The following is a 144,179-nucleotide window of genomic DNA, read 5'->3' as shown; positions in this document are numbered from 1 at the left end:
GATAGACCATGGGGGACTAAGATATCTATACAAGCAAGATGGTTGGATTTTATCAACAAATTTGATTTTGAAATAAAGAACGTCAAGGGAAAATAAAAAATGCGGAAAATTCACTCATTAGGAGTATACAAGAGGTTCATTTGGTAGCCTTGAGTACTTTCATAATTGACATCAAGGAGAAGATTAAAGAGGCATTGTCTCATTATGAACACTACCACTATGAAAAAAAATGTTGGTAGAATGAACTTGAGGGATATGTGAGAAGGAACCACCATCTCACCCATGAAGGTATATGTTGTTAAAAAATAGAAAGTAAGTGCCTATTGTAGTGGAATTGAGGAGGCTCGTCATGGATAAGTTTCACAAGAAGACCTTACTATGGTCATCCTAGTTATTAGAATATTATAACATCCATAAAGAAATATATTATTAGCCAGGATTAAAGAAGGATGTTGTTGAATATATTGCCAAATGTTTGTAATTCTAGCAAGTAAAGGTAGAATGTAGGCATCTGACAAGATTTTTGCAATCAATCCCAATCCCTAAGAGGGAGTGGGAAGCCATATTTATGGAATTCATTATGGGATTGACAAAGATAGAAAAACAACATGATTCCATTATGGTGGTGGTGGACAAGCTGAGTAAGGTAGCTCACTTCATTGTTGTCAAGTCCACTCATAAAGCTATTGATATAACAAATATATTCATGAACGAAATATTTAGACTACATTGTGTGCCTAAGAATATTATATCAGATCGAGATGCTAAGTTCAATTCTAACTTTTGGAAGTTGTTGTTTACTTGTTTTGGAACCTAGCTAGCCTTTAGTACCACTTATCAACCTCACATAGATGGATATATGGAAATAATGAACAAAATTTTGGAGGAGATGTCGAGGATGTATGTCATGCATCAACGAAATAAGTGGCCCAAATTTCCTACCATTGGTGGAGTTTTTGTAAAACAATGGATATTAGGAGTCATTGGGTATGATTCCTTTTGAGGCATTGTATGGATGGAAATGAAACACTCCCATCAATTGGGATGATCCAGTAAACTAAGTAGTTCCTGGACCTGATATGCTAAAGCAATACGTGATCAAGATCAAGCATATATTAAGGACAATTCAAGATAGAAAGAAGAGTCATCAAGACTAGTAGAGTATGCATAATGAATTCAAAGTAGGAGAGCATGTGTATCTCCACATTAGTCTAAGGAAGAGTCACTGAGAGTGGGTCTTATGCCAAGTTTCTCTGCTCAAGTAATAAGTTTCTTAGAAAGAGTAGGGCCAATGGCCTATTGATTGGCCTTGCCACCTACAATGAATGAACATAACATTTTTCATGTTTCTCTGCTCAAGTAATATGTACATGATGCTAATCATATTGTTGAATAGTTAGTGATATAGGTAGAATATGAGGGAGAGTTTGAACCATAACCATTGTGAATTCTAGACCGGAGGTAGATTGTGCTCTTGAATCAAGTAATAAAGTAGGCCAAGGTGCAATGGAAGCACATTAGACCCGATGAAGCCACCAAGGAGATGGAAAAACAGATGAGGCTGGTATACTCATTTTTGTTTGATGAATAAGTGGATGTAAGAGTTGTTTTATAGAGCTCAATTTTTGTCTTTTGTTTCCTAGTTACAACAAGCACCGAGGGTGGTGTTCCTTTAAGTGGTTGGGGCTTGTAACAACCCTTATGTTGACCCCTATTTTTTTAATGATAAGTGATGAATATGTAATTGCAACATGGAAATCATGTATGACCAATACTTTTTGTAATTATAAAACAACATAAATATTAAATTTATGATTGGATGGCATGAGAAGTGGGACAAACGAATCCACGTTTTGAGGGAGAATCGAGATTGGGTGGGTTGGAGTAATGCCCCACCACCAAAAAAATGACAAAGAAATGATGGGGTAGAGGAGATGAAATGAATCTGACCATATCTTGTAATGCATTGAAATGAATTACCACTCCTAATACTCTTAATATAGAAGGACATATCAAGAAGAAAAAGGTAATAGTGTTGATTGATTTAGGTGGTAACCATAATTCTATTCATTGTAAGATAGCCAAGGAATTGAATTTATTCCTATATCTAGCACTAGAGTGCCAAGTGATGGTTACAAATGAACCATAAATTTATCTAGAAAGTTCCCACACTTCTTCATCATTCTTCCATTCATCCCTTGCTTCATTTATCCAATCTGGTTGGATGATAGAAATGGCACAAAGTAATGCTTTCACATCCTCATCCTTTCTTGAGAGTGCATTTGAAAAAACATCTTGCTTCCCTTTTTTGTAGTTGATTTCAAAGTCATAACCCAACAAATTTGTGACCCATTTTTGTTGCTCTTCTAAAGATAATATTTGTTCTAAAAACTATTTAAGACTATCATGATTTGTTTTTACCTTGAAGCGTCTTCCCATTAGGTAAGGTCATCATTTCTTAAGTGCATGTAGTATTGCCAACATTTCATTCTCATAAATAGCTTTGTGTAAATACTTTCCTTTGATTGGATGACTTTCAAAAGAAATGGGTCTTCCTTCTTGTATTAAAACATCACCAATTCCATTTCCTAAGTCATCACATTCCACAATAAAGGTTTTTGTGAAGTGTGGCATAGCTAAGACCAGTTCTTGGTACATTGCCTCTTTAAGATGTTCAAAGACCTTCGTTTCTTTTGGAGACCACGAAAATGCATATTTCTTCAGTAATGTTGTTAGAGGTGATGCTATTTTCCCACAATTCTTAACAAACTTGTGATAATACCCTGTTAACCTGATAATTTTTCTAGGGTCTACCTTAACACCTTCATGAGATACAATATGATCCAGATATTCCACCTCCTGTACTCAAAGAAATATTTGGAGGTTTTTGCATATAATTGTTTCTCCTCCAATAGTTTGATCACCCTATCTGTAGGTTTTAACCCTGTATAGAAATTACTTGCATACAAATTCTAAAATACAGAAAATAAGCAATGCCAGAGAATAATACATAAAACACATATACACACAGAGTTTCCCCAAGATCCCAAAACCGGGACTACCAACTTGATTTTTCATTATTGTGTTCCTTTCAATGTTACAATACAAATTTATACATGTCGAAGCATCCAATACCATGGACCAAAAACCATCGTGTCCTAAACCATGGACCGAAAACCATCGCGTCCAAAACCATGTGCAAAAATCATGCACAAAACCATAGGTAGGTCTGCCCAACCTAACATAGGGTCCAAAACCCCCTGTGACTCCCGACACTACGCAATCGGCGCAACGAAGGGGGGGTCTCCACCCCCCTTATAACCCCTCGGTTAACTACATGGGATAGTCGTGGAAAGAATATAACACAACCCAACATTCTCCCACTTGTTGTTTTCTTTCCATAGGGGGACATAAGAGAGCTTAGTCATTTATCTAGCCCTACAACGCCCATGGTTTCTCTACACCAAGAGAAATTCTCAGAGGTCACAGATTTTGTCAATGCATCTGCAGTATTCTTCAAAGTGTCCACCTTTACCAGCAACACCTTTTTGTCTTCTATCATATCCCTCACAAAGTAATATTGAACATCAATGTGCTTTGTCTTTGAATGATATGCAGGGTTCTTTGCCAAGAAAATTGCACTTTGGCTGTCACAGTCTATCCTTATAGCTCCATGTACTAACCCCATATTTGAACACAATCTCTGCAACCAAACTTCTTCCTTGCTTGCATGAGTGGTTGCCATGTATTCTTCCTCTGTAGTTGATAGTGCCACTACAGATTGTTTCTTACTCATCCAACTGACTGCACCTCCAAATAGGTTAAACACATATCCACTTGTAGATCTTCTCTAATCTAGATCTCTAGCCCAGTCTACATCAACAAAGGCATGAATATCCAACACTCTGTCCAATCCTAGTCTTCCTTGGTAGAAAAAACCATAATCACTAGTGCCATGCAAATACCTAAAAGCCCACTTTACTACTGTCCAGTGCTCCTTCCCTAGTTTTTACATAAACCTGCTTAATACTCCCACTGCATGTGTAATGTCTGGTCTAGTATAGACCATTGCATACATCAGGCTACTGACTACACTTGCATATGGAACACGAGACATGTCCTTTTCCTCTTCTTGTGTCTTGGGACACTGTTCAGCAGATAACTTCACACCTACAGGAATAGGAACCTTCACCGGTTTACTATCTTGCATATTAAACCTCTACAGTATTATCTCAACATACTTTATCTAGTTTAACCTGAGCTTCCTCTTTGCCCGATCTCTTTTAATTTCCATGCCCAAAATATAGTTTGTAGCACCAAGATATTTCATGTCGAATTTGGAGGACAATTGGGTCTTCAAATCCTGGATAATTTCTTTGTCATTTCCAACCAGCAACATATCATCCACATACGAGACCAAATAAATAACACTGTCACCAATTAATTTAAAATACACACAGTGATCTGCTTTGCTTTTGGTGAAGCCAAGTCCCCATATAAATGTATCAAATTTCTGATACCACATACAGAGACTTCTTTAACTTGCATACTAGTTCTTTCTTACCCTTCACTGCAAAGCCTTCAGGTTGCTTCATGTAGATCTCCTCTTCTAGATCCCCATGAAGAAATGTTGTCTTCACATCCATCTGTTCTACCTCAAAATCAAAAGTAGCAGTAGTAGATAAAAGTAATCTAATAGAATTTACCTTGGAAATAGGAGAGAAAATATCACCAAAATCAATTCTCGACACCTAGGAATAACCTTTTGCTACCGACCGAGCTCTATATTTCTCCACCTTTCCTTCTGCATTTGTCTTCTTCTTGAATACCCATTTGCTGCCAATGGGTTTCCTTCCAGCCGACAACTCCACCAGATCCCAAGCCTCATTTTTGTGCAAAGATGTTGTTTCATCAACCATGGCCTCTTTCCAGAGTTTTCCATCCTTTGAATCTACTGCTTCCTTCATAGTTTTGGGATCGTCATAAGTAATAGATAAAGAAAAATTTGAACAGAAAGTAGATGGAATATACCTTTCTGGCTGCCTTCTTTCTCAAACTGATCTTCTCACACCTAGATTTTGTGTCTCTTCATCTTCTGATTTCTCCTCTACTGTAGAGTCTAATTCTTCCTCCATTAGATCAAACTCTATCTTCTCAGGTTCCTTTGGTTGGACTTCATGTTTAATAAAACCTTTCACCTCTCTGAACACCACATCTTGGATGTACACAACCTTCCTTGTTACTGGGTTCCAAAGCTTATAACCCTTTAAACCATCCTTATACCCAATAAAGGTGCACTTTTCAGATTTACTATCCAACTTGGTTCATTTCTCCTTTGGAACATGTACATATGCATCACATCCAAATACCCTCAGATGTGAAAGAGAGGGTTTCTTACCAGTCCATGCCTCTTGTGGAGTCTTATCCTCCAATGCTAATGAAGGTGGTCTGTTGACCAGGTAACATGCTGTCTCCACTGCCTCTGCCCAGAATTCATGTCCTAACCCAACACCACTGAGCATGCTTCTTTCCCTTTCCATCAATGTCTTGTTCATTCTTTTTGCAACTCCATTTTGCTGAGGTGTATATGGAGTAGTCTTCTGCCATGCTATACCACACTTATTACAATATTCTTCAAATTCCTTACTGCAAAACTCTCCACCGTTATCTGTCCTCAGCACCTTTATCTTCTTCTCTGTTTGGTTTTCCATTAGAGCCTTAAATTCTTTAAACCTGTCAAAGACTTTAGATTTCTTCTTAAGGAAATATATCCATGTATTCCTTGAGAAGTCATCTATAAATGATACATAGTACATAGACTTACCCAGTGATGGAACCTTCATAGGTCCAAACACATCACTGTGCACAAGCTCTAATATCTGTTTCACCTTCTTACCACCAGAGGGGAAACTCACCTGATTCTGCTTCCCATATACACAATTTTCACAGAAATCAAAATCCATAGAGCTATTATTCATACCTTCTACCATACCTTTACCATGAAGTATTCAAAGTCCCTTCTCTCCAATATGTACAAGCCTTTGACGCCACAACATGGTCTTCTCTCCAGAGACACTAGATTTTTTGTTCCATTTTCAGGAACCATAGAACTGTTGCACCCATCAACAACAGTGCTACCTTGCAGCTTGTACAGAGTTCCAATTCGAATTCCCCACATCAATACCAGTGCTTCTTGAACCATCTTGCAGGTATCCTTCTCGAACATTGTTTTTACACCTGCATCATCCAACTTACTTATAGAAATCAGATTTCTAGCCAATGCAGGAATATGTAGGACATCCGGAAGTGTTCTAACCCTTCCACCTTGCAACTTCAACTTTACTTTTCCGCAACTAATCATTCTAGCCTTCCTATCATCCCCTAAGAAGACATCACCACCATCGTATTTCTCATACTCGCAGAACCTCTCTCTATGGGGAGTTTAGTGAAAGGATGCACCTGAGTCAATCAACCATTCCTCATGATCTACATGTGTACTTGAAGAAGCCAAGTATACATCCCCACCTTCATCTGAGGTGGTTTTCGCCTCTGCAAAAGGAGCATCATCAGATCCCTTTCCTTTGTTAGGAGCTTTAGATTTATAGTCCCTTTTGTAGTGCCCTTCCTTTCTGCATTTCCAGCACACCACTTTTACAGGTTTTCTTGGAGATTTAGATCTCCCTCTAGATTTAGATCTCCCACTCGATGACCTATTTTTGTTTTGTTCTAGGACCGTCCTTGTATAGACAAGGCATCACCATTCTGGATCTCCATATTTTTTCGTCTCATCTCCTCTGTCAGCAAGGATGAGACTATTTCATCAAACTGCAAGGCAGTTGCATTGCTACCTATTGCAATAACCAGAGTATCCCATGAATCTGGTAGAGAACACAACAAACTAATGCACTTATCTTCATCTGAAATTTTAATATCAACATATGCTAATTGACTTACCATAGTATTAAATGCATTCAGATGCTCTATCACCGACTCTCCATCTTTCATCCTCAGGTTATATAGCTTTTTCTATAGGAATAGTTTATTCACCAGAGACTTAGATTGGTACAAAGTCCCTAACTTGTCCCACAGAGCCTTCGCCATAGCTTCCCCTGACACATTCAGCAATACTGAATCTAATACACACAATTGTATTGTGCTCTTTGCCTTCCAATCCAACTTCTTCCATTATCCAGTGGACACTCCCGTTGGTTTAGTACCTGGATCTACCACGATCCACTGATCTTTATCCACCAATAGATCCTCCATCTTGAGTTTCCACAACTCAAAACCCCGACCATTAAATTTCTCAGTCTCTATCTTTCCACTACTCGCCATCTTCTTTTACTACTAGAATCGATCTCGCAGATCTCCCACTAAACAAGGTCTACCACAGGCCCGAGCGAAACCCCTCAGCAATAAAGGCGTCCCCTTGAAGCCAAAATAACTCTGATACCAAATGTAGGTTTTAACCTCGTACAGAAATTACCTACATACGAATTTTAAAACACAGAAAATAAACAATGCGAGAGCATAACACATAAAAGATATATACACATAGATTTTCCCCTGGATCTCAAAACTGGGACTACCAGCTTGATTTTTCATTATTGTGTTCCTTTCAATGTTACAATACATGTTTATATGTGCTGAAGCATCCAATACCATGGACCAAAAACCATCGCGTCCAAAACCATGGACCGAAAACCATCGCGTCAAAAACCATGTGCGAAAATCTTGCACAAAACCATAGGTAGGTCTTCCCAACCTAACATAGGGCCCAAAACCAAAATTTTCTAGGGCTCTGCCCCGGACCCCATAGAGTGGGGTTACCTGCAACCCTCAAACCCCCTGTGACTCCCCCAGCTACATAATCGACGTAACGAAAGGGGGGGCTCCGCCGCCCTTCTAACCCCCCAGTTAACTACGTGGGCTAGTCGTGGAAAGAATATAACACAACCCAACATTGTCAACATGTTGAAGATGATCCTTATAAGACTTGTTGTAGATTATTGTATCATCAAAAAATACTAACACAAATTTTCTAAGGGTGGGTTTGAAAATGGAATTCATCAAACCTTGAAATGTAGAAGGTGCATTGGTAAGGCCAAAAGGCATGACCACAAATTCATAATGACCCTCATTAGTTCTAAATGTTGTTTTCAGAATGTCTTTAGTCTTCATTCTAATTTGATGATATCCTGAAGAAGATCCAAATTGGTGAAGTAAATTGCTTCATGTAATTAATCCAATAATTCATCAATGATGAGAATGGGAAATTTATCTTTAATACCGAGCTTGTTGAGCTCCTTATAATCCAAACACATGCAACATGATCCATCCTTCTTGTGAACCAATACTACTGGAGCAGAGAAAGAAATTTGACTAGGTTGAATTATACAAACCTATAGAATTTATGCAACCATATGTTCAATTTCACTCTTTTGGGCATAGGGATATCTGTAAGGCCTGATGTTTGGAGGGACACTTCTTGGAATAAAATGAATAGCATGATCATGATCATGAATAGGCAGGAGGCCTTTGAGAGTCTCAAATACCTTGGAATGATTGTCCAATTTTTTTTGGATATTTGGAGAAATAGATGATTATGATGTGGGAACCTCTAGTGAACATAATTGTGAAATTACGCCCTGTTGTTCTTTATTTAGAAGCATTGTCATGCCGTTGGAGCTGATTATCTTTCTCAGATTCCCTATGATACCCCTTAATTCAACTTCCTTTCCTTCCCAAAAAAAATTCAAGAAAATTTCTTGAAAATTAAAAGCTATCATACCCAAAGATTGTAGCCATTGGACTCCTAGTACAACATCAACACCACCCATTGGAATAGAAAGAATTGGACTATTCAATACATATTCTCCCATGGATAGCTTGATATTATGGCACTTTCTAGAGCAATTTATGGTTCCCTCATTTGCAGCCATCACTTGACACTCTGGTGCTGGATATAGGAAGCAATTCAATTCCTTGGCTATCTTAAAATGAATAAAATTATGGGTACTACTTGAATCAATCAACACTATTACATTTTTCTTCTTGATATTTCCTTTTATATTGAAAGTTTGAGGAGTTAATTCCTGCCAATGCATTACAATATATGGTTGGATTCACTTATTCTTTCTCTATGGTTGGTTCTTGGGGTATATCCTCTTCTTTTGAGTTTTCTTATTCCTTTTCTTCCTCCTCTTCACAATCTATGTAAAATAATTTATTCTCAGAACACTTATGACCTTTAGTGTATTTGCTATCACAATTGTAACAAAGCCCTTTTGCTCTTTTTTCTTCCAATTTTTGTGGTGTGAACCTTGCAGATTGTGGAAGGATAGGGGCAAAAACACTTCCATATTTATAGTTGTGAGCGGTAGGCTTCCTTGTTACCATAATTTTTCTTTCAATTTTTCTTGCAAACTTGAATGCCTTCTCCATTGAATCAGGTTCCTAAAGGAAAACCTCATGTTGGATTTTGTCCTTTAAATTCCCTATGAACACATCAATCCTATGCTCCTCTGGAATATCATTTACCCTATTATTAAATTTTTGGAAGTCCTCAATGTGCTCCACAATTGAACCCTTTAGTTTGAGATTTATCAATTGGCTAAAGAAGGTGTTGCTCTTTGTATCCTCATAATGTGATAACATTTCCTTCATAAAAATTGAACAAGTGACAATTTGTTTACGAGAGGAATGCCATAGATACCATACAAACTGATTGGGTTCCAAATATAAATTTGCAATGCATACCTTTTATGTGTTTTGCACATTATGGAGATCGAAATATTTCTCCATCTATAGTATCCGTGTAACGGGATCCTTGCCATCAAACTTCCTCATATAAATATTTGGAATGTGGTGGGTCTTCGATCCAACATTAGAGTATATGAAATTATGATTACAATTTCTTTTGTTCTCATCACGACTTTCCTCTACTACCTTTTCGCCATTAGGAATCCTTTCTTGTAGAAACTTTGTCAAACATTCCTTCAAACCTTCCATGTATTTCTTCAAATCTTCAATGTTGTATTTCTTCAAATCATGATTAACTTTTCTTTTGTTCTCATCATGAGTTTCCTCTACTTCCTTTTCACCATTAGGAAGCCTTTCTTGTAGAAACTTTGTCAAACCTTCCTTCAAACCTTCCATGTGTTTCTTCAAATCTTCAATGTTGCCTTTCGATTTTTCTTCTATACCATTGATTCCATTCTTCAAACCATACATCTTAGCTTATGTTAATTTTTGTTAGAGAAAATTTGTTACACTTGGTCTCGTAATTTTGATATATCATGTTGCATTTCTTCCCCTTCTTCATGTGTCATAGTAGATATTTTGGGTTGCTTACTAGGTGTTTCAATTTTCTTTCTTAGGGTCATCAATTAATGATAATTATGCTTCAAAATTCCCTTTGAATCACTTCAAACTACTTTCTCAAATAGAACTTATGAAAATTTAAAAAAACTACACACCTTTTGTTTTTCACTTTGTAGGAGCTCGATGTTGAATCTAATGTATCTATATAATTTCATATCTCTAGAGTCCAAAATTTCTTCCTATGGTAACCCTCTGATTCCTCTTTCCAACCCCACAAGTCTGATTGAGATTGGATTCTCCAAGAAAACATTATGCCCAATCTCCCACAATGATCTGATTATAGATTAGTTCAGTAGAGCAAACTTGTACAAAGTACAACGTGTCACGTTTTCAAACTTCAACCCTGAGAAATATATACAACAAACTAAAGTCCGTCTTGTTTATGTCACATCTTATGAAATTTGAATCTAATGCTCAGAGAGAAATTTATTACGATTTTCCCAAGGTCACCTGTTTGAGATCGAATTGTGGAGCCTGCAAAAACCCTAACTTCCTTAGATCATATCTCCTAAAATATAGTGAGAAAAGATCTGAAATTTGTACACTAGGTTCACCAAGGTTTTGAATCAAATGGGTGTTAATTTAAGCTTTTGAAGCTTCGTAGAAAATTTTTATAGTGAAAATTCCATGATGATCTATTTGAAGCAGCGAAACCCTAGAATCCAAAGCTCTGATACCAAACGTTATGCAACCAACTCACAAAATAGAATAAGAGATAGACCAACGACTTCAAAATTAGCCTGTTCGAGGGGGAGAACTCCTTTACATTACACAAATGAACAATTCTTGGATGATACAAATGAAAAAAACTCCTTTCTATATATAGGAGTCTAAGGGGTCATAATATAATCAGAGTCAACATAAAAATAATAATGTAAGGGCACAACAATAACAATAGTGGGCTTCTATGGGGAACAATAATAACAATATGGGGACAACAGGGGCACAACAACAACAATAAGGGGCTACAATGACAATAATAATGGGGGAATACACTAGTATAATAGGGACCTAAAAATATGCCCATGTTTTTCATGTCCCTCCATGATGTAAAGGGGAAACACAAGCAAAAGAAAACAGGAGGAAGAAATCTGGAGGATGGGGAGAAATAGTGTAGGAAAAAAAATCACAATTGAGAAATTTTATGCTCAGAATTGTTGTGGTGGGTCCCTAGTATTGATGCAATAAAGAAAATAGGAATGTGGTATCCAGTTCTGAACGTTAGTGGGAGGATTAGTGGAAGAACATACTATGAGTGCTTACTATAACAGTTGATAAACAACTCAGATGCTTGTTGTAGGGATGATAAATGAATAGTCACGGTAGGTAATCAGTAGGGTGCTTGCTGAAAAGGGTTGATAAACCACTAAGTGCTCGCTGAGAAAGTTGATAAACCACTTAGTTCTTTCCAAGTAACTTGATAAAGCACTCAGAAATTGAACTACAACCTATCACAATTATTTCCTTGAAAATACAACTAATAAACCATCTATAATGTAAACCCACACTCATGGAAATTAGTAATACCCAAGCTGAGTTTTTCTTCAAATTTCCCTGTGGAAACATCCCCATGGACCATGGATTTGGCTTGGGGTCAGTTGGCTACAAGAAACACTATGGTGTATATGGACTATGGTTGGGTGGATATTTGAAGTCCCACTCTCAGTTTCTATCCATTTTTAGCCATTCAGATAAGTGCCTTGACTGATGTGCATTTGAATGAAAATAACCACATTATTGATTTGTTATTGGTTGAAGTATGGATATGTGTTAACTTCTGAATAACTATTGAAAAGTGTTTCATGTCCTTGATGAATGTTATTTTGGCTAAGTTGAAATACTAGCATTATGTGGATGATATGAATGTTCTTGATTATCTATGAAAATCTAACTGATTGCAGGAAAACGTGTAACTAAATATTAATACCAATTCTTTAATGGTTGGCATGTTTATAAGTTGAAAGGTTCCCTATCTTTTCTAATGCAATAATGTGTTCTGTTAGGTAGAGGATGAGTTAAGCACTATGTGTGTCACATATGATGGTTTATTTACACATGTAATTGTGTAATGTTTTATTATCATCATAGGAGCTTGCCAGGCTAGATTCAGGTCCAAGGAAAGTTTAGTATGGTCTTAGGAGATCCTTGGAGCACCCAAGTATATTCCTAGCTTGAAAATGCATGTATTTTAGTTCAGTTTACCCTTGACTCTATATAGGTAATAGATTTGAAAAATTGGACATTGTAGATGGTAGTGTGGGACGGGAATATCCCCATTGCTTGATGTGAAGCTTCAAGTTGGGCCTCCCTCTCTAAGTAGCATGCATCAGTTGCTATGGAGGATGAGCACTATTGATGGAAGGATCCAATGGATATTTATTCATCACTTGTTGCAAATATTTACATCACACTACACCTTCCTTGGTAAGTGTTGTGTAATAGAATGACCTGGTTTACAGAAGGTGCATGACGATGTTTTACCCATCACTTAATGAGATCATTGTCATTTCATCACACCTAGATGGCTTAAGATATTATTGTAGAATTATATCACTATGGCACAGAGGTGGGACAGGAATATCCCAATTGCAGGGAATAAAGGTTTTCACGTCAAAACCCCAAAATTTCTTATAATGTAGAATAGTGGCCTTGCACGAAGGGTCTGGACCTTTGGGACACTCTTGGTGAAGGGTGAGGTGGAAATTACCATGTAATCTAAGTAATACTATGTGAACACCACGTGGATTGGGGTGTGAGAATATATTGACGTGGCACCTATGTGGCGGGTCACGTAGCAGGTAGACTTAGCCTTGTAGGATAAACAAGAAGACAATTTTTGGATGACATGTGGCAAGACCAAAGGATGCCACATGGAATTATGATGTCATCCTTACATTAACAAGTCATAATAGGAGCAGGTGACATGGAGGCTAGGTTGAGGTGGCACCTAGGAGGCACTTAACAATGGCTTAGTGGCGCCACCTGGCTTGGGGAATGCCACTTGGAATTGTCATGGAAGTTTATGTGGTTGCTTGACATGTCATTGTGGACCATGGATCCATAACGATGAGTTGTAGGGTTAATTGTGTCCGGACATGGAGTTAGAAGAAGCTATTATAGACAAAATTCATGGAATGAGAAAATATTTTTAGTAACTAATGTGGAATTTTTTATTGCGCCACAGACATTTTGAAATGACTTGTCACAAAGGAATGGTGCAAAACTTATTGATGCTATGCCATGGTAGGGAGTCATGTGGGAATTGCAAGATATGGTAGAGCCATGTATTCCACTTGTCAGTTCCATGTAACAAGGAATGCTAATGTGGTGGGGTTTAAAGGGGGTCCATTTTAAAATGGGGATAACTTTCAACACAAGAGTTAGATTGAGATAAATTTTATATCACTGGAAAGCTCTTGACAAGCCCAACACAATGGTGGTGTTTATTTTAAGTTTCAAGGAGGCTGGGAAAATGAGAATTTTTGTAACCCCATATTCATAATGGACCTTGGATATTCGGTTAGTTTTAATATAACACCTCTCATTAGCTGATGATAACTCAAGGGGGTGTGAGGGAGTGTTACAATCCACTTGAAGGTATTTCTCATATGTAGGCGCTAAAATTTTATGTCATCCCAATACTGATTGAAGAGGTAACCTACCATTACTCAAACAACAATATTTTTCTATTTTGGATCTTGACCAAGCACCAAGGAAGAGCACTTTTAAGGGGCTAAAAACAAAAATTTGAAGTGATGATCATATTTGTTGAATATGGTGTTCATTCTTACAAATATATGAGATGGTGTTTGGGAAAATGTTGCATTTGCAACTACGCATATTTGAGTTGGTACAAAATTTTCTTACCAAAGTCCTAGATAATACGCAAATATGAGCGCTTAAGAGAAATGGGACAAAATTCAGTATCTTGTTCTTAGGAAGAAGCATGTCTGCATTGGATATTTAGACTCCTCTTCTAGACCGTGAATTTTTTTATCTATCTCTTCATCCTAATCAAAGAGCTTTTGTTGTTTCACTAGGTTTGCAGTAGTAAGAGCTTCGTCCATTAAATTTTTCTTTGCTCTCGTAGCTTGTATAATGGACGATTATATTTGGCAACCAACCTTGTCCAATATTGCACTTGCCATAATATTTCTTAACAATCTCTTGTCTGCTGTTGTAGTGTATCTCTAAGTCTGGAGCCTTGATATAAGATGATTAATCTATTGAATAAAATGATCTATAGGATTAGAGGTTGTATTGCACAACTCAAAAATGGTATGGTGTAAATCCTTATTTGTGGCAACTAGGTCTATGCAAGAACTCTCAATGAACTCAGGCTACTGCATTGGTTTGTATGGGGAAATATCCTTTGGTGTTGTAGAAGCATGGTTTGAAATTGTTGGCCACATTTGATGAAGCTTAGTGATAATATCTTCAACCTTCTTCTCAAATTTCTCTTTATGTGCACACAATTGATCTCATTCCTCTAGGAATTTAAGAAGTTCCTATTGGTGTTGCTCATACATGAGAGTAAGGTGTAAAATTATGAAACTAATATCAAATTCCACTTTGGAAAGATTATTTTATGGATATTATGATTGAATTGAATTCGTATTTTTGTTAGGACCAAAATCGACCTAAATATAACTCAAATCGGATAAGGGAAAGTGTACTTATGAAGGTAATCCCACATATGCACATTTGGTCAAGGTCATCCCTAAAGAAAATTTGAAACCCATGGAAGTCTATAAATACAAGTGACCTCAAGCTCATTTGGACATCACCAAACATATTCTTCTCTTCTTCATTTTATTGGATCACATAGGTTTGAAGTAGGGACAACAACAGAGGTTCGCAAAGGTCCGAAATTATAGGTTCTAAGGCTTGCATCTGTTTTAGGGTTTTAGGCTACATTCGTTGGCTTGCCACAGGGAAAATTCGACCGCAGTCACATAAGTCATAGGATCAAGGGAGCGATTGGAAACCTTTAGTCACATGCACAACTCCTTATCCATGCAATCGAGAAGTTTGACTCAGATTTGACTGAGGACTGAAGTTGACTGCAAACATGAAAATTTGTCTCTGATATATTTTGATATTAGAAACTCATTTCTGAATATCGTTGGGTTTTTTTGCTGGATGATATCGTATTGGGATCAGTGTAATCTTTGCTAAACATTTTATGATAATCTAATAGAAGAATATTTTTTTTTAAATGGTTTTCCCCCATAGCCCAGTTTTTCCTTGGTCTTTGACCAAATATGGTGTCTCTTGTTGATGTGTTAATTGTTGTCTCCTTTGTTAATGCATTTAGTTTCTATCTTCAATTATTGTTGATGAATGGAAGGACTATTTGTATTTGGAAAGATTTCTAATTGAAGTATTAAATTGGGCTAAAAAAAAAAGATACAACATAGAACAATTTGAAAAATTAACATGGTATCAAAACTAAGGTGAAGGACAAGCCCAAAAAGGGGACAAGAAATAGAGCAATCATCTTTGGAAAGTTGAAAGAGATAATCTAGCCAAGTCAAGGTGACTTCCTTTTTCAAGGAAAATGAGAAGTTGGGTGACTCATCTAATATTTCTACATGGAAAGTCCAGTTGGAGATCATAGCTAATAACAATGATGTTTTTGACTACATTCAAGGAAAGGTACCTGAACCTCCAGAGAATGCTTTTGCTTTTGCCAAGAATAAGCACAAGAAAAGTGATTTAAAAGAAAAACAATTTATAATTGATGGTTTACAGGATAATTTACTTGCATATGTTGGAAACTTGAGAAGGTATAAGGATATGTATGATAAGATAGCTGATATGTATGAAGTCAACAATTTGAATGAAATCATCTCCTTGAAATATCAACTCAAATACACAAAGATGAACAAAAGATAATAGGATATATCATCTTAGAGATCAATTGCAAAGATTTGGAGAATCTGTGTCTAATAGGGAATTAGTGATTGTGACTCTAAGAGGTATCCCTCCTATTTGGGAAACTTTCATGACTACTATAAGAAACAACAATTTCCTCCCTTGATTTTATGAAATTATTGGAAATAACACAAGAAGAATCAAGGATGATATCAAGAGGAAGGATTCAAAAGCATGAAGAGGGAGAGCCCACTGCATTCACTCATCATGAAAAGAAGAAGAATAAAGGGAAAGGATGTCCACCAAATTCAAGAAAGCCTCCTCCTCAAAATACAAATAGAAGACATGAATACATGCACATATAATTCTACATTGGTCATAAGAAAGGCCACTATGCTCAAGATTTCCATGAGAAGAACAATGGACCACGTTACAATACTAAAGGAAACAACAACAAGTTCAATGATCAAAGCAGAAGAGATGACTGAAGAAATGATCACAATGAAAGATGAAGAAATGCTCCAAGTGATCATGAAGAATATCATTGTCCACAAAAGAAGTCAAGATTCTCTAGGTATGAAAGAAATGTTGCGAATCAATATGAATATATTCTTATTTCTTCCCTTACTATGTCATCTCCTCTAGATTCATGGGATAGTTGGTTGGTTGATAGTGGGGCCACTCATCACTTCTATGGTTATAAGGAAGTTCTCTCTAATTTGGTGGAGAAGGAGTCAAATTTGAAAATAATTCTTGTAGAAAACTCCACTCATATTGTTAAAGGTTTTTGGTTTGTTAAATTTCATTTGAATTTAGGAGAATCTATTTTTCTCCATGATGTGATCTATGTGCCAGGGTTAAAGAAGAATTTGGTTTCAATATCCACTTTGGAAGATAAAGGGATGAGGGTTTCCTTCACTAAGGTAAATTTTCTTACTTGGTCTGTTGGATCACCTATGAGAGATGCATTCAAATTAGGATCAAGATATGAAGGACTCTACAGGGTTACTGGAATACCACTTCTATCATTGGTTGATGATCCTAATCATCTAAGCGAGCTATGGCACTAAATATTGGCCCATATACATTATGAATCTCTTCCAAAATTGGAGAAATTGGTCTTAGGGATTCCCAAGATTCAAGTCCAACATGATGGAGTATGTCTAAGATGTGCCAGCGGGAATAAGATGAGGGGAACAACACCCTATAGTGAAAACAAGACAAATGACATCCTCCTTCTCATTCATTATGACTTAGGTGTTCTAATGCATGTACACTCTCCTAGCGGCCATCTCTATTATATCACTTTCATTTATGACTTTTCAAGAAAGACATGGATATATTATTTGAAGCACAAGGATGAAGCCTTCAAAATTTTCAATGAATTCAAAGCTTTGATAAAAAACCAAACATGGAAGAAAATCAAGATACTTAGGTATGAAAATGGTGGAGAGTACACTTCGAATGAATTCATTATTTTTTTCAAGAAGGAAGGTATTAAGAAGGAAACAAATTTGCCTTATACTCCCAAACAAAATGGAGTAGTTGAAAGGAATAATAGGTTTATAGTAGAAGCCGCTAGTTCCATGCTTCATGATCAAAAGTTGTCAAAGCTCCTTTGGGGAGAAGCAACGAATGCTGTCATATATGTTCAAAATAGGGTACCTCATCAAGCTTTGGACAACAAGACCCCCAAAGAAGTGTTTGCAAGTTTCAAGCCCGTTGTTATCCACCTCTATATCTTTGGATGCCCCGTTTACTTTTTATGTGTTGAAGGACAAAAGAAACAAGCTGGAAGCCACAAGAAGAAAAGGTATGTTTATTGGATATTGTGAAAATTCTGAAGCATTTAGAGTATATATTCCTAGTCAAAGGAAGTTTGAAATTAGCAGGGATGTTATATTCAATGAATATGTTTCCCTTGGAAAAGAAAGGGACCTTCCTCCAGCTCCTCCTCCTAAGAAGAATGATGACATGGATACTTTGGATGGTCATTCTGTCCGTGAATCTGAGACAAATACTGTTGATGATCCCATGAAGCCCATGTATCCCTTCGATCCTCCTCCATGTGATCCTCCTACTAGGAAGAGGCCACTTTGGCTTTGAGACACATTACAGGATAATGAGAGATGAGCTCCCATTCGAAGATGATTTAGAGAAAGGAAGAAGCCATGCAAGTACTAGGGCTATGTTGCAACTATGAGTACTATGATTAAAGCCGAACCTCCCACATTTGAAGAAGTCGTAAAGGAACATGTTTGGAAATATGCTATGGTCAAAGAATATGAATTTATCATGAAGAATGACGTATGGGATGTTGTGCCAAAACCAAAAGGGAAATTCGTGGTGAATTATAAGTTTCTATTCAAGATCAAGCATGGAGTTGATGGTAGCACTAAGAAATATAAGGCAAGGTTCATGGCTCGAGGATTATCCTAGAAAGAGGGAGAATATTATGATGATATATTTGCACCTATGGCTTGATGTACAACCATTAATTCCATATTTTCCGTTGCCACAAGTCAAGGATGGATCCTGCATCAGATGGACGTGAAGACTACATTCCTCCATGGCATGCTACAAGAACAACTATACATTGAGAAACCATAGGGATTTGAAGTAGAGGATCAAAAGACACATGTTTGCAGGTGGAAGAAAGCACTATATGGTTTTAAGCAAGCCCCTAGAGCACGATGCAACTACATATACAGTTACTTGATGAAGCTGGGATTCAGAAGAAGCAATGCTGATCCTAAACTCTACTTCAAGGTAGTCCAAGGTATGTCATTATTTTTGCTTATATATGTTGATATGTTGGTTATATTTGGGGTCTGATGCAAATGTTCTGTCAAAACAAACCTAGGAAAGTATGGGAAGGCCAATGTTTTAGTGGTCGTTGATCAAGCTAAGAATGGACAATCAATAGAAGTTTATTCCTATGGGGCGCCTACATGGAGTAATTATGGATATTGAAGGGTGTGTGCCATAACCGACTTTCAATTGATCGAAATCATGGATGATAGTAACCCTTATCCAACACTGCTTGAAATTGATTTGTAATTTGATATGAACGTAGTCGTCAATCTGAAGAAGCACAATATGAAATTTGAAAAGAAAGAACTGAGAGTGATTATGCCATTGGATCCAGCCGAAGGTGCACGGTATACCAAATCAGTCTGCAATTATGAGGAGGAGGATGACATTGAGTAGATCTATAAGCTGACTGAGTGGGATGAATATTGGATTATACCCATGGTAGATAGGCAAATCATGTGGAGAAGGAAAACTCCTGTAATTCAGATTCTGATGAGGATCTCGAGCACTGGGAGAATCGTTTGCATGAAGTATCATCGCTGCACTACAATAGACTTAGCAAATTGTTACAATGTATATCCACTGAGGTATGCAATTTGCCGTACTATGATGGTTTAGAGGATGTCAATTTATTTCTAGATAAATTTGAAAGGGATGTACCGGAGGAACATTGGTTCCAAGTGCTAGACATTGTGCTATGAGCTACACTTGGCCGTTGGTGGGGCACACATAAGAACAATTTTGCAGACTGGAAGGAGTATCAAAGAATGATGAAGTTGAGGTTTGGGTATGCTAATACCCGCATTACGGAGAAATACATAGGGAAGGATGATCTGCACAAGCACTTAGCTTGTTGGACAAAAGCATGGGGAGAAGAACCACAACCAGAGTGGGTTCATATATTCTGCCACACTTTGGATACAATATCAATGAATTTCTATCTCAAAACTGAGTCGCGACATGGGACCGCAAAATGGGATGTTTTGAAAGAAATTTTTCTATTAACTTTTAGCTTTGAAGATGGGTTTAAATGTATAGATGAAGCACTATAGACGATCAAAGATGCTATATTAAAAATACATGAAGAACTGGTTGAATGAGTAGAACCAGATTGGGGTATGCAGCTACACCATGTGTTTAAATGCTACAATGTAACCATGGAGGATGGTGAAGAATATCCAAGGAACATTAAGATTCCTGAGTGTGAAGGAGAACATGAAATTGAAGGACCTAAGGTAGAAATCCATGATATATTAGAGCCCTTAAAGACCAAGCAAGTGGATATTGGATCGGAATCACAGCCGAAGTTTGCGAACATAGGAGACTATTGGGACAAAGATACAATAGATAAGGTCATGGAGCTTTTGCGAGAGTATCAGGACTTGTTTCCCACCAAGTTCTTTGATCTAAAAGGGATAGTAAGGGATTTGGGAGTCATCAAGATCACTTTGAAGCAAGATACAAAGCCATTGAAACAATGACCCTACCGATTAAATCCTAAGTATAAGGAAAAAGTGTGCAAGGAATTGGATAAAATATTGAAGCCGAGATCATTGAACCTGTTGAAGGATCGGACTAGGTTAGTCCCATGGTGGTTCAAGAAAAGAAGACAGAGGGTGAAATTTGGATATGCGTAGATTTAAGGAAGTTGAATGATGTGTGTGTCCATGATCCATTCCCTACGCCATTCACGGATGAGGTCCTAGAGAATGTTGGAGGACATGAAGCCTATTCGTTCACGGATGGATTCTCAGGATACCATTAGATCAAGATCGCACTAGAGGATCGAAGTAAGACCACCTTCGCAACTGAATGGGGTTATTTTCAATATACAGTGATGACTGTCGAGCTTAAGAATGCCCTTGAAATTTTCTCTAGGGTGGTAATCGCGACCTTCAAATAGTTTATGTATAAATTTTTGGAGGTTTACCTCAATGACTAGACAATGTTTAGGTTAGTAAAGCGACATGTCGGTAGTTTGCGCCCATGTTGGATACTTGTCTAAAGCATCAGATAGCCCTTAATTCGAAGAAATACATATTTTGCATACCCTACGGGATACTCTTGGGCCATGTTGTTTGCAAGGAGGGATTGATGGTAGACCCTGCCAAAATTGCAGAAATCATCAATTTGGAAGACCTAAAGAATGTTAAACAACTGCATGCAACATTGGGAAACACGGGATATTATAGGAAGTTTATCAAAGCGTATGCAAAAATCACTGTGACCATGGAAAGATTGTTGAAGAAGGATGGGAATTTTTTCTGGGACAAGGATTGCTAGAAGATGTTTGCTTATAGGGGCCTGACCTAGGTTCAGAGATGATTTAGGCAAACAAATCCTAGTACTACTGGCCCTTTCGGCAAGTCTGCGGAGCGTGGACTGAGGTCTCACCCAGAGTAGTATGGGAGGGTGCTAGAACTAGGTTTCCGCACCCTAAAGATGTTTGATGGTTTTTTAGTGGTCGACAGATTGACCTTACATGCATGTTGCTATGCACAACTATCAGTCCCTCACAGCCTGCGTTGCTGCCTCCGCGCAGCTCTGCTCGAGGCGTGATCTGTGTTATTACCCAAGTTCCTTACTATTACCCAATATTATCTAATTACTTGACTTATCTGTATGAGCCCAATTATACTTAACAATGTTCAGTATTCATATAAGTGTGCGCAATAAACAAAACAATATAAATGCATAGAAAGTAATACAAAACCAGACACACAGTATGTGGAACCAAACTTCTCTTTATTATTCTTCTTCTTGGGTTATAGACTCGACTCTACCCTGCGCACTCAACTGTAGGGGTCTGCGCACTCAGCTGTGGACTTTACTAGGCCTTTGCGCACTCAGCTGCAGAGCCTCTTCCTACTACTATGACCCAAGATGCTTAGACCTTTTCTCTATGCTCGCTATCTTCTAGACTCCATTCATTCTTAAGTATCTCTCCTATTCTCTTTACAACTTAGAGCCTCTCTCTATTTATACAATCCCATGGTCCGTAGGCCATGGGTAGGCCGAAAATACATTACAAAACTTAGGGTGGACAACCCTATGACTCAACATACATTTCACGCTCCGCACCTGCAATTCGCGGAGTCTTACAACATTGTTTGACCAAAACTTGGGCTTTGAGCCCTAAAACATGCTGTGGCGGAGTTCCATGCCCAACATGTCCCCAACACAAGCATTGTGACTCCCCCTCGAGTCACTCTGTTGGCGCGACGATCTTGGCGCGGAGTCCCTCCAACTGGTCCTAAATGGTCTGAGTGTCGGCAATGCACTTAGGTGCTGTCTGCTACACCTACTGTATTCTATCTTCTAAGCCCTCTGTTTCTGGCGTGCTGAGTTGCATATGTGCCTGCATCCCATAAATCTATGGGAGCTTTCCTTCGATATATGCTGCGATTGTGAAGGCTTCGTCAATCCATGGTTGGACACACACTTTGAGAACGACTTCCTTATGGCATGTCGCATCCACCTGCTCTTTTAATGCCTTGGCTTGCTGTATCCTTGCAAGCCACTAAGTGAGGAATACCATTTGCATAGTCCCACTAATGTTGTCATATTGTTGCTGGAGTTTGCATGCCTCGGTCTCTAGCTACTGAATGTTGGGGTCCTCCTACAACATAGTGAGGACATCCAGTGCTTGCTCCAACATGGTGGTACAGTCATGGACTGCACCTCCAATCTCTTCCATCCCTATTGTAATATCACTGGTGTGGTATTCTCTGACCTTTGGGGGAGTGGAAGTTTGCGCCTTTAGCCATAGCTTGGAAATCCGGAGATTCAACTCCAACTATACTTTTGTTATTTCCTCACGTGTTTCACGGACTCCACTTGCCAAATAGTGAATCAACACATCTGTGTGTAGGTATACTGCAATGGACAACTCTAGGACATGTCGGCAGGCGTCGTCGACTGTCTATACCAACTCTTTGTTCTACGATACTAACTCGTCGCATTGCAAGCTAAGTTGTTCTATATTAATCTTTTGCTCGCTCAAAACCTGGATTGCACGGCTCTCTCTCTGGTGTGGAGTTCAGCTATTACCCCATCCTACAGCTGATAAAGTGTGTCACGGAGAAGGGAAACCAAGTTAAGTTCAATTCCTTTCAGTGTATTAAGCATCACCCACTCCATTGTGTTTTCCAAGACTAGCACTCCATCTAGTAATGTTATTGTATTGGCCATTTTCATGCACAGCATCTGTTTTGTTGCTGATGTGCCTGCTGCGACGTGGGTTGACAAAGTACCTTCCTATGGGGGCTGCACCTGTATTTCCTGTAGCTGTGCCCTTAGGGCCCCCAACACAGTCTTTTGCTCCATCATAACTTCTTGGAGCACTTCCTTGGTGACATCACTAATTGTTTTGCCGATGTTGTAGAGGTCTCCTTCAGTTAATGTGATCGGGTCGATGGCCAGCTTCAAGGCCTTCACCTTTTTCCATGGACCCGATCTCTTTGTGATGCTCGGTCGTTTGAGTTGGGTTGAAGTGGTTCCAGGGTCTGCGCCCTCTTCTGCAAGGTATGTGTCCTCTGCCTCCTATTCTGCAGACACTTCATGGCCCTCCTCTTCCTACGTTGTTACGACCTCTGCTGTCTTCGCTATTGTTGCTGCTTCAGTGGCCTTCTTTTGCTCCACAGCTGCATGTGCTGCTTCATGGACTGCCCTTACCTTAGCTACCACTTTTTCATTGTGCCTTTTCTCGGCCAGCTATGTGACGTGCAGCTTGGCCTCATCCTTCCTTTTCTGTGTGGACTCCTTTTCCAACTTTTCTAAATCGGGGGCATGCCACTCAAGGGGCCATGTCTCTAACACTGTAAAGATTACATTTCAGTGGCTATGAATGGGAGCTTTATCCACTATTGCATCGAATCTTTTCGTGCTTGGATGTAGATGTTGTGCATGTCTGCCTTAAAGTTTGAAAAGCTCTGCAGACTATTGTACTCTGTGGGTGACAGGCATGGCCTCCTATTAATCTACATTCGGATGCTCACATCCATGAGCACCCAGAAAATCTTGTTATCGTGAATCCGTTTCGCATCCCTGGTGGCCCAGAGCGAAGCATACGTCGCGGCCTTGGGTATGTCTTGGTCGATGCTTGAGAACTGGCTATCCTCTGGTGGTTCCCCCACTACTAGCAATATGGATAAGAGAAACCATGCGTAGTGGAAGGTCTTACCTTGTTCCTGAGCCTCCTAGTAGTTGATCAAAAATTCTTCGCAGAGAAACTCAGCCCAGTTGAATTGGACCCCTTCCGCACACTGTTCGGCCAACACAACTACCGGTGCTGGTACTTCATCGCTACGCCATTTTCTCATTACTTTACTGGCCAAGAGTTGGGTGGCTACACACACCCCTTTATCCTTGATACTATTGATAGTGTACCCCATTTTTTTCTTCTCGAGCTTATATTTTTCTTCATGGCTTCTATGAGAGCCAAGTTGCTGCTTTTTCCTTCTATCATCATGGGGTCCTTTCCCTTACAAGGAAGTTGAGAAATTTTGTGGATGAGATCCGTTGTGATGGGATTAGGCTCCTCTAGCCATAACTATCCATCATGCACCAGGCAAAGTAGCTGCTTGATGATGAAAATGGTGATGGGCATGCGGTGAAAGTGTGGTATCCATAGTAGATGAAGCAACCCGACCATTTACACACCACGCAGCCATTTTCGCAATGCTAATGTGATCATCGGCCCCTCCGTATTCTTTTTCATCAGGCTCACCATCTCTAAGTGCGGGAACTTTTCGCTGTCCGCGAGGTCCTAATCTTCAAATTTTAGGGTAGGCACATGTCCTAGGAGTGGAACCTCAAAGGTAATTCCTTCAGGGAGGACTGGGGTCTGGAGTGCACTCTTCATTGCATCCAGATCCTTTTGTACCTTAGCTTTCCCTTTGTGTGGAGGGACATACTCAAGCAATTTTGCTATAGAGTGCATTAGTTGGATGTCCACCTCCATGTCTTCTTCTTCCTCGACGTCGGTAATCAGAGCTTGTAAGTCCTCCTCCTCTTCATCTATCTCAATGGTGACAGCATTACCATTTTCCTCCATTGATAGCTTACTGAACTGCAGATTCCTCGGGGACATGCAGACTGGTCTAATTGCCTGCTTATCTTTTTTTGGTCTCGGTGTCTGAGGTTACTTCAGGATTTCTGACGCGGCCCTAGTACCTTTGGGAACATCGTGTATCATATGGGGTGGCACAACCTTGTCAGCGGTTCCTTCTTCAAAGCCCAAACCTCTCTTGGTAGTTGTAATCTTTTCTGTACTGTACGTGGTCTTTTGGGAACTTAGGGGCTTGAATATCGCTCAGCTCTCAACACTCTGTGCTCTATTCAACTGCTCAAGTCTCAAGTGAGCAAGTGTTGTCTCGTGGCTAGCCCCTAGAGTTTTATAATGCCTTTTGAATTCAAATTCGACTGTTCCCCCTAATTTTGGGCCATCAATGCTTTCTTGGTGGCAGATTTTCCGCAATGTTCTGCATAACTTCTATCTCAAATGTCCATCGTCCACTCTATTTGGCCTCAAACCAGACATCCTGTCATGAAAAGTGACACCAACGATCACTTCCTAGCCTACCCGCATGGTAGCAAAACCCTCCATGCGCGAGCACGAACCTTGTGACATGCTGACTCTACGCGCACCTTCCTTATCGCGCAGCTCCCATGTAGACTCTTTTATAGTCCCGCACTCCCTTTCAACTGCCTGGAGTGCTGAGATTATTCTTCCGATGGCTAGTCAGGTGGTCAAACCACCTATGTGGGGCTCCATTTTGCCCCTCAGGATAGTCCGCAAAAAACGCTCAGTTGTCTTCATGACAATCGGTGTCGCGTGCTCTACTGTTTGTAGTGCGCTTTCCTGATTACTGCGTTTGGTGATATACAGTCCTAGCCATGGCATCAAACTAATTAAATCTCGGTAGTAGTTCTCCCACTTATCACTATGGATGTGCGCACCTTGTTGTACCACCCTTGGTTCTTTGAGAAAGGCTTTCTTTATTTCGTCTTCCAACTTCTTGACCTCTGCATCCATCAAAATGCTTTTCTTTCTTAGCCGTACCTGATCCTTTTCAAGTTTCCAAAGTCTGAGGTTCCCTTTCCGACTGGCTTCCCAAAGTCTTACATGTGCTACTTCGCGTAACTGTGTGATTTCTTCGTCCTGGGCTTCGTGCACTATCGCACCTGCGGGTGATATTATGTGTGGATTCATTGATGCATGCCCCTGTTGGGTGCTAAAAGGTGTCTTTTAAAACTCCTAATTACCTCACGTTAATCATCAACACGGGCAAGTCCTTTTATTCCAAGAGTGTACATAATATGTGCATGCTATGAATCCAGAGAGTAATGTTTCTTCAAAATGAAATATAAAACTTTGATACAACTCAAAAACTACAACTGTTAATGGAAATATTACATCAAGACTTAATCTTCAACTGAAACCATAATCAGATCTCAAACCAGAAATTCAAATGGAAATGATGTCAACCGAGAGTTCAATAGCGGTAACCAGACTCTTTCATCTGATTAGATACTAACCACACTCTTATTGTAATAAAAAAGGTTCACTGTCTTAATTGCTAATTAATTTAATCTACAATAAGCAGAAATAGAATTAAATGAAAATGTTGCAAAGCACGTAAACAAAATGTACTAACTTCAATATAGGAAATCAGTAAATAGAAAATAAGATAAACTCATAGAAGATGGGAAAAATATCAAACCAATCAAACTTGCGTGAATTAGAAATACATAACACAAAGGATAGTAGTTTGATCCACCAGAGGCCGGGATCTTAGCCACCAGCGAATACTGCTGAGCTACTTCAGAGAATACGAATGAACAACAACGTAAATTATATATTAACCATTGAACTCAATTCTCATTACAATATGGTTGTGTTCCTCCAAAGCAAGAGTCTGTACTGTAAAATTACAATTTGAAATGAACAGAAATTCGATTCCCTTTCCTCCTACAGTTTTTACTTTTATAGTAAAAAAGAGGTAGAAGATAAATGTGATCCCTCAGGATCGGGAGATCCTGAGGGATTCAAAACTGAATGCTATCTTCTAACACCCTTCATATTTAGCGTTGATCCTCCTGATTTGTCCTCCAACCTAATCACAACTGACGCACCTCATTCTTCCTTTTTTGGTTTATTTTGTTCTATCTCTAGGGAACAACAATTGTTCCTTTCGTCGTTTCTCTGCATAAAAAGGAATAAGAGTTTGTTGCGGTGGCTAAATCTTCATCGAGAGTAGTTCATTCATTTCTTACCATAATCTATCAATATGTTAGCGTATCAAGATATGAAAGAGATAAGAAAAGAGGAAAAAGGTGATGGAATTAAGAGTAAATACACACCCATTGCGTAACTTAACATACTCCCTTACTTACCCTATTTCATGTCCTCATGAAAAGTAAATAGTTCTTATGCAGTGCAGTTAAAGAGTAGGCTGGAGAGAAAGCATAAAAAATTGGTCTAAAACCATGATGTTGAGCCAGGAGTGCAAAGGCGGCCCCTTCCCATCCTTCAGGAAATTCATAGTCATCCCGATACCCTTCAGGGGGATACCAAATAATGGAACTCCGAAACCAGCATCCTAAGCAATAAGGTCCTTCTCTCAAAATAAGATTGTTGTAGGTGACCATAAGGGCCACAACAACTTTAAAATTTTTGTGATTAAATGGTTCCCTATCTTTCACATTATTAGGGGAGATCATCCATCTGAGCTTAGATGCAGTCAGAGATCTTTCTTGAATGGAGAGGAAATATGATATTCCTTTCTGCGCAATCTCCTTATGTATGGTCCCTAAAGTTTTAATCACCCCTTCTCATTTCATGAGACTCTTATGGTTGGCAAACATTTGTAAGGGGTGTTTAGGTTCACTTCTCACCCAAAGATCCAATCCATGTTCCTGTCTTTGAAATGCATTATAAGCTTTAAACCATTTGAGTTGGTTAACTACAAATGAAATAAAAGCCTGGAATTGAAAATCTCCTACAAAAGGGTTAGGGTTATTTTCCACCTTGTTTTCCAATATGAAATTGTGCATATAAAACTCACAAAGAAGCCTTTGGACCTTTACACCATGTTGCTTGTAGCAATTTATAAAATCTTCAATTGTCCCTAATTCATTGGTTTACCAATTCTTATGGCTTTGATTTTCAATAACAGGTACCGTTCTAATATAAACAAGTCATAATTGGTGGCAGGAGACCTGCATGTCAGGACATCTGAATACAGTGAGCAGATGGTGGTTATCTGACTTATGACTCTGTCTAGCTTGAACTTGATCTTCTCCATTTTTTCTTCCACCTTTCTACATCTGTCAAAAGTCTCATTCTCTGTTATAGTCATTTCCCGAAGCTGTTTCTGCATCTCTTGATATTTCTATCGGGAAACAGTCTCTTGTTCAAATTGTTCCAACACGAGTCGGGCTTGTGCCAATCCCTCCTAAAGATTTAGTAGAATGGGGTCATGATGTGTCATAATGTCTTTGGCTTGTATGTATGTCTGAGTTCCTATGCTATAAGAGGGGATATGTTCTGTCTATACTTCTTTATTTTAGAAGGTCTGAACCTCTGTCTGAGTAGCTATGTCTACTAAATCTGCATGTGGTCCTTCTTGAGTGACGATTGTTTGAGTAGGTATGAGCTCATTTTGAGTTCTTGTAGCCCTATCTTCACATAATTCCGTTTGCATGGCCACATTTACTACCTTAGGGGTATTGTTTAGAACCTTTCCCATTATGATTTCATTTATTTTTCTTCGGAGCCTCTTGATCGTCTTACGAAGTTTTTGGTGTTCTTTTCTTAGCTTCTTCAATTTCGTTCTGGCTCTGTGCCTTTTCTGAGGAGTAACTGGTCTACTAATAGTCTCGTTAATAGCTTCTATCTCTAAAGAGCCTGGTTGTTCACCCTGGCTTTGTTCCAATAAGACCGTGTCTCCAGATTGATTATCAAACTCCCAAATAACCTCTGTCTTTGCTTCCTCTTCTTGGCCTATGTTTTCTGTGTCTAGACCTTCATGACTATTTTCCACTGGGAGCATGTCACCAGATTGGTTCTCTAATTCTTGAATAGCCTCTGTATCTATTTCCACTTCGCGGTTTGTATCTTTTGAGGAAGACAAAATTCTAGTATAGTGAGAATTCCCTGGAGATTGGGTTTCTCCTAAGTTAGGATTAAGCCGTTCTTCATGCTGCATGTAAACGTTCATGTTGGCCAAGACATGGGCCATCCTTGCCTCGAAATCATGAAAAATATCATCTTGAGAACTCATATTTGGTGTTGGAGGAGGCCCCACTTCGTTTCTTTGTTCATCATCAGGATGTCCTGCTCCTTCCTCAGGTTCTGGTTCAGGGTTATCTTGTCCTCCTGACTCTGGTTGCAAGTCTTGTACATTTATTGGGCTGGATAATTCTATGGGTTTACTAGCGATGCCTTGAGGATTTTTAGACGTTCCCTAGTTTGAATTCAACCTTGTAGATCGTCTGCATTTGTGAGATCTGCTTCGTGAAAGGGTAGTCCTTTTTCTTTTTGGAACAAGGTTAGGTGTTGACTGGTTTTCACCTCTTTCGAGGGCCGATATGAGATCATCCTAGATTGATTATTGTTGGGCAAGGTTGTGAATAACTATTAACTTGATTAGACAATGGTGGCTAACTACTGTTTCTGGATGTTGAGACCGTCTCAGCCTCTTGGCAATGTCATGCAATAGTGAATTCAATAGTGCAAGCAAATTAACAGAGCATTTTTGTTTTAAAACTACTAAAAGTTTGAGTTGTCACGACCTTACCATGTCTCTACGCCCATCGCAGGTAATATAGTTCTGGACAATTCATGCCAATTCTCCCCATGGCTCTCCGAGAGAAGATGGTTGAATGCCTTTACCCTTCTTGATTAGCTCTTGTCCTTCATCGCGTCATGCAACCTTAATCGCTTGTCATCCCATACTTGGTCCTTCTACCGGCAACCCAGACACTTCTGCTATCAGAGCATCTGTTACGGTGATTTGTCTACCTCTCACCAAGGATTTTCCATTCTGTAGATGCTGTAAAAATTCAATGGAAATTTCCTCATTGGGGGGTTGAAATCTTGTAAAATATGTTGTCGATCCTGTGCAAGCTAGAATTTCCCTGGCTTCGACGGAGACAACCAATGCTAAAGGTTCTCGACGCACTATTTTTCCTCCCTTGATGTTTGAGTTCTTCCCTCTTCTACAAACAATTAGTGCAGTGGAGAAAGCACATCAACAAATAGAGCTGAGAGATGGAACAACAAATGGTTGTAATGGCTCTATCAGGTGATGTTTTATAAACATAAATATTGTTAAATCAAGGAATATTATAATACCACACGCTCTATGATTATGGGATGTCGTATTATTCTACAAAATCAAATGAAAATATGATAGCACATGCATGAGTATATTGGAGGTCCTCGCCTCCTATCGAAATGATAGGTCGCCTACGACTGAATGGATGAAAAGGTGATGTGTTGGCAATGAAGTATAGGGGTGATGGATTGGGTAATAAAAGTGGCAGGGTACATATATTAATGAAGGGATCATAAAAGGATATTGGAGTAATGAAAACAAGGTGTGTAACGAGAATTATTAATAAGTGATAAGATGTCGTGAGGTGATGCGATAAATAAAAAGGATAGCATACACAGGAGATGATACCTTACTGCTATTATTCCACTTGAAAATGTTGTGATTGATTTTAAAATATTAAGTCATGCATAAAGGTTCAAGGTAAGTTAGGGAAATAATCTCTCCGTAGAAAAAAATAGAAAAATAAGAAGAGGGAATTGTAATAATTATTGATGTAGAAAATAAAACTTCAATACCATAAGCAGAGCTTCTGTTGCCTGCAGGCATCCATAGCCTCCACAGAGTTTCTTTCTAACCCCTGGGAGACTTGGTCCTCTATGTATAATTGGGGAAGTGCATTATAATGTTCATAGTAGAGACCAATGTGCTGGCATGGTAACCAGATGAACACATTGCTATTCACTGGGAAGTAGCGAAAGTGGTTAGGTCGGCTTGTGATGAGACCTCTTGTTCTAAGGATTTTGTTTCTTGATGCATCCATTAGATCATATCCCTGGTGTGGTGGCCATAGTGGGAATGCCACTTCGCTCCTTCCTTATAATCATGGTAGGCTAGCTCATATTGAGACCCCCTATCCTCCATCTGTGGAAAAATAAATCATAAAATTGTTAGCGAATATATATATATATATATATATATATATATATATATATATATATATATATTATTTATTTATTTAACACTCCCCATTTTATATATAAAGGGTGGCTCAGTACTCCGTAAGGGTAGGGATGGTGGAAGAAGTTTGAACACATCAATAGAAAAAAATATTCCCATAATCTTATTGATAATAAACAGAGAGAATTATACGAGACAAGGGAGAACTAGAATGGTAAAGATAATCAATCAGTTTCATTTATAGCAGAAATGAGGACACTGAAGTGATATAGATAATTGTGTCCATTCTTTTTGAATCATCACAAAGAAATCTTGTTAAAGATGATAATATTCAAGATATTTTCCTACTTCAATAGACTCCATACTTGTTGTCCTTAGATATGTATTGTACTTTTATGCCATAAAGAGGATCATAAAGAGTGAAATAGGATGGGCTAGGAATGATAATGCAAGGGGAAGAAAGAGTGTTCTAAAAAATACTCATAAGGTGTTGTTCCCTAAAAAGAACAACAAAAGAAAACACATGAAAAAGTGATGTTCCCTATAGGGAACAACAGCTATTCCCTGTAGGGAACATCAAAGAAAAATACATGCAAAAAGTGATGTTCCCTATAGGGAACAACAGTTGTTCCCTGTAGGGAACAACAGAGAAAAACACACACGAAAAGTGTTGTTCCCTGTAGGGAACAACAGTTGTTCCCTGTAGGGAGCAACAATTGTTCCCTGTAGGGAATTGCAAAGAAAAACACACGTGAAAAGTGTTGTTCCCTATAGGGAACAACAACTGTTCCCTGTAGGGAACAATAAAGAAAAACACACCTGAAAAGTGTTGTTCCCTATAGGAAACAACAGCTATTCCCTATAGGGAATAGCAGCTGTTCCCTATAGGGAACAACAAAGAAAAATACACGCAAAAGGTTTTGTTCCCTATAGCGAACAATAACTTTTCCCTATAGGGAATAGTAATTGTTCCCTGTAGGGAACAACAGTTGTTCCCTACAAAAGAAAAACACACACGAAAAGTGTTGTTCCCTATAGGGAACAATATTTGTTCCTTGTAGGGAACAACAAATAAAAACACACACAAAAAGTGTTGTTCCCTATAAGGAACAACAACTGTTCCCTGTAGGGAACAACAAAGAAAAACACATGTGAAAAGTGTTTTTCCCTATAGGGAATAGTAATTGTTCCCTGTAGGGAACAACAAAGAAAAATACACACAAAAAGTGCTTTTCCCTATAGGGAACAACAATTGTTCCCTGTAGGGAACAACAAAGAAAAATACACATGAAAAGTGTTTTTCCCTATAGGGAACAACAATTGTTCCCTGTAGGGAACAGAAAAGGAAAACAGGAAAAAAACCGACAAACAATCATCTCTACTGTTCTAAGCAAATACAATCCAATAGAAAAAAAAATAGAAAAACAATTGTATGTACAAGTTTCAAAAATAAATTCTTTATGGGACTGCTGCTGTCGAAGAGTTGCCTTCTGTAGCAATAATTTGTATCGTAGAATCTTCACATATCGGTTGTCAAAGGATTCCCTTGTAAGCAGTTTTTGGTAAATGTGTACTTGATGCCCATTTGCTTTAAAATAGTAGCTAGATCCATCAATGGTGGCTAATGTAAGGGTGCCATTATTGTGCACCTCTTTTATCTCATAGGGACCTAACCATCTAGTCTGGAGTTTTCCCAGGAAATCCTGGAACCTGGAATCATACAGAAGTGCCCAGTCGGCTTCATGGAATATCTTTTTCTTGATGAGGGCGTCATGCCATTTTTCTCTTTGTTGTTGAATAAATGCAGTATGCTGAAGAACGATAGCCATATTTCATCCAATTCATGTATTTTTTGTAATATGTTAATCTGTGCTTCATTCAAATCCATCCCTACTTCTTGGGCATTCCTTAATGTCTGAATTTCAAATTCTATGGGGAAGTGATGAGCCCCAAAAATGTACAATTATTTGGGCTCATTCAACTTCCTAATTTGGCTTAGTCCACCATTCTCATTTGTTTATTGCATGTTTTTGATTATTTTTATGTTAATAGAGTGAATTTGGTTAGTCATTATGCCAACAAGTCTAATGGGTGCTTTGTGTAGCCTTTTTGGTCAACTTGGAGACAAATTTGAAGGTCTTAATGAGCACTTGGCAGCCAAATTCGTGGGAGAACAAGCTAGAGGATTTGTAGGAAGGTGTCCCCCTCATTTATGGGCCCTTACCTTGAATTCTCCACCATCAGCTCGGAGTTCAAGGGCCACCGAATCAATCAGCTCAAGGGCAGCCAAGCAAGTCAAGTTGGACTGCTGTTAACTCCAAGTCTTGGGCAGCCAAGTCCCTAACTTTTAGGAGGACTATTGGGTCCTCAAATTGTATAAATAAGAAGGCTTGGGGCCTCATTTTGGTTAGCTAGTGGTTGGTCATTTTTGTTAGCTAGTTGGTAGTCATTTTTGTAGCTAGTTAGTCATTTTGTTTTAGCCATTAGTTAGCTAGCTTGTAGTTCGATTTTTAGGCCATGGATTAGCTTTGCTTTCAGCTCATTCTCAAGCTCTCCTTATGGACAGTTTTGATGTACTTTTCATTTCTTGATTAATAAAGATGGATCCAGCTTTGCACCAACTCTAAATCGTTCTTGGGAGGCTGTAGTTCTTGGGGTTGGGCCCATCTCAAGCGCCCAGTACCTCCCTTGTTTATCTTTATGTGTTTGCTGCGTTCTTGAAATAAAATCTGCTCTTTAGATTTAATTCGTGCTTTGTTACTTAGGTTTCTTTTGATGGTTCAAGTAGCTTCTCATGTTTAAGATAGATTGGTAGGAGTTATTCATGCGTTTATATCTCTTTTATAATGTTTTGTTCACAGGTTGTACGTGATTCTTTTCATGAATAAGGTTGATGTCCACCGATTTCATTAACTTGTTAGATAGATCACATGATATTTCGATTGCATGCAAGATGTAGTTGGGTTGATCAAGTAACCACTATGCAGGGCATCTTCATCACCTCCTCGTTCATTTGAGCCTCGTTCAGATCAGCTCCTCCATCACCAAGTCTGTTCCCTCATCTCCCATCTTCTCTTTTGCCAAGTAACCTTACCTTCTTCCCCATTGTTGTCTCAACCACCTTCAAGCCAAGTCAGCTTTCCACATCACCTCACCGCTCCATCCATCAGTTCCTGGGTCACTTCAGACCCCCATCCTACCTCCATAACCATCCATGCATCTTCCATCAACCATCCATCCTCAAAAATCCAATTCGTAAACATCCTGTAGAAGAATTACAGAACATCCTGTAGAAGACCTACAGGACTTTCCTGTAGAAACCCCTGCAGACTTCCTGTAGAGGTTCATAAACACGGTTGCATGTCATCCAAACTTTGTGAAACTCTCAGAGAGAATGTCAGGTATCCCTTAGACCCTCTCTGTACCATCCCAGCCTTTCCCAAAGCATTTCATCCCTTGATCCATCCCTGCACAGTGGAAAACTAGTTAGAAGCACATGCATGATAACTTCAACAACTTAATCAAAAATACAAAAAGATGTTTTCTTCAGATAGTGATAATGTAGACACATGCATTTTACCTTCCTAGAAGTAATGGCATCTCTTTTCGTTGTTTGCATTCTTTCCTTTGCATCAGTAGGACTAGCTAGTTAAATTAGGGTTTCCTAGGGTTTCCATGTTTTGATCTGCTTTCAGTTCATTTTTGCCAAGTAGATTAGTCTTCTTTGAACTAGCTTTCGTCCATCATCGATAAAGCTTCTTCTGTGAGCCTATAGAAGTTGGCTTGAGCCCTAGCGGACTTGTGCCAGCTGACCAAGTGACAGTTGCGACAAGAGCTAGTACTTGTGCATACAGCACCGTCGCTTCCAAGTTTGTACGAACTACCGGGTTGATAAAATTAAGAGACAGGAAGCCCCAGGAGTTGTAGCATTATTGCTACAATACTGGAGCTCACCACCTTTTTGGCGCCGTTGCCGGGGAAGCGGCAGAGTATTGGTGATTGTTGCTATTCTTCTACTTTCCACTACAATCTTCTTCTAAGTAGTTTATTTCATTTCCATTATGCAATTTCATTTATGCAAAAGTAGATTAGCATTTCCCACTTTCATAGATTAGCATTTCTTGCTTTCCTAGATTAGCATTTCCTGCTTTCATAGATTAGCATTTCCTGCTTTCCTAGAATAGCCTTTCAATTCCGCATTTCAATTCTGCAAGCGTAGATTAGTGTTTCAATTTCGCAAGCGTAGCCTAGCATTTCATTCTTGCAATTTCATTTGAGCAAAATAGATTAGTCCTTTCCTGCTTTCATTTCAATTTCGCAAGATAGTTAGTTGCAGTTCAATCTATTTCATGCTTTGTAGGAGTAGAGATAAGTTAGAAAAATGATTGCACAACACCCCCACTGCTTCACACAGCCAACGTTCTTCTTCGATGGCTGTGATGAAAGAACCCCTGGGTGGACATCAAGACATATTTGAAGAACTCCTAGGGGAGGAGAAGAAGAAAACATTCCTCTAAGCGAATGGCTACAAGCAGAGATGTTGGGAGCAACATCTTGTCCAAGGATGAATTTGAAAATCAGATCAAAGATTTCAAGAGAGATATGAGGCAGTTTCTTGCCATGCAACTGGATACCTTGCGGATCCAAAAGAAGCAAGAAGAAGCCAAGAGGGCTTTGGTCATTTTTTGTCCTAGGTGCCTTAAAAAGCATCCTAGGAACGAATGTCCAATGCACTCCCTAGAAGTGTGTTTTGTATGTGAAGAATACCATCCTACAGATCAGTGCCCTTCCTTGCCCAGAATCAAAGCTGCATATCAAAGAGCCAAGGGAGCCACTGAATCACTCTATTATATGAACCAAAGGAGGCCACATGGACCTAGATCTTACCAGCAGGAGATGCAACGGATACCCGAGACCTATTATGACCCTTATCAAGCCACTTTCATGCCTTCTTGGGATCCCCCTGCTCATCCTTCCTGGTCTACACCTCCTCCTTGGTCATATTCTCCTTGTTCCTTCACAGATCCATATTATGCCCAACCAGTTGCTCATTCATTTCACTCTTATGCTCAGCCACAGCCTCAGTGGAATGCACCTTATCAGGGGTGGAGGCCCCAGTACAACTCCCATCCCGCTCATTTTCCTCCACCACCTGCTCATCCACAACCATCGCCTCCTCCTCCACCAAGGCAACCCCAAATGCCTACCCAACCACAATGCCATCCATCTCCATCTCAAACTCACACCTCCACTCATCTACCCGTACCATTTCCAAAGCCATGCAATGGAGTAGCTCAACCTAATTGCAAAGCTGAGGCACAACATGTGCAAATGATTCCTCTTGAGCTCAATGATGTTCACCAAAACCCAGGAAAAGCATTGCAAAAAAGAGATCATCTTGAAAGCATTGAAGGATCACATCCAGCAAAAGAAGAATCAAAAGAGGAGATCAAAGAACCATGGGCTGCACTTGATAAAGAGAAGACATCAGAAGCAGAGATAAAGAAAGATCCCTCATGGTTACCATTAAATCCTCCATGTACTCAAGAGAAAGATCAGCAAAAAGAGGAAGATGAGAAAGTCATGATAGAAAGTGACCTGAAGAATGATCCAGATCAGCAAAAGGACCAAGGATATCAAAGCTATATTGAGACATGGTTCCAGACAGTCACTAAGTTGCAGCAGTACTCTCTTCCTCAACTATGTTTGATCCCTTCAAAGTCAGATCATTTGGTCTCTGAGATCTGGATACCTGTCAGAGCATGCATTTCGAGCCTCCACATCATTTTTTCTCTAATCTCGATGTGCACATGGCTCCATTGGAAGTATTCTTATACTTGAAAGGAATTTTGTTTTTCAAGTAGGGTAGGGTAGGAAAAAAAAAGAAAAAAGAAAAAAGAAAAAGAAAAAATGAAAAAAGAGGAAAATAGAAATCTAAGGTGAAAACCTCCTTGGAGGCGCCTTAGATTGGCTCATTGATTAAAAACCTCCATGAGGCGGTCAATGGGTTGAAAAAAAGAGAAAAGAGAATAAGATCTTTGGGTGAAAACCTCCCTTGGAGGCGCCCAAGGCAGGCAATTAGGGTGAAAACCTCCATGAGGCGCCCTAGTTGTTTTTCAAAAAAAAAGAGAAAAAGAAAAAGAAAAATAAAGCTAATCTCCATTTGAATAAGTTCATGTTGCAGCAATGACATTGCAGGTTTCAAGAAGGACGTTTCATGACAGGAGGAGCACTCAAATCAAGGTCAAAGGGACTTTCTTGTGCCTTCTACAGGAAAGCTATGTATTTCTACAGGAAACATCCTGTAGAACCTTTGGACGAGCCAAATCCAATCTCAAAAGTGAATCTGATGCTGGGAATATGTTGATTAGGCCTGCAAGCACTTGTGTGTCCATCCCTTGCCTTTCTCCATCATTTTTCCACCTCCTTATGCTTCTCATTGTGCTTCTACAGGATCTTCCTGTAGAAATTGTGGGAAACTAGGCATGCATTTCAAAAAGTGGTTTGGCGAGCATGGTAGCTTTCTCCAGGGTTCAGAAGCCCTCATGCAATCTTGCAACTCCTCCTCCATCATCTCCATACCTGCATCACAGCAAAAATTCATTTTGTCATCCCATGCAAGCACATGCAAAAAGCCTTGAGGCAAAAATCCATAGAACCAAATTTGTTTTTGCCATAACTTGAAAACTATGCATCCTTTTGACAAACCGTTTTATGGGGGATTGTACAAGGTCGATGACAACATGCCTGAGCAGTTTCATGCAATTCCGGTGCACGGTTTCCAAGAAATCAGCCTCCATCACCATCAGCCATTTTTGCATTTTCTCCATAACCATGCATCCGTTTCAAAACCTGTTTCATGGGGAGATGCACATGGGTGATAGTAGCCTACCCAAGTAGTTTCAGCCAATTCCGAAGCACGGTTTCTGAGAAATCGAGCTCTGAAATCTTCAGCCATTTTCCAATTTTCTCGAAATCCATGCATCCATTGATCACGAATTTGCTATGGGAGATGCATCATGATGGTAGGAACATGCCCACCAAGTTTCAGCTCAATCCGATTTGGCGTTTGGGAGAAATGTCGAAAACAAGTTCTGGTTCAGGGAAGATGCAGCAACAACAGCTTGGACGTGCAGATTTGAACGTGGAAACAATTGTCTGGAGCTTGGATCCGGCCAGAGGACACCTGCACATGAAAAAAAACAATCAAAGATTAGCAGCCAAGCCACATGCAAGCAGGAATCCAAGCATGCATCAGCAAAGAGCTTCACAGCAGCCGGTCGACTTGAAGGTACGTGACTAAACTAATTCCTCTATTGCATGAATGTAATTCGAAATCTGCGTGAACAATGAGATGGTTGGATTTAGACAAATCGGTGGCCAGCTAACTGGCCACCCTCATCTAGTTCAATATCACTCGGTGGGTAAATGAGACACGTGCGCTCAGCCATCTCAAGAAAAAATTGAAATCAGGTAGTGGGGACCGTTTGAACTGCAGCATGATTGATGGATGTGATCACAAGCAGGGAACAGATAGTTAAACACTGCAATGGAGATCCAAAGTTTGCATGGGCCAACGCATGTATGTGCCACCTCACCCCAAAGATCACGCAGAATAAACTTGCAGACGGAGGAGACAAGTTTCAATTGGTTCGATTCCTATATGCAGTTGTACAAAGGTTAATGCTGTTAGTTAATGCAGTGAATTAATTTCAATAAGAAAAACTCCGAGCTCCACTCCATCTCCCCACCGAGCTTAGAAGCAGCCAGCTGTTCTACAGGAACAGCAGTTATAACTGTTCTACAGGAACAGTCGTTATGACTGTCCTACAGGATCAGCAGTTAAGCTTTAGTTGGACAGCCGAGCTCCCAAAATCAAGGACACCTGTTGGATGATCGTTTTTGCATAAATACTGAGGCCGTAGCCTTGGTTAGAAGCTTTTTGAACCTTGGCATTACTCTTGTAATTTGGAAATACGAGTATATGTAAAGAATTTTGCAAAGGAATAGAATTGCTGGCAGAAGCCTCATTGCATATCACTGTCCAAATATTTAAAGAAATCAAAGGCGCAAATCATGAAGAAATGGTTACACCTCGACTTGTGTGCAGGTAGAGTCAATGGGTGAATTGCAGAGGCGTTGTTGAGGTAATCACTTTTGTTAGCATGCCCAGATTTATAGTGGGTTCCTTGCACTGTTGTGATATGTTAGAAAGTGCAGTTCTGATAAATTTTCGCTATGGCATTATTTAGTCAGAGCTTTATATTGGAATCCGAATTTGTTTTGAGTTGAATGTAAATATGGGCGTACTTGTTTGATTGGTCTTTGAATCTGATATTGAAGGCGCATATACAAGATTTGTGTTTGAGTTTGAAGGCACATGTTATAAGCTTCTGCAAGTGATAGTTTTGAATTTGCCAATTATTGAGGTTCTGACTTGGTTAGATAATGATGATACATTTGGATAAGAACTGTGATGAAGTTCCTGGGTATGGCAAGCTCCAGGCTTGCATCAGTTAGATTCGTCAGCTTCCAGGTAGCAGCACAGGTCGAGGAGAAGGCACCCTTAGCCAAGCAGGCCAAAACAGTGAATACTGTTTCTACAGGAAGACAGGAAAAGCCAGCGAACAGTTTCTACAGGAAGCTTGGAAAAAGGGTAGCAAAAGGAGAAATCGGACGTGATTTTAGCTAAGTAGGTAGCACCTATGTTGGCCACCCCAAGCACATCCATCCCCTCTATGAACATTCATTTCTTTCAAGGTTCGGGCACAATTTAGTCACGGTTCAACCTTCTACAGGAAGCTACAGGACTTTCCTGTAGAAGCCTTTTGGCAGGCCAGAATCAATTTTGGAGAGGGATTTGAAGCTTGAAGTCTGTTGAGGAGGCATGCAACCACTCTTTTCTTCTATCCTCCACTGGTTTCATCTCCTTTCACCACCATTTCCGCCATCAGATTGAATATACTTGCACAATCATACCCAAGCTGAGAATTCTTTAGGAAAAGGAGCAAGTAGTGGGAAGAAGCAAGGAAGCATGGTTTCATGACAGAGAAGAGGACATCACTTCAGAAGCTTGGCATGACAAGGAGGCCATCAGGGCCATCAAAGACAAGGAGAGAGATTGGTTGCTCAGAGGATGAGCAACACTTTCAGTAGGGGGGTGATGATGAGCCCCAAAAATGTACAATTATTTGGGCTCATTCAACTTCCTAATTTGGCTTAGTCCACCATTCTCATTTGTTTATTGCATGTTTTTTATTATTTTTATGTTAATAGAGTGAATTTGGTTAGTCATTATGCCAACAAGTATAATGGGTGCTTTGTGTAGCCTTTTTGGTCAACTTGGAGACAAATTTGAAGGTCTTAATGAGCACTTGGCAGCCAAATTCGTGGGAGAACAAGCTAGAGGATTTGTAGGAAGGTGTCCCCCTCATTTATGGGCCCTTACCTCGAATTCTCCACCATCAGCTTGGAGTTCAAGGGCCACCGAATCAATCAGCTCAAGGGCAGCCAAGCAAGTCAAGTTGGACTGCTGTTAACTCCAAGTCTTGGGCAGCCAAGTCCCTAACTTTTAGGAGGACTGTTGGGTCCTCAAATTGTATAAATAAGAAGGCTTGGGGCCTCATTTTGGTTAGCTAGTGGTTGGTCATTTTTGTTAGCTAGTTGGTAGTCATTTTTGTAGTTAGTTAGTCATTTTGTTTTAGCCATTAGTTAGCTAGCTTGTAGTTCGATTTTTAGGCCATGGATTAGCTTTGCTTTCAGCTCATTCTCAAGCTCTCCTTATGGACAGTTTTGATGTACTTTTCATTTCTTGATTAATAAAGATGGATCTAGCTTTGCACCAACTCTAAATCGTTCTTGGGAGGTTGTAGTTCTTGGGGTTGGGCCCATCTCAAGCGCCCAATACCTCCCTTGTTTATCTTTATGTGTTTGTTGCGTTCTTGAAATAAAATCTGCTCTTTAGATTTAATTCGTGCTTTGTTACTTAGGTTTCTTTTGATGGTTCAAGTAGCTTCTCATGTTTAAGATAGATTGGTAGGAGTTATTCATGCGTTTATATCTCTTTTATAATGTTTTGTTCACAGGTTGTACGTGATTCTTTTCATGAATAAGGTTGTTGTCCACCGATTTCATTAACTTGTTAGATAGATCACATGATATTTCGATTGCATGCAAGATGTAGTTGGGTTGATCAAGTAACCACTATGCAGGGCATCTTCATCACCTCCTCGTTCAGATCAGCTCCTCCATCACCAAGTTTGTTCCCTCATCTCCCATCTTCTCTTTTTCCAAGTAACCTTACCTTCTTCCCCATTGTTGTCTCAACCACCTTCAAGCCAAGTCAGCTTTCCACATCACCTCACCACTCCATCCATCAGTTCCTGGGTCACTTCAGACCCCCATCCTACCTCCATAACCATCCATGCATCTTCCATCAACCATCCATCCTCAAAAATCCAATTCGTAAACATCCTGTAGAAGAATTACAGAACATCCTGTAGAAGACCTACAGGACTTTCCTATAGAAACCTCTGCAGACTTCCTGTAGAGGTTCATAAACACGGTTGCATGTCATCCAAACTTTGTGAAACTCTCAAAGAGAATGTCAGGTATCCCTTAGACCCTCTCTGTACCATCCCAGCCTTTCCCAAAGCATTTCATCCCTTGATCCATCCCTGCACAGTGGAAAACTAGTTAGAAGCACATGCATGATAACTTCAACAACTTAATCAAAAATACAAAAAGATGTTTTCTTCAGATAGTGATAACGTAGACACATGCATTTTACCTTCCTAGAAGTAATGGCATCTCTTTTCGTTGTTTGCATTCTTTCCTTTGCATCAGTAGGACTAGCTAGTTAAATTAGGGTTTCCTAGGGTTTCCATGTTTTGATCTGCTTTCAGTTCATTTTTGCCAAGTAGATTAGTCTTCTTTGAGCTAGCTTTCATCCATCATCGATAAAGCTTCTTCTGTGAGCCTATAGAAGTTGGCTTGAGCCCTAGCGGACTTGTGCCAGCTGACCAAGTGACAGTTGCGACAAGAGCTAGTACTTGTGCATACAGCACTGTCGCTTCCAAGTTTGTACGAACTACCGGGTTGATAAAATTAAGAGACAGGAAGCCCCAGGAGTTGTAGCATTATTGCTACAATACTGGAGCTCACCAGGAAGATAGGTTCCTTACCAAACACCAGCTGATATGGGGAGTATCCTGTCGTATTCCTCCAAGTCGTTCGATATGCCCATAAGGCTTTTGGCAATCGGGTATCCTAGTATCGTCTATGCGAGGCTACTGTCTTTGTTAGAATGGCCTCAATTACTTTGTTGGTACTTTCTACCTAGCCGTTTGCCTACGGGTGGTATGAAGATGTGATTTTGTGCAAAATGTGATGATTTTTAGTGTAGCAGCAATCTTATGGCCTATAAATTATGGGCCTCCATCCGTAATTATTTCTCTAGGCAAGCCATACCACAAGAAAATTTTAAAAAGAATGTTGATTACTATTTCCTCTATTGCTCTTGGTAATGCTACTACCTCCACCCATTTAGTCACGTATTCCGTTGCAACCAGTAGATATGACCTTTGATTAGATGATGGATTTATTAGGCCAACGAAATATAATGCCCCACAATCAAAAGGTTCGATGACTAACTGTGGATGTAGGAGCATCTCGTCAGACTGGCTAGGGTGGCCCATTCTTTGGCAGTTGTCACATGCTTGGACAAATTTCTTGGCGTCCTTAAAAATCGTGGGCCAATAATAGCCCATCTATAAGATTTTATGTTCAGTCCTATGGTCTGCAAAGTTTCCACCACAAGGTCCATTGTGGCAGGCTTTTAGGATATCATATATTTCGTCTTCCCTGATACACTTGCAAATATGCATATCGGCTCCTGCGTGAAAGAGGTATCCTCCGATCCAGGAGAACTGAGTGCTACGTTGCACTATTAATTTTCTTTCTCTAGGCATCAGTTGTTTAGGTATTTTTCCCACTGCTAGGTATTTTGCGACATCTGCATACCACGGTGTTTTCACGGTCACAACAAACAGGTGCTCATTGGGGAACTGGTATTCTACCGCCACTGCATTGTCTGTTCTTGGCACACGTGAGAGGAAGTCTGCCACCAGATTTTCCTTTCCTGGTCGATCCTTGATCGTTATGTAAAATTCTTGCAAAAGGATTAACCATTGTGTCACTCTTCCATTTGTAATAGGTTTATTAGCTAAATATTTGATAGCAGAGTGATTAGTATACAGGACCACAAGGTATCCTGTTATATAGTGTCTGAATATGTTAATAGCATAGATTACAACTAGAAACTCTTTCTCGGTCACTGTGTAATTCAACTTAATAGGAGTTAAGTTATTGTTGATGTAGTATATCGCATAGGGTTTCTTGTCTTCTTATTGGCCAAGAACTTCTCCAATGGCTGTATCTAACACATCAGATGAAATATGGAATGGTAAATCCTAGTTTGGGCCCCGTAGTACTGGGGTTGTTGATACTAGCCATTTTAATTCTGCAAATGCAATGTCACATTTGTCAGTCCATATAAAATCGATATTTCCTGTCAAAGCATATAATGGTGTAGCAATTTGGGAGAAGTTTTTTATAAATCTCCGATAATATCCAGAAAATCCCAAAAAACTACATACCTCTATTTGAGTGCAGGGGGTAGCTAGTAAGAGGATTACCTGAGTTTTTGTTGGATCTACCTTAATTCCACCTGCTGAGATGTAATGACCTAGGATCAGGCCTTCTATCACCATCATGTGGTATTTATCATGGCTTAAGCAGAGCCTAATAGCAATGCATCTTTCTAGGACTTTCTTCGGTGTCTGTAATTCCTACTCGAAGTCATCTCCATAGGGTGTAAAATCGTCCATGTGCACCTCTAATCCCTCATTTATTAAGTCTGCAAAAATACTGAGTATGGCTCTCTAGAATGTACTAGGTGCATTTCACAGTTTGAAAGGTAATACCCTGTAAGAAAACATCCCCCAGGGGCAGGTGAAGGTAGTCTTATCTTGGTCTTCAGGGGCAATTTGGATTTGGTTGTAGCCACTGAAGCCGTCCAGGAAAGAGAAGAATTTTTTGCCTAACAATGTGTCTAGAACCTGGTCGATAAATGGAAGGGGAAAATGATCTTTTTGCATTGCTTTGTTAATCTCTCTGTAATCGACACATATACACTATTTCCCATTCTTTTTAGGAACCATAACTAATGGAGAAACCCATTTACTATTAGATATAGGATAGATGAAATTTACATCTAATAGTTTTTGTAGTTTGTCTTTAACAACATCCTTTAGGTGAGGGTTTAATATTCACTGAGGTTGTCGAATGGATCTCGCATATTTTTCAGTGTAGATGTGGTGCATACATAATTGGGGGTCAATCCATTTCATATCTGGGTAATCCCAAGCGAAAGCCCCTTTATATTTCCTAAGGTTTTGAATAAGCTTATGCTTCTGGTCATCACTCAAGTTTTTGTTAATGTTAAGGACTTTCCTTGGCTCAATTTCAATAGGCTTGCTGTTATAGATAGTTGTCGTTGGTATTGTTCTGTCATTGATATCTTTTAAAGGTTCTTCTTCAATTTCATTATCAAGGACTGCTTCAATTATGTGACATTTTAGATTAGAGATGGTAGCTATGTGGTTAATGTAAGTTTTAATAATATCATCTTCTATTTGGTTCTTAAATTTAAGAGCATTTGTTACAGTTAGTGGTGATCGAATATTTTTAGTTAAATATGTCACAGGTTGCTTCCTAGTTTCTATTATGGTTAGGCTTGGCTAAGATGGAGGGTATAAAGCTAGGTTCTTCACATCATTTCTTCTGGCTATAGTCATACTGCCTGTTCGACAACTTATATAAGCATCTGAGGTCACTAGCCAAGGTCTTCCTAATATTAGAGGATGTCCATCTAGCCCATTTCTAGGATTAATAATCAAGAAATCTGTTGGGTACTCCCAAGAATCTACAGACACCATTACATCCTATAATGTCCCTTCTAGTTTAATAACTGAACAGTCAGCAAGTTCCAGCAAGGTCGTAGTTTGATCTAAGGTTGTGATGCCAAGTCTATGACAGGTTGTTGAGAGAATATTAATGGTTTCCCCTAGATCGACTAACGCATTGGGAAAGGAGCATCCATTTATTTGTATTGTGACAATAGGGTTTCCTGGGTCTTCATATTTCACTGGTATCTCTCTACCTAATAATAAATTAGATAAAGTTCTGACTATGTGGACAGTTGGTGTTACCTTTATTTTCCTCGTAGGCTTTTTGGTACATAATTCCTTAATGGTTTTTGCATAGATTGGAATGTCCTGAATAGCCTAGAGGAGGCGTATTTTTACACAAATAGTTTTTAATTCTCCTAGGAGATCGAAGTTGGGATATTCGATTGGGCAAGGTATAATCAATCTCTCTGGGAATGGCAGAGAAGAGGTAATAGTCTGTTCATGGCTTTTGTACTTGACTGTATTCTCCCTTTGAGATGTTTGTTTTATAGGTAGTGGTTCTTCCAATTGCATATTTTTATCATCCTATGGTGCGATTATTTGTCTAGACCTCAATTTGAGTTTATTACATTCTCTCAACTCGGTTTCTGGATCCAAACCTTCAATAATTTGTACCAACTGGACTGGTTTGTTGTTAGGATTTGGGTTGGGTTGGGCTGGGAGTTGTGATCGTAGATTGGGTTGAGGATTCTACTGCAACATGTAAGGTACTGGTAGCATAGGTTGAGGTAGGGGGACTGTCCCTACTAGCTGGTTCATAGGTCTTTGCCAACTTGATTGCCAGTTTTGGTTTTGTGAAGTGGAGGGGGACATGGATTGTTCTTCCAGAATGATGGAAAGTAAGAGGAATTTGGCCAACTATTGTTTGAATTTGACTGATTGGACCAAGGTGACATAGAAAATGCTTATGGTGACCAATTAGGAAAAGGTGGCTGGTTCTGCCATGTAGCTCCTGTGTATTGCTGAGAATTATATTGTGAAGGCTAAAAGAATGAAGATGGGTCAGTAGGCATACTTGTTTGTCGTGCTTGCCATTGGCGACACTGGTTTAATAGGTAGACTAGTTCCGCTTCTTCCTCTGCCTCCTTGAAGACTTCTTTTAATCCTGGGAGCGATGGGAAATTTTATGTGGCATGTTATTTAGTGCATATGGCACAGGTTCGTACCATATCTAGTGGGCATTCTTTATGACTATGTTTCTTCCTGCATCGAGGGCAAAAAATAACCAGGTTCTATTTTTCTTCGACCTTCTTCTGCTTGGCTTGCATGATGTATAATTGTGTTGTCAAGGTTCCCAGGATATCCATTTTGAAATCTTCCAGTAGGTTGCCAATTTTAGTAGAGTAATACTTCTGCCAGAGACTTTGTTGTCCCTGGTGATTGCATCGTGTTCAGCTGGTTTCAGTCTTGTACTGCCCCTTGAGCACTTGATACACAAATCAATAATGTTAGCATAGTCTTCTTGATAGATATCACATTTACCCATGATATTTAGTGTCTCTATCCACTAGTCTTTCATCCCCTTAATCATCGTGGTTTTTAGAACATTATCAGGTAGATTTTCATAGGGAGACCTTTGGAGGTTATATTGGAAACGCTCCACATACTCTTCCAAAGTTTCACTAGGCCTTGCTACCATTTGGAATATCTCATCTTTTAGTTCTCTACATCTGTAATAATCTTGATATTTTTTAAGGAAGGCAGTTTTCATTTGGTCCAAATCATTGATGGTGCCTCCACCCAGTCCCATAAACCAACACAGGGCTGCTCCCTTTAAAGTGGAGGGAAACAACTTCAATTTCTGGGGGTTGGTGGTGTAATCATAACCCCAACATAGGATGTCGAATTCAAATAGGAATGCATCCAGATCTTCTGAAGTGAGTCCATGAAAGGTGGGAATATTTTGTAGAGGGATAGCTTTCATGGGGGCGTTGACAGCTGTGTCAACAATAGGATACTATAATGTAGAGGTCTGGGGTGTTTGTGGATTATTGGCCATTGGATCAAAGATATGCCAGTATCCTTCTGGGATCTCTAGAGCTAGAGAGTTGTCCCTAGGATGTCTAGAAGAGGCGGGAATGATCCTAACAACACTCCCTTGATCTGGGATACTGGGTGTCCTTTGCTCAATTACTACCTCAGGAGATCTTGGTTCTACTAGTTTAACCTTGGATTCCCATGTTTCTCCTTCTCCTTCACAGACATTGCAAGAATTCCCTTCTTGTGAGGGAATTGATCGTGAATTTTCAATATCTTGAAAACTCTATTCAGTCCCTTTAGTTTTACTGTGGACCTTAGCGTAGGCTACAGATGGTGAGCCTGTGGCCTGAAGGGAGACAGTAGGATGTCTAGAAGCAATGGTTCAAGAACCTACTGATGGTTGAGATTCATCTTTTCTTAAGATGTCGTTGATAAAAGTTGATCGTCCAAGGGTCACCGGTCCCTTAGATTTTTCAGGTTTGGGGTGTGGGATTGTATTGTTTTCTAGAATTTCCTTCTTAGTCATTCATGCAAAAATTCAAATGTTTATTTCTACCTTAAATTCCTAGCAATTTTGCTAGAAAGCGGGCGAGGGAGCAGGAATTTTACTTACTCCGTACATAGGTTCTTACCTTCCGTTTTTAATACCCATTTCTCTCTCAGCAGACAAACATCAAACACTTTACTTTTATGTAATTGTGCTAAAAAGTGGGCGGAGGAGAAAGCACTTTACGTGCTCGTTACGTAGGTTCTTACCTTCCGTTTTCAATACCCAGTTCTTTCCCAAAAACAATTATCCGATATACATCACTCTTTGTAAAATGGCGACACTCTCCCTGGAAATGGCACGAAAATTTTGGGTGCTAAAAGGTGTCTTTGCAAACTCCTAATTACGTCACATTAATCATCAACCTGGGCAAGTCCTTTTATTCCAAGAATGTACACAATATGTGCATGCTATGAATCCAGAGAGTAATGTTTGTTCAAAATGAAATATAAAACTTTGCTACAACTCAAAAACTACAATTGTCAATGGAAATATTACATCAAACTTATCTTCAACTGAAACCATAATCAAATCTCAAACCGGAAATTCAAATCGAAATGATGTCAACCAAGAGTTTAGTAGCGGTAATCAGACTCTTTCAGCTAATTAGATATTAACCACACTCTTATTGTAATCAATAAGGTTCACTGTCTTAACTGCTAATTAATTTAATCTACAATAAGCATAAATAGAATCAAATGACAATGTTGTGAAGCATGTAAAGAAAATGTACTAACTTCAATATAGGAAATCAGTAAATAGAAAATAAGATAAACTCATAGAAAATGGGAAAAATATCAAACCAATCAAACTTGTGTGAATTAGAAATACATAACACAAAGGATAGCAGTTTGATCCACCAGAGGCCGAGCCCTTAGCCACCAGCGAATACTGCTGAGATACTGCAGAGAATACAAATGAACAATAACATAAATTATATATTAACCATTGAACTCAATTCTCATTACAATATGGTCGTGTTCCTCCAAAGCAAGAGTCTGTACTGTAAAATTACAATTTCAAATGAACAGAAAGTTGATTCCCTTTCCTCCTACATTTTTTACTTTTATAGTCAAAAAGAGGTAGAAGATAAATGTGATTATATCCCTCAAGATCGAGAGATCCCGAGGGATTCACAACCCAATTATATCTTTTGACACCCTTCATATTTAGCGTTGATCTTCCTGATTCGTCCTTCGACCTGCCGCAACCGACGTGCCTCATTATTCCTTTGTTGGTTTATGCTGTTCCATCTCTAGGGAACAACAATCGTTCCTTTCGTTGTTTCTCTACATAAAAAGGAATAAGAGCTAGTTACGGTGGCTAAATCTTAATTTAGAGTAGTTCATTCATTTCTTATCATAATCCATCAATATGTTAGCGTATCAAGATATGAAAGAGATAAGAAAAGAGGAAAAAGGTGATGGAATTAAGAGTAAATACATATCCATTGCGTAACTCAACAGCCCCTCAGAAATTACGGTCCCTACCCTGTTCCTCAACCTTAGAATTGCTTTTGTGGTCAAGGTTTTGTACATGGTCCTATAGGCCCATCGAACTGTTGGTACGCATAGGTCCCAGTTAGTGTGTCTCACCTAGTGAACCCTGCTTGGCACTTTGCACACCCTGTCAAATGCTTCTCTGTGGATATTCCTTGGCACACTTTGCCTTTCCTACTATTGTGTTTTGTTTCGATTCTCTATTCTGGGAGTGGTGTGCACTTGTGCGGGATGCATGTCATATGTCTGTACCCATTAGGAAAGGTGGGCATGCAATTTGTTTTTCCCATGGTAACTAGCTCTCATCCTTAGCTAGGGTTTTCCAAATTGTAGGCGCATCATCCTCTTGCATCTATGCAAGTCCTCAAAACTTCTCTAATGTGTACCCCACCATCTTGCGGGCATCATGCGTAGTGCCCATTTCAGAGAATTAAATTGCTGTTGTTTTGGTACTGTGTTTTCAAATTTGTTTAAGAATTCATCCATCATTGTCAACCCATCATATGTAGGCAGATCCCTTACCTCTGTTGTCATGCAGCACAGTGATCTAACCATCATGTTGCAATTAAGTGTTGTTACTTTGTGCAGCCAATTCTTCCATCGCTCTATTTCTTCGTTTGAATATGAAGTGCAGGAGCTTTCACGCTCCCACGAAATCCTTCCATCTACAGTCAGATTCACCTAATCTTGTTCTCTTACACTTATCTTGTAGATGAAATTGAGATCATCATCACTATCATTGTCACGCATCGTTTCAGTGTATCACGCTCCCTTAACTAGATCAAGTGGTACTACTACGCGTAGTGACTTGTTCTCAAAAATCATTTTGTGCTTCTTCAGATTTATGATTCCATTCATATCGGTGGCCTAGTCTATTCCTAGTAGTGCGGGATAGGGATTCCTGTCATAAAAAATCTCTATCACTTCAAAATATACCTACACACTCACACCTTCAATATCCACCATTACCCCTTGCAATCTTCCCATGGGCAAGATCTTATATTTGTTCAACATTCATAGCTAAATAGGAGACCATTGTAGCATGGGTCTACCCATGCATTCCCATGTTTGTTTTAGCAATACATTTGCATCCGATATGAGATCCAGGATTACATGATCCATTTCATACTCATCAATTTGCACAGTCAACCTCATTTCCCTTCCTGTGTGCAATGCCTGCTTTCCTAGTTTCTGCACCACGTACAGTGCTCCTAACCTCGCACACCTAGTGATAAGTTCTTGTGGTTCTTTTACTATCTTGTTGTAGCATAGCAGTTTCATGCATGTCTCCAAAAAGGTGGTGAGCATTGAAGGATCCATCCCTGGTTCTAGTTGATCCTTACTACCTGAAGTGGAGGCCTCCATGAAGCTCTTCTTAGATTCCATGAATGTCTCCTTCGTGTGTTCTAAATCAAATACAGATTCCTTTGTAGGAGCCTTGCGAACCTACGCACTTTCTTCTGATTGCTTACCTTTATCATCACCAGTGGTCATACCGCTCCTGAGCACTATGTTTATGTTTGGGTCTTCTTCACGTAAATCAAACCTCATCATCTACAAATTCTGAGTTGGAGGAGGCTGGAGTACCCCTTTTTCGTGTAGCCTTGTGTTACAGGGAAAAGTGTCTACTCAGAACTGCTTATCCCACTAAGGTGTGATAGCTGCCTTAGAAACAAACAAAGTAAAGCTACTTTCATTTTTCTTTTATGAAGTATATATAGAGAAGAACAAAGAAGACCAACCTCTGTCTTGCGCTAATCTCCTGGTTCGATTCCTCTCTTTCTTGATAGTCTTTCGCTACTTGTTCCCTTGCACGCCCAGCTTCACAAAGTACCTGCAAGATCACAGTAGCATAGCACTATACGATAACATGGATCTATAATCATAAACAATCTAGGATCAGATGTAAATTGACCATACAAATGCAGCAAACATAAATTACACAAGAGTATGGAGGAAAACTTGAATAGATTTTATTGATAAACAAGAAAGAGCCAAGGGGAGTTACAATCAGTTGTTCTGACCCAACATCATCCTCTCAGCAAGGAAGCCCCTCTTCACCTCATACAAAGCTTAGATCACCCAACAATCTGATGTTTGTCTCAAGAAACCAACAACAATTCCTTACAATATGCAAAATTCCAGCCTCTGGATCTCTGGGATGAGGGATCCATATATAGATATCTGTAAGGGAGATGAGTCAGCTTGTGATTTGATTAGTGTCTTCCCTCTGATAGTTCTTGCTTCCACTTGGAGATTGATGATCTCTTACTCATCCTTAGTCGAATTCAGAGAGGCAAGTGTCACAGGAGAAGTTTCTGGAAGCTTCCATTACCTCTCCAACTCGCGGAATGACACTGCCATTTGTCATTTCTTGCCCATCACACCCCATAGAAGGGCTTTTTGAAATGAAACGCACCCACACAGTGCGTTTAGGTGAGATGCAACGCACTTTGCCTATGGAGCAGCTGAAATGATCTTGTTTTGACCAATTCTGAGCAGTTTTTCATGGAGAACTTCTGGGAGAAGCTGTAATCAATTGACCTTGTTCCTTTAGGGGTTAGAACAACAATTTTAGGGACTTAGGAGCCCTTGGTTTATGGACATTTCATGCTTGGGGTTGTAGTGCCCAAAAATGTCTATAACAGTTGCCCCCTAAAGCATGAGGTCATTAATCTTTTGATGTCGGGTGAAATGCTTTATTATGAGGATCTGGAGTTCTTTCAAGCTGGGAGGAGACCTGTAATAAGATACAATAAAATACATTATCTTCATAATATTTTCATGATCTAGCTGAGGCGGGCATTCCCATGCTTAGCTTTATAAATTCATTTTCATGTACATAGGACAGACAATCGTCTGAGTGTAGACTGATGATTCTGGTAGAGCCATCATCCCTTTGATTGGATGATTATCTGTGTAGCAATGATGTACATTTGATGTCTTTATTTCCCTGAATATATATCGTAGCCCGGATGGATGAAACTAGATCTGGGGTCTTCAATCTCATTCGATCTTCACTTGAAGTACAAGTCTATCCATGTGAGAGATGTTCTGGAGTCGAACATGGAAAGACATCGCTTGATTACCAGCCAATGATGTAAGCTGTTAACAAGCGCGAGAGGAATCACCGATAATGATAATGACCCTCAAGGTACTGCAGTACAATTCACGTGGTGTGAATAAAGGACTTGGCATCAAACACCATGCAAAATATTTCGGTCGAAGGTCATTGATGTAAACCTGTCGCCGAAAGTGAGAAACTTGCCATTGAGGCATGCAAGCTTCAAAGTACTAAATGGGGTGTTCCTAGATCAACTTCTTGGATAATGAGCTGATGTTGACAAGAAGTGATCCATCACAGGAGGGCCTTAATGAATCCCACATCAGTGACACGGAACAGAGCAAATTATTTTAATGGAGGTGAAAACGATCTGATGACATACGGTTCAGGGTGGCGGTCATGAAAGAATGGAGTATGAATGTATTGTAGTGGGTGAGACACAGGTGAAATCTCTGAATGACTTCTCTTGAACATATCGGCGACGCTGACATGATGGATTGGTAGCATTAACCCCAAATGTGGATGGTGTGATGGGACCATGGTGATGTGGCCGGTGAATGAAACAACCCAACCCGACTTGGATGCGGAGTGAAAGTGTCATGTTCAAGAGCGACTTGCTACCAACAAAGTTTCTTAAAGTTTTCTTCCCAATTTTTCCCCAGTCATTGCTGACTAGTACCTCTTTATTTTTATCAAGCTTTAGGAGGATAACATATGCTTATTCTATAATTTTCCCTTCGGGCAAACCCATCGCTATGTTTTAATGAGCCTAGCGATAGTGAAACTCGTTCTCGCCTATAGACAAGTTTGTCGCTATTAAAATTTTAACGAGTTTAATGACAAAGATAACTCGGTCCTTTTCAATTTTAGAGAGTCTGAAAAGGAACGTAAAGGAAACTCCAAAATTCCTTTTTTCGTCATCTAATCCCTTAAGTCTGAAAAAGTATAAAACAATACAGAAGGGATGAGTTTTCGATACTTTTAACGAGCCGAACAAAACAAGCGCTCGATCTTTTTGTGTAATAATCCCTCAGGTCCAAAAAGATTAAAATTTAGAGGAGGGATAGCACTTCCGGTCCCTTTAACGAGCTGGAGAGGCCAATGGCTCGGCAATCTTTTCATATTTTACAAGTCAATTGAAAAGAGCTTAAAGGAGACTTGTCTTTTGAGGAACGAGTGATAAAAAGGGTAGCAGCTGATTCCAGGTAAGGTTTGGAATTTTCCAATCACGACAGTGTTACAAGGATGGCTAGTGAGATCACTCTTCGCAGTTGTTCCTCAAAAAGGGGTAAACAATCAAATGGAGGTGAATGATCGGCCAATACAGAGTGGAGGTGATGATGAGAACACGACCAAGGCTTTTAAAGGCTGAAATACTACATTCACGATGGTTATTTACTGGGAAATTGGTTCATTTTTTTTTATTGAGCTTAAACACTGGGGGGAAACATTTGCTCATGACTTATGTTTATTTTTTAACGAGCTTGAACTATGTCTTAAAACTGCTCGATTAATCCAGTCGTATAATAAGAATGTCTCATATATAAAAACGACAATTTTTAGAGTTTTGCCCCACATCCTTCCTTTATGCAAGTTAGGAAATGACCAATCCTATGAGTTTAAAGGGTTAGAGGACCTACAAATTTAAAAAAATTAATAGTCGCTCTTCGCTTGCACGCCAAAAGGTTTGCATGCCCCCAGGTATAAAACAAAATTTCAAGGTTACCCCTTCTTCCTTCCGTTAAAACATTTGTTTTACCGAGAGAGGTCTACCTCTTACAGGTTACCAAAGATTGCTCTATTTACGGCATAAAAAAAACACTTCTTCGACGATGTTTATCGAAATAAACAAAGGTGAGTGGCGATGCTTGCCAACCCACACAAGAGAATCTTATTCCAGAATAACCCCCTCTTCCAATCACCAACGGGAGTACAGACTAGTCATATTCTCTCGCGGAAACCTACCCTATACCCCAAGTTTTCCTGCCGAAGCAGACTAGGGTGCATGCCCCCTAGGTTTCAGTCATGTCCTGCGAATCACTCGCGCTCATCAGGCGGACGGACTGGAGATTGATGAGACATTCCTTGTGTGAAAAGACCATTTAGGGATGGTATATGACTATTTTCTCTGTGTGATCCGGGAAATGAAAGCTGGTCCACGAGCTTGACCACTCTTCCTTCGTGCGGAAAACACATTACTCTAAAGAGTGAGGAGACAATCACTCCCATGCAATAAATATAGTCTCGTCCAAGGAGTAGATTATAATCCAGGGGTCCTTGAACTACCATTACGTTCATTTGAATGGTTTTCCCTCTCAATGTTATGGGTACATTGGGAAGGATCCCTAACGGTCGACTGGTTCCTTTGTCAAAGCCTGTTAGATTTCTCATCTCAGGCAAAAGCGATGGTGAACCAAGCACTTTCCAAGCAGTTGAGGAAAGGATACTCACAAAAGCCCCTTCATCTATGATGGTACCGGCCATAACCATCCTATATATTTGAACAATGATACGGAATGGTACACTAGCCGGTAAATGGGGTCTGCCTAGTTGGTTCCAATTGAAGGAGACAACTAGGTTGCTTGGAGGTGGGACCGAATAGATGGACGGGTATGACTTTGACGAACTTCCTTCCTGAGGTAAAGGAATGGGTAAATTACCCCCATGTTCATCAGAGTCTGTGCTTACTAAAAGAATTTGGACGGTGTCATCCTTGTTCTCTTCGGTGACTGTATCATCTGAAGATGGAACCTCTGAAGGCAAGACCAGGTCAACTGCCGCCTCGACCTTTTGACTTTCGTCTGGTATGGGTTCAGATGGTTTTTCTTCAATGATAGATGCTTTAGCCGACCATGTGGGCGGGTCAACCGGTTTTTCAACTAGTGACAGACTCGGCAAGTGTTTTTTATATCCAGGAGGAAGTCGTAACAGTGAAACTGTACGATCGTCCAAAACTCTTTTCACCTCGTCTAAGAAGGGACAATGGTGGACGGCATGGTCACCTTTGCACAATTTGCAAGGAAATCTATATTTTCCTTTTTGTCCTGGGGCTTCACTTTCACTAGTCGACGGTGTGTTTTCAACATGATCATCAAAGGTTGACGACACCGGGTTGTGCAAACGAGGAGACCAGTCCCTTAAGATCTGAGGGATGCAAGGACAATCTCTATGATAGTGGTCTCCTTTGCAAATGACACATGGAAATTTAGGCTTGGTCGGTGCAGTGTGTGGATTTTCTCTAGACGACGCTCAGTTGCGCCCTTTCGCTTTTGGCTCCTTCTTCTTCTTCTCTTTCTTCTTATTTTCCTTCTTCTTCTCAGGTACTTGATTTTTGGCTTTACCAACTCCATCAAGCGAAGAAGAAGGAGGAGAGGAAGAACTGGAGGAAGTAGAAGGTTGGTGGGTAACTCTGGATTCGTCTAGTTGTTGACTCGATTGTTCAGGAATTGCGGTGTTCTGAACGACGAAGGTTGAGAAGAGCCATATGGGCAAGCCAATTGTCAGTCCTGGAAGCGACAATGTGGCCATATGGGGTGCACCAACATCTCCCCAAGAGGAGAAGGGACTAGGATTTCCTCCAAGGGGAACTCCTTGGTTGGTGGACTCCATTTTCTTCAACCTAAGATCAACGTAGGAAAAGGAGATGATTATTCCGGTTAAAATAAATTTTAGACGCTTTGACACAACTTGTTTTTTCAATTTTTAAGAGTCGAGAAAAAACAAAAGATGACTCTAGTTGCCTTCGATTTTTAATGAGCCTGAAGTGACAAGTGCTTAGATGGACCTTTTCCGTTAAAGAGTCTGAAAAGGAATGAAAGGGACTGCTCTGGAAATCTAGGTAGAGGGATTACCAAACCAATCGCAAAACTGCAGAATACTTTTTACGGTACGGCAGTCAATCTTCCCGAATGTTGTGTTCAGTGCATTGCGATCGATAGGGCGACAGACACAGCTTCCTATGGATAAAGGATTCAACCTATTGTGGTCTCCCAAAATATACTCGACGGTACGTGGGAGCACAAGTCCGTACTGGCACTTATCGTCTCAAAGTGGACGAATCACCCAACCATCAGTGAGAACAACAATTACCAGGCTTTACAATGCTGGAATACGTCTCTAGCCTAGACTTCTAAATTTTGTGCGTTAGGTTCCAAAGCGTTGTTAGATTCATTGAATTTATTTTATAGTTGATCTTGTTTATGAAGTTTGCCTTTCAAGTTCACCGCGAGATGTAGTATAATTCCTAAAATGCAATCTAAGATGATAAACGATCTTTTTATCTTCTTTGTGCAATGAAAATCCTAGCTACTAAGGAAAGAAAGACAGAATCCTTTCACAAAGAGAAAATAGCACACTCTAAATGCACTTTCCTAAATCAAACCAATCAAACTGTCTAAATGAAAATGCACATGCATGTATTTGTTTTCGACTTTCTTAGTATGAAAATGATAAAAAGAAAGTTGATGCACAAATCTGAATTACTTTTCAAGCGACAGTTATCAACAAGTTTCTTTTCGAAATCGAAAATGGAGACAATCACAACACCTTACGATTTGGAAATGAATACTTGTTTTCGACACTAGGAAAATTACAAATTCATACCAAAAACAATAGTAACAAGATAATCAACTATCTATAGCAATCAAACTCTTTCCTATGATTGAAAACGACACTTGCGACACTTTCAAATCAAAGGACGACAGTGCGATTATGTTACTTTTTGCAAAGGAGAATTGAAAATGACTCAACAAACACAAAAAAACATTTATAGTTCTTTTGTACAAAGGAGGCGGAATAACAGCAAGGAAAAGGGGTTTCAAACAGAGATATACTGATCACAGGCAGCAAAATTCATGAATAGAACTGGAAAGAATGAATCATAGAAACCAAAACTGCACAATTCCTACTCTGATCAGCACACTTGTAACACAGGGAATTTGAAATGCAGCACACCTACTACACTCAGGAAGTGCGCTGAATTTCAGATTCTCAGAATAGTACCTGCGTTGGGCTAGAGACGAGACTTTGCGTGGGTTCCGGGTCACAGTTTGCAGTTCAGTTCATGGGTTTTGGCCGAGCAAATGGTAATCAGTAATGCAACAATCAGGGGTAGATCTAAGGAGGATCTAAGAGCTACCACAAGGGGCAATCAGAGAGTTTGTGAATCAGTTGTTTAAATCATAAACAGATCCCAGAGATTGACTAAAGTGGCATTTATCTACTTTGCATTTCACAGCAAATGTAGTTTGAAAGCTACCTGGCACGACTTCAGACTCCGTCTGTAAGTTTATGAAATAGACAACAAGGAAGATAAACAAACAAACTAATTCATCCCCAGCGGAGTCGCCATTTTGTTACAGGGAAAAGTATCTACTCAGAACTGCTTATCCCACTAAGGTGTGATAGCTGCCTTAGAAACAAACAAAGTAAAGCTACTTTCGTTTTTCTTTTATGAAGTATAGATAGAGAAGAACAAAGAAGACCAACCTCTGTCTTGCGCTAATCTCCTAGTTCGATTCCTCTCTTTCTTGATAGTCTTTCGCTACTTGTTCCCTTGCACGCCCAGCTTCACAAAGTACCTGTAAGATCACAGTAGCATAGCACTATACGAGAACATGGATCTATAATCATAAACAATCTAGGATCAGATGTAAATTGACCATACAAATGCAGCAAACATAAATTACACAAGAGTATGGAGGAAAACTTGAATAGCTTTTATTGATAAACAAGAAAGAGCCAAGGGGAGTTACAACCAGTTGTGACCTAGCATCATCCTCTCATCAAGGAAGCCCCTCCTCGCCTCATACAAATCTTAGATCACCCAACAATCTGATGTTTGTCTCAAGAAACCAACAGCAATTCCTTACAATATGCAAAATTCCAGCCTCTGGATCTCTGGGATGAGGGATCCATATATAGATATCTGTAAGGGAGATGAGTCAGCTTGTGATTTGATTAGTGTCTTCCCTCTGATAGTTCTTTCTTCCACTTGGAGATTGATGATCTCTTACTCATCCTTGGTCGAATTCAGAGAGGCAAGTGTCACAGGAGAAGTTTCTGGAAGCTTCCATTGCCTCTCCACCTCGCGGAATGACACTGCAATTTGTCACTTCTCGCCCATCGCACCCCATAGAAGGGCTTTTTGAAATGAAATGCACCCGCACAGTGTGTTTAGGTGAGATGCAACGTACTTTGCCTATGGAGCAGCTGCAATGATCCTGTTTTGACCAATTCTGAGCAGTTTTTCATGGAGAACTTCTAAGAGAAGCTGTAATTAGTTGACCTTGTTCCTTTAGCGGTTAGAACAACACTTTTAGGGACTTAGGAGCCCTTGCTTTATGGACATTTCATGCTTGGGGTTGCAGTGCCCAAAAATGTCTATAACACCTTGCTATCAATGTAGGGCAATCTTCTGCCTCATGATCAAATTGAGTATAGTACAAACATGATGTCCTTGACGGGTTTGTAAAATCATGGGCATAGTGCCCTAGCCCTCCTCAATTGTAGCAAATTAGTTGTTTGCGACCCCTTCCTGGTCCCATTCCACCTCAACATCATCTGCACCCCTAAAATCTAGCGCGTACCATTCCTATATTTGGGTCGAGGGCTCATGTTTCGGTCTACACCCAGTACGCAGGAGTCTGATCCATCATTATTTCATAGCTTCTATAGGTGCATTCATCATGGACTACCGACCTATAGAAATTACAAAACAATTGTTGGGATGTCTGCGTATACTTCTGCAATAGATGACAATTATCCATAGTGTGTTTTCCTCCTAGCTCACAGATTGTGCACCATAGTGTAGGCACCGTGCTTGGTCCTACTCGTGCCTTAGGTCTTAATGGCATCGGCCCTCCTCCTGCCAAGTAATTTACGAAAACTAGACAGTGGTCCTTGTCATGCCCCTGGCCTTTGCATTTTATGCACCATGCCTCCTCGCGCGCCTCTGGCCGAGGTGTCCTGTCCTATTCAAACTCTACATCTCCAAACACAAATTTTGTTGTTGCATGTGGATTTGTTGGACTCCCAAACCAAGGTCTTGTATAGGGGTCTCATGCAATCTCATTGCCATCTCTAAAGCTTCAGCCTGGGTGGAAGATTTGGTTTTGACTGCGCCATCCTCAAATGTGGTGTTAGTGATGCTACAAACCATGCACGTTGTTGTCCATCTGTCAAAGTCATCTTGGCTTTGCGTATCATACTCTTTAGTCTTTGGTCCAGATCTCAGGGGGTCTCACCAAGGAGCATAGTGATCTCCTTAGACCTGATAATTGATTGTGTCTCTGACTTTGGCCTTCTAAATTCCCTATTTTGTGTGGTCTGGATTTCTACGATTCCTATGTTTGGATGGCCATTCGAATGCTTAATGTACCATGTTAATTCGCGATCCTACAATGTGCTTACCAGTGTATTCTTATTGATATTGTCATCTACGACTCCTTGTTCTTCCCACACTTCCCTTACCATGACCTAGAATTGGTCCGGATCTTCATTCCCTACTCCTCTAAATATCGGTAGTTTGATCACACTCGCCATACTGAACTGTGGTGGTGGCAGAGGTGGGGTGGGTGGAGATGGAGGTGAGGAGGGTGAGATGGGTGGTGGTGTAGGTGGAGGTGGTAAGTGCGAAATTCACTGCCTTATCACACTGACCGCACTTTTCGGAGAAACTCTCGCGAGCTCTTCCTCGCTCTCCCACGAGGATGAAATTAAGGGACTAGTTTCTAATTCTTCACTACCTCCACTTCTGTAGATCTTCCCACTTCACGTAGTCCCAAATATTAATTTATTCGCATAACCCTCTTTTCACACAATAGAATCTTAATCCAAGTTTTCAAAGATTTAATATACTTACCTCATGGTCCTTTGAGGAAGCTTCATTCCACCTCACTGTAGTTTATGGTCATATCTACTACAAACTCAGTGATAAATCCCCTTATAATTCGATCAAGCTAATGGTCCATAGCTCATGTGATCTTATCTCCTGATGCTTCTAGTATGTGCATTAATTCTAGAGTCCACACAATTGGTTTGTCAAGCCTACACCTTCCCTGACTATCTGCTAGCTTCACGATCCACTCATACAGCTTAGAAGGAAAGGATGCGAAGAAAATTTCATGGATTTCTATATATAAGTAGCACTCCAACCACTGTTCCCTAGATACTCGTGGATTCCTATTTTTCTGTGCCGTGAACTCGTGAATCTTCTTGTCCAACCACCCTTCAATTTCTTCCTTTGTTGGGTTCCAGTGACACGACTTTAGACATCCCTTATGCAGATCCCGATCCTAGCAGCAGAACCATTTGTTGGCTTATAGGGGCCTGACCCAGGTTCAGAGATGATTTAGCCAAACAAATCCTAGTACTACTGGCCCTTTCGGCAACAGTCTGTGGAGCGTGAACTAAGGTCTCATCTGAAGTAGTATGGGAGGGTGCTAGAACCAGGTTTCCACACCCTAGAGATGCCTGATGGTTTTTCAATGGTCCACAGATTGACCCTATGCACGTGTCACTACGCGCAACTATCGGTCCATCGCAGCCTACGCTACTACCTCCACGTAGCCATTCTTGAGGCACGATCCATGTTATTACCCAAGTTCCTTACTATTACCTGATATTATCTAATTACTTAACTTATCTGTATGAGCCCAATTATACTTAACAATGTTTAGTATTCATATAAGTGTGCGCGATAAACAAAATAGTATAAATGCATGGAAAGTAATACAAAAGCATATACACAGTATGTGGATTCAGACTTCTCTTTATTATTCTTCTTCTTGGGTTACAGACTCGACTCTGCCCTGTGTACTTAGCTGTAGGGGTCTGCGCACTCTACTGTAGACTTTACTAGGCCTCTACGCACTCAGTTGTAGAGCCTCTTCCTACTACTATGACCCAAGATGCTTAGACCTTTTCTCTATGCTCACTATCTTATAGACTCCATTCATTCTTATCTATCTCTCCTATTGTCTTTATAACTTAGAGCCTCGCTCTATTTATACAATCCCATGGTCCGTGGACCATGGGTAGGTTGACAATACATTAAAAAACTTAGGGTGCACAACCCTATGACTCAACATACATTTCACACTTCGTGCCCGCAATTCATGGAGTCTTACAACATTGTTTGACTAAAAATTGGGCTTTGAGCCCCAAAACATGCTGTGGGGGAATTCCATGCCCAACATAAGAGTTTGGATATTTTGAAGGATAAAATGGTCACCGTGCCCATTTTAGTGTTCCCCGATTGAAAGAAGGAGTTCCACGTTCATGTAGATGCTTCCTACATTAAGCTAGGAGTTGTGCTGACCCAACCAAGCAAAGGAGATATCAACCATCTAATAGCATTTGCAAGTAGAAAGTTGTTAAAGGCAGAAAATAACTTTTCAACCACAGGGCATGAAGGTTTGGCAATGGTGTATCAGCTGCGGAAATCCAGGCACTATCTATTGGGTGTGCACTTTAAGATGTTACAGATCATTCAACTTTGAAATATTTGGTCAACAAGCCTATGTTGGTGGGGAATATTTGCAGATGGTCGCTTCTATTCCAGAAATATTATTTTGAATTCATTGTGAAACTGAGGCACCTGAATGCTGGTCCATATCACCTATTGTGCATTGAGAATGGAGATGATCCTACGAGTCTGGAGGAAGGGTTGCTAGATGTGCATCTCTTTGCTGTTCGCATCGCAGATGACCATTTCAAATATATAATTCAATTTTTGTCTACAAGTACTGCCCCTGAAGGGTATTCAACGCAACATAAGAAAGAATTGATGGTATGAGCTGTAGAATTACTTTTTATCGCTAGACATCTATATAAAATGGGATTTGACGAACTACTGCATAGGTATGTTCCAGAGTATGAGCGACAAATTATCCTTGCATAAGTGCATGGAGGAGTAGAGGGAGGACATTATGTAGGAAAAGAAACTACGTAGAAGATCCTACGCATAGGACTTTGATGGGTGACTGTGCATAAAGACTCCAAAATATATTGCAGAGTGTGCAATGTCTATTAGAGGATGGGGAGATCATCGCAAGGAGATGAATTACCACTAAATACACAAGTGACATTGTAGGCATTTGATAAGTGGGAAAAATTGTGTGCGACCAATACAACCACTGTGAAAGAAGACAGGGGCTAGATATATCATCATAGCGATTGAATACTTAACCAGGTGGGCAGAGGCATGCCTTGTAAAATATTGTAGCGCAAATACTACCGTGAAGTTTATTTTTGAGTATATATTGTCTCAGTTGAGTTGTCCTAAGATTTTGATGACTGATAGGGGCACACACTTTTTGAATGAGACAAATGATACATTGCTTAAAGAATTCCAGGTCTATCATCAAAAGAGTATGCCTTAACACCCTTAAGAAAATGGTATAATAGAAGCCTTTAACAAAATTCTGGAAAGCACTCTAACGAATATTTGCAATGCAAAGCGAAACGACTAGGATGTGCACATACCGGTGGTCCTTTGGGCATATAGCACAACTTGAAAAGAGTTGATAGGACAAACACTATTCAGATTGTATATGGGCAGGAGGTTGTAATGCCCATGGAATACATAGTGCCAAGTTTATGGATTGCAATAGTTACTGACATTGGTGATCACAATATTATGAAAGAATAGCTCACACATCTTGTTGAGTTGGAGGAGTATCGTTTCTTGGATGGATTTCATCAGCAGGTGCAAAATGATTATAAAAACACATGGCACGATCACCATATCAAACAATGCACCTTTAAGACCGAATATTTAGTGTTGCTATATGATAGTAAGTTCATAGATTTCCCGGGAAAATTTCAGATGCATTGGCTAGGGCCATATGTTGTGAAGGAAATTACAGATGGAGGCGCAATTCAGCTCGCGAAGCTAAATAGGGAATTATTTCCAGCAAAAGTCAATGGAAATTGCTTGAAGCTATATAGGGGTGATCCCACCCCTATGTAATGAATATATGGTTGTAGGGTAGTCTTATTACTCTAGCTAGCTACAAGGAAGTACGAGACTTTAAACTACATTGCTCGAAAGTTAGAAAGGCAAAATGAAGGGACTGCGCGACAAGTAGAAGGACGGTGCCAAGGGTAGCTGCGTCGAAGGAGTTGTGCTAGGTGGGTAGGCCTCACGCAGCTTGGCCAAAATGTGACCGTTGGAAGCACTGTAAATGTTTGGATGGAAAATTTTCCATTGAAAGGAGCAGTGGGGAAGCATTTATGGAGAATATTTTGGAACTTTTCTGCCAAATGTGCATTAGTGACCAGGAATTGGAGGGAATGGTAGGATTTGAAGTCAACTTGGTCTATAATTATGGCATACCACTCTTCATTCGAATACTTTGCTTCCTAAGAGTTTGCCTTAATATTTTTCACCTTGATTTACACCAAGTACAGTGTTGTATGTCTGAGCCAGATTGGGAGGAACTTCTTTCACGGTCAGAGTTCACAAACTTGCCTGATTATTATTGTATGAGCTTCATTGAGAGAATGGTTGCAACTCACCTTGAGATGGAGCTAGTTCCACCTGAGACACCGATAACCTCGTCTGCACCTACAAGGTTTCATACTGCCATGCCTAGTTCACTAAATCCTAAGCCATATGCTTCTATGGCGGGAGATAAGAAGCAGAAGAAACCTTAGCAAGAACTAGTATGACAATCGCCATGGAAGAATCTGACAGAAATCCACCAGAAGGTAAAAATGGATAAATCCAAACAGCCGATGGAGCCATTGGATCTAGATTAGAAAGAACTATGCAGAGGAATAGAGGAGCTTGATGCATAAGAGGTTGAGCCAATAACTCAACTGCCGAAGTACATACCACCTAGAAAATCCAAGGCGAAGGTGCCCAAAGATCTAGATGTCGTGAAGTTCATGGTCTCTACGCCTTTACTACCAGAGAATGTGTTGTTTGAGAGTTCGTTGCTAGGTCAGATACCAAATATTAAAATGGAGGACTGGAACCTTGGGGACCATGATAAATTTCCTCAATTAGTGACAAGTAAGGACCTCAATAAGGTCTACTATGAGGAATTAGGCTTCAAGCGCCTTGAACCAATGAACTAGGTGGCTGGAGTTGGGGGTGTGGGGCTCCTAAACATGTTGTGGGTGTTGCACTTCAGTCAGACCATTATCAACAAAGTTTGTGTGCACCAATTGTTGACACTAATACACAATGGGTGTCTCTGGCTGGGAGAATCCATCCCAATCATGAACATGGTGATCCATTGTATAACATTGCTGCCATCCCAAGAAGTTGACCCTGCGGAGGCTTTCATAGGAAGGTTACAAGAAAAGAAGTTGGTAGACCAAATGAAGGGAGAATTTGGTCTGGTCAAAAAGTCGCATGGATACTCTATTAAATCCATATCCGATGGTGCGGTGCAGTTTTCTACATAGATCTTGGCTAGGAATATCATGAGAAAATTTTGCATCGATGAAGTACCGACGCCAGTCATTTCATTGGTTGCGCGGTGTGGGAAAGGAGTCCAGTATAACTGGGCTCAATACCTATGTAAAGAATTTTTGGAGGACTACAGGGAGGCCCATGATGAGGGCAAGGCATTTCAATATGCCTGGTTGTTATTGTTGATTACTTTAGTGGCATGGAGGATGCCTAAAGAGAGACAATTCCCTCAACATGACTCCGACCTACCGAAGGCAACGAAGTTCACTTTGCTATGGGCTACTAAAGTCCTTGCGTTCATAATGGAGACCAAGATATTTTGGGTATTTTTTGAGACAAAAATCAAGATGGTGATCAACCAGCAGCCAAGGTTATCACCCACCTTGCATGCACAGTACACTAACATAGTTGATTTCAAGGCATATTTCCACAATCTACACATTCACTCAAAGAAGGATGCCTGGGGCATATGGCAGAAGTTGCTATACTTGGTTGCTGAGGAAGACATAGTAGGGGTTATCAGCAAGTGGCCAAGTGACTGACTCACCCCTTCTGATACCTGTGCAGGTACCAGCACGGTTGCTGAAGGTTCAATAGTGTAGACCATGATAGTAGAAAAGAAGAAGGAGGCATAAAAAGCTACTGTTCGAGAGAAAGATGCGAAGGAGAAAGAAGCTACCGCAAGGGAGAAAGAAGCTGTTGCAAAGAACCAATGGCCAAGGAGAAAGAAGTAGCACAAGAAAATGCTATGTTGTAGGCCACCATCGATGTCGAAGAGCTAGACATCGAGCAAACACAAGTGGAGGAAGAAATAGAAGCGGAGGAAGAAGGGGGCATAGAGCTCGATTCCCCCTTCGTGGTCAAAATTAGAAAGAAGAGGACTACCATAGGGCAACACAAGGAGAAAAAGCCTGACAAAACAATGGGCACAATGCCTTTGGTATTCACAAAAGGGTACTTGGATGAAATTAGGGATGTGGTCCGTGATGCCACAACTGACATGATGAGCCACTTCGAAGCAGAGTACTAACAATCACTCAATAAGGTATAGTGGGGCCTACTGGACTTGTAGGTACAAATATATCTTTTGCAAGCGAGCATGGGACAAGTGAGCGAGAAGAAAGAAAGCTTGAATTAAGTGAATAAGTCAGTCTTGGATGTTGAAATCCCTATGGATCTCTATGCAGTACCACTGCTAGAAGGGTCCCTGCACGACGATTCAGCTGAAGAGAAGGAACAACTCCTCCAGATGAAGAACTTAGTCTGAATTTGGTCGCACTGTGTATTAAGACCCTGCAGGAGCTACACCAAAGGGTTTCTGATGAGCTTTGGATATAAGAGCAAAGCACACTACTGGTAATCAATGAGGTAAAGACTAACAACCAACATATTTTTTAGGAGAAGGAATAGGCCCTCAAAGAAAAGGAGGAGGTCACAATGCGAAGCCAAATGCTGAAAGTAGCTATTGCACAATTCTATAGTGAGCTACCAGATCTCAAGATCCTAACAAAAGCGGCCTCCACAGAGAAGATTCAAAAGCTGGGCGCTATAGTTAAAGAGTCTAAGGATGAAATTAGCTGTGTCGCGTTTGAGTTGTAGCTGCAAATCTCTTACAATTAAAGTTGTAGCCCACTAACCCTACCGAAGTAAAAAAGTAGTGTAGAGCTACTATTAAAGAAGGAATGACACCTTGGAAGATGAAGTCAAGGGTTGCACTGAGATATTTGAGCAGGTCATGGCATTATGGACCTCAGTGCAAGAGGATCCAAATCTATAGAAGATTGGAGCAGACCTCAGGGAAAAGTAGAGGCAGTTCGATGAAATCTGATCAACTGTGCAAACCTTGGCACCAGTGCAAAGGTTCACTAGATTGCAGGAAGGAAAGCTCATCCATAATGAAATTGATGAGTTGTGCTACAAGGAAGCGATCATCTCTTCAAGGAAACATCTATGGATAGATGAGGCTAGCCAGTTGACTCAGTCAGTACAAAGTAAGATAAAAGGGATGCAACATACTCAAAGGACCATGGGCCTTGCAGTTAAAGGCCCAACTACTAAAAAATTGGTCGAGGAAGTGAAACATGCTGCTATGCAGGGAGCTATAGACCTGCAGGTTTTGAAGATTGAGTTTAGTGAGCTACAGGTGAAGATTGAGGCACCATCAATAGAGTGAATCAAGGAAAACTCACGAAATTGTGTTGGGGGCCTATTGGGACAAGGTACCCTAGGGTAAATTTTGTAACTAATTTTGTTAATGATGTAAAGTCTCCACATTTTGAGGGAGTAGAGCATGAAGATCATATGAGTCAAAGCGGATTTAGTCCCTTAGTTGGTTAGAAGATAGGATGTTTTATGACCTGCCCATGGTTCGTGAACCATGGTATTGTAAAAGAAGAAGCTATATAAAGAAGTCATAGCGAATCATAGGAAGTAAAAAGGAATTGAAGATCATTGTATGGGCAAGTAGTGTGAGGCAGAAAAGTCTATTTTTTTAACTTAGGTGAAGGGGAAGGCTCCTGCTGCTGTGTGTGCGAAGACTTTGGTAAGTCCACAAGTTGAGTGCATGGGCCCTTACAACTATGTGCACAGGGAAGAAGAGTCTATAACGTAAATACTATATCAATAAAGACTATTTTTAAAGTTACACTTGTGCATCTATTCCTTTATCTTTACTTATGAAATTTATGTATTTGCTATGTTTTTCTGCAATTATCTGAAGAAACACTTAATCAATGCGTGAAAATAGTAGATCTGATAATTTACATGATTTCATGAATGTTTTAAGTGTTTCACAAAGGGTTAGATACTTTTTTGTAAGTTACTGTGATTTTTGAAATTAAAGGGTTAGGGTTCACGAAGGTTGGGATAAAGTCCTAGAAAGTACCAGAAACCCATCACACAGACCTCTGGATGCAGAAATTTGGTTCTGTCATCCCCCAATACTGTTTTGGGTGAGACGAAAGCCTAAGCTATGTGGGATGTTGCTGAAAGGGCCAACAACTTAGGGTTTTGTCGGTTGGAGTAGCTAAATTTGAACTTAGGTCAAGACCCCTCAAGCCAACACCCACACCAATGGAAATGAACTTCAAGAAGTTATGTGGAGAATTTTTAGGACTCAATTTTGTGAATCCACCTGAGTATAGATAGTTGATTGGGGCTTTGATGTTCCTAGTGAACACCCATCTAGACATATGCTATGTAGTGAATATGTTGATTCAATGCATCACCAAGCCTCTCCATGTAGATTGGATCGCTTCCAAACACATTTTGAGATATTTGAAAGGGATGATCACAATTGGTTTGAGATATTTTGTTGAAGATGTTTGACTTCATGGATACAACGATGTTGACTGTGTAGGAAACACTGTCAACAGGAAGAGTATGTCTTGATGTTGTTTTAGCCTTGGATCTTCCAAGATATTGTGGATGAGTAGGAAGGAGAAGCCCATAGCATTGAGTACTGCCGAGGTAGAGTATATTGCCGCTAGCATGGATAGCTGCAAAGTAGTTTGGTTGAGGAAGCTCTTCAGAGCGTTATTTGAGCAGGTCTTGGATACTATAGTGATATATTGCAATAAAAAGAGTGGGATCCATCTGGTAGAGAATCCCATATTTCATGACAAGTCCAAGCACATAGAGATTCGATGTCACTTCATTAAAGACATGGTGCAGAGAGGAGCCGTTCAACTCCATCACTTATCGACATATGAGAAAATTGCATATATTCTCACCAAGGATTTTCCGAAATGGAAGTTCTTGGTGTTCAGAGAGCTTCTTGGATTGATGGATGTGACCCCTCCTGATAAGGGGAATAACTGATCAAGGACATTAAGCCAGCTCTTCCTCCATGTTTGAGCTCCCAGAGTGTCGAAATGAGATAGAGGGCTCTTGGGGTTGAGGGATCTCTAGACAATAGGCTATCACCCCTATCTATTACCCATAGGGTTGGAGTAGTAGCTCCCCTATCTTACTCTTTGCAGAGTATACCCCAGTTGGAATCATACCCACAAGTTGGGCTTTTTGGGATTGTCCCTCCTCGTCTAGCCAAAGGGTTGAGGAGGCTTGGGGGCATGTGATCCTTACCTCTTGGTAACTTGGGTATCTCATCCAAGCTCGGATTATGATGTAGGTGTTCTACCACATGACTCTTGAGGGTCATTGTTGGGAAGATTGGTAGGTGATAAAATGGGTTGAGTAGTAGCTCCCCTATATTACATATTTCTTAATATGGGGTATGAGATATTTAGCTCCTGTGTGATATTCAAGGTTGAGATGTACTCCTTGATGTGGTTTCGAATTGAGATATTCTCTCCAACAATGTAGAGTGTGGTAGCTTTAGCTCCTCATTGATTCTTCCTCTCTAGGTTCAAGAATTTTTCAATAGATAGAGTTGATTAGAGATGGGACATCATATGACGACAAGATATACATGACAGGATGTTCGATAATCAGATATTAACAGGTGGAATTCTCCCTAGTTGAGAGGGAGTGTTAAATTATGAAACTAGGGTCAAATTCCACTTTGGAAAGATTATTTGATGGAGATGATGATTTTATTGAATTCCTATTTTCACGAGGACCAAAATCAACCTAAATATCACTCAAATCAGATAAGGGAAAGTGTACTAATGAAAGAAAGCCCACATATGCACATTTGGTCAAGGTCAGCCTAAAGAAAATTCGAAACCCATGGAAGTTTATAAATACAAGTGACGTCAAGCTCATTTGGACATCACCAAGAATGTTCTTCTCTTCTTCATTTTATTTGCTTGCATAGGTCTGAGGCAGGGACGACAACAAAGGTTCACAAAGGTCTAAAATTACAAGGTCTAAGGCTTGCATCTCTTTTAGGGTTTTGGGCTACAGTCACTGGCTTGCCACAAGAAAAATTCGACCATAGGCACAAGCATGATAGGATCAAGGGAGTGATTGGAAAGCTTCATTCGCACACACAACTTCTCATCCACGCGACCAAGAAGTTTGACTCATATTTTACCAAGGATTGAAGTTGACTGCGTACGATAAAATTTGTCTCTGATATATTTTGATGCTAGAAACATATTTCTGAATATTGTTCGGTTGTTTTGCTAGATGATACTGTATTAGGCTCATTGTATTCTCTGTTGAATATTTTATGACAATCTAATAGAAGAATATATATTTTTTAAGAGGGTTTTCTCCCTAGTGGGGTTTTTCCCTGGTCTTTGACCAAATCTCATGTCTCTTGTTGATGTGTTGATTGTCTCCTTTATCATTGCATTTATTGTTCTATCTTCAATTACTGTTGATGAATGGAAAGACTGTTTTCATTTGGAGATATTGCTAATTAAAGTATTGAATTGGGCTAAATTAATTGATACAACATAGAACAATCTAGAAAATTAACATAAGGTCATTATACTTTGAGTCTGCAAGGACAAAACAATCCTGAAGATGCCCATATAAACTAGAAAAATTGTTGTGATGACCAATGTTGGAAATTTGTGGCGGATAAAGTATCAACAAGTGGTAATATGGACCATGGAGGTTGTCCACTCATGATATATTTTTAGAATGATATTATAGTGAATCTTCTAACATGTTTTCTTGTTCTTGTTGGAAATATTCACATACTTTTGTAAGTACAATACGAGGAAGCAAAGGAATAATATTGAAAGTTTGAGCACAATGTTGCAAGACTTCCTTGTGATGACTTGTGTTCTGAACAAAATTGGAGAGTTCTATGGGAGAAATAGTGCTACTTTTGTTGGCTTGCAATAGAAAATAAAGTTACATAGGTGTTACACTAAAAAATGTCACCTTGACTACTTACAGTTAGTATGGCTCAAATCAACAGTCATGCTACCCTCTTAGGCAAAGTCTCATGCCTCTGTTATCCATCTCAAACTCAAAGAAGAGAGAAAGTCTTATAAAATCATGTTTATCTCTGGGGTCGCAGGTTCTCTCTAGCCTTACCTGCGGGGACGCGGACCATGTTCACAAAATCTGCGTCCATGGACGCTCTGTATGTTAAGGGACAGGTGCGTCCCTCTGTAAAAGGCAAAATGCGCGAGTTTTATCTTGAAAAAGTTACTTGTGGTTACTTCTAGAACATTCTAGAGGTCGGTTTGATGAAATGGATGCGCCTCCAGTTGGTTCATGTATCTCTATTAAGGGGGAACTTATCCCATCAATAAGGGAGCTATCCCACCCATAGAGGGGGATGATCCCATTGATAGTGGACCTGAATAACCTCTTTACAGCACTATAAATAAAGGCATTGAGCCAGAAGGAGAAGAGGTTGGAGCTATACATTTTCTTTGGGTAAATGCTGCAGGATTTAGGTCTTCCATTAGAGCCTTTGTGAGGAGAGATTGTCTTCACTTGATTCTACTTGGGAGAGGGTGAGCTTTGTCAAAGTAGAGGAAAACCCTTGATGGACCCTGGGAGGAACTTGCACAACACCAAGGCCAGGTTGTAAGAGTTTCTTTGTTTCGTTATTAATACAAACTGGTTTATTTTTCTCAATAGCTTGTGTTAATGAGTTATTTCATGTGTTCCTTGGTCTGCATGTTGAATATATGTTTTATTATATGAAATGCAAGTGCTTGGTAATTGTTTGATTGTTTGTGGTTGCAGGAATTGACTTGAAGGAGGAGCTCATCCGGATCGTCAAGAACGGACTTCAACAACAGCGTTTTGGAATAAGGTAAGCCTAAACACTTGTAGTTTTCATGTTGTAAAAGGTGTATTTAGAGAAAGATCACTCCATTTTGTCTTGTTTGTCATTAGAATGTCTTAGACTTCTAGGAAGGTCAGTCGTGTCCGCACCCTTGACAGATTCCGTGTGACAAATTGGCGACTCCGCTGGGGAATCCATTAATGAGAGAGTCTTTTCCTTTATATGAACTTTGCTTTGAGAAAATCATTTTTATTGTCTGGTTTTTGACTGTGAGAATTAGTATTTGGGTGGCTTAGCTTTAGATTTAGTTGGCTTTAGTTTTTCTTCCTTTTTCCAGAAGGACGCAGTCTCTGTGTGCTGCACAGTGCGTCCTTGGACGCGCTGTTGTCGACTGCACAGTGCGGGGCCGCACCTGTGACAACGGGTGGCCTGCGTCTTCCTGTAAAAGTTAAGAAAATTCCATTTTTGCTTTAAATTACTTTTAGATTTTGTTTTTTCTTAGTGTTTTCTGCCCAGATCCTTTAGTACCCTGTCAAGAATTCTCACCTGAACTAGTTTTGTGAGCTTTGAGTGTTTTAGTGGTTTTCAACGAAGTTTAGACCTAGGGTTTGATTTTTGGAAAGGCTTTGTAGTACTTTGAGCTTAGAAAGTTGTCCAGCCTTAGATATCTCTGGTTAGTCAACCTTCTTAGAAGTTGAGCCTGTCGTAAAGTCTCCTTGCTTGAGCAACTTGTCATTTGAGTTGTTTTGGGTCAAATTTCGAATTACTTGTTTATAAAGTATTGATTTCCATTTTACAAAAAGAACAAAAAGATTAGAGTTTTGTTTTGGCTAGTTTTTGATTCTGCAATAAGCTAGTCCTTGATTTGATTGTGATCAAGTAAAACACCTTAGAAATAATCATTGTTAGTTTTGGCCTCGTTAAGATTGCTTAGAGTAAATTTGCCTTTAGTTTGCTTATGAGTGCATTTTCATAGATTTTAAGAGTTGTTAAGATTGATTTTTGGTTATATTAGATTTATTTGCTTTATTAAAAGAAAAATACAAAAACATCTTCTTAAAAAGTCTTGTTTCAAGTAGCTTTTTGTTTTCAAAAGAAGAAAAGAGTTTTTTTCGTGCGTGTAAAGAGAAGTTATGTTTTTATGCTTGGAAAAGAAAAACGAATTGTTTCTTTGATTGTCTTCAATTAAGAAGTTGCTTTTATAAAGATTGCATTCTCTCAACTTTTTAGTTAAGCAATTCATCGAAAAAGTAAAGTAGTGGATAAATCATTTTAGGTGCATTTTGTAGTGGTTTCGAGTCGAGTCAACACACCACTAGTTTCACTTCCATCACCTTTTGACTTAAGAAACAACCTTAAAAGTAACGCTTAAATTAAAATCAATCTAGTAATCTTTATTTTTCTAGGGCTCTGAAGCACCAACATAGCTTAGGCTAGGGTCTTGGAGTAGGTGAGTACTTAACTCTCCAAGACTACAAAACCAAACAGATAGTCTATCTTGAGTAGAACAAATCCAATTGTTTCAGTTACATTCTGGGAAAGCTCCTCTTAAAGGAGAAACACGAGCTCGTGTCCGAACCAGTGAGGGGATCATTCCTCCCTCGTTGGGAACGACGCCAGGCAGTACGTATTACAAACGGTAAACCTCGGATTAACCATTGTCGAGGAGCCAGGGGTCACTTATCGGTAAACCTTGGATTGTTGTCAAGGAGCCGGTAAGGGGATTGGAGCTTGCTACTCTGCCCTTGCGTGCTGTCGGAGTTTAGACTGTTCCCCCAGGTGTAATTGTTGTGATTGGTAACCTTAGTGGCCATAATATCTAGGATTCTACCCAAGGTGACGGTGGAGGGAAGGTCCCACTGTACCTGGAGCAGACGTCGGTTATACTCACTTGGATTTTCTGGGGGGTTCGCTTCACTTCGAGACGGTTAAAGTGGAGGAACTTGGTCCAGTCTATTCATTAAGCAGGTTGCCGGGGTAACTGTTCCACCCACTATTTCTGTACTGAATCCTGCGAGGTTGGGCCTAATCACCAACTAGCGCTTTTGGTCCGGAAGACTACTGTTTGTGTGTGGTTTGACGCTCTAGATTATTTAGGCGTGTGCTTCAAATTTGATTGGTTCTTTAGAAGACTTTAGGTGGTTTGATTTGAAATTTTTTACTTTGATTTCGTGTGTTGTAGTTAAAATCTTTAATTGTGGCGGAATTACCGAGACAGTCCCGTAGACTTCGGGGCAAGTCTCCTGAGATTGTTACCGGAATAGATTTGTTAAGAAAACTCCGTAAATCGCGGGGTGAATCTCCTGAAGACATTCCGGGTCATTTAGAAGGGTTAAAGGTCCTTGTAACTCCTCCTAGTGGCAGTAGAGTAGGTTCACCTGAAGAAGGAGAATCTTCCTTGGTAGTCCATCCAGATTACCAAAGATTAGAAACAGGTTACAATCCCGAAGCTGTTACAGTTTCCGAGCTTGCTGGTAGTTTTTCATCTGCCAGTGAAACAGGCGAAGAACCTGAAATTTCAGAACCTGTTACTCCAACTCCTAGTGTTCCTGATTCACCAAGAATAGAAAGAATTATCACCGAAAATCTTCCTGTTGGATTAATTGCTATAGAAGAACTTGTTCCAGAGGAAGAAATAGGCGTTTCTGATTCTGAAGATCTAATTACCCTTGATCTAAGGGAGCGTGAATCCATCTTTTACAGTCCTCCTAGAAGTGAATCTTGGTACCTTGCATTAACCAATTTTTTAGACAACTCAGTAGGTTTTTCTACACCTCGTACTCCGGTTCCACCTAGAGGAATTCATTCTCCTGTAAATATGTCTGGTCAGTCATCTGTGTTTTCACCAAGTACTGAATCATTTTTACATGGCGGTCCTTCTGTTCCTACTGGGTATCAATCACTTTCTGGTACCTTTGCGGGAGCATCTCCTCAACCTGTTGATCATGGGTTATTAGTTGGAAACAGTGGTAATGTACCATTGAGTATAGGTGAAGTTTATATGATGTCAGGTTCAACTCCCATTAACCAACCTCAAGGTGGCCAATTACCGCCTGGGGGGCAACCTTCGTTAATGCCTGGGGGGCAACCTCAAGGTACTTCATTTGTGACTGGGGGGCAACCTCAAGGGTATCAACCCCAAGGGTATCAACCCCAGCCTCAATATGTACCCCAAAGTCAACCTCAGTATCAGTATCAACCTCAAGGATGGCAACCTCAAGGATGGCAACCCCAAGGGTATCAACCCCAAGGGTATCAACCTCAAGGATACCAACCTCAAGGTCAAGGTCAACCCCAGTATTCGTATTTACCTCAAGGTTATCAACCTACGGGTCAATACCCTGGTCAAGGTTATCAACCACCTCAAGGGCAATCATATGGGACTACACCTTACAGTTATCAACCCTATCCTCAATACGGCTATGGATCTCAGTATCCTCAACCTGTTACGAGTCAATACCCTGGAATGTTAACATGGGATCCGTCACAGGGTCAACAGATGTCGCAACCAAGTATACAGTCGGTACCTCAAGCAGGACAACCTGCAGTTCCTGGTCCACCCCAGCAACCGCAACCTGTCCAGTCAAGTGTTCAGACCCCTGTAACTTCTGTAGTTACTCAGCCGCCAATTGCACCTAGTACTCCACCTCACACGGCTGCAGCAACTACCGCTTCATCTACCATGCTTACATCTGGAGTATCGGCAGCTCCGGTTTCTACTGTCCCTGTAACCGCTCCTCAGACATCTGTACCGTTGTCTGGACCCACGGTTCAAACCACAGTCCAGATGCCTGCAGGTCAACCTGGTACAAGTACGGTTGTTACTACTCAACCTCAATTTGTTCAACCTCCGTACCAGGGACAGTATCAACCTGGGCAAGCTGCCCAACAACCGGTTTACCAGTATCAACCGTATCCTGGGTACAATTATCAACCACCTCAACAACCCCAGTACGGTCCGGTTAATCCTGGTTTTCCAGGAGGATATAATATCCCCAATGCGAATCCTGTTCCTAGTTATCCTGGATATCCTCCTCCTGGGGCTGGTATTGTGACTCAGAGTTTCAGAGATCCTAACCGGCAGTTACCATTTATTGCAACTTTAGATTTACCCGACTTGACGCGCCTAACGAACGATCCAATTCAATATCTTCCGTTCTGGCCGCCAATGCCAAATAAGTTGCCCAGCGATATACCCAAGTTCGAAGGTAAGTCTGGAGAGGATCCGTCTAATCACGTGATGACTTACCACCTCTGGTGTGCATCAAATTCCATCTCAGATGATTCTATCCGCTTACGTCTTTTCCAGCGTACACTCATTGGTCTCGCAGCCAAGTGGTACATTGAGTTGCCACGGGCTTCTTTTTACAACTTTAGCCAGTTAGCTACTTCATTCTTAACTCATTTTCAGTTACCAGTCAGATACGATAATGGTACGGAATTATTAACTTCGCTAAAACAATCGACATCCACGTACATTTCTGATCACATCCATGAGTGGAGACGTCGAAGAAGATTAGTGAAAGTTTTTATCCCGGACCAAATTTTAGCTGAATGGTTTGTAAAATCATTATTACCAAGAATTACTGAAGATGTAGCTAAGGCCGGCGTAGTTACTGAGGAGCAAGTCATTGCTCAGGCACAATACCTTGACTTAGTTTACACTCAGTCGGGTACGTTACACGAGAAAATTCCGGATCTTCCAAAGTCAAACCAAATCGCTGCTGCTCCTTCGGGATCTCATGCCGCTGATGGTATGATCGGTATCGTGACTACGAAGAGTAAGAAGAAGTCTTCCAAGACCTCCAATACTCCAATTATCACTTTGCCTGATTCTCCGACAGGAGAGTCTTCTCCTCCTGAACTTACCGCCGACATTCACGCTGTAGAGTCATCTACGGCCAAATCCAAAAACGGTGGAAAGAAGAAAGGAAAGAAGAAGGCTAAAGCAGACAAGGCTCCAAAGGAGAAAACGGAAAAGTCGGAAACCAATGACGAAAAGCGCAAACCTCGTTATCCTTGTCTTATTTGTGAAGAAGATCATTTTACGAGAGACTGCCCTCATCGGGCCGAGGTAGTGAAAATAGTCAAAGGTTCTCCGACTCCTGCTGTGTTAAAAAATCCATTTCCCGAGCAGGAAAATAAGATGATAGGTTCTTCTTCGAATGCCAGTGAAGAACCCATTTTGATGATGTCTCATGTCAGGATTGCGACTCGATCGCAAGATTATGGTAGTAAGGCTCCTGTTGATGGTAAAGAAGCAGAATCTTCTCACTCTAACCCATCAACCTCAACTCCTGGTTCCGATCCACTACAGATCGAAAAACCTAACCCAGACTTAGTGATTAAGCCGCCCGCCAAGGGTGTACTTCGAAGGTCTGCTTTCAATCCACATGCGAGAGCAGCCCAGAATTACAACATTGTTGAAGACTTAGCTGTTTCACCTTCAGCAATGTCGGCACTCGAAGTGCTGCAATCATGTCCAGCGCAACGAAAATTGCTTTTGTCGGCTATTGGAGCTGTCGATGTTCAGGACCCGAACCTAATGATCTTTGATCTAGAAAGTAGTACACCGCGTCTCCCCCATCAAATGGCTTTCCAAATTCCAGTGATAGTCAAAAACAGGCCTATTCATCGGACTGTGATTGATGAGGGAGCTTCTACGTGTATTATGTCGATTCAATGTTGGAGATCGCTTGGTTCTCCTTCGTTGAACCAATCCCCCACCATCCTTAAGGCCTTTGATGGCCGTGGGTTCCGTCCGTTTGGTATTCTACAAGAATTGCCTATAGGGGTCGAAGGTAAAACCGTTAGTCTGGATGTGGAAGTGGTTGATGCCCCTCTAGACTACAACCTTCTTTTGGGTCGAAGTTGGTCATATGCTATGACAGCGGTCGTTTCATCGGTCTTCAGAGTCATTAAGTTTCCACATAACGGTAAGATCGTGACTATTGATCAGCTGACATACTTTTCATCCGACCCAACCTCTTTAGAAACTATCCAGCATGTTGGTAAAACGACAATCCCTTATAGGGACATTGGTGTAGGTTTAGTTAAGGATTCCGGTTTACTGGGAACTTTTCCTCTCCCTCCACTCAATGCAGACCCTTCGTTCGCAACAATTCATATGATCACGTCAGAAAACATTATTTATGATGATCCTTGGTATGTTCCCTCTGACTCTGAGCTAGACTCACTCGGTGATGTTATGCCGTTGAGTCCGTATGAGATTGCTTATGAAGCTCTTATGTCTTTTACCGACTTTCATTCAACCGACCAAATGAATGTGGTCAGTGAAGAGTCACTTTTCACCTCACCCTTAGAACGGATAACGTTTCCCGAAGAAGTGTCATCTGACGAACAACTTCGCGAAATCCTAAGTGTAGATGATCTACCATGGGAAGATCTCCATCACAGATCTTCGTTTTTACCTAAGGATGATGCATTTGAAAATGATTTTTCATCTATCTTTACCGCTGAATATGTCAAAGACGCTCAGGATCCAACGAAACATTCTGATTCAGAGCTGAATTTAGGGAATATTTCTCGTACTATTCCCATTGATATTTCAGTGAAGCCCGGAATCGAGGAGAACATTCATATAGGTGCCGCATGTACTGAAGAAGAAATCCAAACTTACAAGGCCCTATTCCAAGAATTCCGCGACGTGTTTGCCTGGTCTTACGAAGAAATGCCAGGAATTGATCCTGCCATTGTTGTTCATGAAATCAAAACCTACCCGGATGCTAAACCCATTCGGCAACGGTTGCGTCAGATTCACCCTCGAAAAGCAGCTGCAATTAAAGCCGAAGTCGAAAAGCTGTTGAAAGCAGGTTTCATTTATCCGATCCCGTTAACGGATTGGGTATCGAATATTGTTCCCGTCAATAAAAAACAAGGAACAATAAGAATCTGTATCGATTATAGGGATATCAATCGAGCTTGTCCAAAAGACAACTATCCTACGCCTTATATCGATCAAATTATTGATGATTGTGCCGGAAGTGAGATGTTTTCCTTCATGGATGGTTTCTCAGGTTATAATCAAATCAATATTCTACCTGCCGATCAACCAAAAACGGCATTCATTTGTCCATGGGGGACATTTGCTTATTGCAAATTACCTTTTGGCCTTAAGAATGCCGGTGCTACTTTTCAACGGGCCATGTCTTATGCATTTCATGACATCAAGCACATTGTGCAACCCTATCTCGATGATTTGCCTGCTCATTCTTTACACCGAGCTGATCACCTTGTCCATTTACGAGCAATCTTTATGAGGTGTAGGCATTATCGAATTCGGTTGAATCCCCACAAGTGTGTTTTCTGTATAGAAACAGGTCGATTGCTGGGATTTGTTGTTTCCAAAACCGGCATTCGCGTCGATCCCTCGAAAGTCGAGGCTATCATCCAATTGCCTCCTCCTTCGAGTTTGCGCCAACTCCAAAGTTTGCAAGGGAAAGCGAACTTTTTACGCCGATTCATCCCTAACTACGCCGAGGTCACTAAAGGTTTTACACGGTTGTTGAAACAGAACGTACAATTCTTTTGGGACGAGATTGCTCAACAATCTTTTGATGCACTGAAACACGCGTTGACCCATGCACCGTTATTGCATCCTCCCAACTACAACCAGGACTACTTCTTATACCTCGCAGCTTCGCATTCCACCATTGGAATGGTGTTAGTTCAAGAAGATGAATTCAAGGCAGAGCATGTGATATATTACCTTAGCAGAACCTTAAATCCAACTGAGTTAAAATATTCGCATGTGGAGAAATTGGCCCTGGCAGCCGTTCAAGCTGTCCAGCGTTTTCGTCACTACATTCTTCTCCGCAAAACTACTGTTATTTCGGATTGCAACCCTATGATTTATATCTTGACAAAACAACTGCTAGGGGGCAAGTACTCTAAATGGATCGTCATCCTGCAAGAGTTCGACTTGGAGTTTGAGAAGTCCAAGTCTAAGAAATCTTTAGTCTTCGCGGAATTAATGTGTGATTTCCCGAGTGCTGACACAGAGACTGTGGCAGAGGAGTCCATTGCGGACGAATCTTTGTTTCTTATTAGCACTGTAGATCCGTGGTATGGGGATATAATCATCTATCTCCAAACCCAAACCTTTCGGCCTGAAGCTTCCAAGGAAAACCGTCGAAAAATTCGGTTTCAATCCCAGCAATACAGAATTATTGGAGATACACTTTATCGCCTGGGGGCAGACTTAGTTTTTCGACGTTGTTTAACTCACGATGAGGCTGAGAGAGTTTTGAATGATTGTCACTCTGGAGCATGTGGCGGTCATATGTCTGGGTATGCCACAGCTCAGAAGGTGTTGCGCGCTGGCTATTTCTGGCCGTCTATGTTTAAAGATTGTATCCTTGCCGTCAGAAAATGCCACAACTGTCAAGTGTTTGATCGCAAGATGCGCGCTCCACCTGCTCCTCTCCACCCTATAATTGCCGCTGGTCCATTCGCCAAATGGGGCATTGACTTTATTACTTGTAACCCTCACTCGGCCGGGGGGCATGCGTATATCATCCTCGCGGTTGATTATTTTACTAAGTGGGCCGAGGCGATGCCTACATTCGACGCAAGCGGCAAGACAGCTGCACTTTTCGTATTCAATCATATCATAACTAGGTTTGGTGTCCCACAAGCAATCATTACGGACCATGGAAGCCATTTTCGAAATGTCATGATGACTGAACTTACAAGCCAGCTTGGTTTGCGCCACGATAGCTCTACACCTTATTATCCGCAAGCCAACGGTTTGGTTGAGTCAATCAACAAAGTTCTAGTCGTCATGATTCGACGGATCATTGGTATCCATCGAACGAATTGGCATAACATGTTATTTTCGGCGCTATGGGCATATCGAACTTCAGTGAAAAATTCAACAGGTTTCACCCCTTTTCAGCTAGTTTATGGCTTAGAAGCTGTGTTACCTATTGAGTGCGAAATCCCATCACTTCAAATGGCTGTCGAATTACTTCCAGCTACTTCCGAAGAGGAGAAACGGTTGTTATACTTAGCTAAATTAGATGAGACTCGACGTGACGCTACTTTAGCTATCGAGACTCACGCGAAACGAATGAAAGCTCAGTACGATAAAAATGTAACCCCTCGAAGTTTTTCGGAAGGAGACCTAGTACTATTATATGATCAAGCTAACGATAAGCTAGGTGCCGGAAAATTCGTTCCCATGTGGCATGGGCCCTACATTGTAAAGCGAAAGCTAGCAAAAGGGGCTTATGAGTTAGTTGATTTTGATGGGGACTCTTTGGGCAAACCCAGAAATGGACTTTACCTAAAGAGGTATTATGCTTAAAATGATGGATGGAGAAATTTTTAGATAGGTTAGATTTCCTTTCTAGCTAGCAAGTGTGTTAGTTTAGTCAGTGTGCTTAGCTTAGCAAGTGTGGTTTTTCGTCATTATTTTGGCTCATCTTGGTTTTACTCTTGATATTGTAGATGTCGACGCCTCTCCAAACATACATTGGATTTGCTGATGGTGCTTGTCGTAGTACACGGAATATCTCTTCCGCAGCTTGGGTTATCTATTCGCCCTCTGACGAGTTAGTTTCTATGCATGGGGTAAGCCTCGGTCAAACAACGAATAACATTGCAGAATACAGTGCAGTGGTTGAATTATTATCCGAATCTATTTCATTTGGAATTCGACGTTTGATAGTGAGGTTAGATTCTGAACTTGTTGTATTACAGCTTAATAGAGTTTATGCCATTAGAAATCCTGTGTTATTAAGGTTGTTTTTGAGAGTGCGTCTCTTGGAACGTGAATTTGATTACATTGAATATCAACATATTCCAAGGTCTTTGAATACATTAGCAGATGCAATTGCTTCTCGAGTGTTGGACAGACATTTATAATAATCATGCAAGTAAATTTAAAGACATTTCATCATACATGTTAAACAAGATAAGCCGGTAATAGTGATATATAGATATAGATAGAAGTGTGTCCAAAAATATATACATCGTCTTCGATCATAGGTTTAACACACCTTATGATCGGCAAAATGATAGTACAAAAAGTCAAAAATGTCACATGTGACTACAAAAGTGACTAGTCAATCACTGGTGGTGCTCTCTGTACGACACCACTGCGCGGGCTACCTTGCGCAGAAATCTCCTAAACGGTCCAGGGACCGCGACTACGAAGCGCTGAAGCCTCATAGGAATATCATCCATAGCAGTCTCAGGTATATCTGCCGTGAGACGCTCTAGATCATGCTCCAAATCAGCTAGTACTTCTGCTGTCGCATCCTGTAGGGCCGGTGCCGGTGCAGCTGGATGTCGTCTGTCGTAAGGCCGGAGATTGGCTGGACGCTGTGGTCCAACATCTGCATTTTTAAAATTTTACTGTTACTTTGAGACGATATATATGAAAAATAAAAAATACATAATTAGAAAACTTGTGAAAATGAAAGTACCTCTGTCATCCCATTGTTCTCCCTGTGGAAGAACCATGTCCGGATCACCTCTGAAATCCATTCCGGCATATGGAAAGTCTTGTATCACAAAAAGCTGGCCCTCTAGCCAGTCGAAGTAACTGTCTGAGAATCGAACCACTGCAGCACCCTCGTCAGGATGCCGGGCCATCACCGCAACCCATCGAACAAGCTTTGGCTCCCGAGGACCCAAGTCATCAACAGTGAGTTGCTGAGGGATCAGCATAGGAACTCTCTCCAAGGCAAAGCTCACGACTAGAGGCCCATATCCAAAAGTTTTTAGTCGTCCGTTCTTTGCCTTGGTTAGTTGGCTCTTCATATGAGCCGACACAGCTTCGCACCAGTTGAAGATGGTGCCTTGGTAACAGTCAACTGCCATCCGCATTTGGGATCCGGAGGCAATGTGCAAGGCGGCCGCGCCACAAATCCTAGTGACCGTAAATGCAATAACTCTAAGTTCCGCCAGAGCGATGTGCTTTATCTCCACGCCTTTTTTATGGCGAGTCCCTGGTCTGCACCACTCCTCGCGGAGATCATCAAGGGATTGGCCACCCGGCCTGGTCCCCGCAAGGTTGAGTTGCTCACCTCTGTTTGGCAAGCCAGTGAGAAAGTATACATCCGAGGGCTCTATCTCGAGCTGGTGCCCTCCAATGTAAAAACATTGATCTTGAACGTTCCATCGCTCAACCAGCCATTCCAAAAATCTTACCTGGCCCCTCATGCCCGGTATGGTCCAATATTTGTACAATCCACATGTTCTTAAGGCATCCAGAGAGGGTTGGTGGTTAATCGCAGCTTCATCATCCTCTACGTGCTCTCTCTCTCTCCAGTCTAACATGTTTTAGGTCCTGCACATCAAAAGAGTCAATTAGAAATTAATTTGAGCAAATTTGGTGGTTTTTTGAGAGAGTTAGGGTTTTGAAATGCGCCCTTTGTGGAAGACGCACCCCGGCTTTGTAGCACAGGGCGTCCGGACGCAGCTCGCCTGAAGGCGGACTGCGTCCCCCGACCTTTTTCCCGTGTGAGAAAAAGTCGGGGGACGCGGGTCACCCGAAGGGCACCTGCGTCCGCCGAGGGGCGCATTTTGAACCCAAAACCCCCCCAAAAAATGAAACAGAGACCGAAAACAAAAAACTAAACGGATAAAAATGAAGAGTGGGATGTGTAAAATACCTCGGTGAAGCGGCGTTCGATTCCGACGGTCAGATTTTCCGCAGCAACCACGGGAAGTTTCTTGTCAAAAGCTCCTTTTTCAACCTCAACAGTGAAACGGTAAAAATGACATGGTAAAAGGTCTTTTTATAGGTTTTTTGGATGAATTAGTTCATTTTTTACCATGAAAAGATGTTTTCAAATGTATTTTTGCCTATTTTAAACAGGTATGAGTAATGTGTCGCTTTTGTGCAGGACGAAGGGATTTCGAGGGAAATTGTAATTTTTCACAAACAAAATTTCAGAGTCATCTTTTAAGCCCTTTTCTGACTCCTAAAACATGAAAAGATCGCCGAGTGTTTCTTTTTCACTCGTTAAAACGGAATTAAAAGACGGTCCCCTTTTAGCTCTTTTCTGACCGCAAAATCAGGAAAAGATTGCCGGGTTTTTGTCGTTTCAAACTCGATAAGGAAATAAAACGACGTGTCTTTGATCGCTTTTTACTTTTCAGGTCAACGACACTATTATGAAAGTACTCCTTGGTCGCAAGATCAAGCGGTTCCCCCAGGTATTATTTTATACTTTTTCGGGCTTGAGGGACACAAATATACGAAAAAGTTCAACGTGGAGTTTCCTTAATTTTTTCAGACTCTCTAAAAAAGAAAAACGCCGAGTTTCTCCTATACTGGGCTCGTTAAACTTTTACAGTAAAGGACCTGTTCAATTACAAACAGGAACGAACCACTCCTTCCTAGGGTTCGAATTTAAACTAGGTTGGACTCGTCCGAAGGATGAGCTTATAATCAAGCATATGTTATCCTCCTCAAGCTTGTTAAAAATAAAGAGGTACTTGCCAGAAATGGTGGGGGAAAAAAGAGAAGAATGAACCTATTTGTCACCTTTTGCCTCAGAAGAAACTTTATTACCGCTCTTGAACACGACACTTTTCATTCACCTGGGTTGGGAAATCTTTTACCTCACAGTTGACCAAATCACTTTGAAAATCTTTAACCGGGTTCAGGGATCAACTTTGAGTTATTCGTCACCAAACCATCTGTTGTGTCGTTATGTGTTCAAGAGGTCTGCAAGCAAAACTTTCATCTGCAAAATACTTGTCATCCATTTGACCATCCCTGAGTCAGTCCTTACAGCAACATTTCTTCAACTTGAACAATGATTTCGTGTTGCGGGCTTGCCTGCAACGGGTCGCTTTCTATCGACATCGACACATTATCTAGAAAGATGACTTAGGAATCGACAGTACCTTGAAGTCTGCATGCATCAATGGCAGGTTTCTCGCCTTTGACGTCAGTTTACATCATTGACTTTCGATCAAAGGATTCCGTGAAGTGTTCGACATCAAAACATCTATTCACATTTCACGGGTTGTGCTTGGTACTTTGAGGACCATTGACATTACTGGTGGTTTCTCTCACGCTTGTTAACAGTTTACATCATTGACTGGTAATCAAGTGGTTTCTACCATGTTCGACATCGAATCATTTAATCACATGGCTAGAATCGTACCAATTCGGGAAGTAGAAGTGAAGACCCTGGATCTAGTTTCTACCATCCAGGCTGCGAGGAGTTTTGTATTCATTGTCTATGTAGACTTATCATAAACAGATGGCTGCGTCCATACTGTGTCTACAAAAGTCTATAAAAATGATGTACTGCAAGATCATTCCTGTATCAGAATAGTTAGTCCATTAGTTAAAGTTTTGAATCTGAGTATGGGAATGCCTACCTCAGTGATGATATAATCTTATCCATGTATTTTGTGTTGAAAATTGCAGGTTCCAACCAGGCCATCCACAAGGCAATCCTTGAAATGATAAAGCGCTTCACCCTTCCTAGAATTACAAAACCCTATTCTATTCCAGGCTTCGCACTTTAGGGGGCAATCTGTTACACTAAAAAATGTCACCTTGACTACTTACAGTTAGTATGGCTCAAATCAACAGTCATGCTACCCTCTTAGGCAAGTCTCATGCCTCTGTTATCCATCTCAAACTCAAAGAAGAGAGAAAGTCTTGTAAAATCATGTTTATCTCTGGGGTCGCAGGTTCTCTCTAGCCTTACCTGCGGGGACGCGGACCATGTTCACAAAATCTGCGTCCATGGACGCTCTGTATGTTAAGGGACAGGTGCGTCCCTCTGTAAAAGGCAAAATGCGCGAGTTTTATCTTGAAAAAGTTACTTGTGGTTACTTCTAGAACATTCTAGAGGTCGGTTTGATGAAATGGATGCGCCTCCAGTTGGTTCATGTATCTCTATTAAGGGGGAACTTATCCCATCAATAAGGGAGCTATCCCACCCATAGAGGGGGATGATCCCATTGATAGTGGACCTGAATAACCTCTTTACAGCACTATAAATAAAGGCATTGAGCCAGAAGGAGAAGAGGTTGGAGCTATACATTTTCTTTGGGTAAATGCTGCAGGATTTAGGTCTTCCATTAGAGCCTTTGTGAGGAGAGATTGTCTTCACTTGATTCTACTTGGGAGAGGGTGAGCTTTGTCAAAGTAGAGGAAAACCCTTGATGGACCCTGGGAGGAACTTGCACAACACCAAGGCCAGGTTGTAAGAGTTTCTTTGTTTCGTTATTAATACAAACTGGTTTATTTTTCTCAATAGCTTGTGTTAATGAGTTATTTCATGTGTTCCTTGGTCTGCATGTTGAATATATGTTTTATTATATGAAATGCAAGTGCTTGGTAATTGTTTGATTGTTTGTGGTTGCAGGAATTGACTTGAAGGAGGAGCTCATCCGGATCGTCAAGAACGGACTTCAACAACAGCGTTTTGGAATAAGGTAAGCCTAAACACTTGTAGTTTTCATGTTGTAAAAGGTGTATTTAGAGAAAGATCACTCCATTTTGTCTTGTTTGTCATTAGAATGTCTTAGACTTCTAGGAAGGTCAGTCGTGTCCGCACCCTTGACAGATTCCGTGTGACAATAGGTGATAAAGACATTATCTCTAAATTTTTCTTTTGTTCCATTATATTTTATGGTTTAGAGGGTATCTCTACATCATCTCCAACTTAAATATTGCATAAATTGACATCAGTCTCTTTCGAGTCAAACTGGTGTGAAGGAACATCAAATATGGTATCAGATGGTGCAGGGGATTGTGGAGAAGCAAGGTTATGCAGATTATATGTACTGGGTGGAGTAATAATATGTTCTTCAAGAATAGGGGTGGGCCAAATAAGCTTGGCAAGTTCATTATCTAGAATGTCTACTATAGTAGAAGGATTTGGACATGAGGAAGAGTGTTTCACCACAACACCGACTAGTGATCTTGAAGCAAGAGTAAAAGCAAGGTCTATAGTTGAGATATAAAAGGGAATATACACAACATCAACAATAGAAGTAGTGGTGGGATCATAATTTAACAAGGCCACAAAATCCAAAGGAAGATATTTGGATTTGAAGGTTATGCCCTGGAAAGGAACATCATATAGAATAGAAGTGGTTGCAATAAGAGCACTTACCAAAGATTCAATGTTAGAGACAATAACACTAATAGAATATAAGCATGCATGAAGCTGCTTAACCAAAGGCTGAAAGTTGGAATCACATACAACTTAATGCTTGTGGGATGATGATGGAGCATTAGAAGACAAAATTCATGGCATGAGGGCTTCTAGAGAACAAGAGGTACCTTGAGGGATCTCCATGCGTTGAATACCAAGCCATGACATGACTTCTCTATGGAATGCTTCTTCACTCATATAATAGGGTAATGGCCTCATATTGAATGTTTCCTTGCTAACAACCTTTGGACATACATAAGAGTTGTTGTGGTAAATTCTGAACCACATTTGATAATAATACTTATCTAAGATCAACTGAGGGATTTTGATGATCATTGTAGCATTAATCATTTTGTTATACCAGACTTCAAAAGTTGTTTCATTAAAAGAACGATTTGGAGATTTGGCTTGGGCTTTCCATGGAGCAAAAGAAAGAGCGAGGGCTTAACCATCTGGAATCTCAACTAAATTTTGACCTTAAGGAGCAGACCATTTCATCTTTGTGATGGCCACAACTAAATACCCATAAATAAAATAATTGCCTCACTTGTAGAATTCTTCACATGCGGTGAAGAACTCACCTAATAAGAACTTGCACCAATTCAGTCGCTTTCCTTGGATACAAAAATTTCTGATAGAGATGGTGTCAAGGATGCATTTTCCTTTGGTATAATGCCACACTACTTTCCCTGTGATAATCATGATCAGATAGCATGCAAAATTGATATGCTCATTGTTAATTAATTCAATGACATCTCCACAACCATTACACTTAGTACCATATTTCTCGTAGATATTTGCAGTACCAGTCTTCATCCCTCTCTTTGAGGTTCTTTGGAATGCTGTTGAGACATATACTTCATCCATTAATAAGAAAATAAGCTTATTTATTCATTGACATGAATCAGGTACTCTTTGTCTAACCAAAGAGAGCTATTATGAATTCTACTCGTAAGAAACTTGGTGCACCTTGGAATTTCACCTGTGGTTTCAAATATGGGAAAATACCACAACATCATGAGAGTGGGCTAGTTTAGCGATTTGAAATCAAGCTTAATTTCGGGAACAATTTCTTCAAACAAGGCTGAAGTGAAAGTCACATAAGCTTCCTGTTGAAGCACTAGAAACAACAAGGATCAACGAAATTGTTATCAACCAACATCACTTTCTCATACTTTCCCAATATGTCATCCATGGGCTTAATGCAGTTGTCAGAGAAATCAAAGGGAGCAATTGATTTAGCGGAGCAAAAAATGGTGGGAGACTAATGATTGTAAACAAGATGAATGGGTGGTCACTAGCGGGTTTTGGACACAAAGGGTTGGGATGCAAAAGCCAAGGTGACAGACATAATTTACTATGTAGTGGCAAGTGAAAAATACGGTTTTGACTTTCTATATTTATGGAAATTTTAACTCCACAATAGATAATTGGGCTATTAGAAATTAAATGAAATACCACTAATAGAATCAAAATTTAATTCAATACTTTATGATAACCATGATACAAATCCCCAATGCATGACACAAATTGACAAAAAGACATTTGACATGAAAACTACATGAAAGGAAAAGGATAACGAACAAAATGAAACTAAAACCAAGTTAGTAAAATTGATCGCTACAAGGAAAAGACTCAACAAAAAAAGGAATCACATTAAATGACCTTATAAATAACAAAAAACATAACTCATACCTTCGTGACCACAATCATTAAGGTCAATCACAACTAGGAAACTCGACAAAATTGATGCAACCAAACTAAAAAATGAACAAAAAAAAACTCTAGTGTAAATCTAACTTTTGCTCTTGAACAGAGAGCAAGAAAAATCAACAAAAATTAGTGGCCATAGTAGGGCTTTAGGTGTGCACCATTCACCCAAATAGGAAAGATAATTCCATCAAGTTACATGAGATTTATGACTCCAACTTCCCTTATCTCTACAATAATAAAAGGACCCAACCCATGCATTTGCAACTTTCTAGGGTGCTTGAGATACCTATTGTCATATATCAGAAGCTAATCAATCACTGAGAAAGATGGATTTAATATGTCAATCATGCCAAGATTTTTGTTTTTCTTTCTCTACACTTTGGTGGAAATATGCTAGAAAGTGCTACTCATCTAGTTCCCACAGCTCTTGCAAAAAATTTCAATAGAATCATTATTATAAATCTTAGTGGCTTGGGAAATAAATAAATTAGGAACAATTAACTCGACATGTACCACAAATTCGCTACCGTATACAAGCTACAAAAGGGGTATACTTATGCAAACTTTCGACAATAGTTTGATAAGCCCATAAAGTAGCCATAACTCTGTCATCCTAGTCATCCCTATTGGTAGAGAATGCTTTAGTGAATACATTCTCCAATATATAATTAAAAGCTTTAATTGTCCCATTTGATTGTTGATGATGCAAACTGCTCTTGTGGTGTTAAATCAAGAACTTTCCCATTAAAGTTGCAATTGTCTCATTGATGAAATGGGATCCTTGGTCACTTTTCAAACTCCTTGGATAATCAAATATAGTAATGATGTTCACGAATATGAATCTAGTTGTTGTAATAGTGGTACAATCTTTGAAAATAATTGCTTTTTCCCATCGTGTTAGGTAATCAGTTGTAGTGTGATATATAGGGAATGTGAGTGTCATGAAGGAGGATTTATGGGACCAATAAAATCAACAACGTATTTATCAAAGGCTTGTAATGATTGAACTGGGTGCAATGGAAGCTCATCTCAATGTGAAGTCCTTCCAACCCCTTGAAAAACATCACAATTTATAGTAAACTCCTTGGAATCATTGAATAAAGTTAGCCACTATAGTCCTACTTGTAACACTTTTCTTGTAGTGGATTTTCCTCCCACATGTTTTCCCACAATAACACTATGGAATTCCCACAAAATATCATCCCTCTCATGGTTCAAAATACATCTTCGCAAAATTATATCAAGCCCCATCTTGTACAATTGTCTTACAATCAATTGATAATCGACTGCTCTCACTACCATATGTCTTCAGTGTGGTGGAATAATCATCTCGACACTTTCTAGTAGTTAATAACAATGAAATATCTTCAAGGTAATTTGAAACAACTTCAATTATAAATAAATCTGCATAAGGTATATGATCATCTACCAAGCCTCCATATTCTCCTAACTCTAGATGAGAGAGATGATCGGTCCCCAAATTTGTTTGGCTTGACTTAACAATAACTTTAAAAGAAGACTCTATGAACAATAAAAACTATATACAAATCCTTCCTTATAGCACAAGATTATTAATTATATATTTCAATGCAAAATGATTAGTAAAAAATTTAAAATGATCTCCAAGAAAATAATGCTGAAACTTCTGAAGTGATTATACCATGGTAAGAGCCTTGCATTCAGTTGTGGTGTAGTTGCATTCAACAATGGAAAGCTTTCAGCTCACAAAATAAATTGTATGCTCAAGATTACCTTCTCTAGGTTGAGCAAGATTGGTGCTAAGAGAAATGTCAGATGCGTCAATGTGCACATGGAATTATTTATTCCAGTTTGGATAGACAAGAATTGGAGAACTAGCCAACTTCTATTTAAGAGTATTAAAGGTAGCATAACACTCAACGATCCATATAAAAGGCTTGATCTTCTTCAAAAATTTCTCCAATGATGCAATGATCAAAGCATAGTTGCAGATAAATATTTAGTAATAAATTGTATGCCCCAAAGTAGACCACAAATATTTGATACTTGTCGATGGAAGCATATTAAGAATTGCTGCAACTTTGGTAGAGTCTTGTGGTTCGCCATCCTTGCATACAATATTCCCCAACAAGGTTCCAAAAGGCACAATAGACAAACATTTCTTCAAGTTTAAAGAAATATTCAACTACCTACACCTGTCAAACATAACTCGCAATAGACTAGATTGTTTTTTCAAAAGACTATAAACTATCCAACCATCCATATAAAATTCAAGGAACTTATGTATACATTCCCTGAATGTTGCAATAAGTATTTTGGAAAGGACAACTAGTGCATTATTAAGATCGAAAGGCATAACAAGATAGGCAATTGTGAACCCCATTCAATGGTGAAAGTGGTTATTTTCTTATCCTCCTCTGTAACTCTGACTTGATGATACATAGAGAACCCATTTGTGAATGAGTAAGCTTCCTAACCCATTAAATTATCCAACACTTCCTCACTAAAAGGAGTGGCAAATGGATCATGAATACTATAACAACCCTGGGTTAAAAGTTCATATAATAAAGTTAATAAAGGAAAAATAAGACCAAGGTCATAGGACACGTATTCCAAGATGAATGTTGGCAAAAAAATCCTAGTGGGTGTTCATTTCAGTTTATTATGGCTTAGGGGAAATTGAAAAAGGAAAAGAGGCATTAATTGGTATTTTGTTTATGAAAATAAAGGAAAATAGGAGAAAATGGAGGTGAAAGGTCACAGGTTTGCATGAGAAGGAAATTGAAGAGAAAATATAGGAAAATGAAGAAAATAAAGGCCTTAATGTTAAAAAGCTTTCTCAACATCAATTCAAAAACTTTTGTCAATTTTAGCTTGGATCTCTCTCTATTCTCTCATACTCTTACACACTTATAGCATTCATGGAGAACTTTAACATTGGAGAAATGGAGGAAAAGGAAGGACAATAAAGCAAAGGAAAGCAAGGATCAAGCAACGAAATATTGGATCAAGCGACTACAACTCGATTGCTTTGTAGGTATCAAGTTGTATGTATGATTTCCTTTCTCGTTTTGGCATGCATGGTGCATGCATGTGTGTAGTTTGTTTTCTTGCTATCACTGCCATGGGTTTTGCCAAGTGTGATAGTGGTTTCAAACTTGCCTTTCCATTTTTGGATAGCCATGATGTGATTGGGTTCTTTCATTTGGTTGATATTTGGATGGTCGGATGGTTTTGGAACTGGGTGAGGTGGTCTTAGGAAAATTCCCAAGGGCCTAGGAATCCCTTGACTAGTTTGGTGGGATTGCAGTAATGCCTGAGGGTGGATATGAGAAAATTCCTCAAGGTATTGGTGAATAAATCTAGAGGTATCCAAGCTTGTTTAGGGCCTAGTGATCCCTTGACTGCTTTTGGTGGGATTGCAGTAAAACATGGTAGTGTATGATTTTTTGTTTGGGCCTAGGAATACCTTGACAAGTAATGACAGGATTCTAGTAAAGCTTGGTTGTGTAGGTGCTTGTTTCAATCTTAAGAGACCCTTGAATGGTTTTGGTGGGATTGTGGTAAAGCCTGAGGAAGCCATGGTTTTTTGTTGTGAATTCCACATGCATGCTCGGAATATGGCATGGGGGTGATTGGCTGAAAGAAAGATTTGGTTCAACCCAATCTATGGCTGAGTGGTGTGTGGAAGTCCCTGACTTGGTTGGATTTTTCATATGTTAATAAGAGCTATTTTCCTCTTGTATTTCATGAATGATTATACTTTTTATTATATAGCTTTAATGGTTTTTCTATCATGGTTATTCATCTATTTATATGTTGGTTATAAGCATTGTCTCATAACAGGTTCTAGTTATGTTTCATGAAATGTTTTGATTTGTTGATGGATGGTTATTGAATGCATGAGATAATAGACATTATTGTAGTTATTGTGAGAGGGATTCATGATTTTTAGATAATCATGAGACCCCTATATTTAGATATGCATTCATGACCTGTAGATTACACGTTCTCAATATGTTTGATGAAATGAATGTCATGGTTAGGCTTGGTTAGGCCTGGTTAGTCCAAGTATTTGATAAAATTTTATATGAATGCATTTGTCTTGATGTCATTTATCATTATGGAAAGTCTCATTAAGTTTTGAGCAATAGTCTAGAGAAAAACCCTCAAAAGGTGGCACTAGTTTCAGGGTCACAAGCTCAAAACTGAGAAACTGGAACTACAGTCACTACCTTGAAGGCTTATGCATGTGACTAGAGACCTACAATTTCATGGATGTAATGTTATGCCTATAGTTGAGAGTCTATATTAGTGAAAAGTAAATTTGACTAAGGGTTTTGGCACTTGGAGGAGTGGTTTAGCTCTTGGGGGTCCTATAGTTCCCGAAGAAGGTCAGTAAAGTTACAGTTTGTCGATTCCACTTCCTTAAGTGTAGCTAGGAGGTTGAGTCATGTCATAGTAGCCCTCATCTCATTTTTACCCCAACAGACCAGTGAAAGTGGGTAAATGTGGGAGGGGTTTTTATAGGGTGGTATCAGAGCATGGTTCAAACACTTAGACAATATATGGTTATGGCTAGCCCATTCAACCCATCTGGCTAGATGCATGTTATTATGCATGCATTGACATGACTAGGGTTATGCATGCATAGTAGGTTAGACATGCATCATGGTGGTCATTATGAAATTTGTGTCATCATGATGTTGTTGGTATGTTATGATGCTGATATGTTGGTTGAGATGGATTAGGAAACACAAATAATTAGAGCTATGTTGCAGCACTGAACCACGAGGTAAGATCATATCTTGATACAGGTTTATATGTTTGACATATAAGTATGATGGTTAATGGTTGTTATATGCATTATGGTTATATACATGTCAGTCTTTCTATTGTTTTTGTGGTTACATGCATGATAGGTACTAGTTAATCACTGTGGTCATATGCATGTGCATCGGTTAGTTATGAATGGTAGTAACTTGTTCTTATATGCATTGTGGTCATATACATGATGATTATGGTTATTATATTTAAGATCTGGATGCTATATGTATCATGTTAATCTGGATCAACATGTGTAGATGGTTATGGTCATGGTATTCATGCATAAGTCGATATACTTGTGATATTGTGTTGTAATAATCTAGGTTGATTTGTGCAGATGTGATAGCCTCCCTTGAGATGCATTGAGGTATGTGTTTGATTATGTCATCTATTCAGTTTATCAAACAAGGTATGTGTTGGCTTGGTGGGGCCTGACCCAGGTTCAATGTTAGTTAGCCAAACAAATCACTACACTACTGGCCCTTTCGGCATCAGCCCGCAGAGCGTGGACCAAATTCTCACTCAAAGTAGTATGGGGGGATGCTAGAACCAAGTTTCCACACCCTGAGATGGTCATGATGTTGGTTTATTCCTTCTATTCCTGCTTTCATGCAGGTCATTGAGTTCTAGGGCTCTGTCTGTCTAACCCCTTATTCTGCCCTTCCATACCTTCACGAAGGGGTACGATCAGCCTTCACACGCCCTAACCTACGGTTCAGGTACTTTTACGCTGCTAGGGAAGTGTATCATGCATATTTCCAAACTAGATTAAGTGCCTTACTTATCTTATTAAACAATCATAGTTAGCATTGCGTAAACAGATATCCTTATTTGCGTTCAATTATCTAACGTAATTACATACATTCACGCATCACATAAACATTATAAATGAAATTCATACACAATATGACAAGACACATTAACATGAAACAAAGACACCAAATGTGTAAAATGCTTCTCTTTATTGATATCTCCAGATGATTACAGACTTTATATGTCTTGTGCACACAGCTGCAGGGGTTTGCGCACTCAGCTGCGGACTTCTACCCTAGGCCACTGCGCACTCAGCTACGGACTTCTACCCTAGGCCACTGCGCACTCAACTGCAGAGCCTCTACCTATGCTACGACCCGAAACTTAGAATTTTCTCCTTATCCTCAAGACTTCATGCTTCTTAGAACTTATCGATGACTCTCTAGAGCTTACTTACTTAGCTCTTTTCATACAATCCCATGGTCCGTGGACCATGGGTAGATCTTTACAACCGACTTTACTTTACAAAATTAAGGGCAGACAACCCTTTATGACTCATGAAACCTTCGCACTCCATGACCACAAAATGCGGAGTCTTTACAAATTTATTACAAAATTTGACCCAAAACATGGGCTTTTAGCCCCAAAAATGTCCTTGGGGGATCCCATTCCCAACAGTATGCTTACAAATTGTTTGAATGTTTAATTAGTTGCATGATATGATTATGTGTCTATAAGATTGCATGAAAGAATGATATTGTTTTAAGATGGTTGTAATAACACAATATGTGCTGAGACAACTGATATGTACTTGAGTGCAAGTGGGTGCTAGTTGTAGTATTATGACTAGTGACTGTGAGTTGATTGTTGATTATGACATAGCTATTATTATTGGTAAAGGTTGATTTCAAATTAATAGACACAATGTATTGATCTTTGGAACATGTGACTAACATGTGTAAATAGTTTCAGGGAAACATGCTTGGTATTAGCGCGACAAGGTAATGGTTAATTTGTTTATATAACTAACAATTGGGTGATGTGATAGCACAAAATAAGACTCAATTGCAGCAAGGAAAAGGTAAAAGAAATGAATTGGGTGATAATTCCTTTGGCTATGTTTGGAAATCACATTTCCGAACGAATGAGTGCTTTGCATGAATACAAGAAGTCTTCTTAACCTTGATTTTGTCTGACATAATGTGGATATGTACTATATTCATGAACATGTATTTGAAAGGCATAATAGTTGTTTTCAATCAATGGTTGGAATCGTCAAGGAATTGGAGTCCCTTAAGAGATGACATTTGTACATGTTCAGTTACAAGGTAGTGTGCTTGGCATAGCAAGGTAAGGTAATTGGTATATTGTTATGTTTATTTATGCACTGACAATTATGTGTTTATGGTGTTTATGGTAGTATGATGCAAGGGATTGCATGGAAAAATTGGCTTCCATGAAATATCGAAGAAGGCTCAGATTGAGCTTTTCCTTGGAAGCATTAGGAACCCATGGGGATTGAGTCATGGTGTTTGTTGCTAGTTTTATGCTTTGTGAGTTGTTTGTGTTTAATTTGCAGTTTTGTTTATGTCTGGTGTGTGGCCATGCCACTTTGTTTGTGGTGTCATGCTACTATTTATTTTCATGGCTTTTCTTATTGTTTTATTTTTTTCTTTCCTTTTATGTTTTGAGGGATTTGGGAATTGGTTTGGGAAAGAGGAAAGTTAATGGAGCTAAGGGAGAGATGAATAAAATCCAATAGGTAATGTAAGACCCAAATGAATCCCGGTGCATGTATAAGGGAAAACGAGGGCAAGAATGTCAAAACCAATTATATTGGTTGGGTCCATTGGGGTAAATGGACAATGGTAGGACAATCATGATAAAGGTAGCAAGAAAGGTGAAGTAAATGGATCTGAGGTGTGATATGCCTTGGATATGTTGGGAATAGTTGTTCTCAACGTTGTGCATGTTGTGCATAGATAAATGGAGATATCTTAACATTGACCTTATTTTGTTTGGTAATTATGTAGTGATCATGATTATGTTGATGATTACATGTATATATATATATATATATATATATATATATGTATGCAAGTGTTTATATATATAGATATAGATATATGTGTGTGTGTGTGTGTCATTGTCTAACAGGGTCATCAAGGATCATGATTGTTTTATGCTAATTTTTATATGTATATATTTATGTATATATGTTGTTGTCTGATAGGGTTGTCAGGGATCATTATTGTGGAGGAATGATTGCTTAGGCAGGTGAATGGCATGAAGAGGTGCCTAGTCTTATGAGGAATCAAGTGGAAAGAGTAGCCCTAATAGGCCTGTGAGGTCAGTATCATGTGGATATGAATTGATATTATGTGTTTATACTATGCCTATGTTTATGTTATGGACTAGTAACGCTGAGGGATACATCAATGGAATGAAAGAAGTGTGATTTGCGACATGCTAGAACAAGCATGGATAGTGGGAAGACACCAAAAGCAAGGTTGATTGGTAGAGTCAATGTGGTTTCTAGATGTGTAGTACCATTGTTGTGTATATGTTGTACACGTTGTACCTATGATGTTGTGTACATATAGTGTTATATATATATGGTTTTATGTACATGTTGTACATACGATACTGTGTACATGTGGTGTTGTGTGCATGCAGTGTTGTGTACATGTTGTACACGTGGTGCTGTGTACATGCTGTGAAGGTGGTGTTGTGTACACATTGTGCAGGTGGTGCCATGTACATGTGATCCTGTGTACACATTGTGCAGGTGGTGCTATGTACAGGTGGTAATGTGTACATGTCATACTATTGTGCATGTGGTATTGTGTGCATGTTGTACATGCTATATTGTGCGCATGTGGTAATGTGTATGTGCATTTTGTAGTCATGGTATCCTGACATGTATGTTTGCTTTTTTTGTATTTTATGTACATATATGTATTGTGTTGTACATCAGGGGTAGGTATATGTATTGTATTGTGGTGTACACTGGGTGTAGGTGTATGTGTTGTATTGTACACAAGGCGTAGGTGTATGTGTCATGTTGTATGCTGGGTGTAGGTATATGTGTTGTATGTCGGGTGTAGGTGAATGTATTGTGTGGTGTTGTATGCCATGTGTCTTTGTATGTGTGTGGTGTACACTGTGTGTATGTGTATGTGATTGAAGAGAAGAGATGGAACTAGGTGCTTGCTGGTTTTGGAAATTGATCCAGCGTGTGGATGGAAAGGACAAAGAACAAAGGTAGAAGTAAAGAACTAATTGAAGGATAAGTATCAATATTTTATTTTAGTTTTAATTATACATGTGATCTATGACTCTAATTTATGATGGTTGCATGTGATATAAGATTTTGATTTATGATGGTTACATTTTGTGGTAACCAGATGAAATATGCTTATACATGATGATTTGATCAAACAACTAGTTTGACTTATTGTGACAGGATGTAAAAAAAAATTTAGGTGTACCTTATTGATGAGCTACCAATGAGGAATGCTTTGAATTAATTTAAATTCTGTTTATTCTATTGGAAATTATGTGCTTGGTACAAGAAATCATGGGAAATTCCTAGTTTGCATGGTTGAAATTGACTGTAGGAATTAGTAGCAACGACAAACAGAACTGGAATAGGAAAACGTATGCCGGTAAAGCATTCATGAATAGGGTGATTGTGGGAAAAGGGTACCCAGTAGTGTCCATTGATTTCCATGAGCATGTTGTGACTGGTATGATGGTTTACGGTAGAGATATACCTTGGTTCCTGGACCTTCTGATGTGAGGAAACCTTGCCAAGGGATGGATCACGTGAGGGACTATGTAGCAAAGAAGGGGATGCAAACAAAACTTGGAAGGTATGTGACTACACAAAAGCGGGTGATCGAATTGCCTGAGGAACTATGTAGCATAGAAGGGAAGTCCAAGGAATGATTTTTTTTTGTCACTAGCATTGCCAGATGGAATCAGATGCACATTGGAAGTGTGCCCTAGAACAATGAGTCGATAACTATTCACTGAGAGAATAAGTACCACAAGTATTGAAAAAATGAACATTGGGTGCAAAATTTGGTTTTGACAGTGGATTCTAGACTTCCTGGGAAGGAGGTGAATCCTAGTACTACTTTTGAGGATGGAGCAATGAGCCTCTAGATTCCCTTGTTTCTAATGCAGACATCATATACTTTTATTTGCTAGTTGAGAAAATGTGCATATGTGTACATGTGTATATTATTGTAAATATTGTATCGAGGTGTGTTTATAAATCTCCATAGACATTATAGTTATTTGCTGGTTGAATCAAATGTGCATGAGTATATTTGTGTTTCTATTGTAAATACTACATTGAATTGTGTTATAAAGATCTAGTAAGCGGTATTCCTGTCATGTTTTTAGCAGGATGTCATTGTAAATACTACAATGAGCTGAGTTATAAAGCTCAATGGGAAGTATGTTTTGTTTTTCAGTGGTTTTTTGGTTATAGGTGTCATAGAAAAATAGGGATGGTATTCCCCTAAGGGCAGGGGGGGTCTATAACAATCTCGGGTAAAAAGTTCATGTAATAAAGTTGATAAAGTAAAAATAAGACCAAGGTCATGGGACACATATTCCAAGTTGAATGTTGGGAAAAACATCCTAGTGGGTGTTCATTTCGGTTTATTATGGATAAGGGGAAATTAGCAAAGGCAAAGAGGCATTATTTGGTATTTTATTTATGAAAATAAAGGAAAATATGATAAAAGGGAGGTGAAAGGTCATAGGTTTGCATGAGAAGGAAATTGAAGAGAAAATAGAAGAAAATTAAGGAAATAGAGGTATTTTATTTATGAAAATAAAGGAAAATATGATAAAAGGGAGGTGAAAGGTCACAGGTTTTCATGAGAATGAAATTGAATAGAAAATAGAAGAAAATTAAGGAAATAGAGGCCTCAATGATACAAAGGCTTATGAGGACTAGTTCACAAATTTTTTTTAGTTTTAGCTTGGAGCTATTTCTATACTCTCATACTCTTGCACACTTAGAGAATTCTTGGAGCACTCTAAAACTTGAGAAAGGAAGGAAAAGGAAGGACAAGAAAGCAAAGGAAAGATAGGATCAAGCAAGGAAATATTGGATCAAGTGGCTACAACCAGATTTCTTTGTGGGTATCAAGTGGCATGTATGATTTCCTTGCTAGTTTTGATATGCATGTGTGTATTTGGTTCTCTTGCTATAATTGGCATGGTTTTTTCCAAGTGTGACATTGGTTTCAACCTTGCCTTGTCATTTCACGATAGCCATGGTGTGATGGGGTTCTTTCATACGGTTAAGCTTTGGATTGCCAGATAGTTTTGGAACTGGGTGAGGTAGTCTTAGGAAAATTACCTAGGGCCTAGGAATCCCTTGACTAGCTTTGGCGGGATTGTGGTAAATATTGAGGGTAGATATGGGAAAATTCCTTAAGGTATTGGTGAAGAATCCAGAGGCATCCAATCTTGTTTAGGGCCTAGTGATCCCTTGACTGGTTTTGGTGGGATTGTGGTAAAACTTGGTAGTGTATGTTTTTTTTGGGCCTAGGAATCCCTTAATCGATAATGGTGGGATTGTGGTAAATCCTAGCTGTGTACGTGCTTGTTTCAAGCCTAGGAGTCCTTGACTAGTTTTGGTAGGATTGAGGTAAATCCCGAGGAAACCATGGTTTTTTTGTTGTGAGTCCCAAATTCATTCTTGGAATTTGGCGCGAAGGTGATTAGCTGAAATAAATATTTGGTTCAATGCAATCTATGGTTGGGTGGTACCTGGAAGTAGCTGGCTTGGTTGGATTTTTCATATGTTAATAATATCTCTTTTCCTCTTGTATTTAATGAGTAATTGTACTTGTTATTATGTGGCTTTAATGATTGTTCTATCATGGTTATTATTCTGGTTATATGCTGGCTATAAGAATGGTTTCATAATAGGTCCCAGTTATGGTTCTTGACATGTTTTTATTTGTTGATGGATGGTTATTGAACGCATGCGATAAAAGATGTTATTGCAACTATTATGAGAGGGAATTATACCTTCTTGATGATTTTTAAATATGTATGAGACCCCTATGTTTAGATATGCATTCATGACCTGTAGATTACATGTTCACAATATGTTTGATGAAATGACTGTCATGGTTAGGCCTAGTTAGATTAAGTCTTTGAGAAAATTTTATATGAATTTATTTGTCTTGATGTCATTTATAATTCTACAAAGTCTCATTAAGTTCTAGGATGTAGTATGGAGAAAAGACCTAAAAAGGTGGCACTAATTCCGTGGTTGCATGCTCAAATATAAGAAATTGTGTTAAATTGGCAACTAGGGCCAAACTCCATGTGGGTCAGCTTATTTATGGCAGCTGATATTTTTATTGGATCCCTCTTGTCGAGAGGTGTAGGATTGATCCAAACATCATTCGATTCCGATAAGTATTTATGGAGATATGAATTTATTTTGTTTATGAAATTATTATCAAGCCGACCAACTATTATGTAGGCTCTAAAAGCCCAACCAACGTGTCTATTCATCATCCTCGCTTTAGTATAAATAGAAGAGTTTTGATGTCCATTGGCTCACTCATTCTTCATGTGATCTCCTCTCCACGTCTTGGGTTTTTGGAAGGAGAGTCACAAAAAGAGTATGCTGGTCTAGATTAATTCAACACAGTCTTATAAGATATACGCTGCTCATAATACACGTTGTTCATGGTGGATATGTTGTACGCTGGTTTCATGGAGTCATGGGAGACATTCACGCAATCAATACATGCCCTAGCTTATACGTTGTAGTGGAGCCTAGTTGCAGTAAGGGAAGAACTGCAGTAAAGGAAGGAATAAGACTGATATTCATGGGTCATGGGACAGCAATATCTTCACACAGCATTTCATACGCTGTAATGAAAGCAGTATATATATATATATATATATGTGCAAAGAATACACTGACACTTTCGATGTAGTCATGAAGACACCTAAACGTTGAGACCTGTTGACAAGTTAATGCCCTAAACGCAGAGATCTGTTCATTGCCATAGAAGCACAGAACTCACCCATATTCAAATGGCTCTAGAGTCGTTGTCATGAGGCCACATGTTCCCCACAGTTGGGAACGCAACTATATATGGAACACAACTATATATGAAACGCACTCATGTATGACCCCCGCTGTTTGGAACGCAATCATAGGACCCACAATGCAATCATGATATATATATCCCGCACAGTCATACACAATCCATTCTGGGTACGCACAGGTCCATACAAAGAACGACAGTCATACATTGCGGTTATGGTTATATACATTCGCTGGACAATCCTTTATATACGCTAGGCAGTATACGTTGTGAACGTAGTCATATTTATGATGAATGTAAGCGCTGGCCATTGGACTGTAACATAAACGCTGGATGCTGGGCATTAATATATACGCTAGTCTAGAATGAATATAAAGTGTCATACGCAACAAATGTATATGGTTGACAAAATGGACATATATACTCGCAGGTGAAAAGATATATATTGTTATATGGGCAGCATGTAGGCAACATGATATATAAGCAGCATAATTCTTGATATATATAGGCAGTATTTGGGCAACATGATATATAAAGCATCATGTGGATGCATGATGTATATGGGCAGCATCTGGGCAGCGTGATATGTAAGCAGCATAATGATGATGATGCACATTAGCAAGGAGCTACATGTTGAATGGGCAGCATGATAGATCAGATCATGGGCAGCATGATAGATAGGATGCATGGGCAGCATAGTGATCATGAGCTGCATGATGATGCATGATACAGCATGATGGTGCTACACGGTAAGGTGTAGCAAATGGACGAAAGGAAACACTACAATAGGTGAAGTCGTCACCTTGGAGAATCAGTTGAAGCAGAATGTCTTCAACTGATTTCATCGTTATTCGAAATGATCTATCTAGATAAGTCAAAGTGTTGACTTATGTTGTAAATGTACTCTCTCTCTCTGCTGAACTTTGAAGATAAAAGAAGATTTGATCAAAGGGTTTTCCCACACATAGTGGGGTTTGTCCCTGGCTCACGCCACATATTTTGTCCTCTTGTCTTGGCTTGTCTTCTGCGATTTATATTTATGTTCTATCTGCAGTTTATCTTAATGCTGATGTGATTGCTAACTATGAAAATTTAAATAAATTGCTCAAGCATAGAACATACCTAAACTTAACATGGTATCAAAGCTGAGGTGAAGACAATGCCCAAGCAAGAGTGAAAGAGCAATCACCAAAGGCAGTTGGGACAAGACAAAAGGATCAATTGGTTCCTCATAATTCACTTAGGGTGAAGTCGAAGCAGAGAATGTTATCAGAATGGTGCAACGGAAGTTTCTGATGGCCCATATAAAGATCACTTCATTGGGAAGTTCGGATCTAAGGGTGGAAGGAAAGGCAGATGCCTTGTTGAAATAAGTTTGGCCGTTATGTGAAGGAGTGTCCAAATGGCAGAGACACATCTCTTGATCCAAGGAATGTCTAGTAATGCAGGTCATCAAGGAAATGGTCGACTCTTCCACGAAAGCAAGGGACCCCATAATCTCTTTTATGTACCTGATGGCAAGAAGAACTTGGTGTCCATCTCGGAAATAGAAGTCAAAGGTTATCAATGGAAAGGTACGTGTTTGAAAATAGATCTTGCAAAGATGTTTTGAGTTCAGGGTTGTATCAAGTTGCAGGAAGTCCACTGGGGACCATATCCTTTGACTCAGCACCGGAGGTCTGTGAGTTAGATGGTGACTTGGATCCCTAAATTCAAAAAGGAGCATGAAGGTACATGTATGAAATGTACCGAAGGAAAATATTATAAGGGGACCATTCCCCCTCATGCAGCAGGTCCACAGGCTTGGAACAACCCGAGGAGTTTGAGACTCATGATCAGGAATCTCATGTATACAGGTGGAAGAAAGCCCTCTATGGCTTGAAGCAAAACACCTCGGGCGTAGTAATGAGAGGATTGATAGCTGTCTAATGCAGCTGAGATTCATTAGGAGTGAAACCGATCCAAACCATTACTCGAAGGTTGTGGATGATAAACCTCTCGTACCAGCACCTATGTCTAACAGGTGCATTCCCTCTCATTTATAGGAGACGGAGGGAGTTGGATTTTGAATATGAGAAGATAAGCTGCAAGCTTGTGATTGCCTCGAGGATCTTAACTTTCAGAAGTTATATGGTAATGATGTCGGACCAGATTTGGGAAATGCCTCTGAGTTTCATAAACTCATTCGCATTGATGTTCTTGGAGAACCTCTGTCCAGACATCTGTGTTGCAGTTAGCATGGTGAGCTCATATTTGGTTGAGCCTCACTAGATTGGTGCCAAGAATCTTCTAAGATATCTTCAGGGCACAATCTCTCATGAATTGAGATACACTGCCGAAAATATGAAACCACATGATTATTCGAATGATGAGTGGGCAGGCAGTATGGAGGATCACTAGAGCACTTCTCAGTGTTGTTTCTCTTTGGAATATGCCTTGGTATCCTGGATGAGCAGGAAGCAGAAGTCGGTGACTCTGAGCACCACCAAGGAAAAATACATTGCTGACAGTATGGCCTTCTGTGAGGCATTCTGGTTGCAGAAGCTCTTCAGTGAGCTATTTGTACACATGATGAATACCACTGTGATTCTCTGTGACAACCAGAGATGGGATTCGATTATTGAGGAATCCTGTATTTGACAATTGCTCCAGCAGATAGACATCAATTACTACCTTATCTGGGATATGGTAAGTCGATGATCAAGGAGGCTCCATTGCACTAAGATGATGTACAGGACAGAGCCCCGAGGAAAGATCAAATTTGTGATTTTCTCGAACGACTTGGAGTCGTCGAGAGACCTTTGTAAAAGGGTCCTGCATGTTGCATACATTGAGCTCTGGGAGCTTTGGGGGGCTTGCAGTTCTATTGGAGCAACATACGACCACAGGGTGACTCACCCTCCCCTGGTGGTACGCACTGGAACAAGATGATTCGCTCTCTTGCGGGACAAGATGATTTGCTCCCTTCTATAGCAGGATGATTAGTTCTCCTGTGAGGCCTGGATTGATGTGTTCTCCATGGCGATTGTAGTAGGATTGATGTGTTCTCCTGTGAGGCCTGGATTGATGTGTTCTCCATGGCGATTGTAGCAAGATTGATGTGTTCTCCTGTGAGGACAGGATTGATTAAGTTCTCCTGTCGAGGCATCCTACCCATGCAGTCTAGGACTCATGGAAAGTACCTCTCATCTGATCAATGAGTAGGGAAATGAAGTTAGGGACCATAGTAGTACCGATGGATGCTTCGTTGTATCTACCGTACTCCCTATGCCAGGATGTCCTCCATTGATCTGGGATCAATGATACTGGTCTGGGACTAGTGGTAGGAGTTGTACATACTATGACGCTGACTTCGGGTCGGCTGAGACTGGTCTGGGACCAGTGATACATACTCCGAGACTGACTTCGTGTCAATGCAGGACTAGTCTGGGACCAGTGAGAGTTGTACATACTATGACGTTGACTTCGGGTCGGTTGAGACTGGTCTGGGACCAGTAGTACACTCTCTGAGCCTGCGATACTGGTCTGGGACCAGTGGTAGGAGTTGTACATACTATGATTCTGACTTCGGGTCGGCTGAGACTGGTCTGGGACCAGTGGTACATACTCTGAGACTGACTTCGTGTCTGTGCAGGACTGGTCTGGGACCAGTGAGAGTTGTACATACTATGATGCTGACTTCGGGTCGGTTGAGACTAGTCTGGGACTAGTAGTACACTCTCTGAGCCTGCGATACTGGTCTGAGACCAGTGGTAGGAGTTGTACATACTATGACGCTGACTTCGGGTCGGCTGAGACTAGTTTGGGACTAGTGGTACATACTCTGAGACTGACTTCGTGTCAGTGCAGTACTGGTCTAGGACCAGTGAGAGTGATACATTCTATGATGCTAACTTCGGGTCTGCTAAGACTGGTCTGGGACCAGTGGTACACTCTCTGAGATTGCAATACTGGTCTGGGACCAGTAGTAGGAGTGGTACCTACTATGACGCTGACTTTGGGTTGGTTGAGACTGGTCTGGGACCAGTGGTACGCACTCTGAGTCTGACTTCTGGTCAGTGGAGAATGGTATGAGACATTCTTGATCAATTCTTCTTCTTCATAGTTCAGCAGAGCTGAGCAGAGCAGAGCTAGTAGAGCCAGCAACGCTGAGAAGAGCTGAGCAGAGTAGAGCTAGCAGAGCTGAGCAGAGCTAGCAGAGCCAGCAGCACTGAGCAGAGCTAAGTAGAGCAGAGCTAGCAGAGCCAGTAGAGCTGAGCAGAGTAGAGCTAGCAGAGCCAGCAGAGCTGAGCAGAGTAGAGCTATCAGAGCCAGCAGAGCTGAGCAGAGCAGAGCTAGCAGAGCTTAACAGAGCTAGCAGAGCCAGCAGCGTCGAGCAGAGCTAAACAGAGCAAAGCTAGTAGAGCCAGTAGAGCTGAGCAGAGTAGAGCTAGTAGAGCTGAGCAGAGCAGAGCTAGCAGAGGCAGCAGAGCTGAGCAGAGCCAGCAGAGCTGAGCAGAGTAGAGTAGAGTAGAGCCAGCAGAGTTGAGCAGAGTTGGGCAGAATAGTGCAGGGCACTGATGGCAGAGATAGTACAGTCGGATTGATGGATCAATGGATGGAGTTCCCCTAGTTGAGAGGGAGTGTTAAATTGGAAACTAGGGCCAAACTCCATGCGGGCCAGCTTATTTATGGCAGCTAATATTTTTATTTGATCCCTCTTGTCGAGAGGTGTAGGATTGATCCAAAGATCATCTGATTCCGATAAGTATTTATGGAGATATGAATTTATTTTGTTTATGAAATTATTATCAAGCCGACCAACTATTATGTAGGCTCTAGAAGTCCAACCAACGTGTCTATTCATCATCCTCGCTTTAGTATAAATAGAAGAGTTTTGATGTCAATTGGCTCACTCATTCTTCATGTGATCTCCTCTCCACGTCTTGGGTTTTTGGAAGGAGAGTCACAAAAAGAGTACACTGGTCTAGATTAATTCAACGCAGTCTTATAAGATATACGCTACTCATAATACACGTTGTTCATGGTGGATATGTTGTACGCTGGTTTCATGGAGTCATGGGAGACATTCACGCAATCAATACATGCCCTAGCTTATACGCTGTAGTGGAGCCTAGTTGCAGTAAGGGAAGGAAAGACATCAAACCGCAGTAAGGGAAGGACTGCAGTAAAGGAAGGAATAAGACTGATATTCACGGGTCATGGGACAACAATATCTTCACACAGCATTTCATACGCTGTAATGACAGCAGTATATATATATATGCGCAAAGAATACGCTGACACTTTCGATGTAGTCATGAAGACACCTAAACGCTGAGACCTGTTGACAAGTTAATGCCCTAAACGCAGAGATCTGTTCACTGCCATAGAAGCACAGAACTCACGCATATTCAAATGGCTCTGGAGTCGCTGTCATGAGGCCACATGTTCCCCACAGTTGGGAACGCAACTATATATGAAACGCACTCATGTATGACCCCCGCTGTTTGGAACGCAATCATAGGACCCGCAACACAATCATGATATATATATCCCGCACAGTCATACGTAGTCCATTCTGGGTACGCACAGGTCCATACAAAGAACGACAGTCATACATTGTGGTTATGGTTATATACATTCGCTGGACAATCCTGTATATACGCTAGGCAGTATACATTGTGAACGTAGTCATATTTATGATGAATGTAAGCACTGGCCATTAGACTGTAACATAAATGCTGGATGCTGGGCAGTAATATATACGTTGGTCCAGAATGAATATAAAGTGTCATACGCAGCAAATGTATATGGTTGACAAAATGGACATATATACTCGCAGGTGAAAACATATATATTGTTATATGGGCAGCATCTGGGCAACATGATATATAAGCAGCATAATGCTTGATGTATATAGGCAGTATTTGGGCAACATGATATATAAAGCAACATATGGATGCATGATGTATATGGGTAGCATCTAGGCAGCATGATATGTAAGCAGCATAATGATGATGATGCACATTAGCAAGGAGCTACATGTTGAATGGGCAGCATGATAGATCAGATCATGGGCAGCATAGTGATCATGAGCTGCATGATGATGCATGATGCAGCATGATGGTGCTACACGGTAAGGTGCAAAAAATGGACGAAAGGAAACACTATAATAGGTGAAGCCGTCACCTTGGAGAATCAGTTGAAGCAGAATGCCTTCAATTGATTTCATCGTTATTCGAAATGATCTATCTAGATAAGTCAAAGTGTTGACTTCTATTGTAAATTTACTCTCTCTCTCTGCTGAACTTTGAAGATAAAAGAAGATTTGATCAAAGGGTTTCCCCACACATAGTGGGGTTTGTCCCTGGCTCGCGCCACATCTTGTGTCCTCTTGTCTTGGCTTGTCTTCTGTGATTTATATCTATGTTCTATCTGCAGTTTATCTTAATGCTGATGTGATTGCTAACTGTGAAAATTTAAATAAATTGCTCAAGCATAGAACATACCTAAACTTAACAAATTGGGAGTGTAGTTCCTATATTACAGGCTTATGCATGTGACTGGAGGTCTAAAATTTAATGGATGCAGTGTTATGCCTGCGATTGGGAGTTTAGGTAAGTGAAAAATCAATGCGACTTAGGCTTTAGGCACCTGGAGGGGTGGTTTATCTCTTGGGGGTCCTTTAGCTCCTTAGGAAGGTCAGTAAAGTTTCAGTTTGTTGATTCCACTTCCTTAACTATAATTAGGAGGTTGAGTCATGCCATAGTAGCCCTCAACTCATTTTTACCTGAACAGGCCGGTGAAAGTGGGTAAACGTGGGAGGGGTAGTTACAAACACAAGCATTTTTTAGGCTCCAATAATCTATATAGATTCTAATGTTGTCTGAATCTTTCTTGTCTTGGATGAAAATGAGGCTAATCCATTCATCTTCATTGATAGGAAATATGAGTCCTATAACCACCATTTATCAATTTCTCTTTTGATATTTTTTTTGACTCACCGATTCAAACAATATGGTTGATGCTTAATTGGCCTAGCATTAGGCTTCAAAACAATATTCATCTCTCCAATATCTCCTTTTATGCCTTTAAGTTTTGAAACTGATGTAGGGAACAAATCTTCATATTCCTTCATCAAATCAAGGATATCCTTGGTAGTTTTTTCATCCCAATAATCACCAATAGAAGCCAAACCAGGTTTGTATTTTTAGATACAATAAATCGGCATAGAATAGTGGATTTAACAAAGTTCCAAGTTTGAAATTAGCTACGACAAGCTCCACACCATCGCGCAAGAGTGGCTTGTAAAACAACATCCATAAAGGGAATTCTTTGAATTTCTTCAATGTGCATTTTAACTTATTTAATGAAATTAGCTACATGAAAAATGCCATTAAAAGTAAGATAGTGCCTTACCTCTGTACCGAACCATCTAGCATAATGAATGGTTGTGTAATATCTGGATTATAGCTCATGGTATCCTTACTGCCATTCTTCCAAAGCAACTTCTAAACCAGATTCAGTATGTTGAACACTCCAACTAAGAGAACAATCTACTGTAGGATTAATGTAATCCTACCTCTTATGAGTAGTTATTTGATATAGATGATCCAAAACATTAGTCTCCTTTGTATCCTCAATGGGCTCTGTGAACCTAGGACCCTGGTAAGGATCTAAGGGTTGAATGAATCTGATGCCATCCACGTTGAAAGTCATAGTTTCCTGCTTGAGATCAAAGACGACATAATCTTTGAATGCTTAGTCGACTCCCAAAAATTTTGGATAGGGAACCTTGTCACCAATAATATCAATTAATTCAAAGTTAGAATAATTATTTACTCCAATGGTATCTACTTCTACATCCTTTTGACGTCCAGTGGGGAGAATACAATACTAGTTGGCTTGGTTGGTGATACACAACTAGATTGGAGAGCATACCAATTTGGGTCTTCCCAACACTTACCAAGTATTTCATGGCAATATATTTACATCAAATCCTAGATATAGCATAGTATCTTTGATCTGATAACCAATTATATGGGCATCACGAAACTCATTCCGAGTTCGACTCTTTTTGTGGTGAATTCATCTAGAGTGTCATTCTGGAAAGTTGGTAGAAATTGGGCATTTTGAAAACTCTTCCTCCTCCACAAATTTTTTTAGCTTGTTGTGCAACTAACCAGAAAAATGTTCATTACTAATAATATGCAAAAATATATTGAACCATTCCATGATAGGCTGAGATGTCTCATGTGAAAGATGAGAGCTATTCACTTGTCCTGCTTCTTGTTTCCCTACTTTAGTTCCATGAGAAGAAATTAACTGCTTAAAAAATCTCAGCAACATCCTCATAATACTCCTTTTGTTGAATAGGATCATAGGGTTTCCTTGAATATGCATGCTTTATAAAAAGATGTTGTTTAGACACCTCCCTATCAACTCTAGTGTGCTTACCTCCTCAGGTAATAATATTAATTTTAGGTTCCAGATTTGGCACAATCTCTTTTAAATTATCGCCTCTCTACCTGTTGTGATCCTCTCATCAAGCAATCAACTCTCAGCAGCCTTTATTAGCATGAATGTTTACTCAATCATGGGGACACCAAGGTCTCCTTGGCAATGGAAAATCTCAAGTGACATGACCTTCTTGATCATAGTTATAACATTGAACTGAACCTCTACCTCTAGTCTTTCCTCCTCTATATCCACCTCCTCCTCTTCCTCAAGGGTATTCATTCACCCGAAATGAAGTATGATATAGATGATCAACCAGAGCATCCAAGCATCTGCATTAGCTGATATGGTGAGTGGGAAACCCAAGGAACTCACAAAACATGTTATTAGGGACAGTGGAATATTTTTGCAACACAAGACACATTCATGGAGCATGGATCATTAAGTGACATATTTCACAATATTCAGTAGTAGATGTACCTTGTTAATTAGGGAACGCATGGTACTAGGAATGTCCTTGGAAAGGAACACTTTTTGAAACTTGTGCAACCCCTATAGAAGGTCCTAATGGTGGCAAACATGGTCCCATAGGTAGAATACAAGGACCGACATTCCACAACCTTAGACATTTGGTAGCATGATGTCCTTCAGTATGGTAGATGGTACACAAAACTTTTGGATGAGAAGGCATTTCAAAATTCATATCCTTCAATATTTTAGTTAGATCAACAATTTGATGCTATAGACCAGTTATAGCAGGGTCACTCGAAGCAGAACCTACTCTCTAGTCATGAGGATACCTTGCCATTGCTTTGATCTTCATGGCCTTCTCCAATGCATCTTGTATAGTGTCAATCTTTTGTTGCATTAAGGAATTATGGTAAAAAATGACAATGATTGGATGAAATATTATTTTTGGTGATGTGGATGAATAAGATAAATAAATTTCCCAATGAAATCCTTGAAGTGTTGCATACATTCCCATGCAGTTTCTCCCTCGTGTTGTTTAATGTCCCACAATTTGACTAAGCCTTGCTGCTCAATTTGAGAAGGTTCATTCCCCTTAATAAATTCTTATTTGACAATATCTAGAGTTGGATTTCGGTTTGTGGTTGACCACTTAATGAACCACCAGAGAGCTCTATCCCTCATTGTGGTTTGGAACTATATGACTAAATTATAGTCATTTGGGGTTTGTCTAACCCTCTAAACAGCTTCACACAGGTACCAATTTTGTTCTGCATCTTGATATCCTTGGCCTAAGTGTTAGAAATTAATTAATGAAGAAATGAAATACACAAAATATTGTGGAAACACAAATACAAAAATGCACAAAATAAGTAATTACCAAAACAAAAACACGAAGATCAAGGACACCAAATATATGCCCACAACCAGGGAAAACCACATATATAGGGGGAAACCTAGTCAAGAAATATTCCTTCAATAATTCAAATTAGGTAGACAAAGACCCGAGATCAAAAGACTTTCCTCCTCAACCAATTCAGCGCTTCCTTCTAATAGATGAGCTCTTCCAAAGTTACCAAGTGTCAGCTTCTCAAATCCTGCTTCAACCCAAAATTTCAACCCCAGCTTCAAAACTTTGACCCAAATTTAATATTGTAGTTTCAATATAGAAACTTCAGTATCTTTAGCTTGATAACTTCACACATTCGACCTTGATGCAACTTCACAACTTTGAAATTGATGCAGCTTCACAACTTTGATGCAACTTCACAACTTCAATGCATCTTTACAACTTCAATGCAGCTTCATAGCTTTGATGAAACTTCATAATTTCGTTGCACATGAGAGAGAGAGAGAGACCCAAAAAATTCAATTCTAACTTCGTTCTTTAACTTCACACTTTTTCCACTCCCATCTATTACAATTCGAACTTGTGTGAGACGTGTTACAAAATGAGTTGAGTTTCTCCAAAATATAGTGAATTTATGAGGTCAATTTCCCTTGTTGAGGCCGACTTGGTGGAGGAGGCCTAATTGACCTATTTTACAATAAAATAAATTTATTCTTTGACAAATGAATCCAAATAAGGGTTCTTTACAATATGACATGGACAAGGGTACTTGACATAAATCCTGAAAGCCTTAAATGGAGGCTTTGACCTAAAAACAATTTACCCAAGCATGAAACCCATGCTTTAATAAGTCAATTTTTCTAATAATAAAATTTATTTTTCTTTCTTTTGATAAATACAGTTCATTATGACTCATGTACAATTATGAATACTCACACTAGTTACATTCTTCAACACTCCCTCTTAACTAGGGAGGTATTCATAATTACCTATATCTATAGAGGTACATGGAAGATATACAAAATGAACTAAAAAGAGTTCTAGCACACTTAGTGTTGTGGAATTGATTCTTGATTGGGGTAATTTATCCAGGTGGGACTAATATGGACTAAAGCTTTCATCCAATCTAAGTACCATGAGGCTTACTAGTTAACCATCAACCCAGGGATCTAGGTGTGTATCCAAGGTCAAAGCTCCAAGAACAACAACACCCTCCCTCTTTAATATCTAGAAATCAAAAAATAGGCTAATTTGATGTCCTCCCAAGCATCTTCCATTAGATGCTTCATCTCTCCCTAATAAACTAGATATATCCATTTGTCCAAGCATGCTTCCCGAGTGTTCATCCTTCTTTATGGAGAGATTTACTTATTCAAACACAAACCCCAATCAACAATAAAATTTCAAATATACATATATAAGTAAACACAAACCTTTGGGGTCCTCAATCATCCTGATGCCACTTATATACAATTATTCATATGAAACTAGTCATAAGATTTTCTTCTTTCTTTTGTGCAAACCCCTTCACCACAGGTCTAGCCTTATACCTCTATTTATCCCCATCTTCTTCCTTCAACTTGTGAAACCATTTATTCTGCAATGGATTTTTACCTATAGGAAACTTGACTAAGTCCCAAGTCTAGCTATGCATTAAGGAGTCCATCCCTTCTTCCATAGCTTACCCCCACTTCTTCATGGTTTCTACCTACATTTCTTCTTCATATCTTTATGGTTCACCAGAATCAATCAACAATACATAATATAATGAAGGAGAGTATCATTAAAGTGGTCTACTTATCCTGGTAGATCTTCTAACACCACTTTTAGGTGTTTGAGGTGCCTGTTGTTGTTGTTGTTGTTGTGGCTGCTAATCATTATGATTTTCAGGAACCTTTACCTTTTCTATGATCTCATCAAGCATTGCATATTATTTGTTTTCTTTTTCTTGTTTCTTTTCCTGCATTTGATCCTTATATAAGACCTTTTCATTGAATATGACATCTCTGCTCCTAAATATTTGTGATTTTCACAATCATATAACCATTAACAAAAATCATTGACACCATATCTAATAAAGGTACATTTCTTTGATTTTTCCTTAAGCTTTGTTCTATTTTCTTTATTGATATGGAAAAAGGCTTCATAACCAAAAGTATTTAAAAATGAGTAGTTTACCTTTTTACCTGTCCATGCCTCCTCTAGAATAGCACCATCCAAGGAACTTGAAGGCCCTCATTATTATATAAACAATATTATTTACAACATCTTCCCAAAATTGTAAGGGAAATCCTACATGCAATCTCATGCACCTTGCATGCTCTATTATTGTCTTGTTCATCCTTTTTGACACACCATTTTCTTGTGGTGTTCCTAGAATTGTCTTCTCTCTAAGAATTCCATGATCTGAATAATAGTTATCAAACTCTTTTATGTAGTATTCACTTCCATTTTCTAATATGAGACACTTCAAATTCTTTCCTGTCTCATTCTCAACCAAATATTTCCATTTTCTGAAAGTATCAAATACATAATATTTATTCCAAATATAATAAATCTAGCTTTTCCTAGTTGCATCATCAATAAAAGTAACATAATAGTGAGAACCACTGAGAGATGATACCTGAGTAGGTCCACATACATCTATATGTGCTAGATGTGGAGCTTGATTATCTTATTTATTCAGAGGTCTCAGCCACATCGGACCCTAGTTCCTAAATGGGATGAAAACACCGCTCGTATGATAGCTATTGGTGGGGGGGGGGAGGGGGCACTACTTTTAAAGAGCACCCCCCTTAGAAAGGGTTGGGGGCAGTGGCCCCAAAGCTAAAAATAGATAAAAATTTTCCTTATAAAATATTGTAAGTTCGTAGTCAATCTGGCCGTTCATTAGGCAAATGATTTGATGGTAGAAGTTATGTTGATTTCCCTAGAAGGAAACCCTCAGTTTATATGAAGGAATTGTATTGAAGTTGTTTATGATTATTCTAAGTGAGAGAGAGGAGGATGTGTGAGAGCGAAGATGAAATTACAATGGATCTATTGTAGGTTGTATCTCTTCATTTTGTTGGATAATATAAAAGGAAGGATTAACTGTTTCTCCATGGACGTACCCCAAATTGGGTGAACCATGCATATCTCTGTCTCTCTTATTTTATGCATTTATGTATTTGTGTTTTCGAATATTTTAGGTGTTCCATTTTCTATAATATATAATTTTCTAACAACTGGTATCAGAGCCGAAGTTATATTTGGATGATAAACTTGCAGGAGAGAAGGGTTCTTAGTTCAAGTGGGAACAATGGAAGAAGATGGTAGGTTTAGGGTTGAGAAATTTAACAGCCAAAACTACCAACTATGGAAGGTGCATATGGAAGATTATCTGTATCATAAATATTTGTACCTACCATTAAGTGGAAAATCAAATAAGTAGATGAGTATGACATACACAGAATGGGAGATTCTCAATAGAAAGGAATTAGAAACATTATGGTTGTGTCTAGCAACATTGGTGGAATTCAAAATTTCAAAGGATACAACAGCAAAAGGTTCAATGACAACATTGACCAAACTATATGAAAAACCCTTGGCCTCAAATAAGTTATATCTTATGAAGCGTCTATTTAATATGAAGATGTTAGAAGGCATATCTATTGCTCATCATTTAAATGACTTTAACATGGTTACAAGTTAGTTAAGTTATGTAGAGGTAAATTTTGATGATGATGTTAGGACTCTGTTATTTTTGTGCTCATTTCCCAAAAGTTGGGACGGCCTGGTTATGCCTATTAGTAACTCTATCTCTAGATCTAGTACTTTAAAGTTTGATGATGTTGTTGGTGCCATCTTAAGCGAGGAAATGTGATGGAAAACCTTCAGTGAGAAATAATGTAATGATTTTATTGCAAATACTATGGGAAGAGAAATAGAAAGAGGAAGAAGCCTAGGAAATTGTAGTAAGTTAAGAAAAAGTAGATCCAAATCTAGATTAGGGATAGTGTGCTAAAAATGCGGGAAGAAAGGAAACCTAAATAAAGACTACAAATCTCAGAAAGGAAAAGAAGGAGATGGACAACAAGAGAACAATCATGAAGAAAATGTGACAAGTGATGTGTTGCAAGATTCTTTGATTCTTTGATTATAAAATATTATTGATTCTTGGGTGGTTGATTCAGGGGCTTCATTCCATGCTACACCTAATAGGAAACATTTTCATGACTATTTTCAAGGAGATTTTCGACATGTTTGTTTAGGTGACGATAAACCTTGTGAAATCATTGGAATGGGTAAGGTTTTTACAAAGAAACAAAATGGAAACCAATGAAGATTGAAGGAGCTAAGGAATGCTCTAGATCTGAAGAAAAATCTAATTTCAATAGGGTAGTTAGGTGGTGAAGGTTGTGTAACTACATTCACATACAAAACTTGGAAGGCCACTAAAGGAGCCCTGGTAACAGTAAAAGGAGAAAAGGTTGGTATGTTGTATTTATGCAATGGTATTTCTAATTTTGTTAATGATTTAACCTCCATAGGGTTAGATACGACATTGTGGCATCATAAGCTCGAGTACATGAGTGAGAATGGGATGCAGATTGTTCACTCAAGAAATTGATTTCTAGGTTTGAAGCATGTTGATTTGGAATTATGTAATAATTGTGTTTACGGATGATCTAGACTTATGGACAAATGAAAAAAAAATACAGATATACACATAAGAATAGAGATGCAACATAAATAAAACTTCATTTCATTAATATCAAAGAACCAAAATATGCTTGCATATAGAAATGGAAATAAACTAGCTCAGGCGATGGTAGCTTATCTCTGAGAAGAGATGTGATGGCTACATGCCTCTGAACTATGTTACAACCCTAAACAACCAAAACCCTAACAACCAAAACCCTAAACAACCAAAACCCTAACCCTAGGAGTGGAACACCAAGAGTTTGTGGGCCTCATTGGGGTTAATTGGGCAACCAACTTTGTGGGGTCATAACTTGGTCATATTATCTCCATTTGGCATGTACGATACCTCATTGGAAATATATCTTTGAGTACTGTAGGATTTTCCGCAAGCCCTTTCCAATGGCTATGGGATTATTTCAAACCTCAAAAAAATGCCATTTAGGGGGTCAAAACTGCTCCGGAAGTTCAGGACATGAAAAATGATAAAAATAGTAAATGATGCTATAAACAAGGAAACTGATTAAACAAAATAGAGGTCTAAGTGGAATATGAGGGTGGTCACCAATATACACCTAGATTAGTCCTCACTCCTTAGGAAGAAATGGTCCCCATTGTGTGTAGAGCTTCCATGAGGTGAGGAAATTTCTGTTGAACCAGGTCCCTGGTGAACCACTTGCCTTGGTGAAGGAGATGGCCTGATTTGACAACTTGATATCGTTGGATCCTCTATTTTTGAGTGTTATTGATTTATGTGTCCATGATCTGATCAATTATGGCCTGTTCCATGCATTTTGGGTTTATCTCCATTAGTGTGAGTTATTCTGAAATGTCGGATATGTCCAACAATGGTGCAACGTATGGCCGCAGGAGGTCCATAATGAATGCTAGGTGAAGGCCAAGGAATGATGGAATGTTTAGCTCGAAGGAATTATCACCAAAAACCTTGGGGATGGTGTATGGCCCATATCAGAGTGAGTGAATCTTGTGGTGGGGCCCAACGAGGCATTCCTTTTGCATATGTAGCCAAACTTTGTTGCCCACCTAGAACTTGTGTGGAACTTGATTCTGATCATATCGCTACTTGTGCTTAGCATTGGCTCTATCCAATATGTCATGGACCTATTGGAAGATGTGTTGAATTTGCTTAATAAAGTTATTAGCCCTATCAACTTCAAAATGGACATGAGCCGAATCTTCCTGAGTAGCTACAAATGGTATGGCCACATCAATGAGACATAATGGATAGAATCCCATTCCCACCTAAAAGGGGTTGTGGCTAGTTGAGCTATGGAGAGATTCGTTGTAACTGTGCTAGACATAAGGCATGATTTCATCTAATGTGCATAGATGCTCGATTTGTACATGCATAGAATTTGTATAATCATCTTGTTGACGACCTCTGTTTGGCCATCAGTCAGGGGGTGGAAAGCCGTGGACTTAGTGAGTTTGGTATCCAACATCGACTAGATAATTGACAAAAATGTACTTAGGAACCTACTGTCCCAATCTGAGATAATGGACTCTGGGATTCCAAAGTGTACCCACACTTGTTAAAATAAGGGCTTAGAAATGAATTCTACTATAATAGTATTCTTGCAGGCCACCAGACTGGCCATCTTAGAGAATCTGTCGATGACCATGAAACATAGTTGTTTCCATGCTTAGTAGAAGGAAGGCCCGACATTTAATCCATGGATATGGATTCCCAAGGTTGACCAGGAGTATGAAAAGGAGTATATAGGCCTTACTTCTTGAGGGTCAGTTTGGAAATGGCATAGAAAGTGCAGGATATGATGTAATTCCCAACATCCTGTCGAAGGGTTGGAAAATAAAAATATTTCTACAACACTGCTACTATTTTCTCTAGTCTAGTGACCCAACTGCAATGTGCCTCCCAAATCATCTTGGAACGCTTGCTTGAAGGAACACATGGATGTCCCCGGTGGCTTAACAGTGCATCCTGGCAGTGACAATCTGGAACTTGCTTTCCTCCAGGAGTGTCTGGTATGTGTTTTTGAATTCTGGATCACTCTTATAAAGATGCAGTCACCCCCTAGTCTTGTGCCCACAAGAGTCGAGCACAGTGGTCAGCGCCATGACTGGTGGTCGGCTGAGCCATTCTGCATCATTTTTGGTGTTGCCCTTCTTGTACTTAATGTTCAAATAGAACTATTGCAGGTATGTGGACCATTTTTGATGGTGATCGTTCTGCAACTGCCCTATGTAAGTATGAACTACAGGGGTTGATGGGATGTGTGGGTGACCATTTCCTTCCCCAGAATGTAATGCTTCCTTTGTCAGAAAACCTGCACAATGGAATACATCTCTTTTTCATAGGTGGGATACTTTCAGACTATGTCTGAAAGTTTCTCACTGTGATATGCCATTGGATGCCCCTGTTGAGTAAGAACTACACCAATAGCATAGTCACAAGCATCTATCTCAATCTCAAATGGTTTATGCAGGTCTAGTAATGTGAGTACAGGTGTGGATAAGAGGTGATGCTTCAACTCAATAAATGCTTTCTATTGGGATTTAGACCAAAAGAACTTTTCTTTCACTCCTCCCTTGGTGACTTGATTCAAAAGCCACATGATATGAGAGAAGCCCAACACGGGCTTGTGGTAGAAGTTAGCAAGACCTAGAATGTTGTGGAGCTCTGTTAGAGAGGTTGAGGCTAACCAATATTGAATGAATTGTATGTTGATTAGGTCCACATGCACACCCCTCTCATAAATGATGTACCCCATATATTGAACCTGGATCATACCAAAAGTGATTTTTTCCAAATTGGCACACAACTTGTGTTGTTGCAGGGTTTGGAGGACTTGTCGAATATGGTGGAGGTGATCTTCTCAACTTTGGATGAAGATTAGAATGTCATCCGAATACGCCATGACAAATGAGTTGGTGAAGGGTCACAAAATGTCATCCATCAGCCTCATGAAAGTTACGGATGCATTCATCAACTCGAAAGGCATGACCAGCCATTCGAAAAAGCACTAATATTTGAAGGAAATATTCCACACATCAAAGGGTTCAATTGATACCTGGTGATAACTAGACTTCAATTCAATTTTTCTGAAATATTGGGCCCCCTTGAGTTGGTCCAAAAGGTCATCAATATGTGGGATTGGATACCTATTCTTAACAATGATCTTGTTCAGTGCCCAATAGTTAATACATAGTCTCCAAGTCTCATACTTCTTCTGTACTAACATGATCGAGCTTCCATAGGGTGATGAACTTGGCCTAATGTGCCGTTTCTGTAACAACTCCTGAATCTGCATCTTGATTTCATCATTCTCCATAACCGAGCATTGATAGATCAGTCCACTGGGTAGTGGTGCACCCAAGGCAAATCAATGGAGTGGTTGACTTGATAGTGTAGAGGTACCCCTTTGGGTGAGGTGAAGATGTCCCTATACTCATCCACAACCTTATCCACCTGCTACTGTTGTGTGGAGGAGCCCTGTCTAGAGACTGTGGCCATAATATTCTTCTTTCCCTGAGGGAGAATCATAAAGAAAACAAATTTTCCAGTTTGGGAAATGATCTTACTGCATTGCTACACAATGATCAAAGAAGTGGTGGTAGGTGGTGCTACCTCTGGTATCCTATACAACTTATTACTTAAATTCATAATAATAGTGTGAGGCCTAGACTCATACACAACGTGCCACTTCCATAAGTATGGTTGGCATAATAATACAATACAAACTTCAATAGGAGCAACATCACAAAGTACCTCATATGTGAAGGACTTGATGCTATAGGGAAGGTGGCATTGTTGGCTGACGTCAATATCTTTCCCTTGGTGAAGCTACTCGATGGCTTATGGCTATAGTTTTGGTGTGGCTAGTAGGTCCAACCACTTCACTTCCTCTACTGAAATGAGGTTCTTTTGGCTCCCACTGTCGACGATGAACTGCAACATAAAACCCTTCACCCACATTTGTGAATGGAAGAGTCGCTCCCCTTCCCCTAGATCTTCAAGCTCATCCTTCTAGATCTTGGTGGTGGCAACAATGGAACTAGGCTTTGCATCAATAATATGCTTCTCTTTGTCATTCCCCTTGTCAATTTTTGAATCAGAGTCAAAACATGCATTTGATTCGGAAGCCTTCATCTCAACCACCAGTGACTTCTTGGCTTGACACTCACTTATATTGTGAGTGGGGCTCTTATGGAAGTCAGACCATTTCCCTGTGTCCTTCTTTGTCTTCATTGCCTTGCCTTAGATATGTCCTCTGTTTTTCTGTTTAGAGGTGCCTTTCCCTTTCTTCGGATTTGCAAATCCAAAGTCTCACTTATTTTGTTTAAATTTTTGCTCGATCTTGACAACATATTGATAGGCAACGCCAAGTGAAGAGATGTCTAGGAACTCCATCTTGTCCTAGATGTATTTGTGTAGACAACTACAATACTTGAGTATCAAATTCTACTTAGAATCCTTGATACCGAGCTTTGTGCAGAGGGTATGGAAAACAACTGTGAACTCCAACACATCTTGCTCCCTTCCCTGTTGTAGCGTGTTCCATTTTATGTATTTATCTTCATAGCTCCCAATAGGGTAATATTGTTCCTTGATGGCATCTCAGAAAGAATTCCAAGTGGGTGCGGCTGAAAAAGGTGAGGATTCCCTCTCATCCTTTTGTTCACAGTAGGTTTCCCACTAGTCCTTGACATGTGGGGTTGCTTTGAGGAGTGCAAAAGTAATATTTTCCTAATTGGAAAAGTCATGAACTAAAAAATATCCTTCAAACAAATTTAACATCTATTGATGATGTCTTCATCTATCTGGCCTTCAAATATGGGAATGTAAAAGTTAACGTGTACCTTAAAAGGAGTGGCACCTCCAGAGTGGCTTCTAGATGAAGATGTGTTGCTTGTGGGTAGCCATTGAAGCATCTGGGCAAAGTTATCCATCATTGCGTTCCTTTGTCACTCAAGAGATTCCTTGAGAAATATTTTGAAAGGATCTCCTACCCCCTCATATTTCTTTTCTTCCTCCATCGGAGCCTATCAGGGTTTGCAAGGATGGTCTTGCAAAGGTTCAACCAGTTTGAGCCCTAACTCCTTATACCATGACCTCATTGGGGACATGCAAATAAAAAATAGAGAAATAGTATAGTGCTCTGATACCACTAATCCAAAATTATGTAGGAACATAAAAAAATACATATATATACATAAACACGGAGATGTAGTAGAAATAAAACTTCATTTCATTAATATCAAAGGACTGAAATATGCTTAGATACAAAAATGGAAATAAACTAGCTCGAGTGATGGTATCTTATATCTGAGAAGAGTATGGTGGCTACATGCCTCTAAAATATGTTAAAATGAGGCTTAAGGGCCTTTTTATTATTGAACAACAAGGGAAAACCCTAAAGAACCAAAATCATAGCCCAAGGCAATGGAACACCAAGAGTTTGTGGGTGATGTTTGGGTTAGTTTGGCAACCAACTTCCAAGGGTCGTAACTTGGTCATATTATCTCCATTTGGTGCATACAATAGGTCATTGTAAAGATATCTCTAGTTAATAAAAGATTTTCCATAGGCCCTTATCTACAACTAGTGCTAGGGTCCTACTACAGACCTAAAAAAAACACTGTTTAGGGGGTCAAAACTACTCTAGAAATTCAGGACCTAAAAAACTGCTAAAAATAGTAAATGCTGCTATAAACAAGGAAAATGAAGAAATTGACTCAATGTCTAGGTGGAATAGGTGGGTGGCCACCAATATCCACCTGTATCAATGGAAAACATAATAGATTCAAATTTATCAAAGTTTGGAAGGAAAAGAAGAGAGAAAAAATAAAGCTTGTGCATACAGATGTATGGGGACTAGCTCATGTATCATCTCTTGGTGGCTCTCACTATTATGTTACTTTTATTGATGATGGAAATAGAAAAACCTGGATTTATTGTATTCAGAATAAAAATGATGTGTTTGATACTTTCAAGAAATGGAAATCTCTGGTTGAGAATGAGACAGGAAATAAGTTAAAGTGTCTCACATCAGATAATGGAGGTGAATATTGCAACAAAGAGTTTGATAACTACTATTTAGAACATGGAATTCACAGAGAGAAGATAGTTCCAGGAATGCCATAGGAAAATGGTGTGCCAGAAAGGATGGATAGGACAATCAAGCAGTGCACAAGGTGTATGATATTGCATGCAAGATTTCCCTTACAATTTTGGGCAAATGCTATAGATACTATTGTTTATCTAATAAATAGAGGGCATTCAAGTTCTTTGGATGGTGGCATTCTAGAGGAGGTGTGGATAGGTAAAAAGGTAAACCACTCATTTTTAAATACTTTTGGTTGTGAATCATTTTTCCACATTAAAAAAGAAAATAGAACAAATCTTGAGGAAAAATCAAATAAATGTACCTTTATTGGATCTGGTGTTAATGATTTTGGTTATCTCTTATATGATTATGAAAATCACAAAATCATTAGGAGCATGATGTCATATTCAATAAAAAGGTTTTGTATAAGGATCAAATGTAGGAAAATAAATAGTAAAAGGAAAACAAAGAATATGCAGTGTTGATGAGATGATACAAAAAATGAATGTGCCTAAAAATCATAATGATCATCAGCCACAACAACAATGACAACCACACCAACCACAAAAAAAACAAACTCCTCAAACACCTAAAAGTGGTCATAGAAGATCTACAAGGATAAGTAGACCCCCTGAACAATACTCTTCTTCATTATATTATATATTGTTTATTGATTCTGATGAAATAGAAAGATATGAAGAAGAAATGCAGATAAAAACCATGAAGAAGTGGGAGAAAGCCATGGAAGAGGAGATGGACTCCTTGATGCATAAGCAAACTTGGGACTTAGTCAAGTTTCATGTAGGTAAAAAACATTGCGAAATAAATGGGTTTACATGTTGAAGGAAGAATATGGAGGAAAACAAAGGTATAAGGCTAGACTTGTGGTGAAGGGGTTTGCGGAAAAGGAATGTATAGACTTTGATGAAATTTTTTCTCCTGTTGTTAAAATGACTTCAATTAGAACTATTTTAAGTCTAGTGGCAGCAGAAGATTTGAATATTGAGTAGTTAGATGTAAATACAACCTTTCTACATGGGGATTTGGAAGAAGAAATATATATGCAACAACCACAAGGGTATGAGGTCAAGGGGAAGGAAAAATTAGTGTGCAGGTTGAAGAAGAGATTGTATGACCTAAAAGAGGCTCGAAGATAATGGTATCTAAAATTTGACAAGTTTATGTCTAAACAAGATTATACAAGCATTCTAATCATTGTTTTTGTCTTAAGAAACAAAATGATGGTAGCTATATTATATTTCTATTGTATGTAGATGACATGCTTTTTGCAGGGCCTAACATGGAGGAAATAAATGTGTTGAAAGGAAAATTGGAAAATTCATTTGCAATGAAGGATTTAGGTGTTGCAAAACAAATCTTTGGTATGAGAATAACTAGAGAGAGGAAAAATCACAAATTAACATTGTCTCAGAGTGAGTACATAGAAAAGGTGTTGGAAAATTTTAATATATAGAGTGAAAAACCATTTAATACACCTTTGGCTAACCATTTCAAACTAAGTAAGGAGATGTGTCACAAGACCTAAGAAGAGATGGATTATATGTGTAAATTTCCATATGCATCAATAGTTGGAAGCTTAATGTATGTAATGGTATTCACAGGTCAGATATTGCACACGCAGTGGGAGTTGTAAGAAGGTATATGAACAATCGAGGAAAAGAGCATTGGATGGTAGTGAAGTGAATTCTCAAATATTTTAGAGGTACCACAGATCAAGAATTATGTTTTCGTGGTTCAAACATTGCTCTATAAGGATATGTTGATGTAGATATGGCATGTGATAGAGATAATAGGAGGAGCACCACAAGATATGTGTTTACTATATGTGGAATAACTGTTAGTTGGGTTTCAAAATTACAAAACATTGTTGCACTTTCAACAATGAAAGCAAATTATGTTACTTCTACAGAGGCTAGTAAAGAAATGATTTGGTTACAAAGGTTTATGGATCAGTTGGGCAAGAAGAAATAGATGGGAAGGTTATACAGTGACAACCAGAGCTCCATTCATCTTGCAAGGAAATCAACATTTCATTCCAAGACTAAACATATAAAACTCAAGTACAATTTCATACAATCAGTTTTGGAGGATGGGTAGTTGAAGCTCGAAAAGATACACACTAGCCATAATCCTGCAGACAAGTTAACACAATTATTAACTAGGGAGAAACTAAGATCTTGCTCATTTTCAATTGGTCTATAAGTATGATGATGAAGATGAGAAACAACTAGGTCCAAAGTGGAAGCATTTTCCAACAAGTGAAGCAGCGGTGGAGTTGCTATAATCAGTCTCCAAGTGGGGTAGTTTTGGGTGTGGACCTTGATTATCTTCTTAATTCATAGGTTTCAGCCACATTGGACCCTATTTCCTAAATGGGGTGGCAATGTTAACTGTATGATAGCCACCAGGGGGGTCTAGGGGGGGTTGATGACTACTTTTAAAGAGCCCCCCTCCTGGCAAGGGTTCGAGGGCAGCGCCCCTGAAGCTAAAAATATATGAAAAATTTCCTTGTAAAATATTGTAATTTCATAGTCAATTTAGACCATTCATTAGGCGAATGATTTGGTGGTAGAAGTTATGATAATTTAGTGTTTTTTCCCTAGAAGGAAACCCTCATATTTTAAGAGGGAATTGTATTGCAATTATGTATGATTATTATGAGTGAGAGAGAGGAGGCTGTGTGAGAGCAAAGAGGAAATTACAATAGATCTGCTGTAGGTTATATCTCTTCATTTTGCTAGATAATATAAAAGGAAGGACTTACTGTTTCTCCATGGATGTAGCCCAAATTGGGTGAACCATGTATATTTGTGTCTCTCTTGTTCTATGTATTTGTGTTTCCGCAATATTTTTTGTGTTCCATTGCTCTGTAATATACAATTTTCTAACAGTATGCACAAACTCTAATTTTTCACTCTTCTTTTCTTTCCAAACTTTGATAAATCTGACTCTCTTATATTTTCCATAAACACAATTTTCACAGAAATCCAAATCAACATGCTTCAAACCTAGAAACAAATTTCTTGAATGAAGAATTTGCATCCCCTTCTCACTCATCTACCCGAGCCTATAATTCCACAATGCCATATTTTCTCATGTGGGGGTTAAAGTGTTTACAAAATAAGAAATACCATTGCATAAATACAACGTACAAACATTTTCTCCATTTTCTATTGCCATAGCTCCTTTAGTGACCTTCTAGGTGTCTGTGAATGTCGTTACACAACCTTCAACTCCCAATTGCCCTATTGAAATTAGATTTTTCTATAGATTTGAAACATGCCTTACCTCCTTTAATAGCCATTGTTTTCCATTCTGTTGTTTTATGAGTACTTTACCCATTCCAATAATTTTATAGGGTTGATCATCATCCAAACAAACACGTCCAAAATCTCCTTGAACATAGTCATGAAAATGTTTCCTATCAGGTGTAGCATGGAATGAAGCCCCTTAATCAACCACCCAGACATTAATAATATTTTCTAATGAAATAATCAAAGCATCTTGAAACACATCAGTCGTCACATTCACTTCATGATTGTTCTCTTGCTATCCATCTCCTTCTTTTCCTTTTTGAGATTTGTAGTATTTCTTCAAGTTTCCTTTCTTCTCACATTTCCAACACACTATCCTTGATCTGGATTTGGATATGCCTTTTCTTGACTTAATGTGATTCCCTAGGCTCCTTCCTCTTTCCATTTTTCTTCCCTGAGTCTCTACAGTCAAAGCATTACCTCTTGTCTCAACGAAGTTTTTTCGTCACATTTCCTTGCTAAGGATGGCACCAACAAAATCATCAAACTTTAGAGTACTAGATCTAGAGACATAGTTACTAATAGCCATAACTAGACCATTCCAACTTTTTGGCAATGAGCAAAAAAATAACAGATCCCTAACTTCATCATCAAAATTTACCCCGACATAACTTAACTAACTGGTAACTGTGTTAAATTCATTTAAATGATTAGCAACAAATATGTCTTTTGACATCTTCATATTAAGTAGATGCTTCATAAGAAATAATTTATTTGAGGCCAAAGGTTTCTCATATTTTTTTCCAATGCCATCATCAAACCTTCTATTTTTGTTTCCTGTTGAATACCACTAACACTACCAAACATAGTCGTATTGTTCCTAGTGTCGTTTTATTGAGAATGTCCCATTCTACGTCTGTCATACTTTTCGACTTCTTTGATTTTCTGCTTAATGGTATGTATAGGTATTTTTGATATAGATAATCTCCCATCTGCATCTTCCATAGATGGTAGTTTTGGTTGTTTAATTTCTTGACCCTAAACCTACCATATTCTGTCATTTCCCCCACTCGAACTAGGAACCCTTATCTCCTGTGAGTTTATCAGCCAAATAGACCTTTGGCTCTAATACCAGTTGTTAGAAATTAATTAATGAAGCAATGAAATACATAAAACATTGTGGAACACAAATACATAAATGCATAAAATAAGAGAGACACATATATACATGGTTCACCCAATTTGGGCTATGTCCACGAAGACATATCCAGACCTTCCTTTTATATTATCCAAAAAATTAAGAGATACAACCTACAATAGATTCATTGTAATTTCCTCTTTGCTCTCACCTTTCTCTCTCTCTGTCGGAATAATAATATACAACCACAATACAATTCCCTCCTATAAACTAAGGCATTTCATTCTAGGGAAAAAACACTAAATTAACATAACTTCTAGTGTCATATCATCTGCTTCATTAATGATCAATATTGACTATGAAATTACAATATTTTGCAAGGAAAATTTAATTTATTTTTAGCTTCAGGGGTGTTGTCCCTGAATCCTTGCCAAACCCCCCTGATGATGATTAAACGAGTGGCATTTCTGCCACATTAGGAACAAGGATCCAATGCGGTTGAAAAAAAACCTCTGAACAATCATTAAGATAATCAATCTCCACACCCAATTGTTGGAAATAATACTGAGAGGGGGGGGGGGTTGAATCAGTATTGGCAAATCAAACACTTTTCCATTTCCATATTCTGATTTATATACGCTACTTCAGTTAAATATATCTGCTTATATACACGACTGTGTTAAGAGAAACTAGCGTACATCCAGTAAACTTTATGATTTAGTTAGTTCATCTTCAGTGAATGCATCAGAACATTATTAACCATATGAACAGTAAACAGAACAGATCATCACACATAAAGAGCACACATAAACACCAGATATAAGGTGGAAACCCAATATGGGTGAAAACCAACTACTGCAATTTGTTTCTATCTTCCTTTAATCAGAAAATTCTTTTACAATGTACTGGTGCAGTCCTTTACCAGTATGCAGGCTGCAATCTGTAGAGGGCTACAACCCTCTCTCGTTCTCCAGCTTCTTCTGGAAGGGAGCTACAACCCCCTTAGCTCTTATACTAGCTGATATACTAGTACGTAGGTGCTGACCTACAAAGGGCTACAACCTTCTTTTCTTCCAGGGACCACGTTTAATCAATTTTCAGACTGGATCCATAAGTACAAAACAATCACTGCTGCAATACAATTATCAACTTATATTTGCATCATAAATATCTAAATCACCCAATACTGAACCATTGAAACTGTTAGAAAATTATATATTATGGAGCAACGGAACACATAACATATTTCAGAAATATAAACACAGAAAGTGCATAAAACAAGAGAGACACAGATATACGTGGTTCACCCAGTTTGGGCTACGTCCACCTCGAACAGCCAGTGCTTCCTTTCTATTATCCAGCAAAATGAAGAAACACAACCTATAGCAGATCCGCTGTAATATCCTCTGTTTTCTCTCATAGTCTCACCTCTCTATTTCCCACTCATAGAATACACATCTATCACACAGCCTCAAATACAATGCCCTCATACAAAGAGAGGGGTTGCCTTCTAGGGCAAAAAACCCTAAACTAAACATAAGTTATACCATTAGATCATCTGCCTAATGAACAGCCCAGATTGACTAGAAATTACTATACTTTTACAAGGCAATTTTACAGCTGTTTTTAGCTTCGGGGGCGCTGCCCCCAAAACCCCCCGCCAGGCGGGGTCTCCCAAAGGTCACAGCCACCCCCCCTGGACCCCCCCTGCAACAAATATTTTACAGGCGGCGTTTCCGCCCCCATTTCGAACTGGGGTCCAATGTGGCAATACCTTTGAATATAGAAGATAATCAGGCTCCACACCCAACAATCTCCCACTTGGAGACTGATTGTAGCAACTCCACCGCTGCTCCATTTGCTGGACAATGACTCCTCTTTGGACTTGGCTATTCCTCATCTTCATCGTCATCCTTGAAGACCAATTGAAACTGAGCATATTCTCAGTTCCTCCCTGGTTACAACTTTTGTTAGCATATCTGCAGGATTCTGGCTAGTGTGTATGTTTTCCAGCTTCAACTCTCCATCTTCGAACACTAATCATATGAAATGGTACTTGAGCTGTATGTGTTTAGTCCTGGAATGAAATGTTGAGTTATTTGCAAGATGAATGGCACTTTGGCTATCACTGTATAACGTGCCCATATCATGCTCCTTACTCAATTCACCCATAAACCTTTGTAACCAAATCATTTCTTTACTAGCCTCTGTAGCAGCAACATACTCTGCTTCTGTTGTTGAAAGTGCAACAACACTTTGGATTTTTGAAACCCAACTGACAGTTGTTCCTCCAACAGTAAATACATATCCTGTAGTGCTCCTCATGTTATCTCTGTCACCTGCCATATCTGCATCAACATATCCTTGTAGGGAGATGTTTGAACCACCAAAGCATAATGCTTGATTTGTGGTACCTTTCAAATATCTGAGAATCCATTTCATTGCCATCCAATGTTCCTTTCCTGGATTGTTCATGTACCTGCTTACAACTCCCACTGCATGTGCAATATCGGGCCTTGTGCAGACCATTGCATGCATTAAGCTTCCAACTGCTGATGCATATGGAACTTTAGACATATAATCCATGTCTTCATGGGTCTTTGGGCACATTTCCTTGCTAAGTTTGAATATTTTCAACACCTTTTGTATGTACTCATTCTAAGACAATGTTAATTTACGATTTTTCCTGTCTCTAGTTATTCTCATACCAAGGATTTGTTTTGCAGCTCCCAAATCCTTCATTGCAAATGAATTTGCCAATTTTCTTTTGAGCACATTTATTTCCTGCATGTTAGATCCTGCAACAAGCATGTCATCTACATACAATAACAATATAATATAGCTGCCATCATTTTGCTTTTTCAAATAAACACAATGATCAGAGTGACATCTAGTATAACCTTGTTCAGACATAAACTTGTCAAATTTTAGATACCACTGCCTTGGAGCCTGTTTTAATCCATACAAGCTCTTCTTCAACCTGCACACTAGTTTCTCCTTCCCTTTCACCTCATATCCTTGTGGCTGCTGCATATATATCTCTTCCTCCAAATCCCCATGGAGAAAGGTTGTCTTTACATCTAACTGCTCAAGATGCAAAACTTTAGCTGCTACAAGACTTAAAATAGTTCTGATTGAAGTCATTTTAACAATAGGAGAAAATATTTCATCAAAATCAATACCTTTCTTCTGTGCAAACCCCTTCACCACAAGTCTAGCTTTATACCTCTGTTTTCCTCCATCTTCTTCCTTCAGCCTGTAAACCCATTTATTCTTCAATGTAGTTTTTCCTACAGGCAACCTGACTAAATCCCAAGTTTGGTTATGCATTAGGAGTCCATCTCTTCTTCCATGGCTACCTCCCACTTCTTCTTTCTTTCAACCTGCATTGCTTCTTCATAACATTCGGGTTCACCGGAATCAGTCAACAATAAATAATATAATGAAGGAGAGTATCATTCAGGGGGTCTACTTATCCTGGTAGATCTTCTAACACCACTTTCAGGTGTTTGGGGTGCCTGTTGTTGTTGTGGTGGTTGCTGTTGTTGTGGTTGTTGATTATTATTATTTTCAGGCACCCTTACTTTTTCAGTGATTTCATCAAGAATTGCATATTCCTTGTTTTCCTTTTCCTGTTTCTTTTCCTGCAACTGATTCTTATACAAGACCTTTTCATTGAATATTACATCTCTGCTCCTAATGATTTTGTGATTTTCGTAATCATATAAGCGATAACCAAAATCGTTAACACCATATCCAATAAAGGTACATTTCTTTGACTTTGCCTCAAGCTTTGTTCTATTTTCTTTATCAATATGGACAAAGGCCTCACAATCAAAAGGCTTTAAAATAGAGTAGTTTACCTTTTTACCTGTCCATGCTTCCTCTGGAACATCACCATCCAAGGAACTTGAAGGCCCTCTGTTTATTAGATAAACAGCAGTATCTATAGCATCTGCCCAAAACTGTAAAGGTAATCCTGCATGCAATCTCATGCACCTTGCACGCTCCATGATTGTTTTGTTCATCCTTTCTAACACACCATTTTCTTGTGGTGTTCTTGGAACTATCTTCTCTCTGTGAATTCCATACTCTGAACAGTACCTATCAAACTCTTTGCTGCAATATTCACCTCCATTGTCTGATCTAAGACACTTCAATTTCTTTCCTGTCTCAATCTCAACCAAAGCTTTCCATTTCTTGAAAGTATCAAATACATCGGATTTATTCTTAATACAATAAATCCAAGTTTTTCTAGTTGCATCATCAATAAAAGTAACATAATAACGAGAGCCACCGAGAGATGATACTTGAGCAGGTCCCCATACATCTGTATGCACAAGCTCTAATTTTTCATTCTTCTTTTCTTTCCCAACTCTGAGAAATCTGACTCTCTTCTGTTTTCCATAAATGCAATTCTCACAGAAGTCCAAATCAACATTCTTCAAACCCAGCAACAAATTCCTTGAGTGAAGAATCTTCATCCCCTTTTCACTCATGTGTCCGAGCCTATGATGCCATAATGCTGCATCTGCTCCTTTGGAAGTTAAAGCATTAACAGAGTTAGAAATACCATTGCATAAATACAATGTACCAACCTTTTCGCCTTTTGCTATTACCAAGGCTCCTTTGGTGACCTTCCAAGCTTTATCTATGAAAGTTGTCACACAACCTTCACCGCCTAACTGCCTTGTTGAAATCAGATTTTTCTTTAGATCTGGAACATGCCTTACCTCCTTTAATAGCCATTGGTTTCCATTCTGCTGTTTTACAAGAACCTTACCCATTCCAATGATTTTACAGGGTTTATCATCACCCAGACGAACTTGTCCAAAATCTCCTGGAACATAGTCATGAAAGTATTTCTTATCAGGTGTGGCATGGAATGAAGCCCCTGAATCTACCACCCAGGAATCAGTAATATTTTCGAAAGAAAGAATCAAAGCATCTTGTAACACCTCACCTGTTACATGTGCTTCATGATTGTTTTCTTGCTGTGCATCTCCTTCTTTTCCCTTCCGAGATCTACAGTCTTTCTTTAGGTGTCCTTTCTTTCCACATTTCCAGCACACTATCCCCGATCTAGACTTGGATCTGCCTTTCCTTGATTTACTGCGATATCCTGAGCTCTTTCCTCTTTCCATTTTTCTTCCTCTAGACTCTGCACTCAAAGCATTTCCCGATGTCTCACCAGAGCTTTTCCATCGCATTTCCTCGCTAAGGATAGCACCGACAACGTCATCAAACTTTACAGTACTAGATCCAGAAACGGAGTTACTAATGGCCATTACCAAACCATTCCAACTTTCTGGTAATGAGCACAAGAATAATAGAGCTCTAACTTCATCATCAAAGTTTACCCCTACAGAACTTAACTGACTTGTAACTGTATTAAAATCATTTAAATGGTCTACAACAGATCCACCTTCCGACATCTTCATATTAAATAACCGTTTCATAAGAAATACCTTGTTTGAGGCCGAGGGATTTTCATATAGTTTCGACAACGTCTGAATCAAACCCTCTGTCATGGTTTCCTTCGAAATGTTGAAGGTGACTGACGCAGCAAGGCACAACCGTATTGTTCAAAGTGCCTTTCTATCGAGAAGGTTCCATTCTTCGTCTGTCATACCCGTCGGTATCTTTGATTTTCCGCCCAATGGTAGGTATAGATCTTTCTGATACAGATAATCTTCCATCTGCATCTTCCACAGCGAGAAGTTTTGACCGTTAAAGTTCTCGACCCTAAACTTACCATCTTCCGCCATTGCTCCCACTCGAACCAGGAACCCTTCTTTCCTGCGAGTTTATTAGCTAAATAGATCTTCGGCTCTGATACCAGTTGTTAGAAAATTATATATTATGGAGCAATGGAACACATAAAATATTGCAGAAATATAAACACAGAAAGCGCATAAAACAAGATAGACACAGATATACGTGGTTCACCCAGTTTGGGCTACGTCCACCTTGAACAACCAGTCCTTCCTTTCTATTATCCAGCAAAATGAAGAAACACAACCTACAACAGATCTGCAGTAATATCCTCTGTTTTCTCTCACAGCCTCACCTCTCTATTTCCCACTCATAGAATACACATCTATCACACAACCTCAAATACAATGCCCTCATACAAAGAGAGGGGTTGCCTTCTAGGGAAAAAAACCCTAAACTAAACATAAGTTATACCGTCAGATCATCCGCCTAATGAACAGCCCAGATTGACTAGAAATTACTATACTTTTACAAGGCAATTTTACAGCTGTTTTTAGCTTCGGGGGCGCTGCCCCCGAAACCCCCCGCCAGGCGGGGGCTCCCAAAGGTCGTAGACACCCCCCCTGCAGCGAATATTTTACGGGCGGCATTGCCGCCCCCATTTCGAACTGGGGTCCAATGTGGTGATACCTTTGAATATAGAAGATAATCAGGCTCTGCACCCAACATAAACCCTGTCATCAAAAACAGTTACCAGAACACAGACTAGAGCCCAGAACTCTGCAACAACCACTAGAACCAATAGCAACTTGAAACACCAAATCTCATCATGCATACGCTACTTGACTATATCAAAACTGCGTGTATACGCGCTTTCACCAGAGACAACCGCCGTATAGATCTAAAGATAATTACATATACCTTCGTTGCCATTTACAACCTGAGCCGAGCATCACAAACCCATAACCAGCATACTAGATCTTCACACTTCGTTAGACATCCATTCCTTGCACATCCTTTTGCCTAATGATCTTCTCCTTATATAGGTTTAGGATTTTCTCAATACCATGGTCCAAAACCATGTAGAAACAATACCTGGGATCAACACAAATACCACGGACCAATACCAAGATACCATGGACCAAATACCACAGACCAAAACTTAATTTTCTAATATGTACACGCCTTTCCTTGCGTGAAAGTGTGTGTATATGCATACGCGTCTTTGGAACATCTAACCCACATGTATACGCGGCTTGGTCACGATGAACTTGTGTATATCTCTCTCTTGACCTGTTGCACTAAGATCTGTCCTCTAATTAAGTTGCCATCACCTGTATCAAACCTCTGAGTGAGTTTCCATCAAGTACAATACTTGTAACATAATGCCAACAATCTCCCCCCTTGGACTTGATGGCAACCACCACACCAAGTCACTCTCCCCCTTTGACATCAAGGGCAAAGGGCAGACCAAGAAGTTCTCTCCCTCTGCTGTCCATACTCCCCCTGAGTACCAGTTGAAATCTTCTAATTGGGCTCCCCTTTTGTATATGCCAAGTTGTATCAATCCATCCATGCTCCCCTTGAGTAGATGCAAGTTCAAAAACCATCAATCCATTCAAGACCATGATATTCATTAGCCACTATCATATATGATCTGCACCATAAGCATCAGCATCCAAGCCTGCAATACCATTCAATTGATCAAATAGCAAGATGTATCATTTAGCTTCATAAACTTCATCAATGACTTCTAACCATAATGCCAACAATGCATTATTTGAGGTATATGCTCCCCCTGAGCCTGTGCCAACCATTACATATCATGACCGAACCATTTCCTGAGCTCGTTCTGCTGCCTTTTTCTTCCATATACGTGACTCTACAGCCTCTAACTCGCGTATATACGCAACTTATCTTCATTATATCAGCGTATGCAAGATGGAATACTGAAGTTCTTCACCTTTAGTTTCCCCTATGTCTGTTATATCAGCTAACTAAGTTATGTCACACCTTTCTGTTTCTAATTCTGTCTTCTTCAATTCCTGGAACTGTGATGATGTATGGTCCTCTTGTTTTGAATTTTGAAATTTTCTCCTGCATTCCCTTGCTTTATGTCCAAGCTTTTTGCATGTATAACATCTTACATGTTTCATGTTCCTTCTATTGCAATCAATTGCTTTGTGTCCAAACGCATTGTAGGCAAAACAATATCCTCTGAAATACCTGGAGTGTGATGATCTTTTGTGATGGTCTTGAACCATTCTACTTCTACATCTGGCTACAACATGTCCAAGATTATGACATACATAACATTCAACATTATTCAGTGGAGGAAATAATCGTCTATCACTTCCATAGTTAGGAGCAAAGGATTTTCTTTGAGGAATTTCTTTCCTTGGTTGTTCCATGTTGAGAATTTCAGATTTCTCATTAGAGTTCCTTGCCTCACCTTGTGAGCTAAATTCACCTTCAACAGATTCATAAAAGCCAAGACCAGTTTTGATAGTAGGGGATCTTTGACTACCAAGAATGTCATCCAAAATCTTAGTACTATCTTGAAATCGTAACAATTTATCCTTTTCTTCTAATTTACCTTTTAAGATATTTACCTCAAGTTGATGTTGTTCTTCCTTTTCCAGATACTGTTTCCTTAAGTCTTCTTCAGCTTTTCTTCCTTCTTCCACTTGCTACTTTAATTTGATCACTTCATGTTCTTGTTCTTCAATAGCTTCTCTATTCTGCTTCTTTGATTTTTCAAGATCTTCTTTTAGAGAGAGGATATTTGATTCAAGTCTCTGAATTGTTGTGCTCTGATCTTTTACTATATCCTGCAATTTCTCCCTTACTCTGGTTACTGACTCCAATTGTTCATTTAATTTGGTAACTTCTTCAGTTTCAGAATCCTTCTTTTCATATGCCATGAGACTTCTAATGTCTTCACTACCATTGAATGAGTCATTACTTTTAACATGGGTATAATAGCTTCTATTACCTTCTTCAGACACCTTTTTTTTGTTATGAGGGCATCTAGCAGCGTAGTGACCAACTCTACCACATGAAAAGCATTTGAAAGGTAGCTTACCTTTGAACCGTCCAGTTCCCCGTTCAAGATTCTTGACAAAATTTACCTCATCTTCTTCTTCTGACATGTATCCTGATGCTTCGAATGTGGCTTCTGATGGTCCCTCTTTTCTCATCTCAAAAGCAGTTAAGATTCTATGAAGCTCTGACATGGTGATTTTCTGCAGATTCTCCTTTTCTTCTATGGCAGACACTTTGGAATAAAATTTAGCAGACAGGGATCTCAAATCCTTTTCAACTAAGACCACTTCCTTAAACTCTTCACCCAAATTCCTCATACAATTTACAATCTCATCTATACATAGGAAGTAATTAGCTATGCTTTCATTACTATGCATCTTAATATTTTCATTCAGGATTCTGAGAGTTTGAAGCTTTGCTCTTTTTACCTGTTCATCTCCTTCGTAGCTTAGAATGATTTTGTCCCATATTTCCTTAGCTGATTTGAAATGCATGACCTTCATAAATTCTGATTGTGACAAACTTCCCAATAAGACAGTAACAGCTTTGGCATTGAGCTCATATTGCTTTCTCTCTGCTATATCTGTAGGAGTTGCTGATGGGTATTTGTATCCTCCTTCCACGATTCCCCAAACTTCTTCTCCAAGTGATTGTAGATATTTTGTGGTTCTTATCTTCCAATGGGTAAAGTTGTTCCTGTCAAAGATTGGTGGCCTGATGGGTGCCTCCCTTTCTATATTAGCCATTCTGATGGATCTTTCCTTCAAGCGATCAAGCTTCTTCTAAAGGACCTGCTTTGATACCAATTGTTGGAAATAATACTGAGAGGGCGGGGGGGGGGGGAATCAGTATTAGCAAATCAAACACTTTTCCATTTTCATATTCTAATTCGTATACGCTACTTTAGTTAAATATATCCGCGTATATATGCGACTGTGTTAACAGAAACTAGCGTACATCCAGTAAACTTTATGATTTAGTTAGTTCATCTTGAGTGAACGCATCAAAACATTATTAACCATATGAACAGTAAATAGAATAGATCATCACACATAAAGAGCACACATAAACACCATGATATAAGGTGGAAACCCAATGTGGGTGAAAACCACCTGCTGCAATTTGTTTCTATCTTCCTTTAATCAGAAACTTCTTTTACAATGTACTGGTGCAGTCCTTTACTAGCAAACAGGATGCAACCTGCAGAGGGCTACAACCCTCTCTCGTTCTCTAGCTTCTTCTGGAAGGGAGATACAACCCCCTTAGCTCTTGTACTAGCTGATATACTAGTACATAGGTGCTGACCTATAGAAGGCTACAACCTTCTTTTCTTCCAGGGACCACGTTTCATCAATTTTCAGACTGGATCCATAAGTACAAAACAATCACTGCTGCAATACAATCATCAACTTATACTTGCACCATAAATCTCTAAATCACCCAATACTGAATCACTAAAACCCTGTCATCAAAAACAGTTACCAGAACACAGACCAGAGCCCAGAACTCTGCAACAACCACTAGAACCAACAGCAATATGAAACACCAAATCTTATCATGCATACGCTACTTGACTATATCAACACCGCGTGTATACGCGCTTTCACGAGAGACAACCTGCATATAGATCTAAAGATAATTACGTATACCTTCGCTCTCATTTCCAACCTGAGCCAAGCATCACAAATCCATAACCAGCATACTAGATCTTCACACTTCGTCAGACATCCATTCCTTGCACATCCTTTTGCCTAATGATCTTCTCCTTATATAGGTTTAGGCTTTTCTCAATACCATGGTCCAAAACCATGTAGAAACAATACCTGGGATCAACACAAATACCACGGACCAATACCAAGATACCATGGACCAAATACCACGGACCAAAACTTAATTTTCTAATATGTACGCACCTTTCCTTGTGTGAAAGTGCGTGTATACGCACACGCGTATTTGGAATGTCTAACCCGCGTGTATACTCAGCTTGGCCATGATGAACCTGCGTATATCTCTCTCTTGACCTACTGTACTAAGATCTGTCCTCTGATTAAGTTGCCATCACCTGTATCAAACCTCTGAGTGAGTTGCCATCAAGGACAACACTTGTAACATAATGCCAACACCCAACACTAAGAGATCAAGGTACCTAGTGTTAGTTCCTAAAACTACCTTAGGCTGAAGGAAGGAAGGTCTAGGGTAACATCAAACCATGCTTAACCTGGTAGTTATCCCTATCAAGTTGGGAGAGGGCTCTCTCCTTGTAAATCTCAATTAGAATATGGAAACTAGGGCTTGAGATGACTGAAAATAAATGTTGATTTTAGGCTAGGTATATTAGGTCAGAATATTTTGTTTGCTTTTGATGGTTGGTTGCTGGATCAAATGAAGAAGGCAACTTTAAGTCCAGGAAATCTACTCAGATTTGCAGGAGGTTTTGTAGGGCAAGGTAGGTAAGTGTTTTGGCACTTTGAATTGGATGTGATGGTAAGTCTAAGACTAGTGAGGAGTTGGAGAGGGCATGGAAGGTTCATGAGTCCTCTTCAAATAGCAGAAAACATTAAAACATAAATGTATCCTCAAGGCAGAGCACTGAATATCAATGGTTTCCACCTATTTATCTTGATTCATTTAGTTATGAAGAAATAAATAGATGATGGAACATATACACATAAGAGAAACTAAATAATAGAGGAAGAAATAATGCCAAGACACATTGCCACAAGAATCCCACAAAATGTTGCAAAACCCTGGTTCATTTCCTTGCCAAACTGCAGAAGTGATTTACAATAAAGCTCAATGCATCCACAAGAGTACAACCTTTTCAAATGACTAAGAAAGTACATAATATGGGCATCAAACCACCTATGCTAGCCATCAGGGGTTGAATCCATGAGTGAAGGAGCTGTTTCAACAACATCTAAACTAGGAACTAGAAAATAGGCAGTGGAATAGCTTGCCTCTAAAACTTAGGAAACTAATTCATTACAATGCAAAACCACTTGGAACTTGATGTATCTACCCTATGAGGTGATTTTAATCAATATTTACATCAAACACATCATTTAAAATGTACACATCTACCAATAAAAGAACAAAAGTCAACCACAGAAGAAACTCGGCGAAATTCTGAGTTTTTAGGCAAAATTGGCAAAAATTTGCCTGATGCATAGCACCCTGAGCCTGATACATAGCGCCACTTCAAGGCTACTTTTGGAGGCCTTCTGCTTCCAAAAATCAGGCCCAATATAGCTTGTTGGAAAGCTCTACCTGTCTAGTTTCTACAACACTTTGAATTTTCTGATTTGGAGTTGATTTCACCCTTCAAAAATCATTTTTCCCAAGATTGTTTCCTATGGGTCCAAAAAGTGGCAGAGAGGGCATTTTTTAGGTGTTATTTTCCCTTTAGGTGACCTAGATCTCCTCCAAATTTCATGAAACTTTCTAGGTTTCATTGCTTTTCCATGAGGAATCCAAAAATGCAAGCCATTTTGCAAAATACTGAGCCAACTAAATGCGCGCTGAAAATTCTTGTGTTTTTAATTACAAAATTGTAAAATGACAAAAATTTCCCAAAATTTCTCCAAATTTGGCAAGAGGCAAGCTTACTAACTGCTTTGCTGAGGTAATGAAGTTTCAGCCAAAATTTTAAGTTTATCTTGTTCCTTTTTGGCCCTCAAGGCTCTCTTTAATTTAGCTTTGAGGCTATTTATCCTTGTCTTGCAAATTTTATTCTGAGCTAAGTAATGATAAGCCATATGACGCATCATTTTCTTTTCTTTGTTAGCTTTCTCAAGCACCTTCTCAAGGTGGGTTTTCACCCTTTCCAACCATGATTCTTGGTCAGCCTCAATTTCTTGCTCAAGGGATGTCATCTTGAATTTTCTTCTCTTTGCCATTTGCCTATTTTCTCTAATTGTTTGCAGCTCTATAATAGCTTGCTTATCTTCCAGTTGCTTGCTCTCCTGCTCAAGAAAGTTGATGATCCATTTGGCCCTCTCAAGGTCAAGTTATAAGGCTTGTATTTCAGCCTCTTTCTCCTTGATAATCATATCCTTGAGTCTTGAGCTTTGAGAGTCCAAATCAGTGACATCCTCCTCAACCAAAACAAAATCCCTGTCTTTCCCTTCAATTGGGCCCTCTTCATGCATCTGTTGATTTCCTTTGTCTCTGTCCTGTACCTGTTTAACTAGAGAAGAAGGCAAAGCCCCTTTTACCCCTGGTGAAGATAGCATTTTCCTGTGGTCCGGTGAATAAAACGATACCCCTTCCACCCCAGGTGGAGATAGTACTCGTTTGGAAGCTGCACAAAGCATCCTAGTGCCTCTTTCATAAGTAACAGACATAGGAACATGAGCCTATTCTATTTTATTATTAGGCTCTTTTTGTTGCCCGGAAGGTTCACCTTCCTCTTGAGGATCTGAAAATATTTGAGGCCCCTTGAAGCATTCATGGGCAATGAAAGTTTCCCATGAGAGTCCCAACTGAGTGAGCTGATGCAAAACCACAATTTTAATGATAGAAAAATGATAAATACTATTGAGTTGCCATGGAAAAGGTTTTCTTTTTGCAATCATTGTCATCCTTTCTATGTTTTTACATATGAAATAAGGAATTTTCATCATTCTGACCCTGGTGAAGTGCATAAGAAATTTGATGTGATAGTCATAAAGTCTAGAGAACCTACCCTCACATGTAAAGTATTTGATGCTAAGCTTCATCAGTGGAACATATCGGTCCTTCAAGAATTTGAAAGGAAACACCCTACTAATTTTACCATGGTATTTGGCCTTGATATAAGGTTCATAATGTTCCTTACTGACATTCTACCTTTTGTTCCACTTTTCCCCTACATCTGGCATTCTTGTAGCTTCTGCAATGATAGCTGGTGAAAGAGTGAAATTGACCCTAGTAAGATGCACCACATTATTTTCCATATTTATGACAAACTGCCTTGCCAACTCATGGTGATATTTGGCCCTCTCAACCATCTCACAAAACTCAAAACAGGACTGATATCTGAAACATGTGGTGGCTAGAGGGCAAGAAAGGAGTTCAATCATGCTAATAGGTTCCTCCCTAATAAATTTTCCACCCTTGTGAGGTCTCCTGGGCTGCACATTTCTTTCCTTTGAGCTATCACTAAGTGTTTCTTCTTCAAAACTTGATTCACTACTTCTTGCCATGATGCTTGTCTTAGGGATGTGATGTGGTGATGGTATGGTGCACAATGACAATGGACGGGGACAAAGACGATGAGTATGAAGAGATTTTACAAATGTGAAGTGGAGTAGGGGAATGGAGGGACATATTTAGGAAATTAGGTTTTTGACTTATGAGGGACTTAGGTTTTGATGAAAGGAGTTAGTTTTCCTAGGGGAATGGGAAAGGGAAAATGGAATTAATGGGTATATTTAGGGCAATGAAGTGTGGAAAAGGGGAAAAAGATGTTGGTTTTGTAATGCAGTGAGAGTTTTTGGAATGAGATGAAAATATATGAAGACAAGCTAGGGTTTGATCTCAAGAAGCAAAACTCATGAAGAAAACATGAAGAAGACCAAATTTAGCTCAAGATCGATGAAAAATTACTTGAATGAGTAAAATGCAGAATTTGGGAGAGTTCAAGATGAAGTTGAGTGATTTTGGAACGTCCCTGTCCAATGCGTAGCGCACTGGGCCCAATGCACAATGCCTGCCTGATGCGTAGTGCCAGGCAAACTTGCTGCAGAAACAGGGTTTTCTTCCTCCTTTACTCGATTTCCCTCCAAATCACGATTTTGCTTCTTCACTTGATGTTTTTCACAATGAAATGGATGGCTAGCATGAATTCACTTTATAAATGGATGCACTTTAATTTTTCCTCATTGCAAACTCTCTTTTATAAAGTCTTAGTCACTTTTTCTCAAAAACTTTGTTTTTCATTTGAAGTTTGACTTTTTCTTGACCATTTGATGGATTGATGCATTGGTGCTTTTGTTTTTGTAGTGGCTAGAGTTGGCAAGGTGACCAAAAGCAACTATTGAACTTATTACATATATAAACACTTAAATTACATGGAATTTGTACATAAAATGATAAAAACTCTGTTTTCACCTCAAAACATAGTTTTGACGTAAAAAATATTTATTGAGCATATCAACAGTAAATTTATGATTCTATGAACTTATTAATCCTCTTCATGTGCCTGCTGACCTTTTATTCAGTTTTGGATGACCATGATGACAAACCCTAGACCTAGTGGGACTAAAACCCTAGAACTGATTTTTGTAAATGAAATGAAACAGGATAACAGTAAATGACCTAAAAAATGTGAAAATAGGTCAGCAGGTGAATGTCATGAAGGAAATTGACATGAAGCCACTACCATCAGTTGATCCATGAGCTAATGGAATGCAGCTGATCAGATGAGACCCCTAATATGCATGCAAAAGAGCAATTTGATCACTGATGGAAGTGTGAAGATACTAACACTAACACCGAGTAAATGATATTTCCACATTACTAACCATTGAAGTATGACCAGGTGGAACTAGAATGAACCCTCTTGAACCATTTTGTGAATAAGTTATAGAATGTATCTAACCAATATTACTAGAACTACCAGAACTACCATCTACATACACCTTATTAACTTTCTAAAACTTCAATGTTTTGACTAATTTTGAAATAAATCGCATAGGATTTTGATAATGTACTATGGGAAGGATAGGGAGAGAGCTAGCCATGCTACTACCTTGCAGAATTATATTTATAGGGGAGGAATCATCCAAATCAAATATCCTTCTCATGATGAATTTCATCTCCTCATCCATACAAGTATTCAGACCAGTCATCATGGTCTTCTTTCTTGGCATTTATGTTGTTTGGATTCCCTTTTATTCCTAATGGGCTCGACTATCCCTATTATGATCTCCTATATCATCCCTTCTATATCCTCCTCATGCACTATAATTTGATCCTTTACCTACTATATCATTCCGCATCTCTGAGCTACTCATCCCTCCTATCCACAACCTTAGACTTCTCAACACTTCACCTATTTGCTATAAATCTCTCAGTCCTCCTAATCTCACATAACTTACATTCCTTCCACCTGTGAGGAATTAATGCCATCCCAATTGATCTGAAATATTGTACCTTCTATAACTCCTCCCCATCCATCACAACTTTTCTTCATCCTCCTCAACTATATAACATCTCTCCCAAGGACCCTACCCCTAGTACAAGGGTTTCACATTGCCATAGTGGTTTGTTCGAATGACAATAATATTTCTTCCACCAAAAGAACTTTAATCCAGAAAGGAATTTATTTTAGCAACCTACCTCTTAAACCATACTTTAACACTACTTCATCTTTAGAGAACGACTGATGGTTCTCTGTAGAGAATTCAATAATATAACATTTCAATGTGATCTATACCTAAAAATCAACTACCCTAGTTTATTCATTATCCAACCAATGCAAAGTAGCCAAGTTGGTTGTGTTCCAGGTCCTAAAGATTTTCCCAGTGCTTCAGTTCTATGAGTATGCTACAATCTACTCAACCAATGATATAGTTCATTAAGGAATTTACACCAGAATATTTCATATTGATCGCATGCAGGATTTGCAGAAATCATCTCTTCCTTAACCCAATCTACGTTTTTCTATCGTAACTTAGCCTGTTGGTGAAAAAATAAGTCAAGATCCTCTTCTCTCATTCTTGAATACTACTCTTAAGAATCCTTGTCACCATTATCTAGAAACCCCAATTAATCTTCAGGTCTCGACAATAAAACAATTTGTTGGCGAATTTTTTTACTGTGATGACACAGGGTTCGACTGCATGGTGCCAACAAAAGGCCTATGGTAGTCTAGCATATCGCTAACATTTTCAATCTTCTACAAGGGAATAAGGTCTCCCCAAGGTATGTCGAGACTTATAAGTGATGTATGGGGTTTTAAACAGTGGCACGATTCATTCCTTTAAGTGAAATACATGTCAAATCCATAAGCATTACCAAATCTACTAAATAAATATTTGCACAGAAGTAAATAAATGCATAACAATGAGTTTAATAGAAGACTTAATTTTTTTTAAAAGGACCCATGCAACATAATCACATTCATTCATAAAAGAACACATGTGGATCCCCACAACAATCTTCTTTTATATTATATTCAGGGAAGTTAAAACATTACATCATAGATCCATGACGAATTTATAGGATCTTTTCAAAAATCCATAAAAATTCTCATTACAGATTCAGACTACATAAAAAACATAGAAAAGGATAACTATAGAATTCAAGTTATCATTCTTGTAGCATGACGACCATTTCTCTGATCTCTCACTCTTGTAGCTTGCTAAGTGCGGCTATATATAATTTTGGCCTCTTAGATCTTGTCCTCAGTCACTTGATATGGTCCAACTTAACCAACTTGACAAGATCTATTCATGTGGTCCAAATTTGCTTGATCTCATTTGCCTTAGCAACTTGATCCTTTCACAGCCTTGATGAGTTCCAATGTAACTTTTCACTCTCCTTGCTTGTTTCTTTCTTATTTTCTAGTGTTGCTTTCCAGCCAAGCTAACCATATGTTTTTTCACTTGCACTTCTTGTTTACACAACTATTTTCTATCAAAATTGGTCTCAAAAAATGAAGGAACCAATAATATTATCTCTAATTGTGATCTTGAATATGTGAGATTAAAATTATTAGTTTTCGGTGAATTTTGATATATTGGACATAAACACTTATACATATTACTCTTGGAGATCCATGATAATTATAACGCTTGAAGCATTCAAGACAATGTATGGACTTCCAATATCTTTAGATAATGATCTTGAGGTACACATGATGTTTTGAGGTATTGTAAGAAATGGGATGCTACAAGAAACCAACCTATTATGGAATATAAAGAGCATGAGAAATTTGTTTGGTAAGTTGAATTTACACAACTTGATTCAATAAAATTGGCAAGTGGAAGTGTTGATCTCATTTTGAGAGTTTTCTTCCACTATCAAACCGCATTAGGTCTATTTTCGTGCAATTGGACAAAATTGACAATAATTATCAGAATTTGAAACATTTCTTAGTTATCTTGTCAAAGGGGGAATTTGTGTTGCTTGGTATGAATATGTCATAAGATATCATGCTACCATAGAATATTCACACTATCTAGGTGGAATTTTCACAAGTCATCATAATCATACCATGAAGTACTTATTGTTATGCATCAATATGTTGCCTTTAAAGTTTGTTCTAAGCAAGGTTTTAATTTGAAGTACCACTGTCATTCACACCTAGATGCTATTATTTTCCAACTCTCTCCAGGTGGTTTTATGTCTTCATAATGAAATCAAATTATAGCACCCTACATCTACACTTCATTAAGAGCATAGGTAGTTAAACCCAACTTTTAGTTTTCATGATTACATGAT

The sequence above is a fragment of the Pinus tabuliformis genome, chromosome X (genome assembly GCF_031772625.1).
Source record: "Pinus tabuliformis cultivar Carrire ecotype Pingquan chromosome X, CPIR1, whole genome shotgun sequence".
Lineage (NCBI taxonomy): Eukaryota > Viridiplantae > Streptophyta > Pinopsida > Pinales > Pinaceae > Pinus > Pinus tabuliformis.
The sequence above is the reverse complement of the archived record's forward strand: the minus strand, read 5'-3'. Positions refer to the sequence as shown.